Source organism: Zeugodacus cucurbitae, chromosome 4 (genome assembly GCF_028554725.1).
Source record: "Zeugodacus cucurbitae isolate PBARC_wt_2022May chromosome 4, idZeuCucr1.2, whole genome shotgun sequence".
In the NCBI taxonomy this organism is placed as follows: domain Eukaryota; kingdom Metazoa; phylum Arthropoda; class Insecta; order Diptera; family Tephritidae; genus Zeugodacus; species Zeugodacus cucurbitae.
The window spans coordinates 34,373,315-34,476,603 of NC_071669.1; the positions used below are offsets into that span (position 1 = coordinate 34,373,315).

At 35.2% G+C, this 103,289-nt stretch overlaps 3 protein-coding genes, 4 long non-coding RNA genes and 1 other non-coding gene across 15 annotated transcripts; 3 read left to right on the forward strand and 5 right to left on the reverse strand.

Annotated features, from left to right (window-relative positions):
* Positions 1-2,859: 2,859 nt before the first annotated feature.
* On the reverse strand, positions 2,860-3,063 carry LOC114804492 (small nucleolar RNA U3). Its single transcript, XR_003752679.1, has one exon. It is a non-coding gene; the product is annotated as a small nucleolar RNA U3 (small nucleolar RNA).
* A 1,712-nt stretch (positions 3,064-4,775) lies between these two features.
* Positions 4,776-6,160, forward strand: LOC105216584 (uncharacterized). Its single transcript, XM_011191165.3, has 3 exons — positions 4,776-5,227; positions 5,283-5,455; positions 5,516-6,160. The coding sequence occupies exons 1-3, from the start codon at positions 5,021-5,023 to the stop codon at positions 5,958-5,960; spliced, it is 825 nt and encodes a 274-aa protein (XP_011189467.1). The 5' UTR covers positions 4,776-5,020; the 3' UTR covers positions 5,961-6,160.
* Positions 6,161-18,444: 12,284 nt separating this feature from the next.
* Positions 18,445-27,073, reverse strand: LOC105216583 (akirin). Of its 3 annotated transcripts, none has more exons than XM_011191161.3 (4): positions 26,916-27,073; positions 21,777-22,091; positions 21,305-21,664; positions 18,445-19,479 (listed from the first exon to the last, which is right to left on the reverse strand). In XM_011191161.3, exons 2-4 carry the CDS (start codon positions 22,009-22,011, stop codon positions 19,469-19,471), a joined length of 606 nt encoding a protein of 201 aa, XP_011189463.1. In that variant the 5' UTR covers positions 22,012-22,091; positions 26,916-27,073; the 3' UTR covers positions 18,445-19,468. The 3 variants fall into 3 exon arrangements, with proteins under 3 accessions (XP_011189463.1, XP_054084895.1, XP_028898930.1); XM_054228920.1 differs by having other exon boundaries at positions 21,777-22,108; positions 26,916-27,065; XM_029043097.2 differs by lacking the exon at positions 26,916-27,073 and adding an exon at positions 26,645-26,785.
* Positions 27,074-29,710: 2,637 nt separating this feature from the next.
* On the forward strand, positions 29,711-36,012 carry LOC128921383 (uncharacterized). The gene is made up of 4 exons (XR_008470845.1): positions 29,711-30,035; positions 33,918-33,954; positions 35,016-35,459; positions 35,531-36,012. It is a non-coding gene; the product is annotated as an uncharacterized LOC128921383 (long non-coding RNA).
* On the reverse strand, positions 31,740-33,697 carry LOC114804490 (uncharacterized). Its single transcript, XR_008470846.1, has 3 exons — positions 32,365-33,697; positions 32,151-32,301; positions 31,740-32,097 (listed from the first exon to the last, which is right to left on the reverse strand). It is a non-coding gene; the product is annotated as an uncharacterized LOC114804490 (long non-coding RNA).
* Positions 36,013-42,276: 6,264 nt separating the features above from the next.
* Positions 42,277-65,154, forward strand: LOC105216582 (uncharacterized). 6 transcript variants are annotated; one of them, XM_029043095.2, is made up of 8 exons: positions 42,277-42,394; positions 43,012-43,384; positions 59,915-60,197; positions 60,278-61,327; positions 61,467-61,654; positions 61,734-63,915; positions 63,985-64,254; positions 64,306-65,154. In XM_029043095.2, the coding sequence occupies exons 2-8, from the start codon at positions 43,125-43,127 to the stop codon at positions 64,510-64,512; spliced, it is 4,440 nt and encodes a 1,479-aa protein (XP_028898928.1). In that variant the 5' UTR covers positions 42,277-42,394; positions 43,012-43,124; the 3' UTR covers positions 64,513-65,154. The 6 variants fall into 6 exon arrangements, with proteins under 6 accessions (XP_028898928.1, XP_054084629.1, XP_054084628.1 ...); XM_054228654.1 differs by having other exon boundaries at positions 42,315-42,334; XM_054228653.1 differs by having other exon boundaries at positions 42,378-42,394; positions 42,966-43,384.
* On the reverse strand, positions 54,021-57,557 carry LOC128921346 (uncharacterized). The gene is made up of 2 exons (XR_008470791.1): positions 57,425-57,557; positions 54,021-54,312 (listed from the first exon to the last, which is right to left on the reverse strand). It is a non-coding gene; the product is annotated as an uncharacterized LOC128921346 (long non-coding RNA).
* Positions 65,155-80,544: 15,390 nt separating the features above from the next.
* LOC128921568 (uncharacterized) lies at positions 80,545-85,563 on the reverse strand. Its single transcript, XR_008471004.1, has 2 exons — positions 85,367-85,563; positions 80,545-85,122 (listed from the first exon to the last, which is right to left on the reverse strand). It is a non-coding gene; the product is annotated as an uncharacterized LOC128921568 (long non-coding RNA).
* Positions 85,564-103,289: the final 17,726 nt, after the last annotated feature.

Below are 103,289 nucleotides of genomic sequence, written 5' to 3' on the forward strand. Positions count from 1 at the left end.
ATTAAATGTCAACAAAAACATACGCATGCTAATTTTTTCTAAAATGGAAGTAATACTAATAACGTATTTATATCTATTTTTTTTATTAATTAATGATTTTGTACTATTTGTGCGGCTAACAACCGCAATAATTGCTTTCTATCCAATTTTATTTCACCAAAATGGAAATATTATTGCCTATCAGCTGTTATGCGAGTTTATAACTCGCTTTGCTGCCGTCTGTCACACACAAAATTGGAACTGATTAAAAGCGCAGTTAATCGGGAATAACTTTACCGTTTGTCTAGCGTATAAGACTCATTTCCACCAAACCAAAAAAAAACTCATAGTATTTCTAGACATATACAATATATGTCGTCAATTTATGACTCAAACGAGTGTATAGTAACAATTTGATTTTACTCACTTGTTCATTGGTCACGATGAAAATAAACTTGAATGAGTTCGGTACACTGATCGGCACGAGTGGAATTGTGACTTCGTTGCTGAGCACGAAAATAAAGATAACCAGTGAGATCTTTGTCACATTACATTTTTCAATATTTCGTGAACATGCATTTTCGTGGGTCTTTTTTCATTTTCAATATATTACTATTAAAAGAAATATATTAGAGCCTAAAAGTATTAACTTTACTGTCATTAATTAATTTAAAACATTAAATGTAATACACGACATCAAAGAACAAAACACATCGATAGTCATTTCCAGCAGGGCACATTTGCCTAGCGGCGGCACAGCCTTCGTCAGTTTTACTTTGATCATATTCGTATCACTTTATTCATTCAGCTATACTCTTGAACAGTAAAGTCCTCTCTCGACGAACTAAAATCACACTCTACAAGTCGCTTATCATTCCCGTCCTGCTTTATGGTGCAGAAGCTTGGACGATGTCAACATTAGATGAGACGACACTAGGAGTTTTCGAGAGGAAAATTTTGCGGAAGATTTATGGTCCTCAGAACATTGGCAACGGCGAATACCGCAGAAGATGGAACGATGAGCTGTACGAGTTATATGACGACATTGACATAGTTCAGCGAATAAAAAGACAGCGGCTACGTTGGCTAGGTCATGTTGTCCGAATGGACGAAAACACTCCAGCCCCGAAAGTATTCGATGCAGTACCCGCAGGAGAAAGCCGAGGAAGGGGAAGGCCTCCACTCCGTTGGAGGGACCAGGTGGAGAGCGACCTGGTTACACTTGGAATCTCCAACTGGCGCCGAACTGCGAAGGAAAGAGAAGAGTGGCGCGCTATCATCGATTCGGCTATAACCGGCTAAACGGTTGAACGCCAATAACATACATACATACATACTCTTGGTGTTTTTTGATGGTATGGCTAATTTTGCTTTAACTTGACTGAATTATTGTTCATGAGACAATTGAGCACTTCAACGTATCAAGAGAAACTTACTCATTATTCATACTCTTGCTTTGTGTGCTGTGCTTTAGTGTGTGTGTGTTTTAGTGGATATAAGTTTGATGATTTTTGACTTATATGCACTAATACTATTTTTGTGTTACTCAACCAATGACTCAAAAAAGGGAATAATTGCAGTTCTGTGATGTACATATCCCAATTTATATACAGTTGAATTTCCCTAACTCAAGACACCAGAATCCACAAAAAAACTTCGAGTTAGAAAGACCCTGACTTATGAGGTAATTTGTATAAAATTTTACTTTTATTGCCAATTCGCAAATTTGAGTTATAGAGAACTTCGAGTTATGAAAGTTCAACTGTATTTTTTTATTCAACCATTCTATCTATGAATTTACATCAATGTACAGTAGAGTACCAATTTCAAAGCACATCAAACAAATTTTAATTCTAATACATTTTTTATTGTCTAGTCGGTTTTACATACCTCTCTTCTGCATAAACCATATCGCTCATTTACTTGAATAGTGTCGTAACTCAAAAAACACGATTTTTGAGTTGAGTATGCAGAAATGTGCACAATTTCATCGTCCATATATATAAAAATTTCATTCCGATGCGTAGGAAAATAAACCGTGATATAGCAATATAGTTTTTAACAACAAAAACGATACTTCTCAGTTGTTCCAGAATTAGTTATACTTTTTTACGAAATAACAACATATTTTGTGTTCCAACACATACTGTGAAAAGGTGAATTTCATTTTCTTTTCAGAATGAACGACACATTTTGCATTACAACGATATTGGGGAAAAATTAATTAAAGTTTTCATATTGTTTTTTTTTTTATCAAAAGCGACACATTTGACTTATGACGGCGAAATTGATTTATATTTTTCACAAATAACGACATACATATGTACGTAATTCAAAGTGGGCCACATTTATGCCCAAGAAAAAGCATTAGTATACTCTATTTGGTCCTTTTATGCTCAACATTTTATTTAATATATTACAGGCCACTTTAAATCGCTCTCTTGAAAAACGGGATTTTTTAGTTTTTTTTTAATCTATTCAAGTAAATGAGTGATATGTTTGTCACCGGTGTTCTGAAATTTGTCCGAAAGTAAATTGTGTTTCGAATTGCAAAACGGTGTTAGAAACCATTGAAATAAAATAAACTGAAATAAAAAAAGGTGCGTGGAGTCCCTACCCGCGGAAGAAGTTATACTTCTTCGTGATATTCCAAGAAATGCATATCATTTGTATGAAAGAAAACTAGCGAGAGGGAAAGGATAAAAATATGGTGGAGTGACCAACACTTTCTTAAATTCACATTTTATAAAGCATAGCCCAAATCAATTATCATTTCTGGGTTCTGACGGATTGATATCTATAATATTTACAATTGGGTTATGATAACTAAAATACGATATGAAATGTCTTACATCTATTTTATCTATATTTCTCGCGAATACCGCATCAATAGTCGAACCTCCTTTTGTCGTAGGATCATTTCTAATGAAAATGCCACAAGACAAAATTAGAAATAAAGTTCATAAACCTCGCGCTGTCAGAAAAAAAACGATATACCTCCTCATCGTGGGTGCTAATACTTTCGATTTGCAAAGAAAGTAAATGAAGACTGACTACAGAAATGATCCTGTGAAGTATAGTTATATAGTACCGTTATTCAACCTGCTGTAACTTCATTAGTTTTTCTCCGAACTTTAACACAATATTCTTGATGTGTTGATGGTTCAGAAAAAAAAATAAAAAAATTGAAAAAATTTTATTTGATTTTACTTTATTTTATTTTATTATTTTAATTTATTTTATTTTATTTTATTTTATTTTATTTTATTTTATTTTATTTTATTTTATTTCATTTCATTTCATTTCATTTCATTTCATTTCATTTCATTTCATTTCATTTCATTTCATTTCATTTCATTTCATTTCATTTCATTTCATTTCATTTCATTTTATTTTATTTTATTTTATTTTATTTTATTTTATTTTATTTTATTTTATTTTATTTTATTTTATTTTATTTAATTTAAGTTAATTTAATTTAATTTTATTTTATTTTATTTTATTTTATTTATTTATTTTATTTTATTTTATTTTATTTTATTTTATTTTATTTTATTTTATTTTATTTTATTTTATTTCATTTCATTTCATTTCATTTTATTTTATTTTATTTTATTTTATTTTATTTTATTTCATTTCATTTTATTTTATTTTATTTTATTTTATTTTATTTTATTTTATTTTATTTTATTTAATTTAAGTTAATTTAATTTAATTTTATTTTATTTTATTTTATTTATTTATTTTATTTTATTTTATTTTATTTTTTTTATTTTATTTTATTTTATTTTATTTATTTATTTTATTGTATTTTATATTATTTTATTTTATTTTCTTTTATTTTATATTATTTCATTTTATTTATTTATTTTATTTTATTTTATTTATTTATTTTATTTTTATTTAATTTAATTTATTTATTTTATTTTATTTTATTTTTTCCGCATCGCTTTACTTCACATATCCATGCCCTCTCAGCTTGAAATCTTCCCTGCAAATGAGCTCATGCTTGTCAAACATGAGTGGAGACGATCAAATTATCGTCCGTCAAATAGAAATATCAAAAATTTTTGATTTTCATCAAACAGAGCCGACAACAGGTCGGTGTAGCGTACGTGTAGCCGACGTGAGCCGACGACACCAACACACTTAAAGTGTTTGACGCAATTATTTGATCGTCTCCAAGGCACTTAATTCGGGATCCATTTTCCTGCCTTAGTTATATCTTTATTTTATATCAATTAATTTTTATCAGCTATACCACTATATGTCTTTTGAACAGCGCCCAAAGATAGCGAACAGAGAAGTGACCAATCGATTACAACTAGATAGTCAAATAGAGCGCAGACGAATGAGTTCGGATCATCGGGATTCTACTGTACATAAGTATATATCTACATGTATATGCAAGCTTTCTTAAAACACATGTGCAGAAATAAATAATGTGCGTATGTGTTTAGTATGAATTAACCAATTACGTGGTGGTTATGTATGAGATTATGTATATGTGCACTAGGGTATTCCTTTATAACTCAAAATAATGTTTATGAATGTGGTTAAGTATTTGAATGTGCTCCTATATTTTATCTTATGAATACTAAAATATTAAAAATCTATTCCTCTGCTAAAATTAAAAACTAAATGTAAATGTTTAAGAAGCTAAGGTTGAGAAATATAAATCCGAAATTAATTATTTAGGAGCACCGTAACATTCATATATATATGTATAGATTTATATTCTTATAAAAAATGAAGAATGGCTACTAATAATTATGCTTATTGTGTCTACTATAAATATATGATCAAGTATATAGGCATAAATGATATAACTAAATAGTAGATATGTATATAAAATTCGGTGAAACCTCCCAAAATTCACTTAGACGCTTCTAAGAATTTGTGCACTAGTGAAAAATAAGCAGTGAGAATAAATACATACGTACAGATAGCAGAAAACGTCGCGAAAATTCCTAGGAAAACTTTACACAATTTTTGCCTTTAATAAGAATTGGATGATTTTGGAATTTTGAAAGCAATTACAATGAATGTCTATTTCAAAGCTGAAACGAAACCAGTAGGATGGGTTTTGGATCAACAGCATCAATCGTTAATTCAATATTGTCGTTCACCATTTGAGTTTCCATCAACACATTATGAATCGTATCAAGAGAATGGCACAAAATATCTTAAAAGTTTAAAGTCGATATCAGATAGTCTTCAGGAGGAGTTAAATGCATGTACAGGCGAGGTAATGTAAAAAAAAATTAATGCTAATTGTACCTCTATTAGTGAATCCATTTCAGATTTTCCTCAGTGGAATACCGCCTGAAATTCCTGCGGAAGCTATTGCCGAAATAGCTGCTCTTGTAGGTGAAATCTATATTCTGAGGTACAAAGTCACATTCTCCGGGAACTCTCGAGGCTTTGCTTATCTTCAATATATTAACCCCACAATCATGCAACTGGCAATTATTCGGTAAATAATTATGCAATCTCTAAATATTCGTTATACTATTATAATTTCTTGAATTTATAGCTTACCGGCTCTTTTTCGACAGCACTCACTACCCATGATTCGGGTCCGTCAATCAAGAAACTCTTCAAAACTATTACTGAAGAAAACGTATTGCATTTCACCGCAGAATGTTTATGAGATGTTACGTAATCTAATAAATTTTGATAAATTAGTTGGACGCGAAATATTCCCCAGCTATTTCGAATATCAAATAATTTTTAAGTGTAACGAAGAGGCAGTTCATGCGCGTCGCGATCTCTTGCGCACCATCTCCAAATTTGGAAAAAATGCCATAGTGGTTTGGGATACTAGCAGTGAAGAAACTGATTCCACAAAAGGTTTTGTTAGATACGAAAGCAGCATCAATACAGAAAATGGAGACGCTACCTTTTTCCTCAAAGGAGACAAATGTGCTGATGCACTAAACGATACTCGTAATCAATCACCACCAAGATTTTCTAAATAGGAACCCTGGAACTTGAATGGTGTTGATAAAAGAAAAGATATTCATAAAAAATCATTTTTGAAAAGTACACGCATGAATATAAGCCCCATATCAAATCGAAAATATACCTTTGTAAATATAAATGAAACTTATTCCTCTGTTGTGAATTATGAGGAGTTTAATAAATATCTTTGTACGACTTTTTTTTCTAATTTACTAAATTTGAATTGTGATTGTTATTATCTGGGACAAGCGTTTAGAGACGTGAAATTATATATGTAAGTATACAGTGATCCCCGTTTTAGTGCCTTTCCTGCTTAAGAGACCCTATTTTGCTGCATCGTTATTTTTTCTCTCAATTTATGTACATATAAAATTCCCCTCTTATGAGCCTCCATTAAAGTGCCACAAAAACAAAATTGTTTGCAAATTTCCTCTTTTTAATGCCTTTTAATATTTTTGACATTGACATTGAATGCGCTGAGTATTGTCAAAAGTAAAACATTCATAACATTTTAAGTGTTCTATTATATATTTTCATATTACACCGTTATACTTCACATTTCGGTCTTATACAATTAACAAGTATTTTAAATATGTACATAAATATACTATGGCGAGATTAAGTGCTTGGTGCCAAAAATCCGTTAATTGTTTAGAAAAATGTACTCAGAAACACTGGACCTGTATAACTTTTGTAATGCTTTGCTGAAAACAGTTCCTTTATCACCTTTTCTTATGATTAAAAATCGGGTTATAACCACCCCACACATTTATAGTGTGGCATCACACGTTAAAAAACCGAAAACCGAAATAGGACTATAACATTTAGGACCCTTGGGACCGCACTAGTGGACCTCATTAACAAAAATATCGTTTGAAAACGGAGATATCTTAATGAAATTCAGATGTCGTATTTTTTTATAATAATTTTACTCGGTTTCAAAAATGGGTAAAATCTGGTCAATATTTCTTCTAGTCCACATACACGTGATATAAAGAATTTTAAATTTCTGCTGAGCTTTATATGGTATACATATGTATACATACATATGTACATATCAGTCAATATACAACGTATCTTAGCAAAGTCAATGTATAATCTTCAATACACAGGGTGTGTGAAATTAGTCAACGAATTACACCAGCCCCCATATACCATTTATAATGAAACCGAATATATGGGTCATATATTGGTTATCTTAATAAAATATTGTGGAGACAGGTCTTACGTAACTTTCTTATTTATGATTTGAGGGAATGCACCTGGAATGTCCGGACCCTCAATTTGGAAGGTGCCTCTGCTCAGCTGGTTGATGTCCTCATACAACTAAAGGCTGACATCACCGCCATCCAAGAAGTGCGATGGACGGAAAAAGGTGGGTCCTTGTGACATCTACTATAGCGGCCATATAAAGGAGCACAAATTTGGTGTTGGATTTGTGGTGGGAGAGAGACTCCGACGCCGAGTTCTGGCATTCACCCCGGTGGATGAACATCTAGCCAAATCCGCATAAAAGCGAGGTTCTTCAAATATCGCTTATTTGCGTCCACGCCCCAACAGAAGTGAAGGACGATATGACCAAAGATACTTTCATTGAGCCCCTACTACCTACCTACGAGCGCTGCCCCCGCCACGTCAAAATCGTTCTTGGCGATTTCAATGCTAGGGTGGGTAAAGGTGTCTTTGGTACAAAAGTCGGAAAATTCAGCCTCCATGACGAAACATCATCAAACAGCCTGATGCCGTTCGACTTCACTGGGAACGAAATATGGTTGTCTGTTGTACCAGATTCCAGCCTAAGAAAATTCATCAAGCAACATGGCTGTCTCCTGATCGAAACACGCGTAACCAAATCGATCATGTTGTGATAGACGGAAGATATGTCTGCAGTGTTGACGCCTCTGCTCTCTAAGAGCACTCATCAGCATCTCGGTATAACGGAACTGTGGAACGCATCTCAAACTCACTGCGTACCGCTGCAGCCGAAACAATTGGATTTCGGAAACGACAAAAAACGAGCTGGTAAAAACAGACAGACAGTAAAAACAACAGCAACTTTGCAAACGACCACAACACGTCGGGATGGGATAGAAACCGAGAGCTGAAGAGGGAAGCGAGACGCATTTGCAGTCAGAAAAGGAAAGAGGCCGAAATGTGTGAGTATGAAGAGCTTGAGAAGCTGGCAGACAGGGGAAATGATCGAAATGAAGCGACTTAACGAAGGTTTCAAGACCGGATGTCCAGGTAATACTGGGGTTATGGAGGGAATACTTCTCCGACGTGCTAAATGCCAGTGAAAGTACAAAATGGAGATGGCGAACCCGATTCCCCAATCGATGACGATGGAACAGATGTTCCATTACCCGACCATTAAGAAATTCGAATAGCCATTACCCGCTTGAAAAACAACAAAGCGGCGGTGAAGAACTGATAAGGTGCATGTATCAGCTTCTTTGTAGAAAATGGTCGGAAGAAAGCATGCCCTACGATTGGAATCTCAGTGTGCTCTGCCCAATCCATAAAAAGGAAGATCCCACAATCTGTGGCAATTATCGTGAGATAAGCCTCCTAAATATCGCCTATAAAATTTCTACGAGAGTACTGTGTGAAAGACTAAAGCCCACCATCAACAAACTGATTGGACATTATCAGTGTGGCTTTAGACATGGAAAATCCACAATTGGCCAGATATTCACCATACGCCAAATCTTGTAGAAGATCCGTGAAAAGAATTTTTTGTCGATTTTAAAGCTGCTTTCGACAGCACGAAAAGGAGCTGCCTTTATGCCGCGATATCTGAATTTGGTATCATTGAGCAACACCAAAAGCTCCGGTCACGAAACAACTGCGCCGTTAGTTCTGCTTTTTCCAGTCTGGATAAGGAAGCGCATTCGCGTCTTGGCAACCACGCCACTGTTGACATTCATAACTTCGAAGAATCAACAACACCAAGAATGTCAGCCCCGAAATCTAGCGCAGAATCACTCTAGCCAACAGGTGTTACTTTGGACTGAGTAGGCAATTGAAAAATAAAGTCCTCTCGACGAACCAACATCAAACTCTACAAGGCGTTTATCATTCCCGTCCTGATTTATGGTTCAGAACAGAACATTGGCAACGGCGAAAACCGCAGACGATGGAACGATGAGCTATACGAGTTATACGACGTATTGACATAGTTCAACGAATAAAAAGACAGCGGCTACGCTGGCTAGGTCATGTTGTCCGAATGGACGAAAACACTTCAGCTTCCAATCCACAGGAGGAAGTCGAGGAAGGGGGCCTCCACACCGATGGAGAGACTAGGTGGAGAGCGATCTAGTTACACTAGGGATCTTCAACAGGCGCCGAACTGCGAGGGAAAGAGGGGAGTGGCGCGCTATCATCGAGTCGGCTATAACCGGCTAAACGGTTCCTACGCCAATCACATACATACCCCTATCATAAGCATTTTTGCCTATATGGTTGACCTAATATGTACATATGTACATAAATCCCACATTATTTTTGTTCCTTTTATTCAGTTTTATAGCAATTTTGTGAATAGAAAATGTCTGAAAAATTAGGGAATAAATCGATCAGGTAATAAATATTGTGGCTATGGGTATAGTTAGATTCATTTTGATGGGTGAAAATTACAAGTATTAAATTTCTTCGCAACAATTGTAATATCAAGTATTGCCAATATCTGAAAAGTTTCAACCAGGGTTCACATTCACAAATCCGGAGCAGCAAAATTTCTAGAATTATTCCTATGCTATCGCTACCGCTCTCACTTTGTCGAGAGCCATAGCATAGCCTTAGCATAACAATGTAAAAGTATGTGCTCTACTCTGCTCCGAGTTTTGTTAGGTAAAAAACTATAGCTGGAGCGGGAGCAAAAAATTAAATTCTACGCTATGCTCTGGCGTAGCGGTAGCAAAAAAATTGAGAGCGGTAGCACAGCAGAGCTAATGAAAATTTTCATGTGCTACAGCTCTCGCATGTGTTTGTTGTTTTTTTCTTTTTCTTCTGAAATCTTTTCGAAGCATTGCACAGAGCTGTGCAATATACATTGAAGTACAGTAGTTTTCCGAAATAACGAACACATTAATTGTCAGGCCTGTTCGTATTATCGAATTTTTCGTTAATTCGAGTACTCACTTAGAGGTATGTTTTTCAATAAAAATGAGTTAAATATCCGTAAATTGCAGTTTAATAAATTTTTTTATTAATTACTATTTTCTAAAAAATGAAAAATCATAACAAAACAATTGAAATCCAATAAATTCTTCACTTATACTTCCATTTGGTACTGATCAATAATTTTATTTTATAATATACAAAAATGTATCGAGTAGCCGGCAAAATAAAAGGCAAAAATGAGTTTCTCAATAAATTTAAATTGATCAATTTATTTAAATTTAAATCGAGAAACCCATAATTGCCGTTTATACTGCCGGTTACTCGATTTACGATCAGCTGTTATACATTTTTGTTTTTGCTTTTCATAAGAAGTTGGTAATTTCATCAGCTGATTATTATTTTCCAGAAGCGCCATCTTCCGTCTAGCCCTTTCGCGGACACGTCGGCATAATCCGACACAACGAATGGCTTAAATTAGGACACGTCGGTATATGCCGACATAGAAAAAATGAAATAGGACATGTCGGCTCTGTCCGACTTCGAGCGTATTCGACGTGTCCCTATAACAAATCAAAAACCCTAACTAAGACACGTCGGTGTATGTCGACATACTATATTTTTTTTGTTTTAAGTAAAAATTAAATATTCAATAAACCATAAACCCAAAACTGAAATCGGAATTCAATTATCGGTTTTATAAGCCAAATAAATGCATGTGTCATTCTGATAACATTTACTAAATTTCGTGTGTCCGCGAAAGGGCTAGTAGTATTAATGCTATTTTATCAAAAAATTCAGCCAATCACAGACAAAGAACATATATCGTACGTTCTTGTTGCAGAGTTGATTTTGATTTTCAAGTCGATTTAAATTCAATTTAAAATAAATGGAGATTTTATTTTGTATGGTAAATCGATATCAATAAGCGTTTAAATCGAGCAGAGGCCGGTAAATTGATCAATTTGCTCCTGTCTAAAAACGCTATAAAATCTTGCGAATTGCGATTATTGCTTAACACTATTCCGAATTTTACGTTCTCGCTGGAATCGTTGCTTGGTTATTTTTTGGAATAAGGTGTTCGAATTTTCTGTTTCTTAACTTAAATATTTAACCGCTGAAAAATTACGTTATTACGATAACCTTCGAAATATATAACATATACGTTCTTTAGAATTGCTGAATGGAATTTTTCAGTGTTCGAATTTATGGTTGATGTATTAGGTAATTAAGGAAGGTTTATTCGAATATCTTCGTTAATAGAATCCGACCATGATGGTTCATGTTTCGGCTAAATTCGTTTGTAGTGAAATCATAGATCGTAAAATCAGAGCACGTATGAAAAAAGATTCGAACAGATGATTAGAGAACGTATTTGTAACTATCATATACGCTCTCTGCCTTCTCTTCTAAAAAAAATGTTGCATTTATTGTGCCCTGTACCTGAAATTTCAAATTGTGAGTGAGAGTTGGCCAGCATAATAGGGGGACATTTTTTGTTCTATTATCATGTAAAATATGGAACACATTGAAATAAATAAATAGGTAATGCAGCAGAATAATGAAATATAAAGAGGCGGTATTTTGATCAAGAAAATAAAATGCGCTTAAATCAAGAAATTGATAGGGTTTCGAAACCTCCGAGATAAGAAGACATTAATTGCAACAATAATGTATAGGAAATAATGCAGTAATTTCTTCAAACTATATAAAAACCAATATTAATTAATAATTGCAACAATAATGTATAGGAAATAATGCAGTAATTTCTTCAAACTATATAAAAAACAAATTTTTCTTTTCCCATTTATGAATGAATATTTGAAAAACGACTCATTAGACTACAGTTGTACATTTGAGCTATTCGAAATTTGATTATTGTTATTGCCACAACTTGAGGAAAACGGTGACCGGATAATTACGTATACATGGTTGAGGAAAAATTCTTGAGTACTGTGTAAGAGTTTACATATATATATATATTTGGCGTAGGAACCGCTTTAAGCGATTATAGCCGAATCCACCAGAGCGCGCCACTCATTCCTCCTTTTTGCTTTTTGGCGCCAACTGGAAACACCAAGTGAAGCCAGGTCACTTTGCACTTGGTCTTTCCACCGGAGTGGAGGTCGTCCTCTTCCGCGGCTTCCTCCAGCGGGTACTGCATCGAATACTTTCAGAGCTGGAGTGTTTTCTTCCATCCGTACAACATGACCTAGCCAGCGTAGCCGCTGTCTTTTTATTCGCTGAACTATGTCAATGTCGTCGTATAAGTCGTACAGCTCATCGTTCCATCGCCTGCGGTATTCGCCGTTGCCAATGTTTAGAGGACCAAAAATCTTGCGCAAAACCTTTCTCTCGAAAACCCCAAGAGTCGTCTCATCGGATGTTGTCATCGTCCACGCTTCAGCGCCATACATCAGGACGGGAATAATGAGCGACTTATAGAGTTTGATTTTGGTTCGTCGAGAGAGGACTTTACTTTTCAATTGCCTACTCAGTCCAAAGTAGCACCTGTTGGCAAGAGTGATTCTGCGTTGGATTTCAAGGCTGACATTGTTGGTGTTGTTAATGCTGGTTCCCAGATAAACGAAATTATCTACAACTTCAAAGTTATGACTGTCAACAGTGACGTGGGAGCCAAGACGCGAGTGCGCCGACTGTTTGTTTGATGACAGGAGATATTTCGTCTTGTCCTCATTCACCACCAGACCCATACATATATATATATATATTTGGCGTAGGAACCGCTTTAAGCGATTATAGCCGAATCCACCAGAGCGCGCCACTCATTCCTCCTTTTTGCTTTTTGGCGCCAACTGGAAACACCAAGTGAAGCCAGGTCACTTTGCACTTGGTCTTTCCACCGGAGTGGAGGTCGTCCTCTTCCGCGGCTTCCTCCAGCGGGTACTGCATCGAATACTTTCAGAGCTGGAGTGTTTTCTTCCATCCGTACAACATGACCTAGCCAGCGTAGCCGCTGTCTTTTTATTCGCTGAACTATGTCAATGTCGTCGTATAAATCGTACAGCTCATCGTTCCATCGTCTGCGGTATTCGCCGTTGCCAATGTTTAGAGGACCATAAATCTTGCGCAAAACCTTTCTCTCGAAAACCCCAAGAGTCGTCTCATCGGATGTTGTCATCGTCCACGCTTCAGCGCCATACATCAGGACGGGAATAATGAGCGACTTATAGAGTTTGATTTTGGTTCGTCGAGAGAGGACTTTACTTTTCAATTGCCTACTCAGTCCAAAGTAGCACCTGTTGGCAAGAGTGATTCTGCGTTGGATTTCAAGGCTGACATTGTTGGTGTTGTTAATGCTGGTTCCCAGATAAACGAAATTATCTACAACTTCAAAGTTATGACTGTCAACAGTGACGTGGGAGCCAATACGCGAGTGCGCTGACTGTTTGTTTGATGACAGGAGATATTTCGTCTTGTCCTCATTCACCACCAGACCCATACGCTTCGCTTCTTTATCTAGTCTGGAAAACGCAGAACAAACGGCGCGGTTGTTGCTTCCGATGATATCAATATCATCGGCATACGCCAGGAGCTGTACACTCTTGTAGAAGATTGTACCCTCTCTATTTAGTTCTGCAGCTCGTATTATTTTTTCCAGCAATAGATTGAAGAAGTCGCACGATAGTGAGTCACCCTGTCTGAAGCCTCGTTTGGTATCGAACGGCTCGGCTGGGGGATGGGGTCATATGTAGAAGTTCACGCAAGTGAGGAAAGTTTCTGATTGCCATTCACTTGGGAGTGGCCAGGAACGATTCTTTTGCATATGACTCAAGCAGCTCACGACTTCCGGTTTTAGACCAAGTATCCCCTGGGTAGCTAACAGACATCCGTTTGGAGGCGAGCTAAAGTGAGAAGGCGAAGCCCGCTTGTGCGGTTGTGCGTAGGGCTTGGGACCCACCACATAAAAACGAATAACCAGTGAATAAGAAACCAGACCCATACGCTTCGCTTCTTTATCTAGTCTGGAAAACGCAGAACAAACGGCGCGGTTGTTGCTTCCGATGATATCAATATCATCGGCATACGCCAGGAGCTGTACACTCTTGTAGAAGATTGTACCCTCTCTATTTAGTTCTGCAGCTCGTATTATTTTTTCCAGCAATAGATTGAAGAAGTCGCACGATAGTGAGTCACCCTGTCTGAAGCCTCGTTTGGTATCGAACGGCTCGGAGAGGTCCTTCCCGATTCTGACGGAGCTTTTGGTGTTGCTCAACGTCAGCTTACATAGCCGTATTAGTTTTGCAGGGATACCAAATTCAGACATCGCGGCATAAAGGCAGCTCCTTTTCGTGCTATCGAAGGCAGCTTTAAAATCGATAAAAAGATGGTGAGTATCGATTCTTCTCTCTCGGGTCTTTTCCAAGATTTGGCGCATGGTGAATATCTGGTCCATTGTGGATTTTCCAGGTCTAAAGCCACACTGATAAGGTCCAATCAGTTCGTTGACGGTGGGCTTTAGTCTTTCACACAATACGCTCGACAAAACCTTATATGCGATATTGAGGAGACTTATACCACGGTAGTTGGCGCAGATTGTGGGGTCTCCCTTCTTATGGATTGGGCAGAGCACACTAAGATTCCAATCGTCAGGCATGCTTTCTTCCGACCATATTCTACAAAGAAGCTGATGCATGCACCTTATCAGTTCTTCGCCGCCGTATTTGAATAGCTCGGCCGGCAATCCATCGGCCCCCGCCGCTTTGTTGTTCTTCAAGCGGGTAATTGCTATTCGAATTTCTTCATGGTCGGGTAATGGAACATCTATTCCATCGTCATCGATTGGGGAATCGGGTTCGCCATCTCCTGGTGTTGTACTTTCACTGCCATTGAGCAGGTCGGAGAAGTGTTCCCTCCATAATCCCAGTGTGCTCTGGACATCCGCTACCAGATTACCTTCTCGGTCCCTACATGATAATGCTCCGGTCTTGAAACCTTCTGTTAATCGCCTCATCTTTTCATAAAATTTTCGAGCATTACCCATGTCGGCCAGCTTTTCAAGCTTTTCATACTCACGCATTTCGGCCTCTTTCTTTTTACGTCTGCAAATGCGTCTCGCTTCCCTCTTCAGTTCTCGATATCTATCCCACCCCGAACGTGTTGTGGTCGATCGCAACGTTGCGAGGTAGGCAGTCTGTTTTCTCTCCACTGCGGAACGACAATTCTCATCGTACCAACTGGTTTTTTGGCGTTGCCGTAGACCAATTGTTTCGGCTGCAGCGGTATGCAATGAGTTTGAGATGCCGTTCCACAGCTCCCTTATATCGAGATGCTGATGAGTGCTCTCAGAGAGCAGGAGTGCAAGTCGAGTAGAAAATCGTTCGGCTGTCGGTTGTGATTGCAGCTTTTCGACGTCGAACCTTCCTTGTGTTTGTTGACGGGCGTTCTTTGCTGCACAGAGGCGAGTGCGTATCTTTGCTGCTACTAGATAATGGTCCGAGTCAATGTTTGGCCCTCGGAGCGTACGCACGTCTAAAACACTGGAGACATGTCTTCCGTCTATCACAACGTGATCGATTTGGTTGCGCGTGTTTCGATCAGGGGACAGCCACGTTGCTTGATGAATTTTTTTATGCTGGAATCTGGTACTACAGACAACCATATTTCGGGCCCCAGCGAAGTCGATCAGCCTCAGGCCGTTTGGCGATGTTTCGTCATGGAGGCTGAATTTTCCGACTGTTGTGCCAAAGACACCTTCTTTACCCACCCTGGCGTTAAAATCGCCAAGCACGATTTTGACATCGTGGCGGGGGCAGCGCTCATAGGTGCGTTCTAGGCGCTCATAGAAAGCGTCTTTGGTCACATCGTCCTTCTCTTCCGTTGGGGCGTGGGCGCAAATCAGCGATATGTTGAAGAACCTCGCTTTTATGCGGATTGTGGCTAGACGTTCATCCACCGGGGTGAATGCCAGGACTCGGCGACGGAGTCTCTCTCCCACCACAAATCCAACACCAAATTTGCGCTCCTTTATATGGCCGCTGTAGTAGATGTCACAAGGACCCACCTTCTTCCGTCCTTGTCCCGTCCATCGCACTTCTTGGACGGCGGTGATGTCAGCCTTTAGTTGTATGAGGACATCAACCAGCTGGGCAGAGGCACCTTCCCAATTAAGAGTCCGGACATTCCAGGTGCATGCCCTCAAATCATGATCCTTAGTACGTTTGCAGGGGTAGTGTCAAAATAAATTGAATGGCCAAAAGTTTCCTCACCATTAATCTAAGTACGGTTAAGTACTAAGTACGGTTACTTTATACTAGAGGACCTATTGGCAAAAAATTCTTAGGTCTACGATTGCCTGTCGGTGGCTACACTGTCTATTATATATGCATAGTAGGGGTGCTATATCCAACTACAAGGTTTGTTCTAGCTGTCTAAAAACTGTCTCAAATAGTCCAAAATAGTCAAACCACTTTTCACTTCTTTTTCACGATCAACCATAGAAATTTGTCGAAATAAAGTAGAGTTATCAGATTGGTATGAAATCTCAAATTAGGGTAAAAAACTACACATTTGGCACCGAAAATCAAAGTGGTAGAAGTTCTGAAAATCGGTATTATCGATCACAGTCAAATCCGTCAAAAAATGCAGTTGAAGTTTTATCGAACTTCAACTATTTTTTGGTATTATCGACTGTGCCAGTGCGGTTGACGGTAATAGGGAAAACCTATGTATATGCTAGATAACAGTTGTAGTTAAACTTCTTCTATGGAAGTCGGATAAATAAAATACACTAAATAATTATTTTTATTATTTTTCTATGCAAATTTTTACTAATACATATATTAAAAAGAAAAGTTGTTCTGACAAAAACAAACAACAATTTGATTGAACGAATGTAAAAATATCTGGATGCTGGGTGAATCAGGACGCAATTCGGTAGCAGCAAAAATTAAGCTCATGGTTTGTGGGTGTAACGCGAATATGATTAGTCAATAACATCTACTACTCCCGTAAATGTAATGTAAAATTAAAAAAAAAAATAATGTAAAATGTAGAGTCTGACCGATTAATCGGCCTAAGCAACGGCATCGGCAATCCATACAAACACATAGCTAAACCCTCCTGACCGTCCATCATTTCTTGACCACCGTTTCCGCCGTCTTAACGCGATTAAACTACGACCGTTTTCGCTTGTTATTTTCATTACTGAATCACTTTTTATGCTCACTAACCATCCATTTCAGTAATGTATCTCGATCCATCTGCAATCGCAGATGGTCATTTGATCGATGAAGTTTTGCGTAAACTTTGTGACATCCATATTACGAGCTTCATCAACAAAAATACCGATCGTACTTATACAACGCGAGATATTAATTACTAAAGTAATATTTTTGAAAAATAACGGATTTCCTTTACAAGACCTACTATTTTCGATTATGGGCCTAAAAGCTCACATTTGTCGTTAAAGGAAAAAAAAAACAATGCAACTGACTCCTTTTGTTATTATACTAGTTTATTAATTAAAATCGGCATCGACATCGGACGATACTTTGCTAATTTTACGATTAATCGGCATCGGCCAATAATTGGGAATCGGCCGGACACTAGTAAAATGTTAATTATGGACCAGTTGGCTTCTCTCCGGTCATCTCGCTCTAACACAATGTTCCATAATATTTAAAACCTCCTTCGTAGATTTCGCCTATCTATGGTGATGAACACATTGACGTCGACAAGCGACGAGCGACATCTGTCAAATAAGTAAGTAAGTAAGTAAGTAATAAGTTGAAGTCTTAAAATCATTTTCACCAGATTTGTGATAATTACGACCAGCAAAGGGACAGAGAATGGCGCATAATTTCAATATTGGAATTTTGCCAAAAATATTCCTTCATCTAATTTAGTAAAAAAAATTCTTTCATTTTTAAACGAAAATAACTTATGAATTTGCAATAAAACGCCATAAAAGCCATAACAACGTTGGCATACTTTGTGTTTGGAAGTTCCAATGGAATCGAATGATCGCAAAGCCTTTTCGCATTTGACAACAACACATAATAGTTTTGGGCATATTATTTTAAAATTTTTTCACACTTTTATAAAAAGTAACTTCAATGTATTTATTTAAATTTTTCGTTTAAAATGTATCAGCTGACTAATTATCTGTAAAATCTTCACATTTTTAATTGTGCAACGCGAAGCAAGGTGCACTTACTGTATTTACTTATAATGCAATATAATTTAACATATACCTTAGTCACAGTGCGGCGTGGTCATGGGTATTTCAGAGTCGATTCAATTTTTATTTTCATTACATATTTGGACTATAAGTAATGTCATATAGCAATACTATAAACATAAACAGAAAAACTACTTACCCAAATTGATATTATCGTTTGAAAGTAGAATTTCAAGTTTCAAGTTTCAAGTATGTTCTTATATTCATTTCATTATTATTAAAATAATAATCTTATCAATTCAATTTCATTAACCTAATATCTGTACTATACTAAGTATATATTAACATATATTTTTGTGTAAATATTATTTGTTTTTACTGATGCTGAGGTTTTTAATTGTTGTTTATTTGTTTCTTGTATTGTTTATTTGTTATATTAATTTCAAAGAATTCGCTTTCCTCCGCTGCATGTGTATTTGTTGAAAAAGTAATGTTGTATGGCTTTCAAAGCTTTGCGATTTTACGTTTTTACAAGTTGTATAGTGTTTTTGTTTTAAGATTTTCTATATTATAGTAAATTTGGGATCAAAAGCAGATTTTTGCGACACGAATAATTTACCTTTTATGCCAATTCATTTAGTTATAGCATAGATTATTACTGAATAAAGTCTTATTAAATTGATGTAGCGAACTCTACAAATGAAGAAAGTACTTCATTCTCAAAATCAAAAATATATACATACGCTTTCAAATCTTGAACGACTTTTATGTGTGTGTTTTTTAAATATTAGACCGTAATTTTTGTACATAGAAGAATTAGAAGACATGTCTTTTTGAAAGGTTTATTAAATATGTTTGATTTTAAAGGCCAATAGTCATAGTGAAAAATGAAGTACAATTTGAAGTTCGCAATAGTTTTTTACAGAACATTACAAATTGTGTTGAAAGTGCTAACTTACTTACTTAAAAGTATATGTTATTTCGACTATGACAACAAACTTATGTATTTGAGCAAAATGAAAATATGCCAGAAAATATTAAAATTTCGATATTTTTATCTGTTAGGAGTTTTTTATAATTATGTGTTTATAATGTTATCTTTTCATCTTATTCACATTCAGTACTTTTATTCAGTGTTAAGTTATGATGAGAATTTCAGTTTTATATTGTGTTTCTCCAACAAAATGCATAAATACAGAAAGTGTTGTATGTACGCGATGAAATCTTAGCGACTAGTAATGAAGTTCGCTTGAGGTCCGATTATGAAAGATCTGAAAATAAAAAAAGAAACGTAATTACATACAATCGATTTAAATATTATTACAAATATTATTATTTATTATTTTTTTGTAAAATAAGTTTTTTTGTATAAAAACGGATACAAATGTCGATGAGCCTCAGCCGCACTTTTCTTGGTATTAAAAAAGAAAAGCGAAATTTCCCGCAAATGTTGAGAATTCGATAGAGATATCTATTGAAAAACCGCAGAAGCAAAGCTGTAGACCCAATAATAAAACGAAATAACAATTGCAAAAATAAACTTGAGTGAGATGATGAATATGTATGTTCAAAACAATAAATTCATGAACAATCGCACCTACTCCCGTTGTCGTTATCGTTTTAAAACGAATTAAGAACCTATTTGGCATTCCTGTTGGCATTATCGACAATTATCGAAAATAAATAGAGATTCCCCAATTTGAAACGATTATAGAACCGACATAGAAAGTCGTTCTTTGTCGTTGCTATAATTGAAAGCGACATAAATAGAAACGACGCTGTTGTTTGAAGGAATATTTGAAGTGAAAATGAAAATTCCAAATCGAAAATACATAGTTTGAAATTTTAATTTCTGAAATCGAAAAATAACCTACATATACCAAAGATTTTAGAAAAGGGATAAAATCTTTAAATTTCGATTTTTTGGAGGGATATTTTCAAAAAACTAAATCCACTCGCACCGCCATCTCCCTTCGGAGATGGTTGGCGAAAGTTGCATTTTTATGTATATCTAATACTATATTTAAGATATGAAAAGTCTTAAAATTCAAAAACGAAGAAGAAATGGTAATCAACAAGTCCGAAGCTAGAGAGTTAATAAGCAGATAGAGTAGTCGGATTAGCCGGAAGCGAGGAGCATGAGACGATCGAAGTACACATAATTTAGAAGAAGTACTTCTTTTGGTATACACACCAGCACTCATATACCTATCTTTCCAACATATCTCCAGTTAAAAAAAAAAAACAACAAGTACAGTGATACCGTTGTTTAGAGTCAATAGAGAATTTAGGAACGAAACGACAATTAAAACGACAACGGGTATAGGGTCGTATAAAATTAATGATATGAACACTTTAATAGATGCGACAATTAATAAGAATAGTGCATAAAATGAATCCTTCGGTTCTCTTCTTTACTTTATATCCTTTTTGTGATATACAGTTGAACTTCCATAACCCGAAGTTCTCCCTAGCTCAAACTCTTGAAATGGGAATAGAAGTTAAATTTCATCCATAACTCGAAGTTTTTTTGTGGATTATGGTGATTCGAATAAGGTAAGTTCAACTGTAACATACGACTGTTTTCATACGACTATGTACTTGTTTTCTTTATCCTAAAATGTTCTGATCTATGCTTAGGGTTTGACTTATATTTCAAATGGGTTGGTTAATGTTGTGATGGCTATCCAAACTGTGTTTGGTGAAACGAACTTAAGATCAAATCGAGATGAGAAGAGTTTGGCCTTCTTAAACTGTTTGCTATAGATGGAGATTCAACTACAAGGCAACTAGAACTCTTAATTTGGTAAAGGTGGTGACAAAACTGAAGAATACCAATCACCAAAAATTCTTCTTTTGATAGGTGGCAATTCTGACTCTGACCGTATATCTGTTCATTTGCGATGCATATTAAAATAATCAAAATTTGGTAATGTCTCATAAATACCTTTTCCTGGTATATATTAGTTTAAAATTTCTGACGGATTACTAAAATATTCATAGTAATCCGCACTTACGTAATTGTAACTATAATTTACCTTGCAGATATACAAGTATTGAATCTAGACTGGATGATAAATCCAACTCTCTACTTACAGCTTGGCGTGGCTTCGTAGCGCCTTTGTATCTGGTCATAAGTGAATTTTACGAAAGCATCATACTGTTCGGCGAGCTTCGTAGTTAACACTGCATTGTATTTTTCACGTATCTCGTCTTCTCTCTCCTTCAGCATACGTTCGCATATCAATTGAACTTGTTTGAATGTAAAAAGCGCCTTTTCTGGATTACGCACCAAACTCGGTGGGGTGTCGGGACGACGGGGACTATCGGCACCCATTTCCGAACCGCTCGATTCTGAGTCCTGTTGCATACCATCTACAGTAGGCGATGGGAATTGAAGACGTTTACAACGATGCAGTCGTTTAATTTCATCACGGATGTCCTGAGCCATTTTATCTACAAAAAAATAGTTCTTTAATATATCAATTTTGTATTGTCAATTTATTCAATTAACATCTTAAATAGCAACTATAAATTGCTTATTTGTAGCACATGTTTGTATACTTACCTGGAGATATTTTTGTTAAATTGGCCTCTTTGAATGGATTAGGCTGTAGTTCTTTGGAAATACGACTTCCACTAGGACTCTGCACATTATCATATAAACTAGATGCTACTGCTGAGCGTGATGGAGATGCTCCATTTCCGTTTGAATGCCCAAGAGGATTACAACGTCTACGTTTGGTAGGACGCTGATTAAGTGCTTCCCAATCTAATGTACGTTTAAGTGTTGCACAAGCCATTTTTATTAACAATGTTATGCTCGAGAGCGTAGTTTTCACTTTTTAATTTTATTCTTTATTCAAGTTTGTATTTGGTAAAACTGAAATGGTATAAAAGCTGAAAATTAGTACAAAATAATATATTAGCATAGTTTTATAAATAAGGAATCATAATATCTTTGCTAGATCTGTACCAAATTTAACTGCGGCTCTATTTGAAGAGTACACCGTTTGAAATATAACAAAACTAAACCTACAGATGTATCCACAGGTAGGTAGGAAAATATCAAAACATGGTTACTTGTAGTGTGTACACACCTGGTTACTTGTAGTGTGTACACACACAACTGCATATATGTATATTAAAGAGAGCCTCAAAGGTATATGTAAAGTAATTCGGGGTTGATCTCATTTGTAATACTCGCACCTTAGGTAGTTTACAGCTTGAAATAATAACAATTTTATTGAGATTGTATTGTACGTCACACAATTGCCATATTTGTTATAGTATGTTCAATGTGCGACAATTGAAAATTAATGCATTATAGTCCGTTGTAATTTTAGTCTGAACTACATAGCAGGAACGAATCTGTCTAGTAGCGACAGGTATTTTCCTCAAATAAATTTTATCAATGCTGTCTTTTACTGTCGTGGTAATGGTATTTTAAAAAAGTATTTTATTTTAAACTTGCATCGGTATTTTATTGCGAAAATACGTAAAATTTAATTTCATTAAATTGAAAAAGGATGTACAGTAATCCCCGCTTAAGTGACCCATATTAACATTCAAGACTTTTAAGCGGGAAAAGGCAGTTATATGAATCCCGCTTAAGTGCCTCGAGGTACAATCAAAATCACATTTATTTCTTATTAATAACTATACATATGAAAAAATAACATTACAAAATTATGTATATGTTTTCCTTGTGACAATACTCAGCGCATTCAATGTCTAAAATATTAAAAGGCACTTAAAAGGGGAAAATTGCAAACAATTTTGTATTTATGGCATAAATATTACAGGCATTTAAGCGAGAAAGAAACTTAAGCGGAGGCTCTTAAGCGGGAATTTTATATATAAATATAGAGGAAAAACAACGATGCCGCAAAACATTGTCACTTAGGGTGCCTGCAAAGTGGACGCTCAAAGACAAGCCGAGCATAAAGCTGATTTCGATCTGCGCTGTTCAATTTTTGGTACCGTAGAGTGTGTGCGAGGGTTAGCGCGGATTACCGGAAGTAATTTGTTGTTATATACATGGGTTCTTTTGGCTTCTAATCTTTTTATGTTTGCATAAAGATTTAAAAATGTTTGAGAAAAAATTGTTTAAATGTGTCCGAATTAAAACAAAACATTCGATTATATTATTGATTGAAAAAATTTTACCAATTTTATAAATATTATATTATTATTTAAAAAACATTTTTATTTAATTTTATATAATTAAAATTATCAAAATATTAATATATTTACATACTAGCTTTTTACCCGCGGCTTCGCCCGCAGTGGAGGTATTAAATAAGTATGAGAGATAAAGGGTAAGGGTATAATAATAGAAATGAGTCAATATGATAACTAAATTTGATTGTTTGGCTGAGATCAACAATTTTTAAAAATTACTACAGACAGAAGTTTCCACACTTTAATATATGCTTAGTTTCAATTTAAGTTTATGTGACGGTACACCCGATAGTTCAAGTGAATTTAAAAACTCCACAGGATATGAAGTACTTAGTTCCGTATCCATAATTGTATCCATTGACAAATATTCCTTCATTTCTCCCTGAACCTCCTTTAAAATGTCAGTGTTGATCCTATTAACGATTTCATTTCTTGGTGCTAATATTGCTCTTGCACACAACCACTGATCACTATACAAATTTTGTTGCTAAAAGTTTGCATTCTCACAGCACTCTACCTCGTGAACTATTTTTACTAAAATTACAAATGGGCGAATCTTCCTATGACAAATTCAATGGTAATTTTAAAACGGAATGTGCCGAATAACCGCCGTTTAATAGCATCACGGCAATACCTGACGAAGCTACGGCAACTGCTACTTTTTGGTCTTTTCTGACGGACATTAATAATAAGTTAAGTAAAAACGTTTTTCCAGTTACTCCTGGTGCATCGAGAAAGAAGAGTCCACCACTACCGATTGTTCTGGTGTTTCTATCGCTCTTCTAGTTGTCTGCAGTGCAGCTTGTCTTTGTAAACGAACTCGTGCCTGAAGAGGCGTTTCAGCTGCCCTCAAAACTCTTTGTCGCTTCTCAGCTCTGCGTGAGCCGAAGTTTCTTGATTTGAATGAATTTTTGGATAGACCAGATTTCCGCTTTCGAGGCATTTAAAAAAAAGCAGAGTAAAAATTAACATCAGCGAGTAAGATCTAAAATAATAAAGTAACAGCTTACCACAAAAATGACGGATAACCTCAAAAATTGGAATAGTTTTATACTGCATGTAACGACAGAAGAAAGTCACAATAAATATAGAAATATTATAAACAGTTGAAACTATATTCAATTAAATTAGATATTTTCGTTACCGCCATACAATGGGACGGTATTACAGTATTCAGGGTTGAAACTTCATGACTGTAAAACTTCATTACTGAAGTAGCTACATTTGACCAAAGTGTATTCAACAAAGTGAACTAAGTATTTGACATACCCGCTTTTGACAATAAAAAAGTAAACAATACATGTATTTGTTTACATTAACCCGCCTTTTTTAGTAAAAATAGTTCACGAGGTAGAGTGCTGCGAGAATGCAAGCTTTTAGCAACAAAATTTGTATAGTGATCAGTGGTTGTGTGCAAGAGCAATATTAGCACCAAGAAATGAAATCGTTAATAGGATCAAAACTGACATTTTAAAGGAGGTTCAGGGAGAAATGAAGGAATATTTGTCAATGGATACAATTATGGATACGGAACTAAGTACTTCATATCCTGTGGAGTTTTTAAATTCACTTGAACTATCGGGTGTACCGTCACATAAACTTAAATTGAAACTAAGCATATATTAAAGTGTGGAAACTTCTGTCTGTAGTAATTTTTAAAAATTGTTGATCTCAGCCAAACAATCAAATTTAGTTATCATATTGACTCATTTCTATTATTATACCCTTACCCTTTATCTCTCATACTTATTTAATACCTCCACTGCGGGCGAAGCCGCGGGTAAAAAGCTAGTATAATATATATTGATAAAATTGTTTTCAATTTGTCAGTTGGAGCACAAAACCTTAGTAAATTGCTTCCATGAGTTGTTTTGCCTAAGCAGAAAGTATTCGGCATTTTCTTTTATTCATTTAAAAAATATTTTTTTTGGTTTGAAATTTGTTTACTTTTGAATTTCGAAATTTGAATTTTTGAATAAATGTATGGGTTAAATCAATGGCAACAAACATGTCACATTCGGGTAAAAAATTGTGATATGTCATATACCTGGTTCACTTTGTTGAATACACTTTGCATTTGACGATTTTTTGAGAAACAATTGTTTTACCTTTCGTAAATTTTTTTTTTAATATAAAGTACCCTATGTTGCTTCTAGTACCTTCAAGAGTATATGTACAAAGTTTCATGATGATCGGTTTAGTAGTTTTTGCGTGAAAGCGTAACAAACAAACTTACATTCGCATTTATAATATTAGTAGGGATTGTTCACTAAATTGCATGTTACTATTCAAATCAAGTGAATACATACAATATATATAAACGGGTGGGACACATAAGCGGGGATCACTGTACACTTGATACTGACGATTTAGTTTGATAGTAATATTCTTTATTGAAAAGCCGAACATTTTTTTGTTGTACAATACTCAGCGCATTCAATGTCTAAAATATTAAAAAGCACTTAAATGAAAATTGCAAAAAAATTTGGATTTGTGTCCTTTATATTACAAACATTTAAGCGGGAAAGGAACTTAGAATAGTAACATGCAATTTAGTGAACAATATGTAAATATATTAATATTTTGATAATTTTAATTATATAAAATTAAATAAAAATGTTTTTTAAATAATAATATAATATTTATAAAATTGGTAAATGTTTTTCAATCAATAATATAATCGAATGTTTTGTTTTAATTCGGACACATTTAAACAATTTTTTCTCAAACATTTTTAAATCTCTATGCAAACATAAAAATATTAGAAGCCAAAAGAACCCATGTGTATAACAAATTAGGCCCGGTATTCAGTGCTAACCCTCGCTCACACTCTGCGGTACCAAAAATTGAACTGCGCTGATCGAAATCAGCTTTACGCTCGGCTCGGCTTTGAGCGTCCACTCTGCAGGCACCCTTAAAGGGCAAAGCATTTAAACGGGGATCACTGTATTTCTAAGTCGAGGTTCCAAAATTCCAACAAAATTTAAATGGTATGTTTCGTAGCCTAACACTACATACATACATATGTATGTTAAAACGTTTTCGGGGAGTTTCGATACAGGTTTACAGCAAATGTAAAAAAATTATCCAAATGCTAGTTCTTTTTCATCATGTATGTAAAATGTTAAAATAAAAATATTATTTTCCTTCTCTTACTGAAGATATTTTTTTTTAACCATAAAAACCTAACCACACCAAACCCAAATATACATACACATATTCACACGATTAACGACTCATACTAATACATACATATGTCACTCAATTATAAAATGAATCCACACCGTAGAATATGTACCACAATATCCTAATAGAAATGGCTGCAATGCCTACATTTTCCTCACCAATGCAGGAAAAATATTTTGTTTCTCTTCAATTTATCTTCATACAGAGGCACTTCAATTGCACAAATTATAAATATAAGAAAAAGTTGATGAAGTTTTTTTGACAAATATACTGTTCAGAGGGCACTATAATGTATACAATTCAATTCATTAAACTTTTTTTATAGTTATACACTTGCCTATGAATATCAGATACGTTTTCCTAGCAATAAACTCTTGTAAATTTTGTAGCAATTCTTAACACAATGGAAATTGGTGACGATGCCCCACGACTAATTTCGATTTGCTATTCAAGTATATTGCACGAAACAATTCACATAAAGCTACAAGGTTGTAATCACGTTTATCGTTATACTGTGTTTAAAGTGTCAAAATCAGTATTCCTGTAAAGTTACTTTATCTAAGTTTGCGCAAACCAAATCTATACATTTTCTTAAATGAAAATAATAATTGATTATTGAGAAGAATAATTGAATAAGTATAATTTAATAGATTTAAGACGTCGGCAATGTTGTATAAAACATTTGGCGATTCAACCATGTAGAAAACTATAGTTTACGATTGGTATAAATCGTTCAAAGAAGGGCATATAAAAATCGCAACGCACACAAAAGGTTGATTTGTTCCTAATGACGCCGTAAACAAACTAAATGAGACATAGGAAAACTGTTTTGAAATATTCTCATCGGGAAAATTTAAAATGAGAATTTCCGGTTACTTATTTGACGGAAGTATACAGTGGAACTTCTCTAACTCGTATCACCATAATCCACAAAAAAACTTCGGGTAAGAGAGACTTCGTGTTATAGAATTTTTATTTAAAGCCAAAAATTTTTCAAAACCTGTAAAATATAGATTTATACATAGTTTTAATTATTTACTTCGCATAACGTTTTATTTAAATAGGTTAAAACATGTATTCTGTAATTTTTTTGTTGCACTTTGCTATTGTTTGGCTTCTGTTCTATTAGACTAATAGCATTTTTTAGTATTATGCATTGGTCAAAGAGTTCGATTTATGGAAGGAAATTTGTATGAAATTTGATTTCTATTGCCAATTCAAGAGTTCGAGTTATGGAGAATTTCTAGTTAAGCAAGTGTGATTTATCGAAGGAAATTTGTATTAAATTTGATTTCTAAACGCTATTTCCAATACAAAAGTTCGAGTTATGGAGATCTACGAGTTGTAGAAGTTCGAGTAATGGAAGTTCCACTGTATATAAAACAGAGTAATATAGATCTTATCCCAAATAGATCATACATATATGTAACTTATACTCGTCGTTTTAATTCGCCTTATCATACACATACCCTTATCATACACACTACCCTTGAAAATTATACACTTGACACAAAAATATATCAGCTGCAATCGATTGGCCACTTTTTTCACAAGGTCTTTAGACTATGCTCGCTTGTCAAAAACTTTAGATGTGAAAGCAACAACAAAGTTATCCAGTTAAATTCGTGCAAGAGCGTATGCGGATACATCATTAAAAATTCTATCCCCGCTTGCGTAGTGCTATCAAATTTTGTTTTACTTATGTATCCCATTCACAATGGTAAAAAATACAATACAAATATATATATATTTTTAATATTTTTAACTTGAAATATATTTTATTTTATTAAAATAAACGTAAGGCAAGGATGCAGCTAAAAACGAAGTGGTAAACAAATTTTTTTTGCGAAGATTTAATTTTTTTTTCACCAAAGAATATAGTGCAACACTATTGCGCATAATTAAAGGACATTTTAGCGCAAGGTTGCACCAAAAGTGCTGCCTTTTTTTTGAATTACTGGATAGTTACTGATAGATACTGGTGTTCTATTCGCTTCACTATAAAGGCGATGATTTCCGTAATTTTGTATGCGGCTACATATACTGTCAGCAATTCGAGTAATTAGTGCTTTCCGAACCACATCCAGAGTTGCTGCTGAAGTTTCAGCCAGTATGCCGCCTATTAGCATCCAGGGTGATGAACTAGCTCGACTGTATAAATTATCAGACTATCAGACCCCCTTTGACACTAAAAAGCTAGAAGAGAGAAAAATGAGCATCACAAAGTGGCAGCAACGGTGGGAAATCTCAACCAAAGGACCATGGACCCATAGACTAACATTCGTGGACACATAGGGAACATGGGGACCTACCTGTACAAATTCCGTTGTGACGTTAGTCCGTATTGTCCAATATGTGCAGAATTGTCCACGCTTTTCAAACATAAGAGAAAAGTTGTAAACAACCTTAGGTGGTAGCTTAACGGTGGAAAATTTGACTGCACTTATGTGTCAGTCCTCCACAAAATGTAAAGCTGTTAGCAAAGCGACAGCTTTAATCATGACAGAACTGAGACATCCCTAACAGATTAGGTGTTAGTCAGTCCGCGCTATAAAGAAGATTTAAAATGTCTTGTCACTCCCACGAAGTAATAACTTATCCGGTGGGCCCGTGGGAGACTCTTGTGTTGGGAGTAGGTTAGGTTTAGCGGATTAAACTTCCGCACTTCGGCTTTCGATGCTTCTCCCTACTATAAAAAATCACTCTGATTTCTATGTTTTAGCTGCTAATGGTACTGCCGGTAAGTCAAGAAATTCTGCATCTGCTTTGCCCTCTGCCCATTGGCAAAACCCGGTTGACACACGTCGCGATGATAAACGGTTACAAAAGCACCTAAACCATGTCGTTCCAATGCTTCACTTAATTGTGTTGACCAAATAGTTTAATTGCACGTAAAAATGTGACATTCAACCTAATATCTGGTGTGTAAATGATTTGCGTCCATAATTCTGGATTTCCTTGCAGCACATACTCCTATCCCTTCGAGAGTTCTGCGCAGCTACCATAATGCCGAAAATACATGTGCAGATATTCTGCATGCAGATCTGCACAAATTTTTCCAGCCAAAATACATTTGTAGTAAATTTTCCAAACAGCTGACGGCAGTAAATTATTGAAATTGAAATTGGAAAATGGAAGTATAAAGAAAAAAAAAGATTGCAACAATTGCTTTTAGTTCGAGCAGCCAAAAAGAAATTAAATAATACTTTAAGTTTGTGCGCATTAAGTGATAGAAAAATACGGGTATGGACGATTCCCATATATACGGAAAATGAGAGAGAACTGCTTGGATTTTTCAATAATTTATATACCCATATAAAAAACAATGACTCCTCTCAGTTCCAATGCAAGTGGAACAATTTAATCTACTTCTAAACTTAATTAAAACGCGTATAACAAAACGATTCCATATACGACGCTCAATACCAGCAGAATGTCGGCTGGCAATAACATTAGTGTAAGTAAATTTTGTTTGTAAATTTTATAATAAACTAGCAGACCACTCCGGCTTCGCACGGGCTTAAATAAACAAAAGTTATAAGTTTTTACACACTTATACACACATACAAATGTATGTACTTTGCCGTTTCTTGCGTGAGTTCATTTAAAAAAAAAAAGTAAAATGAAGAAAATTCGAACATGGAATTATATTTTATTTGCAATGAGCTAAAACTTGATTACGACCTCTAGTCTTTTGTGTCCGTTGTCTTTCTCTCTGAATATGAAGGCGTTGGGAACGCTAAGAGTTCGACGGCCTAGCGCGAGCTTGTATATTACTAATATTTTGTTCTTCAAGCCGCTGCATATGCTCCGTACTCGGCTCTCAAGTGCGTACTTTGCAGGTTTTGAAATTTTGTTCAGCAAGCAGCTGCGAGCGTTCGTAACTCGACTCTCTGGCTCACTTTTTGATACCTGGGAACTATTTCCAGAATGTGGAGATTCTAGCAATAAATATAGTCTATGTTACTCGGGGTGAATGTCGATTTCCAATGGTGAAAGAATTTTTGACAGCACAGTAGTTTTCGAGTTTATTCAATACAAACATACATTCAAGTCTTTTCTCTTTATAATAGTAGTATATGTAGATAAATTTGGCCAAGGGAGTTTGTCGCCAAATGTTGGCTTGGGCTTTCAGAGTAGCAGTATCGACAAATGGTAAAATTTTATTAGAAACATGCGCAGCCATTTTAGATGAACTTCCAGGTATATATTTGGCGCAACCAAATGAACATGAGTAGAGGAAAATAGGCGATTCATTTTACCTCAAGACAGGAATGCCTCATGTTGTAGGAGTTGTTGACGGCAAACATGTACAAATTAAGTGTCCGCGACAATCCGGATCACTGTATTTCAATTATAAGCAATATTTTAGTATTGTGTTATTAGCGGTGTGTGATAGCAAATATACATTCACCGCAGTAGACATAGGGGCTTACGGAAGCCAAAGTGATGGCGGAGTGTTAAAAATCAGTGGTTATGGCAATAGAATGTTAAACGGATCAATATCCTACCAGAAGCAGAAAACCTTCCGCGTAGTGCGGTAAAATTCCCATTTTATTATGCGAGTGATGCTGCTTTTCCGTTGACAAAACATTTAATGAGGCCATATCCGGGAAAGTGTAAAGCTAACAAAGCCCACTTCAATAAATGTTTATCCAGAGCGCGAGTTACAATTGAAAATACCTTTGCCATTTTAGTGGCTAGATGGCGAGTTCTCAATAATTATTTGGATGTGTTTCCCGAAAATGCCAATATATATATAATAGTAAGAGCTACATTAATTTGCCATAATTTTGTAAAGTTTCATAACTCCGAATTCTATTGTCCCAACAACTTCGTTGACGGCGCAAATGAAAGTGGCATTCTAATTGAAGGACAGTGAAGACAATTTGTAGCGCCATTACAACAGAGTACGTTTGATGCCCGAGATCTTCTTAAAAATTATAAATAAGGAAATAATATAATAAATGTGTCGGTTTTACATAACCCGCATTCCTCAAAAATGTTTGCATTGAAATAACAAAAACAACAATAACAAAATAAATAAATAAATAATTTATAGTTTTTTCTATATTTAAAATGCATAGATTTTTATTTAAAATAATTTATGTTATACAAAATTTGAATTAAAAATGTTATAATAGGTATAAACAATTTTATTACATAAAAGAACTTATTGTCTACGATTGGTCAAAATTTGATGGAATGTTTGAGTCATTTGGAGTTGTAACTCGGACTTCTCCACACTTGAGAAATTAGCCGTATCAGCCTGCTTTGCAAGGCTTTCTCTCCGTGCCACCGACCAATATTTCTTCGGCTAATGATGTTACTCTTTGAAAGTCTATATTAGAGCTTTCAATCAATTGTTCAAGTTTGCGCTTTCGTCCAGTCTGTGTATGTGCTGTGTCTGCGGTGAAGTTGTTAAATTTACGCTTTTACAGGCGGATTCACAGAAGTCGCTCAGGAAGGAGTCGTCTCCCCCTATCACCACTGTGTCATAATTGCCTTGTGTTCTGAAACTGCATATATAATAAACAATACAATTATACAAAAACAAGTATACAAAACTTACTTCAAATTGTCCTTTTGAACATCCTTTAAAAACATCAAACATCCACTTCCACGTTTTGTTTGGCGAATCCGCGCCGCTTCCCGATGGTTTTCTTTCAAATCCTTATAAAATGTGTCTCATAATGTTCCCCAACGGACCTTTCGCTTCTCACCTTAAAATATTCAAACATGCATAAATTTGAAGTTTCCATTAGGTTATAAATTTAAAAATTTACCTGGTATATTCAATTTTTCCGACAGCTCCTTAAATTTTGCGTCCCTCAGGAAATCGGTTTGGGTCGGCTTTAGTATAGTATCCCCCGATTTCAGAATGGGTATGGTTGGAAAGAGGACGATCTTCAGATTACGAATATATATAATAGTTGCCGCAGGAGACTTATAGTTTTTGAGATATTCGCATTTAAAGTTGAAAATTTCACAAATTTTATGTGGCGATATTTCGATTATTAGTTAACTTTTAATTTATATAATGCGCTTATTATACACTAATACTTCACTAAATTGTTTCCACATACTTATTTTATATCAATTGGTTTAATATTTGCTTTAAATAAACATTTAAATTTTTGCACAATTTTGTTTATATGCACAATAACCATGTTGACAGATATCAAGTGTTGCCAAATCTACATATTTTACAAACGAATAAAAGTTAATAAAAAATTACATGATTTATAATACATTTATTCCTGTTTCTTGAAAAACCATGATATTGGGTGGACCAGAGTTCTTTTCCAAAAGGGCGGCCGAAGGCCGCAATTGCAGAAAAAAGCAATACGCGAAAGATTATTATTTTTATTTTTATTTGTTTGCTTATGGCAACACTTGATATCTGTCAACATGGTTATTGTGCATATAAACAAAATTGTGCAAAAATTAAAATGCTTATTTAAAGCAAATATTAAACCAATTGTTATAAAATAAGTATGTGGAAACAATTTAGTGAAGTGTTAGTGTATAATAAGCGCATTATATAAATTAAAAGTTAACTAATAATCGAAATATCGCCACATAAAATTTATGAAATTTTCAACTTTAAATGCGAATATCTCGAAAACTATAAGTCTAAGTCAACTATTATATATATTCGTAATCTGGAGATCGTCCTCTTTCCAACCATACTCATTTTTACCCTGAAATCGGGGGATACTATACTAAAGTTTCCCCATCGGTTTTCTCTAACGAAATCAATTAATTTTTCTTCCTTTTTTTTAAAATCGTTTGTGTTTTTTGGGTTTTTTTGTTTATTTTGTTTGTATTCATTGAACAGCTGAGCGCAATTCACTATGCTGCCAGACATTGCTCAAAAATTAAATATTTGAATGTTGTCAGCACCGCCTCTGCGTAGATAAATTAAAATTTCACATGCCATGCAGATCTGCATTGAGGTGCAGAAACCGAACTGCTAAATCAGTACAATTTTTTTCTGCATGCAGAATTCTGCACATGTATTTTCGGTATAAGCGACACCAATTAGGTTTCGTACCTTTAACGTGTCGTATGAGGTTAGAAATATCTGTATGGAAAATTTATTACAATTTGAGTCAAGATGATTTTATTCTATTCAACAATTATTTACATATTGAATGTGTTGAAGTTTCAGTACCCATGACTTGCTAGGCATACACCACTACACATACATAGTTTTTCTGCTTTTACCCGGACGTTACACGGGAAAGAAATTGTTTTTAAGTTGCCACACACTCACACTTTTTTAGAATATACTTTCATATACAGCTTACTTTTATCTTTTTATTACACTTTTCAGATATTTGCAAACTTCGGAAGAAAAACAAAAACAACAAGTAAGGAAAGGCTAAGTTCGGGTGCAACCGAACATTTTATATTCTCGCAATTTATTTAGAGATTTTCGGTAAAAAATTACCCTTAGGCACTGAGTTCTTCATGTTTGATATCAGGGGCCTTGAAAAGTCGTGGTTCGATTTTGACAATTTTTCCACAAGTGAGGTCACAAGTGATGCTCAAATACAGTATTTGTGTAAAGTTTTATTTCGCTATCTTTATCGGTTCCTTATGTATACATTATAAAGCGAACGAATCAGAAGGATTCAAAATTGAGTAATATGGGAAGTAGGCGTAGTTGTGAACCGATTTTGCCCATATTCCACTAGTGTCATCAGGGTGTCAAGAAAATTTTATATACCGAATTTCATTGAAATCTGTTGAGTAGTTCTTGAGATATGGTTTTTGACCCATAAGTGGGCGACGCCACGCCCATTGTCCATTTTGTAAAAAAAATCTCAGTGCAGCCTCCTTCTGCCATTTCTTATGTAAAATTTGGTGTTTCTGACATTTCTCGTTAGTGAGTTAACGCACTTTTAGTCATTAACAACCTAACCTTTGTATGGGAGGTGGGCGTGGTTATTATCCGATTTCTTTCATTTTTGGACTGTATAAGGAAACGGCTAAAAGAAACGACTGCAGAAAGTTTGGTTTATATAGCTTTATTGGTTTGCAAGATATATACAAAAAACCTATTTGGGGGCGGGGTCACGCCCACTTTTTCAAAAAAATTACACTCAAATGTGCCCCTCCCTAATGCGATCCTATGTTCCAAATTTTATTTTCATAACTTTATTTATGGCTTAGTTATAGCTCTTTATGTGTTTTTGGTTATCGCCATTTTGTGGGCGTGGCAGTGGTCCGATTCCGCCCATCTTCGAACTTAACCTTCTTATGGTGCCAAGGAACACGTGTTCCAAGTTTCATTAAAATATCTCAATTTTTACTCAAGTTACAGCTTGCACGGACGGACAGACGGACAAACAGACATCCGGATTTGAGCTTTACTCGTCACCCTGATCACTTTGGTATACATATATAGCCCTATATCTAACTCGTTTAGTTTTATGACTTACAAACAACCGTTATGTGGACAAAACTATAATACTCTTTTATCAACTTTTGTTGCGAGAGTATAAAAAAAAAAAACGATAGTACAACAATAGCGAATCCAGGCGGAGGACTCATAGAAACAGATTAGATTGCTTTAATATACACCAACATTGCAATAATAACAACGTAATGGATGCTTATGGTAAAAAAAAATAAACAGAATTCGGAACAACAAAGCGGAGATAAAGTATTACTCCCATATAGGAAGGTAGCTATACTTGGTATGGGTGCGGGGAATCCTAATCTTCAACACAATACAATTCAAATACAAGTTCAACACAAATTCGAACTAGAATTCGCCGTATGATGGAAGAAGCACTCGTAGTCCTTTGTGTCAGAAAGTAACAAAAATCGTGCAGCTAGAATTACAACACGAAATATACAACAACAACAGGTATTATTGAAATGAATTTAATCGCAAAACTAAAACAAAACAATAATTTTGATATTCTTATTATTTAATAGAGCATGAATATTAGTATTAATACTTGCGCCAAATGGCGCACTGCTTGGAATAGCAGTTTCACTACTTATTTTCGACATGCTAAACACAGCTTCTCCTATGATTCCTTTGGATCTACAATTACACAATGGATAGTATAAATTTTTAACGTTCGCAATAGCACTAAATTTATTAATTTAAATGTAAATTATTGTTAAATTAGCACCTATACACATACAAATGTATGTACGAATATTTGTAACGTAGCAATCGTAATAGTAGTGAAAGCTAAAAATTACAGTTTACTTTGTACTGAAATGCGAAACTTTAAATTAATGAATCTATAATAATAATAAACCATACTAATTTATAAATGTAAATACCTCATGCAATTAAATAAATAAAAATAAAAAACTATAAACTTCTTTTTTATTTCTAAACGAAACGAGGTGACTACTAAAATTTTAGAGAGAAAAATAAATATACGGGCTTATTTTTACTGGTAGCAACTGGAACATAAGATAAGTAACTCTATCCGTCTTGCAGGGAATACACATGTTTTTTTTTTTAAGAAGACGTAATTCATTGTAGAAGCAAATACCAATATTTTGTGAAAAAATTTGGCGTGTAAACAGGTAGGCGTCTTTTTTGGTAATTTTTATTGTAAAAATTAACTAATTTATTTATTTTTATAGAATAAATACAAAGGAAAGTGATTTTAAAGGTAAGTAAACCGATTTGTAGATTGGGGTCATGTTTAGAAGTTGACGTAAGTGAGGAAAGTGAGGAAAGTTCCTGACAGTCATTCAGTTGGGAGTGGCCAGGGACGATTCTTTTGCATGTGGCTCAAGCAGCTCACGACTTCCGGTCTTAGACCAAGTAGCTCTTGGTGGTCAACACACATCCGTTTGGAGGCGAGCTAAGGTGAGAAGGTGAATCCCGCTTATGCGTAGGGTTTGGGACCCACCACATTAAAGCAACAGCCTCGGATGAGAGACCCCAATTTTGATGACGACCACTGCAAAAGAATAAAGGACTACGAATTAGTGCCTCTGCCCAGCAGGTTGATGTCATCGTAAGAATAAAGGCTGACATCACCGCTATCCAAGAAATGCGATGGACGGAAGAAGGTGGGTGCTTGTGACGTATACAAAAGCGGCCATATAACGGAGCGCAAATTTGGTGTTGGAGTCCTGGCAATCACTCCGGTGGATGAACGTCTAGCTACAATCCGTATCAAAGCGAGATTCTTCAACATAGCTCTTATTTGCGCCCACGCCTCGACGGAAAAGAAGGACCATGTGACCAAAAATACTTTCTAAGAGCTTCTGGCCCTGACACGATATCAAAATGGTGCTGGTGATTTCAACGCTAGGGTGAGTAAGAAGGTGTCTTTGGCACAACGGTCGTAAAATCCTACTCGGATCACTATCTTGTAGCAGCTAAGATACTCACCAGCTTCTGTGCAGCAAAGCGCGCACGTCACAAATACAAGGAAGGAATAAAGGTTTTTGTGAATGTTTAGAGTAACATGTAAGCTGAAAGTTACCCGTCTTGCAGGGAAGTGTTTCAAATTGATGATCAGGAATAACCTTTGAAATAATAAACTGAAACAGTTTTGTTAATTCAATATCTGTATTACCTTTAACTAAACTGGTCGAAGGCTTTCGTATATTGCATCCAACACTTCAGGTACGAATAAACCTAAAGTGCTTCTAGAAACACTGGATAAAAACTCCATTGATTTATATGAATCTCCAGTATCATCTTCCTTAACGTAACACACAATTTCGTTTTGAGGGTGATAGCTTCCCGCATTACCGTGTCCCTTTTTTCAGCCGATTTTGCGCACATTTATAAATATGAATATTCTTGTTATTTTGTTAAAGTGCAGTCGTGTTCCATCCTTTTCAATAAAAATAACATGTATATGTACATTTATAAAAAATATCAAAAAGTAGTAATACATATGTATGTGTTTACAAACCTTGTTACTAATAACGGTTTCATCCAGTAAATAAAATTAGGCGTGTTTTATTTGACCAGCAAATTAAACTATTATCTTATTTTGTATGGAAGACTTAGTCAACATAATTATGTTTTCTTGTCATAAGCTATAATAGCTTGCATATTGAACTAGAGGCATTGCCAGTTCATCGCGTTTTTTCATTCACAATAGTTAGGTTTTTTCCAAAAAAAATTAGTTGGCAATAACGGGAAACCCAATTTTGACAGATACAAATGTAAACAAACCAAAATTTTAAATTCTATCGATTCTATCCCGGTTCTAATAATGATTGTAGATTCTTTAAAAGAATATTATATATAGAAAAGCGGTCAACAAAACTTAAATTTGATTTATAAATTTAACCGTGTTTTCTAATAAATTACATATCAGCTGAGAATTCTGGCCCGCATTGATAACGCAATTAATTTTAAAGCGAATATAGGAAATAAGCTAAGTGCGTATTTGTCCATGCTATTGCTTGTGGTGGTCAAATAAAACACGCCTAATACTATGTTTACATATAACGAGATTATCTCCATTTACGAGCTTAACTCGATAATCTGTAATTAAGAAACGATATTTCTCATACAAAATTCCTCTCTTGATAATCCGAGATTATAAAATTATCTAATTTTATACAACTAGATTTTCGATGTTATTCCTAGTTTTATCGATAATTTTGCGAAGAAGAGGAGAAATGTCAAATGAAAATGTAAACAAAAATGGCCGACAGCGAGAGAAACAACAAATACAACACATTTGACAATTGATAATCTCATTTGGCTATATGTAAACGGTTAGACTATCGAACGAGATTAGAACGAGATTATTTTCATATGTAAACATACTATAATAACATGTTTACGTCTATGTGTTTACAAAACTTTTTACTAATAACGGTTTCATCCAGTATTTTCTTTCAACTCATATTTTTTCATTAAATAATTTATTTCTTCTAAAACTTTCAAGGAAGAGAGTATTTTGAGAAGTTTTTTGACGACGGCATCTCTGAAAGTACAATATAATAAAGTTGAATATCAAGTTGTCTGCAGCCTACGTCACGGCTTTCAATTTATGTAAATTTTGACAATTGAATGCAAGTTCTTTCCCATATAACGGCAGTGTAAATAAAAAAATGACATTTTAAAGATTCATTAAGAAAAACATTTTCTTACATTGCTTAAAATACTATTTACACATCAAACTTTTTTTGTATTGAAATAAGGTTTTCGTTGACGCGATATCAATGAAACCATCTCGTTTATTTTCACCACAAACTGCACTCAATGCTTCTTATAATTCGATTAGCTATTATTAGCCATCTAGAATAGTTAAGGGCTTCAAGTTCCATATTAGCTAAATTAGAAGAAAATATACCAGTCCAATAGCGGTCATATTTATTTCAGGTAGTATTGTAGGTATAACGATAAATTCAACTATCGGCCTTGTTAGACAAATTTATAATTGAGATCGGATGGCGCTCGAGAAGCATTTAGGCCCGTAGTTTTTCCGTCTAGATGTAATTAGGGATGCAAACATCGTAAAATGAAACATCGATGGTTCGATGTATCGATGTTTCTTTAAAACCCATCGAAATCAAAAACATCGGCCATTAAAACATCAATACATCGAAACATCGATGTATTTTTGAACTTTTTTAAGTTATTTTAAATTTAGTGTGAAAAGCTAAGGGATACAGAAGCAGAATCATAAATAAATGAAATGTAGTACGCCTTAAGTTGATACATTTTATTTCACTTAGCATTATATATCTGTTAAAGTTTTTTCTCAATAAATAACAGAATTTCAAAACAACGATATGGAAACGATATTGGGTTTAGAAAACAGTCGTTTACTCGGCACTGAAGAGGCTACAATGTGTAAATATTAATAAGCCTATTTATAGAACTCCGGAAACACAGTATTCATGTCAACCCAAACTCTATTGGCTTCTGATTGGTAGGGGTAACAGCAGAGATACACTTTCTCCTCAACCTTTCGTCCCTGTAATTGTAGATAAATTTGACAGCTTACATTTCACCTTTTGGTGGACCAGATGTTTATTCTGGTTCACTCATCCGAAGATTCCGTTGTATCAGCGCGATTAATTTTCTATGAAACAAAAAAAAAAGTATTTCCTTTAGACCTAGCATCTTTAAAATGAAGTAATTTGAATCTCTGATCAAACGCAGTAGCCTACGCCAGAAGTAGGTCCAAGTGCACATTCCCTTAACGAATTCTCCGTATTTTATAAAAATCTTATTCCAATGTAATAAAGCGTATCCAAATAGAGGGTTTCGGGTTGATACCCGAAAAAGTGAGAAGGTGTGAAGTAAATTTTTTATATAAAACATCGACATAAAACATCGTTGAAAGCGACATCGATGCATCGATATTTTTAGATTCGAGACATCGATGGCTAACATCGATTCTTTTTGACGAAAACATCGATGTTTCAAAAACATCGATACACCGTTTGCATCCCTAGATGTAATAAAATATGTCGTAGTGGTAACTAATTTGAATGCAATTGACAGATAAACCACTGCAATGACCTGGGGAGTTCCTCCTCCATCAGACGAAAATACACGACCTTTGGCCTGTATTCACAACAGGCATGATCAGCTAATTCATTCAGCTTTACTGATTTAGATTTGAAATGTCATAATATTACACGCATATTTTAAGGCCATTTATTTCTATATTTTTTAACATAGCAACGCTTAGAACATCAAATAGCGTTTATAAAATGTCGATGGGAGCACCTCTACACATAGCATGAACTTACTGATTTTTCTTGTGTTTAGTTTTTACCTAAAACAGTAACTTTCTAAGGGTATGCCGAAGCAAAACTAAAAAGTAAATAAAAATCGCTCCACCCTAATGCATACCTCTCTAAAGGAGGCCACACCACGGAGCAGTGTATCCACTACTACTTTGATCGTAGCGACCTCTGCTTGAAAGCCACTGCAGTGATGTAGTAGACGAAAGCTGGTGCTGATTAAGAGTTTCCTCCAGAAAACTTCCCCTCACACCTTCCCCCTTTGCTACGATCCATCCGTGCACATTGTTCTTCTTCTCCATCGACTTCTCACTACCCACAAATATATATATACATATATATAAATCGCTTTAAGCGATTATAGCCGAATCCACCAGAGCACGCCACTCATTCCTCCTTTTTGCTTTTTGGCGCCAACTGGAAAAACCAAGTGACGCCAGGTAACTTTCCACTTGGTCTTTCCATCGGAGTGGAGGTCGTCCTCTTCCTCGGCTTCCTCCAGCGGGTACTGCATCGAACACTTTCAGAGCTGGAGTGTTTTCATCCATTCGTACAACATGACCTAGCCAGCGTAGCCGCTGTCTTTTTATTCGCTGAACGATGCCAATGTCGTCGTATAAATCGTACAGCTCCCGTCCCATCTCCTACGGTATTCACCGTTGCCAATGTTAAGAGGACCATAAATCTTCGCAGAAACTTTCTTCCGAAAACCCCAACATTCTTTTTTGTACCGTTTCTACTTTACCGTACCGTAAATCGGTAAAAATCCACGGCTTTTCGGTAAAAAATACAATGTGAAAAGTTTTTACCGAAAAGCATCCATCTATACAAATTGACCAATGGAAGTATTAATTTCTGATCTCTTCTTTGGCATTACTGGCAAAACTTTTGACACTTTTTGTTTGATACGGACTGCTCGACGCTATTTCGCAAATTATTTTAGGGAGATGGCACGATTCCTATTACTTTGGCGATCAGGGGACAACTAATTGCGGTATAAATAGGGAGGCTCTCCAGAGAAGGAATATATGTATATACATATTGTTCATCGGCTTATAGTTTTTGAAATATTTGTATTGTATATTTGTATTTGCGCTTAAAAAATATCCCTAGTCGAGCCGAAGTTTTTTCGCGTAGAACTCCTTTTTGCATTGGCGGCCTTCGGCCGCGCTTAAAAATAACCCTGGTCGAGCCAAAACCAGGGGTGTCCGAAGTTTTTTCGCGTGGAAAGTAAGTAATTTTTCTTAAAAAACTTTAAATAAATGTAGAATTTGTATTTTATTGAAGGTTGGTAATGTAATTTCAAATATTTAAATTGAAAAAAGTGCGTAAAATGTGTTAAAGTGCGTGAAATTGCTTGTTGAAAATTTTGATTTTTTGATCTTTAAAGCCGAATATCTCGAAAACTAGCCGTCTGTGGTACCTATAACCTCATATATTTTTTAATGAGGAGCACTTCTCCTTTCCAACGGTACCTTTGGTTTGTTTACATTTGTATCTGTCAAAATTGGGTTTCCCGCTATTGCCAACTACTTTTTTTTTTGGAATAAACTAAACTATTGTGAATGAAAAAACGCGATAAACTGGCAATGCTTCTAGTTCAATATGCAAGTTATGATAGCTTATGACAAGCCAATATAATTATGTTGACTAAGTCTTCCATACAAAATAAGCTAATAGCTTAATTTTCTGGTCAAATAAAACACGCCTAATGCCTCACATAAAATGTTTGGCATTGAACGTCAATGTCAATAGATTTGACAGTTGGTATGCAATAATTTTTTCCTTCGAACACTGTTTTTCGTTTATTATTAAGTTCACCTTTTTGTGTAAATAGGTTTTATTAGTAAACGTATACGTATCATTTTTTTATTAAGTTAAGAGTTCTGCGTGTAAACACGCTCTAATGTGAATTTACCGCACTTAAATGCTTGTGAATGTCAATAAACGAACAGTATTTTCTTTTGGATCAAATGTCAAAAAATGTGGATAACGTTAAGATGCAGTTTGTTTGCTACATTTGCGAATTTTGCAAATGTAATTAAAAATAGTTTTGTGATAAGTACTATAAGTTTAATCGCTATATTTACACATACGGTATTTCTATCAAAATACATATCAGTTGTATAATGTTCCTCTTTTAAAAGTACTGTATAATAAATAACAATATATGAATAATAAAATTTAAATGCACAAAGTGTTTGTTAAAAATAGAGTGATATTAATTCTAAAATACTACTTAGTGAAATATTGATTAATGTACATAAAAATTTCGTGCATGTTAAAGCATGTAGTGTAAAGGCTTTTGAATAGCGGAAATATTCCAATAGCCTGTTTATAGTGAAATTATAATTTTTTTGTTGTATTTATAACGCAATTTTTTTGCTTTTTTTTCGTGTTTATTTTTTCTTATTTGTTCGTGTATGTTCCCTCTATTTTAACGATAACGTACTAGGTGCAAAGGTGTTTTATTGTGTGTATTTAGGTTCAAAATTGTTGTTTCTAAAGAGCTTAATATAAGATTGCCAATTCAACTTGAAGTGAATTTTCAATACTATTAAATGTTAAAGTGATTATTATTAAAGGGCAGCATTTGATCATATATGTATGTACATATAAATGAATGTGTATGTAATAAAAATTTTCATAGAAATTTTAAAATGAAAAGGTTTGGAAACATATAATTTAAATGTGAGTTAACTCTTTGATAACAGAGAAAATATAAAGATGAACAATAACAATAAAGTGCGGGTATAAGAACATTACAAAAGCTATAATATAAAAGTTTGAAGTGCGTTTTAATTCAGCAACTTTGAACAACCACATTATGGCATTGTTGAATAAACTTTTTTTTCCAACTGCCAATACATCCTCTCTTTCTCCTTCAAACTCACTTTCAACGTCTCCCACTATACCTGGCACAGCATCAACATCTTTCCAAACTGTAACATCTGCTTCAGGAGTATCTTCGGTAAAATCGTTGGATCATTCGCGAAATTCTGAATCTGTTTTCAGAGGCATAAGTGGAGTATCTAGTCAGCGTATACAGAATAACAATCAAGCGGTACACTCCAATAATTATTTAAGGTAATACATACAAACAATAATAGTGTAACATTTATTCTGCCCTATACTCGGACTTTCAAATTGTGAGTGAAAGTTGACCAGCATTACAGGAAGACATTTTTTGTTCTTTTATCATGTAAAAACTAGAACACATTCAAAGAGGTAATTTAGCATTTGCATAATGTTGAAATATGAAAAGGCAGAATTTTTATCGAGAAAAGAAAACGCTATAAGATTGACCTATAGTTTTGTGATTTTTAAGCAGCCATTTTAAATGCAAAGTACCTTTTCCATGTTTGCTATACTTTTTACAAAGTTATATCTGGTACATTCAAAAACTCGTCCGATTCTCTAAATATGTATATTTATACATATATATGTGTAAATTTGAACTAGAAGAAATTAATTTCTTTATTCACTATATTTGGTGTTTGACAGGATAAATTCATTCACAATTTCGCTAACTTCGAAAGGTATCATCAGTTTTGGTTTCGCTTGATGAGTGATTTGTCCATTCAATGGAGATGGGTTGTGCGAAGTATCCATTGATCAGGTTTAATCTGTGCGTTACAGGTTATGAGTTCAATAGTATTACATATATGAAATATAGATCATTGCATTTCCTTTACAATATATGTGCGTAAATATTAAAATATAACAATATTTTTTGTCTTTAAATATATATTTGTTTAATATATCGTCACCTAAAATGCAAAAGGCCGTAACTAACAAAAAATTCAAAATTCACTTTTTGATTGATTATGAATACTTAACCGAAACACGTGTACACAGCAAATTTTACATGCATACGTCCAAAAATAACGACTTTATAGGCGAGAATCAGAAGGCCGCAACTACAACTTCAACAATTTCATAAACCAAAAAGCCGTAACTACCCTTTTTTCATTCTCTTTGATTCAATTTCAATGTGACACATTGTGTTATCCGTAATTACAGTTGTTTTCATTATCTTTCATTCTTATCAAATTGTGTTATTGTGTTTTGCCTTTCTTCAATACAGGCAAAAAATCCGGAGAGCCAACTGTTAATATGATCCGTGCCTTGGCATATGATCCATCTGGAATAATTTATTATAAAACAAATATCAACGACGATTATAACGTTTTGCCACAACGTACACAACACAAATTTAGGGACATCGAACCTTCACAGTTACATACCAAAAGAATATCAATATCCAAAAAGAAATGGAAACACCTGCAGGAACTTAAATTTTTACTTCCGGCTGACTGCCACAGCTTTTATGATAATATACCCTTTACATCTTAACCCTTCTGCTATGTTTGGGTCAATTTGACCCAATTTTCAGTAAAACTCGTCGAAATTCGAATGTTAGTCTAGTCGTATTGTATTGATTCTTCTTCTATTTGTTAACTGCAGTAAAAGGAATAGATAAATATGAAAATTAAAATAATATCTGTTTTTTATGTTGCTGGAGGATGCCAAATGTAATTTCATTCCACTTATTACGTTGTTGGGTCAATTTGACCCACCTAGTATTTTGAAACATTTTTCCGTTTATTATTACATCACTCGATCAAAAACGCCGACAAAGAAAGCTAGTTCTCGGAAATCGAGTATATTTTGCACAGCTCTATGCTCTGCCAGAAATTAATCCACCAAAAAACGACAGCGATGTTTCTTCTGTCATCATACAAAAAATTCGAACAAATATTAAGCTGTTTGTAGTACGTGCCAACAATTTGTTTGCAAGGAACACAGCAGCTTAGCTTGTGAAAATTTCCGTTAAAATATACATATCTCAACTATTTTCTACAATTAACATACACTTAAGTTGATTCAAATAAAAAAATATGAACACTTTAAATAAAATAGTGTTATTAGTGGAGTTTTTATAAGTGGGTCAAATTGACCCAAAACACTATATGTGTAATTTTTTCCTAACATAGCAGAAGGGTTAAACCTATTCTAATTTACTATTCGTATTGCAGGTTTTGTTGTTTTCAAATGAATTATTTTGTTTTTCTTAACCAGTTTTATTTAATTTTATTTTCTCGAATTAAATGTATTAATTAAATAATTTCTTTTGAGTTAAAATACTTACAATAAATAGATACAAAAAGACATAACTTGTTAAAAACTTTTTTAGTTACAGCCTAAAAGCACATTTTCTTATTTTAACCATTGCTTTCATGTTATACACAATTTTTTTCAAGTAGTTACGGCTTTTTGGTTTCAGAAAAATTGAGTGCAAAAGGCCGTAACTAACATTTCTTAAAAACTGCTTTTCTCCCATTAATTTGGTTTTCAGAAACAAATCCGTCTTTGTTTTCTAAGCTTAAATCTACAATTTGGATATTTAGCTTTAAGTAATCTTTAATCTATAACGTTTTTTGCTTCTCCTGTAAAATACTAAAAATGTTAGTTACGGCCTTTTGCATTTTAGGTGACGATATGTATGTTTAAAATTTTTTTTCAAAAGTGGCTCACGCGCATGCGGGCCGAACTGAACATATTACATACATATGTATGTTTACCTATCCCTTTGGTGGTTTCGTTTAGTTAACACATGTATATCAAAACAAGACAATATACCAAGCCATTTACATATAGAATTTATATAAAATTTTATTATTTATGACATGGTAAATACAGAATTCATTGATCAAAAGACTAATTTTTTTTAAATCAGCATTTTATATTGTAGAAACATTTATTAACTTTAAATTACCGAATGCAAGCGTAAACAACATTACAAACTTATATGTATTTATTTACGTTCCTATGTAGTAGCAGTTGAAAATAAAACAATTGGCGCTTTGCCGAGTTGCTAGTTGCTTTTGAGTTTATTCGCAAACAAGATCGCAAAATAAAATGTGTATATATGTACGTACATGTGTACATCTGTAATCTGCAATAAAATGATGCTTGCTAGTCTAGTGTTTTTCGCCAACGCGTGCATATGTTTACATATACATATAGAAATGTATATGAAAGAGTTTGTAAATAAAAACAATCACATGACTCTCTAATCGGCTGCCACCCGTGATTATTATGTCATATGTTCGCATACTGGTCGCTAGCTGATATTGCCTTTTTACTTTATATCATCCGTATTCTTTTCTCACTCTCTTAACGCTCCCAATGTGTTCAGAGTTGCCAAAAGCATAGTAAAATTCGATTGCCAAATTAAAAACTTAATACAAAAGTGAATTCGACTAATAAACAAATGAAATAAATTTTAAATCTAATGCACTAATATGTTTCTGATTTGTTGACGTAATATTTATTTGGTCCCAGCTTCAATGCCCTTCATTTAATTATCAGTAATGCACTAATATGTTTCAGCTTCAATGCCTTACATTTAATTATCAGTTTATGTTACCAAAACTACAATAAATATTTGCAATCAAATAGCTGTTTGGTTAAAGAAAAATTATAAATTTAAAAAATTTCAAATAATTTCGGTATTTGAACAATTTACATCTAATCAGTTTAATATTGTATAATCATCCTCATTTATAATCAGAAAAATATACAATTAAAATGCAAACTAAAAGAAAAATATTATTAAGTTCATATAAACTTTACAATTCATGAATTTAAAGCACAGAAATTCATATACTTAACGTAACTAATATATTTATATTGCAATACAAAAGGCAAGAGTTACATGTATATAACAATGTGCAAATGAAATCGGATGTTGTGTATAATTTTGTATATAGATGAGATCGAACCACTAAAGATTCCTCGAAGTCGGCCTACAACTTTACAATTCAGATGGAATATGTTCCTTCTGTGCCAAAAATGGGTAAAAACAGATAATTAGTTCCTCTAGCTCCCATATACATACATATATTAGGTTTTCAAATCTTTGGAGTATAATATATAATATATAATATTGAGTATAATAATGAAATCGGTCTAAAGGTTGGTATAATTCTCATACTTCTATTAAATAAAGTTCACCAATACCAGAAAATGTTTCCACTCCTTTGAGAATTGCGAATTTCAGGATGTTTGATTTCACCTAAACTTGTCTTTCCTTACTTGATTTAAGGCTGTGAGATTTTGGTGACTGTATATCTAAATTTTACTATAAACAATTAAAATCGTTGTAACAGTTTATTTGATGTATAAATTACTTTAAAGTGAACTTCTGAATTTCCAGTTAAATTGTCTCTAAAAATGTATTAAGCAACATATACAAAACATAATTTTGCTAAACTAAGGTATGATTTTAAAAAATTACTTCAAATGGCCATTAATTAGTCCAGTGGATAGTGTTCATTTAGCTAATTTCTTTTTCCTTGCGGATCGGTAGCTCTAAAAGTCTGTATGCGTTGCTACTGACCAGTAATTACAAATTGTCAACATTCCCTATGTTACGATTATGAACTTGTTCGTTTTTACGCAATTGCAGGCTTCTAATGATAAGCGTAATACTAGTTTTCATTACTACGATGATTAATATTGTGTTGATTATTAGTTATTCTTATATACATTTTTATAGAAAATATATCGCTCATTTACATGAATAGTGTCATAACTCAAAAACACGATTTTTGAGTTGAGTGTGCAGAAATGTGCACACACAATTTCATCATCCATATTGTATAAAAATTGCATTCTGATGCGTAGAAAAATTGCCCGTGAAATAAAAATTGTGACGTCATTCAGCTTGTTATTTTGCATTATTTTTTAACTTCAACAATGGCCCATTTCAATTGTGCCAGAATTAGTCATGTTTTTTCATAAAGAACGACATATTTTATGTTACAATACATATTGTGAACATGTGAAGTTTAATTTCTTTTCAGAAATAACGACATATTTTGTGTTAGAACGATCTATATGAAAAGGGAGTTAAATAGTTCATGTTGCTTTTTTCAGCAATAACGACACATTTAACTTATGTCAGCGAAATTAATTTATATTTTTCACAAATAACGACATAATTCAAAAGGGGTCAAAAAGCCTTAGTACTCTCTTTATAGTCCACTTATGTTCAACTTTGTATTTAATATATTACACGCCACTAGTTTAGTTAATAAACTTAGGCGTTTTTCTATATTTACTAAATAAGAGACAATTGAAAACTTTAAACAGCTCTCCTGAAATCGACTTTTTTGAGTACTGGGATACTGCATTGAACACTTTCAGAGCTGGAGCACTTTCGTCCATTCGAACAACATGACCTAGCCAGCGTAGCCGCTGTCTTTTTATTCGCTGGACTATGTCTATGTCGTCGAGTAACACATACAGCTCATCATTCCTCTTCTGCGGTATTCGCCGTTGCCAATGTTTAAGGGACCATAAATCTTCCGAAAAATCTTTCTCTCGAAAAAAGTAGAACTAACGGCGCGAGTGTTGTTTCCAATGATATCGATATCATCGGCGTACGCTAGTAACTGTACACTTTTATAGAAAATTGTACCTCCTCTGTTTAGCTCTGCGGCTCTTACTATTTTTTTCCAGCATCATGTTAAAGAAGTCACACGATAGTGAGTCACCTTGTCTGAAACCTCATTTAGTATCGAACGGTTCGGAGAGGTCATTCCCGATCCTGACGGAGCTTTTGGTGTTGCTCAACGTCAGCTTACACAGCCGTATTAGTTTTGCGGGAATACCAAATTCAGACATCGCGGCATAAAGGCAGCTCCTTTTCGTGCTGTCGAAAGAAGCTTTAAAATCGACAAAGAGATGGTGTGTGTCCTAAAGCCACACTGATAAGGTCCAATCAGTTTGTTGACGATGGGCTTTAGTCTTTCATACAGTGCGCTCGATAGAACCTTAAATGCGATGTTAAGGAGGCTTATCCCACGGTAATTGGGGCAGATTGTGGGGTCTCCCATTTTGTGGTAAAATTTTCGAGCATTACCCCTGTCCGCCAGCATGTCAAGCTCTTCATACTCAAGCATTTCGGCGTCTTTCTTTTTTGTCTGCAAATGCGTCTCGCTTCCCTCTTCAGCTCTGAGTATCTTTCCCATCCCGCTCGTGTTGCGGTCGATCGCAACATTGCGAGGTAGGCAGTCGGTTTTCTCTCCACTGCGAGACGACAATCTTCATCATACCAGCTGTTTTTTTATTTTTCCGAAAGCCAATAGTTTCGGTTACAGCTGTACGTAAGGAGTTTGATATGCCGTCCCACAGTTCCCTTATACCAAGATGCTGATGAGTGCTCTCAGAGAGCAGGAGTGCAAGTCGAGTTTGTGACGTGCGCGCTTTGCTGCACAGAAGCGGGTGAGTATCTTAGCTGCTACAAGATAGTGGTCCGAGTCGATGTTGGGACCACGAAGCGTACGCGCATCAAAAACCCTGGAGACATGTCGTCCATTTATCACAACATGATCGATCTGGTTGCGAGTGATTCGGTCGGGGGACAGCCAAGTAGCTTGATGGATTTTCTTATGCTGGAATCTAGTAGCCATATTTCGGGCCCCAGCGATGACGATGTTTCGTCATGGAGGCTGAATTTTCCGACTGTTGTGCCAAAGACACCTTCTTTACCCACCCTAGTGTTGAAATCGACAAGTACGATTTTGATATCGTGGCGGAGGCAGCGCTTATAGGTACGATATTTTGAAGAATCTCGCTTTGATGCGGATTGTGGCTAGACGTTCATCCACCGGAGTGAATGCCAGGACTCGACGACGGAGTCTCTCTCCCACCACGAAACCCACGCCGAATTTGCGCTCCTTTATATGGCCGCTGTGGTAGATGTCACAATGACCCACCTTCTTCCGTCCTTGTCCCGTCCATCGCATTTCTTGGATTGCGGTGATGTCAGCTTTAACTCTTACGAGGACATCAACCAGCTGGGCAGTGGCACCTTCCCAATTAAGGGCCCGGACATTCCAGGTGCATGCCCTTAAATCATAGTCCTTAATACGTTTGCTGTGGTCGTCATCAAAATTGGGGTTCCTTATCCGAAGCTGTTGCTTTCTATTATTCGTTTTTATGTGGTGGGTCCCAAATAACCGCATAAGCGGGATTCACCTTCTCACTTTAGCTCGCCTCCAAACGGATGTTGGTAGGCTACCCAGATGATACTTAGCCTAAGACCGGAAGTCGTGAGCTGCTTGAGCCACATGCAAAAGAATCGTTCCTGGCCACTTCCAAGTGAATGGCAGTCAGAAACTTTCCTCACTTACGTGAACTTCTACATATGACTCCTTCCTCCATTGGTCAGGTTTAATCTGTGCGTTACAGGTTATGAGTTCAACAGTATTATAATATGAAATTTAGATCATTGCATTTCCTTTGCTATATATATGCGTAAATATTATATTAAGCTTGAAGATAACATTCTTTATCGTGGCGGGGATGATATTCTAGCGGGGATGTTTATTCTATATTGTATATACATACATACATAACAGTATCATATATTTTTCTACGTAACTGAAATAATCATACATCGAGGAGATGATAAAAGACCATAGATCTCTGACGCTAAAAAGTATTTGAAACTCTGATTAATTTTTGTTGATACCTTGCGGTATTGGAAAATAATACATGAAACTATTGATAAGCATGATGAAAGAAGTTCAACGTCTTTGAGTGTCGTGATGTACATTCCACTGAAATTAGCTTGATTTATTTTTTGACATGAATTGCCTGATTTCTACTTTTGTCGACATATATATTTGATAATTATTATAGACTATAATATAGTACTATTATAATAAGTACTATTTGACAACTAGTATGTCTCTCAGTGTATGTAATCAGAGATTAACTAGAATGATAATATTGTTAACACATCTATAGAATTTTGAAAGGAACGTCAAGTTAACTTCAATTTTTCTTTCTTATTGGTAAGAACTGTCTACAGAGACTGCCACTCTATATAACTCACCTGTGAAAAGTTTACCAAACATTTTATAAAAACCCAAACTTAGTTTTTCTATTTTAGTATTTTTTATACATCTTGACTTTTTGAAAATAGTCAACAAAAAACCTAAAAATATTTCATTGATAAGATAGTATATGAAATGGTCCACTTATTTAAATTTTCAGAGCAATCACAATTGTCTTTGAAATTAGTAATTTGTTGGATAACCTCTGTCTGTCCGTCTGTGCAAGCTGTAACTTGAGGAAAAATTGAGATATCTGGATGAATCTTGGTACACTTGTTTCTTGGCACCATAGGAAGATTGCTTTCGAATATGGCCGAAATCGGACCATAAATAAAGCTATGAAAGTAAAATTTGGTACAAATGATCGCATTGTGAATTTGCATACTTGGATATAATTTTTTCGGGGAAGTGGGCGTAATCCAACCCCCTACTAAGGTTTTTGTACATATCTCGTTAACTACAAAAGCTAGAATAACGAAACTCGCTAGCTAGTTTCTTTTAGGTATTCACTTATGCAGTCCAAAAATGGAGGAATTCGGATTATAACCACGCCTACCTCCCATACAAATGGCTGATATTCGGTATATACTGAATTTATATAAAAGCGTCGACAACGGACCATAAGTTTTCATGGCCCCATATATGGAACATTATCACCTCAGTACTTCTAATAAATTTTAAACCGAAAATATAGGTCGTCATATATTTTGAAAAAATTCAAAGGGAATATTTTTATTCCAATAATATGTTTCCGTGCCAAAAATTAGTGAAATCGGGTCATAACTTCTAATAGCTTCCATATACCTAATATTAGGGTTTCCAAATTTCAATGGATTTTAAACCATATACATACATACATATATGCTGAATATATGAGTAATATTGTGTTTTATATTAATACAATTAAATAAATAAATTGCGAGAGTATAAAATGTTCGGTTACACCCGAACTTAGCCCTTCCTTACTTGTTTTTTATATATTCCTGCTTTTCTTTTGTGCCATGTTATCCTCAACCCACCGGAGAAAAACATGTTGATAAAATAACCTTTAACTGAATAAAATTGAATCTCTATTATAGCATTCTACTTACTTTTCTTATTTTGTTAATATTTTTTGGGTTATAGTATATTTTATAACGGTAATGTCTAGCATTCGGATTTTTTTGTAGAAAGTAATAACAAAACTTGCAAAGGTGTACTAAAATATGTAGCAATCATTACAATAAAAATTTGTTTGGTATTTTAATGCCAGTATCCCGTTGTAAACACGTTTACAAATACATTTTTTAAATTAGTATTTCTAATTCTAATTTTGTGGACAACTGTATATACCGTTATATGGTAAATATATGGCAGAATTTTTATACTCCCGCAGCATGTTCCACATCTTATAATAGTTTCGTTCACCTAACGGTTGTTTGGGTAAGGTATCCCACTCTATATATATATGTATACGATAACTAGAGTAAAAACTAAGATATAAACTTATTACACTTTTTTTTGTCACATTGAGGAGATTATATATTGCGAATGGCCAATATCTGACCATAGCCGTAGAATAAAATGGTTATAGCCGATTACTGTAGAGAGAATCTAATAGGTTTTTTTTTTATATATATTGTAAGGGAATAAACTGTTCACAAACACTGAAAAAGTTAAATAAACACGAATGTATTTTTAAAATAAATGCTTATCGTTCATTTACATGAATAGTGTCACAACTCAAAAAAGTCGATTTTTCAGGAGAGCGATTTAAAGATTTCAATTGTCTCTTATTTAGCAAATATAGAAAAATGCAGTAAGTTAATTGACGATATTAGTAGCGTGTGATATATTAAATTCAATGTTGAGCATAAATGGACCAAATAGAGCCATTAGTTCACTCTTTTTCTTGGTCATAAACGTGACCCACTTTGAATTATGTCATTATTTGTGAAAAATATAAATACATTTCGCCGTCATAAGTCAAATGAAATGATCGGCAAAAACGATGCCGAAAAAAGCAATATGAAAAATTTAATTAATTTTTCAGTAATATCGTTGTAATACGAAATGTGTCGTCCCTTCTGAAAATAAAATCAAATTCACCTTTTCACAATATATGTTGTAACACAAAATATTTCGTTATTTCTTCAAAAAGAATATAACTAATTCTGGCACAACTCAGAAGTTTCGTTATTGTGGTTAAAAAATATTGCAACGTAACAAGTTGAATAACGTCACATCACAAGATAGTGTCCGAGTCGATGTTGAGGTCACGAAGCGTACGCGCATCAAAAACAGTGGAGACATGTCGTCCATCTATCACAACCTGATCTATCTGGTTGCGAGTGATTCGATCCGGGGACAGCCAAGTAGCTTGATGGATTTTCTTATGCTGGAAGCTAGTACTACAGACGACCATATTACGTGCCCCAGCGAAGTCGATCAGCCTCAGACCGTTTGGCGATGTTTCGTCATGCAGACTGAATTTTCCGACTGTTGTGTCAAAGACACCTTCTTTACCCACCCTAGGGTTTAAATCGCCAGGCACGATTTTGACATCGTGGTTAAAAAATATTGCAACATAACAAGTTGAATAACGTCACATTCTCATTTTACGTTAAATTTTTCTACGCATCAGAATGCAATTTTTATACAATATGGGCGATGAAATTTCGCATATTTCTATATACAGAAAAAGCTCTTTATTCGCGGGGTATATGTTCCATAAATATGCCGCGAATACAGAAACCGTGAATACGGGAAGGTAATTTATATGAGATTAAAGGGGATATGTTCCTAGGTGACAAGAAAAAAACAAATAGGTATATAAAAAAATGATTTAATTGAAGTTTCTGAACATTTTAATTAATTATCTTAAGGATTAGGCAATGGTTTGAACCATTTTGTAATTTTTTCTTGCTTAGCAGTTTTCAAAAGCTCCTTCAATTCAGACTGATACACAGCAGGCGCATAAGCAATTTGTCTCTTAAAAATTAGACTTCGTTCCATAGACGGATCAATGTTCATAAAGAAATCGCAGAGCTCATTCGCAGGTGATCTAGTCGGGTGTGCTCATATAATTACGCCAATGTAACGAAAACTTAGCAATCACGATCTCTGTAAAAAAAAAAATTATTAAAAAGTGAAGAGTTTATTGGTTCCATTTAATTTAAAGTGTGTTTTAAAAGTTTTCTAAAAAATGGGTAAGAACAAGAGTTCAGTTCCATGTGCCTTCTATATGGAAATATTACCAAAAGTTCAAAAATATTGCTAAAATAGTGGAATATTTAACATTTTCTTGTAATAAGATCTATTTTACTTTTTTATTAGTCCATTTGACAAGAATATTGAGTTGAACACCTATTGGAATAATTTTATTATTATGTATGTGATGTGATTAGATCCGCGAATAAAAAAATGTTTAGTCGCGAATAATGAAATTGGGTCTCGTTTTTTTAATCCGCGAATAGTGAAAACGCGAATAAGGAGCTTTTACTGTACTTAACTCAAAAATCGTGTTTTTTTAGTTATGAAATACGCTAAAAAAACTAAATTTTAAATTCATAAATTTATTTTCAAACAATGAATTCTGAGAAGCTCTAAGTATCAACAGTTCTATCCCTTGACTTATATATTTTTAAATTTAATTTAAAATTTTGAAGTTCCTTTATGTTGTCTGCCATACTTTTAAAAATATTTTCATATGTAACTGTATTTATTCCGGGTACTTTTAAGATATATGTAAAACTACCGGTAGGAACAATACTATTGTACTTTGCTTACAATTACTTGTGGCGCTGAAACAAACTAAAGTGCAAGCAGGAATTCGTCCATGTCCTGTATTTCACAGTTCCGTTTTTGTTAACGATTTAACATGTGCCAGAAATCGAAATCGTCATATTGTTTCGTTTTGAAATCGGTGGGCCATGTCCACACGATTAATATACTTATCTCAAAATTTGGAAAAATTTTGATTATTTATTCACTAAGATAGAGTTAGTCTAGTTTATGTAGTTTATTTGCTTTATTTAATGAATTAAATATACTAAAACTTAAATTGTAATTTATTTCCTTCTATTTGCCGAATCATTATGAAAACGACGGATGAACGGCAGGTTTATCTTGAATATTTTTTCCATAAAGTTCTTCAATGACAAAATCTAAAATTTGAAGGCGGCATATGTTGTGGAAAGCGCAGCATCCACGTTCGGCCTTCCTTTCCGTAAAAAATCTCAACGTAGGTGTTAAACAGCTATGACCGATGACTTCATATATACATATATATTATAGGCCTTATATCACTAATAATATTTTCAAAGTCTTCTTTATTTATCCTTTAGAACGAAATTAATCTATAAATAATCAGATTCTGTATGTTAACGTTGGACATACAGTTTTATACGTTTATACACTTACACTGTCTCTGGAATATCTAAAGGATACGTCTGGCAACTCATATTTACAAAAATATTTCCCACAAAATGTTTATTAAATGAAAATTGTTTGACTACCAGCTGTTTCGAATTTAAGTTCGAATCAGATTGAAATCGAGTGAATTTCATCACACCTCAAATTAATTCATGCAATTTGAAATTTCGGTATCAAAATGATTTCCAGCATATGCCTGTATATATGTACATATTGTTTTGACAAGCCTTTCGACATAAGGGCTCAATCTTTTACCAATTGTGCAGCAATTTAGTCAGTATGCCAGCAATAATTATTGTTCCGCAGTAAGACTGTTCATTATGAAATGACAAACTAAACTGAGTACAAATCAAATAACAGCAGCATGCATAAGATTTGCTCTAGAAACTGAATAGTCTAACAATTTGATTTAACTTTGATCTCTACTTTCAATCCATGCAATAAGGGACAGTAATACATGTGAAGCCTTAAAATTAGAGTTGAAACCTAGCTTTACACGACGTCACCGAAAACAACCATTCAGTGAACTGTAAAAATTGTAATTGTTATAAATCGTCGTCAAAACTCGTTCTTATTACATTTCACCAGTGCCAGATTATCCTTTGAAAGTTGATCACTTCCATCCTTCTACTTCCTCCTTTATTGAATAAATATTAAAACCTAGTTTTTAGCAAGCTTCTAGCATTTATCGTGTAAAGCGACAATTCACGAAATGAAAAAAAACTAATAAATAAACACTTAGAGAAATGTAGAAGTAAATCAGATTGTAGTAGGTATTAAACAGTGGTACTGTATTTATATTCTTTTGTCTCATCATTTTATATACTGGGTGTTGCTCGCAACAATTGCTAAATGTTCTAATTAACATCAATAAGTATTTATGTGCATATATATGTGAATGTATTTATGTATGTTTTTGTATTTAAAGATATCAGACACATGATTCACATTAATCTTCATCACGAGAAGAGAAATGATAACAACTTTTTTTTTTATATTTATGTAGCTTTTGAATATAGTAATGAATTTAAGCCAAACATTTACAGTAATAGAAAAATAGTCGTTGATATAAATTCTCTGTCTTGACCAAGCAATTGTTTTTTTTTTGTAGTATTGATATGTACATATATGTAAACAGTAATAATAAATAATTTAAAAATATTGAATGAAATTTATATGCCAACAGCAAGAAAAAGCCTGACTACCGAACGGTAAATTGAAATTTTAGAATACATGTCTTTTAATAGAATAATTACATTTATTTAGAATATATGTACGTATATTCAATATCTTCAATTTTGTGAATTTACATGCAATACACCGTATTTCAATCTAATTTCCTAGTAGGGTCTGCTGCGGCAGTTTAATTTTTGTCCGGAACCCTTACCCTAGATATATACATCGTATTTTATCTGTATTCGAATTACGTATACGCTGTGGTAAAATTGATCATTTATTTAAACGAAGAGAATTGTATCAGTAAAGTCTAAACTTCATTTGATGTGCTAAATTTTATCGATTTGGTATACATATTAAGTATTACATAATATCTGTAATTGGCATAATCTTTTCTCTATAAATTTGTTGTTACTTGGATTTCGTATGTAAATAAACATACTATATGTAAACAAAAACATTAAATTATTTTTTCGCAATTCTAATAAAATAAGAAAATCCCTAACGGTTATTTTCAAAGCATAATCGTTACAACCATTTCCGATCTTTGACAACTAAAGAAACTATTTTCATATTAATATTTAAAATTCATATTTTATAGATGTATGTAATAACATCTACCTACATGTTAATATATATATTTGACTTCATATTATTCATATATTTTGCTTTTCGAGTTCGAATACTTGGGAGTCAATTAGTCTACCAGTGTGAAACTTAATTGATGTGTTGGTCAGCACGTTTGTTCGCGTTTGTGTACAGTTTAATGACTGGGCAGATCATGTGAGCTGCCTACAAAATTCACGCCAACCATTTATTCCGTTTGCTGACGTCCAAGTTTCTAAAACAGATCGTTTGAATCGTTTTATTACGTTTTGTGTTTGCTCGCTACTATTTATTTATGGATGCCAAATACCATCGCAGTCAGCCGGCGAGAGCCAAACTAGTACAACGCATAAAAATATATCACGATAACGTCAAAACAGTTTAGTTTATCGTTAACGAATACGAATCAACACTGGACTGTGACAAATGAAGCTACCTACTGCGGCCACAATCTCTGTTAAACCACAACGCAAAGTGCGTTCAAATAGCTCGTTTCACATTTTGTAATACGCTTATAATTAAACTTATTTTTTGTGAAATTTCGATTCGATAAGCAAGTTCAATTTTAATGACCAATTTAAAAAAAAAAAAATTAATAATAAGAAAAAAAAAAACATAATAGACACTTCGAACTTTATATAGTACAATAGAACTCTAGGATTAAAAACTATGCAATATCTAGTTGTTTATCGCGAGTGAGAAAGTGTTCATAGTGCCAAAGACGAATGTGTCTTCTCAATTGCTTCTTATTGCGGCGACTGTCTCTTTTCGTTTATAAATATATACATAAACATAAAATGCGGATGATATTATCCACATATTGATATTTTACAACCCCATGATAACAATAGAGTGCAAAAAGTATCGTGTCAAACCATATTTGTTTTTCAAATATGAGGAGACCATGTGCAATTAATATGTTTTATCAACTTCAACGGTGGCACTTTTTTATTTGCCATCATGATAATATATTGGTCTTTGTTTATTGACTATTGGACTATTTGACATTTATTTTTAGTAAAAGTCATAAATATTTAAATTATACAATTGTGCAGTAAAATATATTTAAATTAAAAGAAATTGTGATATAAGGTTTTTCACCTTTGCGAATGCGTTCCGTTATTTTGCGCAACAAGTAAGTGTTTTTGAATAAAAAAAATATGTATGTGAATGTATGTGCTATACATACAAACTTAACAACAACAAATTCGACAATTGATACTGAGGTGAAATATAATTTCATCACTAAGTAAAATCCAAATGTAATCGGTACGAACCGAATTTGAACCTTGCACACCAACTTAAAAAAATATGTTTACGGCTTTCATTCTCGTCATATTTGAATTGCTATATTTCATTTATTGGATCGCTATCTTTAAATAAAAATATTTAAATAAGTGGACGAATGGACATATATCGTCATTTATATGTATATTTTTAATTATAATCTTTTCATTTCGCTAAATAAACTGAGAGCTAGAACTGCTGATCGTTATCGTTGCTCTATTATGCCCACTCAACTTAAATTGGCTCGCATACTTATGATTTTAATGAATAATGCTCACGTGCTTTCCTAAAATTATAGGAAAATCGCAAAAATGATAGAAGACAAGATTACGACAGGCTGAAGCGTTCACGACCCACGAATAGGAATTGGCAACAGAAGAATTGTCAAATGGAAAACCGAAATGTGAAACATAGTGAACCAAATTGAATAATGTACAGATAAAATATCACAATGAACGTAATTCTTAACATCTTCATTTATAAAATGATCCAATATAATAATGCATATTTATAATTAAAATTATATGTTTTGTTACAAAAAGTTCCCCATTTTGCCAACTTTTTTGTTGGTTGGAAAAGTGAAAAAAATTCTTTATATACGACTTTTTTGTACTATTGTTGTTTAATACATTTTTCACTTAGAATTTTAAATAATAATTAAGCACTAGCCTTGACTTCAGCTCTTTGTTTTGGTTTTATTGTTTTGTACCACCGTGCAATTTTGTTTTGCTCGCGTGTTCGGGGTCGTGAAAGTTGTCACTCAACAGGAACTCAAAACCTAAAAAAGCTAATTACAGTTAGTAATCTTGTCTTCTATCATTCTTGGGAAAATCGTATAGAATGCATACGTATGTAGATATTTTATAACCAAATCGGTTAAATGTGAATCAACCATGATATTGAATACACTTAACGGAACAAAACGGAATAAATAGTATTACGATTGAACAAGTTTATGCAATTTTCATGTTATAGAAATTTAATGAAAATTTCAATTGCAATTTCAATCATAAATGAAAAAATATAAACAAGTAATTTTCCCTAATATTTATTTATATATACGGCTTACTACAAATCAGCAACAGATATACAGTTTATTATTTTGTTATATTCTGAAAATTAATACATAAATGTACATCCATATATATATTTGCATACGCTCTATGTAATGATTTTATTTATTTCATATTTCACAATAAGTTATTCTCTGTTATTTCTACAGTCAATTTCCATTTGATGGTCGACAAGTGCGAGTCCTGCTTTATCGAGAATGCGACAAAACCGGCCGCAAATTGTTGTTCGACTCCAACGCACTGCAAAAAGTGACATTGAAGGAAACAAATGGCAATGTTGGCAAGCGTGGAACTGATCGATTTACACGATTCAGTGAATATACTTCGAACAATCGAAACCGAAATGGTAATGCGAATTATAGTAAATCCCAAGCCTATAAAGCACATTCCAGTAATAGTTTCATTGAAGTTTGTGAAGAATATGGCTATAAGGTGAGAAACAGTGTAATACATATGCATAGAATCCAAATTAATTTCTAACAAATTGTTGAACTTTGTTTTTAAATTTGTAGCATGTACAACCAAACTCTGCAGAATTTACCAGTATTGGCGAAATGGTATTTGGTGCCTCGGCCATGTCCTTCCGCGGGACAGCATTCAAAGTACATTGGCTACAACAGCCTCCCCGTATATTATGTTCGCAAGTTTTTCTCACACCCGTTTATTCTGGCAATGGTCATTCGCCATACTCAACTATTTCCACAAACAGCTTGGCCACACCACGTACTTCTATCTCTAGTGAACATGGCTCGATGGATAATTTTTCAATGAGTTCTTTTTCATTGCTGGGTTATCCTATGAGCGTTGGCCGACAATGTAGTCTAACACCAAGCGATCGTAATAGTTTCATAACTAGTCCGCTTGATGTACCGGATCAACAATCATTATCAACTTCCTCTGATGGCGGGAGAGCGGATAGTGCACCACGTTTTTCGTCAACATATAGCACTGTAACCGATTCCGGTTACGATGGTATGAGTAGAAGTCAAACGTCAAGCGATCAGTGGTCAGCATCGTTTCAGTACTCTACGCGCAGTAGTCTCGGCTCAATGTCGTCGGAGCAAATAGATACATTGCAAAAATACAATTTTGAATCAATATATTTTTCATATACACCATTGTTCGACGATAACACAAGTGATGGTAGCATTCAGCGTCGTATCTCCCGTAATCTACGCACATCTTTTGAGAATGAGCATGCAATTAATGATTTAATTGGATTCATCAGTGATAACTATACGCCAACTGGGAGTGCTAATTGTGGTGGTAGTGAAGGTGGCAACATGGGTGTGCCGAATTATAGACGAGCCAGTTATAGTGCGAATGAATCACGCAGTAATCCCGAAATTGGTCGACGTCGGGATACCTTGTCAAGTGTCGGCGGCAAACCATCGCATCGACGTGCTAAGCTGGGATTGGCTGTGTGCATCACAATGAGTGAGTCTTTTGAAGAGGAGATGGAATTATTTTGTAGTGAACATATAGCATTGCTGGAATCAATGTTGGGGCGCTTGCGTGCTAGTACGGAACGAGCATACATTAATCATAAAGAATTTTACCAGGTTAGTTGAATGATTTTACTTAACTTTTAATGTCAATTCTTTACAACTATAGATCACAACTTGTTTAGAATTCTTTAAAAATGTGTTTTAATTTATTCTATTCGATTTCATGTCCAAATATATGTATAACTTCTTACAGATTATGCTTCAAGCGTGGCTGGAGACACAGCAGTGGTTTAGCGACCTGTTTACTGCACCTCGCATCAAATGCCCTATTTGGCTTAGTATTACCACAAGCGGCAACAAATACTCCAAAAGCGTTGCGGAAAAATTTATGAAAGAATTATGTTGGCTGCTATCATTTGCTGATACTAAAGATACTAATTTGTGAGTATTAAATAAATATTACAATATAGAAATAAATTATTTTATGAATTTACATATAAATAATATTCCCTTATTGCAGTTTTATCAGCACTATGCTGACGGCCATTTTAACACACCATCTTGGTTGGGTATCGACAGTTGCCGCATTTAATTCAACATCTCTGACTGAATCATCTACGGCAGCGATAGAACAGAGGGCTAAACTTCTACAGGTATCGCAGAAACACCCTTATAATGCTCTGTGGGCACAAATGGGTGACTTATACGGAGCTATTGGTCTGCCACCACGGTTAGCCCGGACGGTTGTATATGGGACTGAAAAGTTAGCAGTTGAAAGACTGCTTAATATACTTACCTACTTTATACGTTGTGGGGAGGTTAGACGTTCTGCTAAGCGAGAAGACTTTAATAAGGACACACTCAATTCTCTAATTCAAAAGAGAAAAAATGAAGTATTAAAGAAATCTACCAGCGGTTCATACTCACGTGGTTCAAATCTGAATAAGGCATCGCTTTCTGGTGGTGTAATTAGCGATTGGAGTAATATTGGTGGGGGGCTAAAGCGCACGCCTACTTGTAAACTTAATTTAAACACTATATCAGATAATGGAGAGTTATCTGAAAATATTATAGGAGAAGAAGAGAAAAGCAGCGATGAGGAGTTGGATGGAGCTCAAGTTGTCCGCACGTTGAAAAAGAATGAAATTCCAAATGTACTAGCGTTTAGAGACTCCCGCTTTGTTCAACAAGAATTGCGAATTGGCAACTATCTAATGGACACCGGCATTGAAAAGAAGTCATTGTTAAAAATTGGCACATCTCAAAATATAAATAGCAGCATGTCATTAGCAGATAGAGAGGGGAAAATAAGAGTTTTAATTACAACACCTGATAATGTTGAACTGTGTATAGAAGATGAAAATTCTCTCGGCGGTGGTAGCACAAGTGAAGAAGGTGCTGTAGAAGCCATAGAAATAGATACTGGCATTGAAGGACCCTTTTCATGTGCGGAAACGGGTGTTGTGAATACAGGAAAAAGACACTTCTTCTGGCAAGTTGTAAAAGAAGGACTAAGCCTAAAGCAGCTTCAACGGGGAGATAAACCAACTCATATGTCTTATTCTGGTGACAGCGATCAATTACAACGCCAAATGGAATTAGATCAGCCAGTTGCCAATCTGTCGCTTTCAGATCTAATAACTCAAAATAGCATTGGGAAGAGTGATCGTATGACATGGGGCATTGAACCGCGTCGTGAAAATGTAAGTTTAGAAGAAGAAATTCACTTTGACAACTGTCAGAAGAATCGTGGGAATGGGAATGGGAATGCAAACTCTATTGAAGGTGTTGTATTTATGTTAGGCGAAAATGAGCCACTTGTTAATATTAAGAAAAGCAACGAAGATCTTATTACAGCGATTGAAAAAGAGGGTACAAAATCAACTCATTGTGGTGACACTGATAACGGCACGACTCAACAACTTTGTCCGCTACATCAACGTACACACGGCCCAACATCAAAGCGACACTCGGGCGTTAAATTTAATTTCGAACAGTTCCCGCAAATCGCCACTAACTACATGAAAAGCAAAAATTTGGTTTTATCCAATTATGACCTGCTGATGGACAAGAGCGCGAAACTCGAAACACAAAGTGGTGGTATAACATTAGAAAGTCTAACTTCAGAGTCCTCGGCATCTGCGTCCACAGCTATTGGGAGTACTCCAAACAATTCTGCGGAATGTATGGTTTGTAATAGTATACTCAACTCCTATCAAACACCCTCCAACGCTACGGAACTAGAATTTGAGACAGATGAGGTTCGTTCGCCCCATTGTCAACAATCAGCGGCCAAGGTGTTGAGGAGTCCAACAACACACATGCCATCGACCAGTACACGTCCCTTGCAGTCTGTCAATTCAGCTGCTTCAATAGATACGTTGAAATCTTCGTCTGTAGACAATTTTACTGAATTTGAACCTAAATTATTCTCACCTCCGTCTCCAACGGATCGACAGAAAACATACAACACAAATACACGTAAAGTATCCTCACATCGGGGTTCTATCTCATCGGTTGCTGCAAAGTGCGCTGCAGTAAATGAGGCATTACATTTGGTGAAACTGCCTGTACCCGGAATCAGAGATATACCGCAAGAAGATGAACCAAGTACAGCAGATGGCATGAAATTGCGTGCAGGTTTCGTGCCGTCACTTTTTCTCAATGTCAATGATCACTACGTATCTGATATGGTTCTACAGGTAATTAAGTTTTACATTAAATTGAATGTAACAATCATGATTTTGTTTGTGAAATGTTTGTTCTTATAGGGTACTTGTGCACCTCCAGAGAAATGGCACACGACACTTCGCGAAGATATGGCTTTGTCCGCTCGTGCTGCATCACTAATTTCATTGCCTGCTGAGAATGTGGCTATTGTAGCGGATATGGAAAAGTGGGATGTACGGTTGATTTCACCACAACTTCAACATTTTCCATACGTAGGCGAACAAAGTACACCCGTGGGAATGTCTCAATTAGTTTCTAATATGCTCGAAACCGTGCTTGCAATGAATACAGCTGGAATTTCCGCCTATGAGGTTTGTATTGCTATTGATGTTGGAATTTGTAATAAATACGGATTTTTTCAGTGTTTGGCATTTCTCGAATCGAAAATGCAAGAAATCTTTCTTCAATCGGAATCTTTAGCGGCCTTCCTGCTTGAAATAGAATTTTGTCAATTGAGTACAGTAACAACAGCGCTTAATCTTAGTGAAAACGATATTCCTTTGCTATTATCGATCGCATCCATTCACACACCTCAAATTGCTAAAAAGTGTGGAATTAGCTTCAGGTGACAAGCTATCATTCTAAAATGTTTTCAATTTGGGTGAAGTACTTTAAACAGTCATACAACGCTCAATTAAATACTCTAAGTAAAATGATATTTTCCTCACATTCATTTTCGTTTTTGTTTTTAAAAACAATGAATTTCTTGACAGGTCAGATCATTTATGTGATCTTGTGATATGTTTATTATGTATATATATTTATAATAGGAAATTACGATTAGCGTAGTGAAATTATTTATAAAAAAAAATCACATTCACAATTCGATGTTTACAGAGAATTTGTAATTAATACAAATTCCTGCGAAATGTGTGATATACTTATATGTATGTATATGTATTTTCTTATCATAGTAAAAATTGTACATAATTTAAGAATTTAAAATTGCTTGTGTCGATATTAATGAAACTTAAATTAAATTAAATTATTACTTGTCGAAATAGTGAGTATAGACTAAGACTAAGTATTTAAAAACAATGTGACATTTGAATTTTCATATGATAACACCTTAATGAAATACATTATATATATATGTGTTTTGTTTCGTAGTTTCCAAAATGGATAAATACGAACAGGACTTTAGTCCGAGAAAAAAATATATTGATTTCAATGTATTTATAAATAAGGATATACTAAAGAAAAAATAAATTAACAATAATAATAATTGGATATAATTTTGATAAAAAAAAAATAAATTGTATTTTATTATTTAAATGAAATATGACAATTCCTAATTTAGAATAGAATACAATAGAAGTTTTAGAGGAATGCACTGCCTTCTCTATGTCCGAAAATTTTACTCCTACTTCTGTGAAGTGTCACACATTCTAAAAGCAGGGGAGTTACTGTGTAAGGCGTTACTAATAGAAATGCGTTACGAAAGGGAATTGCGTTGCGAAGGGAAATCGGTACTCTGTCAAACTCTCTAATTGTAGAAAAAGTTGTACTGTTTTTTCGTTCACATTTTTTCAAAAAAGTTAACATTACTGGCAGAAAAAAATGAGAATGTAAACAAATTCAATAATAGAAAAGTCAAACACGTAAGGAAGGACAAAGTTTGGGTGCAACCGAAAATTTTATACTATCATATTATTATCTACTAGCAGACCGCTCCGGTTTCGCAAGGGTTTAAACAAACATTTCAAAAGTTATAAATTTTTACACACTCTCCCATACATAAGTATGTACTTTTCCGTTTCTTGCGTGGGTTCATTTTAAAAAAAGTAAAATTAGGAAAATTCGAAAATTAAATTATATTTTATTTGTAATGCGCTAAAACTTGATTACGACCTCAAGACTTTAATGTCAGATGTCTTTCTCTCTGACTATGAATTCGTTGGGAACGCTCAGGGTTCGGCTCCCTAGTGTGAGCTTGTATATTTCTAGTAATTTTTTCTTCAAGCCGCAGCACACGCTCCAAATTCGACCCTTAAGCGCGTACTTGGGAGGTTTTGAAATTTTGTTCAGCAAGCAGCTGCGAGCGCTTGTTACTCGATTCTCTGGCACGCGATTGCGATGGCAAGAGAATGACTTGCAAGACGATTTTCAGTTTCAGATTAAGATTCTCCATAATGGTGTATTTTTGTTACCCTCACCTGGGAACTATTTCCAGAAAGTTGAGATTCTAGTTATAAATATAGCCTATGTTACTCGGGGTGAATGTAGCTTTCCAATGGAGAAAGAATTTTTGAAATCGGCACAGTAGTATAGATTTTAAAACTCAGAGACACGGAAATATTTCCAGCTGTTGGTAAAATTTTATATTATACCATATTGAAGGATACGAAAAGAGATTGTTTTGGATGCTTACATCAATATATAATTTTTTTATGTTTCATACTTAAAAGTAATAATATTTGTAACTATAACAATACTTTGTTAATTGTTATATTATGCTTTAACGTCATAAAATGCCGTTCTCACAATGATCCTTAGATGTACGTATGTATTTAAAAACATGTATCAATCGTAAATTTCTTCTTAAATTACTATTTAATTTCCATGCCGTACTTCTACAATTTGTGAATGTTCTATATCAAGAAGTGAACTAAAAACTGTAAACTAATTTCTAGAAAGTACCAAAAGATTAACCCGTCTCGTCATCCTGGTCCTTTTGATATATATGAACTCGTATAACTCTAAATAATCCGTCTAGTTTTAGGTGTTAATAAACAACACTATTATACTCTCTGTACAACATGTTGCGAGAGCATACAAAGTGTACAATATAAACAATCATATGTAACATACATAATTCAAATTGTATTATGTTTTAAATAAATTATTGGAATATGCAAATGGAGCCAAAATGACAAACGTTGAAGAAAACACAAAACAGTATGATTAGTTTGTAGTTCTTAAAACCACTAATATAAACAAGTGTTATTTATAGTAAGTACATAAAAAGAACTAGAATTCAATGTCATTGAAATAAACTTGTTATTATTACATGATATAAAAGGATAATTAAAACACAACACTTTTATTGGTCACACCATGCAACATATAACTTCATAATCGGCCCTATTCCCGTTATCGTTGTCGTTTTAATAGTCGTTTCTAAAGCTCAAACTACATAGCTCGCGTATGAGAATGCGAATGCGAAAGCGAAAAAATGAGCTTGATTGCGTATATATCGATAAATGCGCTTTTGAATGCGTTGACAGCTGTATACAAGGTGATACTCATACACACTTTTTATTTGCGAGTTTGAAATCGACCTAAAGCAGTCCTTAATGGATTTTATGCTATTCTCTATTGACTCTAAACAACGTTATCACTGTAATTATTGTACTTACGTACAACAATATTAGTCTTCCATATTTATTTGATTTTTTTAAAAGAAGTAGTGGTGACATCTACGTCCTCCAAACTTTCTTCTAAAATATGTTATACTTCCAGCGTTTCATGCTCCTTGTTTCTGGCTAATCCGACTACTCTACCTAGTGGTCCAGCCAAAGGAGACATGGGTATCTCGTGTTGTTGGAGTACTATTTTTTCTTCGTTTTGAATTTTAAGACCTTTCATATCTTAAATATACTCTTAGATATAAAAATGCAATTTTATTAATGCCAACAATTTCCGACGCGAGATGGCGGTGGAATGGATTTAGTTTTTTTTTTAGACAAAAATATCCCTCCCAAAAAATCAAAATTTAAAGGATTTATCGCTTTTCTAAAGTCCATGGCATATGCAGGATATTTTTCCATTTCAGAAATTAAAATTTCAAACGGTTTCCGATTTGGAATTTTCATCTTCACTTCAAATATTCCTTCAAACAACCGCGTCGTTTCTATGTCGCTCACAATTATGTATGTATGTATGTGATTGGCGTTGCAACCGTTTAGCCGGTTATAGCCGAATCGACGTAGTGCGCCACCTCTCTCTCTCCTTCGCAGTTCGGCGCCAGTTGGAGATCCCAAGTTTAACCAGGTCGCTCACCACCTGGTCCCTCCAACGGAGTGGAGGACTTCCCCTTCCTCGGCTTCCTCCGGCGGGTACTGCATCGAACACTTTCAGGGCTGGAGTGTTTTCGTCCATTCGGACAATATGACCTAGCCAGCGTAGCCGCTGTCTTTTTATTCGCTGAACTATGTCAATGTCGTCGTATAGCTCGTACAGCTCATCGTTCCATCGTCTGCGGTATTCGCCGTTGCCAATGTTCTGAGGACCATAAATCTTGCGCAAAATTTTCCTCTCGAAAACTCCTAGTGTCGTCTCATCTGATGTTGACATCGTCCAAGCTTCTGCACCGTAAAGGAGGACGGGAATGATAAGCGACTTGTAGAGCTTGATTTTGGTTCGTCGAGAGAGGACTTTACTGTTCAATTGCCAACTCAGTCCAAAGTAGCACCTGTTGGCAAGAGTTATTCTGCGCTGGATTTCGAGGCTGACATTGTTCGTGTTGTTGATGCTGGTTCCCAGGTATACGAAATTATCTACGACCTCGAAGTTATGACTGTCAACAGTGACGTGGGAGCCAAGACGCGAATGCGCCGACTGTTTGCTTGATGACAGGAGATATTTCGTCTTGTCCTCATTCACCTCCAGACCCATTCGCTTCGCCTCCTTATCCATGCGGGAAAAAGCAGAACAAACGGCGCGGTTGTTGCTTCCGATGATATCAATATCATCGGCGTACGCCAGGAGCTGTACACTCTTGTAGAAGATTGTACCTTCTCGGTTTAGCTCTGCAGCTCTTATAATTTTTTCCAGCATCAGGTTAAAGAAGTCGCACGATAGTGAGTCACCTTGTCTGAAACCTCGTTTGGTATCGAACGGCTCGGAGAGGTCCTTCCCAATCATGACGGAGCTTTTGGTGTTGCTCAACGTCAATTTACACAGCCGTATTAGTTTTGCGGGGATACCAAATTCAGACATCGCGGCGTAAAGGCAGCTCCTTTTCGTGCTGTCGAAAGCAGCTTTAAAATCGACAAAAAGGTGGTGTGTGTCGATCTTCACACAGTACGCTCGATAGAACCTTGTATGCGATATTTAGGAGGCTGATCCCACGGTAATTGGCGCAGATTGTGGGATCTCCCTTTTTATGGATTGGGCAGAGCACACTGAGATTCCAATCGTCAGGCATGCTTTCTTCCGACCATATTCTGCAAAGAAGCTGATGCATGCACCTTATCAGTTCTTCGCCGCCGTATTTGAATAGTTCTGCCGGTAATCTATCGGCCCCCGCTGCTTTGTTGTTCTTCAAGCGGGTAATTGCTATTCGAATTTCTTCATGGTCGGGTAATGGAACATCTTTTCCATCGTCATCGATTGGGGGATCGGGTTCGCCATCTCCTGGTGTTGTACTCTCACTGCCATTCAGCAGGTCGGAGAAGTGTTCCCTCCATAATCCCAGTATGCCCTGGGCATCGGTTACCAGATTACCACCTTGGTCTCTACATGAGGATGCTCCGGTCTTGAAACCTTCGTTAAGTCGCTTCATTTTTTCATAAAATTTTCGAGCATTCCCTCTGTCTGCCAGCTTCTCAAGCTCTTCGTACTCACGCATTTCGGCCTCTTTCTTTTTTGTCTGCAGATGCGTCTCGCTTCCCTCTTCAGCTGACAAACGACTGTTTCTATGTCGTTTCTATAGTCGTTTCAAATTGGGGAATCTCAATTTATTTTCGATAAATGTCGTTAACGCCAACAGGAATGCCAAATAGGCGTTCCTAAGTCGTTTTAAAACGATAACGACAACTAGGAATAGGGGCGAATATTTGCTTTTTAGCGCCAATGTTCAACTCATATTTTCTGTTTTCTATATTTTTGGAATGTGCTCTGTTAAATACATTATTTTAGTAAATTAAACTACAAATATTCATTATTAACTTACATTTTTTGTTCATTGCGTTTGCCAGTTTGATATCGAATGAAAAATTCTAAAAACACACGAGTTTGAAACTCGGAAACGCAATACAGAGTAGTTGCATTGCGAAGGCGAAAAACAAATGCCTGGAACGAAATTTACGATTCGATTGTCGCATTTACAGAGTATCTTTTTGCGTTTGCGAGTATTTTCACTTGCGCAACGTCTTACAGAGTAACCCCCCAGGTCTATGGGAGTTTCAGCCTCCAAGCGACACTTTTCTGATGAGACTATGTCTAGATTGTATAGGTGCTTCATGAGCCACTGTAAGCTCAGTCCCACCAGTATTCCTCAAAATGTAATTAAAATGAAAACTAATTATATACACATAGCCAATAAACGTTCACCCATTTTTTTCACAAAAGTGGTATTTATATTTATTTATGTAAAAAGTATACATATATACTATTTAATTTTTATGTAAAAAGTTAGATATTTCCACGATCTAATCTGAATTATCTATTTTGTTTGTGAACTTCTTAGAATATTTTGATTTTTCTGTTTAACTCAATTCTTGGAGACGACACGTGAAAAGAGGATCGACACACACCATCTCTTTGTAGATTTTAAAGCTGCTTTCGACAGCACAAAAAGGAGCTGCCTCTATGCCGCGATGTCTGAATTTGCTTTCCCTGCAAAACAAATACAGCTGTGTAAGCGACGTTGAGCAACACCAAAAGCTCCGTCAGGATCGGGAAGGACCTCTCCGAGCCGTTCGATACCAAACGAGGTTTCAGACAAGGTGACTCACTATCGTGTGACTTCTTTAATCTGATGCTGTAAAAAATAGTTCGAGCCGCAGAGCTAAACAGAGAAGGTACAATTTTTTATAAGAGTGTACAGATGCTGGCGTACGCCGATGATATCGATATCATTGGAAACAACACCCGCGCCGTTAGTTCTGCTTTTTCCCGCCAGACGAAATATCTCCTGTCATCAAACAAACAGTCAGCGCATTTGCGTCTTGGCTCCCACGTCACTGTTGACAGTCATAACTTTGAAGTTGTAGAGAATTTCGTATACCTAGGCACCAGCATCAACACCGATAATAATGTCAGTCTTGAAATCCAACGCAGAATCACTCTTGCCAACAGGTGCTACTATGGACTGAGTAGGCAATTGAAAAGTAAAGTCCTCTCTCGACGAACAAAAACTAAACTCTACAAGCCTCTCATCATTCCCGTCCTACTTTATGGTGCAGAAGCGTGGATGGTGTCAGCATCCGATGAGACGGCTCTAGGAGTTTTCGAGAGAAAGGTTTTGCGGAAGATTTATGGTCCCTTAAACATTGGCAACGGCTTATACCGCAGACGATGGAATGATGAGCTGTATGAGTTATTCGACATAGACATAGTCCAGCGCATAAAAAGACAGCGGCTACGCTGACTAGGTCATATTGTTCGAATGGACGAAAGTGCCCGTGCTATGAAAGTTTTCGATGCATTACCCGCTGGTGGAAGCCGAGGAAGAGGGAGGCCTCCACTCCGATGGAAGGACCAGGTGGAGAAGGACCTGTCTTCACCTGGTATTGCCAATTTAAGGACATATTGCAGCGGCTAGGATTAATGTATGTTAGTGTTCAATAAAATGATTTTTTACTAAATATATAAAATAAGGAAAAATTATTAAAAATAAAATTTTTATATAATAAGGCTTATTTAAGTTTGTAAACAAGTAATAAACTGTAGAAGAAATAATATTAATAAATTATAAAGAAAAGGTTCATACTTTTCATCTTTCAAAAGTAAAAGAAAGGTACCAGCACTAACGTTTGTCCTCCTAACATCCCTTCCACTTTCACTACTAATCAGAAAAGAAAACTCGTATCATTTATAAACCCACAAACCGAAGAAGAAGTTGAACATTCTGTAGATTTTAGCATTAACGTGGACGAATCCGAAATAGTTCCGGATGTGGTAAAATGTTTAAGAGAATTTTCGGGTAAAAACGGAGAATTCAGTTAATGGCGGAAATCGGTAGATAGAATATTATTAATGTACGGACAGAATAAGAACACCCCAAAATATTTTGCTATCCTGCATACAATAAGACACAAGATAGTTGGCGAAGCTGACAAAGATCTTGAGTCTTACCGCACCCCATTAAATTGGGGTAAGATAAAAAAATGTCTGATGCTACATTACTCAGACAAGAGAGACGTTAGCACGTTGGAATATCAAATGACAACACTTGCTCAACGGGATAGCACTGTTGAAGAATTGAATGAAGGAAATCGAATTCATCGGTATAATAGTTGGCCAAAATGGAATTCGCACTACACAAAAAAAGATAGAAGCTATAATAAATTTTCCACGGCCCAAAACTGTCGATGATTTACGCTCCTTTTTAGGAATGACCGGACATTATCACAGATTTATAAAAGCGTACGCACAAATTGCAAAACCCTTGACTGAAATACTGAGATGAGAGCTGGGAAGAGTTTCCAAAAATCTAAAAAGCCACTTTAAAATTTAACTGCACAACAAGTAGAATCTTTTAAAGACCTGAAAAATTGCTTGATATCAGACGATGTTATACTTCACTATCCAGATTTCGAAAAAGCTTTTGAGCTTACCACGGATGCTCAAATTACGCTTTAGGAGCCGTACTCTTCCAAGACGGTACGCCAACATCCTTTCTGTCAAGAACTCTAAGCAGAGCAGAGGAAACTTTTGCCGCCAATGAAAAAGAAATGTTGGCAATAATTTGGGCTCTACAGTCCCTGAAATATTTCCTATATGGATCAAAAAGGGTTAAGATTTACACTGATCACCGGCCTTTGCTCTCAGTCCCTGAAATGTTTTCTATATGGATCAAAAAGGGTTAATATTTACACTTATCACCAACCATTGACCTTTGCTCTCAGCAACAAAAATACAAATACAAAAATGAAAGGATGGAAGGCACAATTGGAAGAATATAATCACGAAATCATTTATAAACCAGGCAGCACAAATATCGTCGCAGACCTACTCTCACGACCACCAATCGCTAATTTAAATTCAATGAGTGTCCACAGTAGTGACAGCTCTTCCGAAAATTTAATTTCTTCAGTAGAAATACCCATTAACGTCTTCATTTCGCAAATTACAAAATTCGTTTCACACAAATAGTAGTCGAAGATATTACTAATACCGAGGCCCAAGATAAAATAGTAATCGAGGAAAATAATCGTGAATACATGAAAGCGGTTCCAAAATGGCTCTAGACCAAAGCGACATTGGAACTGTATCTCAAAATTTCTTAAAAACCCCACTAATTATGGTATAGTGCGACGCAGCGGACAAAAAACAACATTGATGAGCGGTGCGAAAGGATAATTCGACGACTAGAAGTTGCGGAGTTGATAAGCAGCGATCAAATATGGACCTAGTTAAGACAGAAAATCACAATAAATATAATTTTTCAATTACACTTAAAAATCAGTTTTTGAAACACACCTCCATGGCACCTAAACCAACGCTAAAGAAAGAAAGAATAATTGAATTTGGTCGGTCCAGGTCATTGCAAGAAATATTGGAGAGATTCGCATTCGATTTCGAATAAAATTTTTATATAATAAGGCTTATTTAAGTTTGTAAACAAGTAATAAACTGTAGAAGAAATAATATTAATAAATTATAAAGAAAAGGTTCATACTTTTCATCTTTCAAAAGTAAAAGAAAGGTACCAGCACTAACGTTTGTCCTCCTAACATCCCTTCCACTTTCACTACTAATCAGAAAAGAAAACTCGTATCATTTATAAACCCACAAACCGAAGAAGAAGTTGAACATTCTGTAGATTTTAGCATTAACGTGGACGAATCCGAAATAGTTCCGGATGTGGTAAAATGTTTAAGAGAATTTTCGGGTAAAAACGGAGAATTCAGTTAATGGCGGAAATCTGTAGATAGAATATTATTAATGTACGGACAGAATAAGAACACCCCAAAATATTTTGCTATCCTGCATACAATAAGACACAAGATAGTTGGCGAAGCTGACAAAGATCTTGAGTCTTACCGCACCCCATTAAATTGGGGTAAGATAAAAAAATGTCTGATGCTACATTACTCAGACAAGAGAGACGTTAGCACGTTGGAATATCAAATGACAACACTTGCTCAACGGGATAGCACTGTTGAAGAATTGAATGAAGGAAATCGAATTCATCGGTATAATAGTTGGCCAAAATGGAATTCGCACTACACAAAAAAAGATAGAAGCTATAATAAATTTTCCACGGCCCAAAACTGTCGATGATTTACGCTCCTTTTTAGGAATGACCGGACATTATCACAGATTTATAAAAGCGTACGCACAAATTGCAAAACCCTTGACTGAAATACTGAGATGAGAGCTGGGAAGAGTTTCCAAAAATCTAAAAAGCCACTTTAAAATTTAACTGCACAACAAGTAGAATCTTTTAAAGACCTGAAAAATTGCTTGATATCAGACGATGTTATACTTCACTATCCAGATTTCGAAAAAGCTTTTGAGCTTACCACGGATGCTCAAATTACGCTTTAGGAGCCGTACTCTTCCAAGACGGTACGCCAACATCCTTTCTGTCAAGAACTCTAAGCAGAGCAGAGGAAACTTTTGCCGCCAATGAAAAAGAAATGTTGGCAATAATTTGGGCTCTACAGTCCCTGAAATATTTCCTATATGGATCAAAAAGGGTTAAGATTTACACTGATCACCGGCCTTTGCTCTCAGTCCCTGAAATGTTTTCTATATGGATCAAAAAGGGTTAATATTTACACTTATCACCAACCATTGACCTTTGCTCTCAGCAACAAAAATACAAATACAAAAATGAAAGGATGGAAGGCACAATTGGAAGAATATAATCACGAAATCATTTATAAACCAGGCAGCACAAATATCGTCGCAGACCTACTCTCACGACCACCAATCGCTAATTTAAATTCAATGAGTGTCCACAGTAGTGACAGCTCTTCCGAAAATTTAATTTCTTCAGTAGAAATACCCATTAACGTCTTCATTTCGCAAATTACAAAATTCGTTTCACACAAATAGTAGTCGAAGATATTACTAATACCGAGGCCCAAGATAAAATAGTAATCGAGGAAAATAATCGTGAATACATGAAAGCGGTTCCAAAATGGCTCTAGACCAAAGCGACATTGGAACTGTATCTCAAAATTTCTTAAAAACCCCACTAATTATGGTATAGTGCGACGCAGCGGACAAAAAACAACATTGATGAGCGGTGCGAAAGGATAATTCGACGACTAGAAGTTGCGGAGTTGATAAGCAGCGATCAAATATGGACCTAGTTAAGACAGAAAATCACAATAAATATAATTTTTCAATTACACTTAAAAATCAGTTTTTGAAACACACCTCCATGGCACCTAAACCAACGCTAAAGAAAGAAAGAATAATTGAATTTGGTCGGTCCAGGTCATTGCAAGAAATATTGGAGAGATTCGCACCAGGAACGACGGTCATACTACAAGCGATGTTTTGGAAGCGGTACCTTGATTTCATGGGCTGCTTTTTGCTGCTGTGGAAAGCTATCTACATGTTTTATATTCACTCAAATGAATGCTAATATCAATGTAGATCTTTTGGACAGCGAGTTAATAAAATTTGCTGGCAATATTTATGGCATATAACTGGGCATATCGAAAGGATAACGCTTCAATCCACACGAAGAACATCTTTAACGACCGGAAAATTCCGGTATTACAATGTGCAGCATTGAGTTCGAACCTAAATCCTATTGAGGATCTCTGGGGGAACCACTTTGCTCCTGTTTTCCAAAACGGAAAGCAGTTTGAGACAGTACGTCACGTTAAATTAGCCATAAAACAAGAATTTGCCAATATTTACATAACTATTCTACAGTCAGTAGGACAATTCTACTGACTATTAAAATAAACATTTCTTTCAGTTAAACTAAAATGTATAGGCTTTACTGGTAAAAATAGAAAAAATGCACATATAAATTAATTAGCCTAAACTTCAATTCTGTCTTATAGTTTAAAAAAATATTTTGAAATTTGTTAATTTTTTGTTTTTTATACTCAGAAATATTTTGCAATTTTGTAATCTTTATTTTTTTTTTGCAAAAAGTTCATGCACATATACTTATTTGACTGAGGTATTATAAAGTGAACGAATCAGATGGAATTCAAAATTGAGTTATATGGGAAGAAGGCATAGTTCTGAACCGATTTCGAGCAATTTCCACCCGTGTCATCAAGGTGTCAAGAAAGTGTTATATACCGAAATTCATAAGTGGGCGACGCCAAGCCCCTTTTTCATTTTATAAAAAAATCTGAGTGTAGCTTCTATCTGCTATTTCTCATGTAAAATTTAGTGTTTCTGGCGTTTTTCGTTAATGAGTAAACTCACTTTTAGTAATTTTCAACCTAACCTTTGTATGGGAGGTGGGCGTGGATATTAACCGATTTCTTTCATTTTTGGACTGTATAAGGAAATAGCTAAAGAAACGACTATAGAAAGTTCGAAAGAATCGTTGAACAGTCGGCGGAATGGCGCTCCTCACTAAAGGAGTCCCGAACACCCTCATTACACTTATAAAGGGCTTGTACTCTGGGGCCAGTTGCCGCGTGTTGCACGATAGCCAACCTGGTAGCTGCATTCCTGTCGAAAGAGGCGTGCGACAAGGGTGTGCTTTGTCGCCTTTACTTTTTAACACAGTTCTGGATGTTGTGATGAGGAGCGCAACGCGTGAAGAGAGAGATATACGGTGGGGACTGTTTGATCGGCTTGAAGACTTAGATTATGCGGATGACATATGCGTTTTATCGCATAGTCACCCAGGTATGCAAGCTAAACTGGACGATATAGCCGAATCATCCACAAACACAGGTTTTAAAATTAATCTCAAAAAAAACAAAAATTATGCGTTTGAACACCAACAATAAGAGTCCACTGCATATACTTGGAGAATACGTAGAAGATGTTGAATCATTCGAATGCTCAAAAATATTTGGAAGTCTCAACAGTTATCTATTCGAACAAAAATGTGGTTGTTTGACTCCAACATAAAATCTGTTTTGCTGTATGGCTGTGAGACTTGGAATGTCATCACCAGGGATTCACAACGCCTACAAACCTTCGTCAACCGTTGCCTTCGAAGAATACTAGGCATTTACTGGCCGGATATAATCTCCAATGAAACGCTATGGAGACGCACGCAACAAACCCCACTGCGTCTCGAAATTCTCAAACGTAAGTGGGCGTGGATCGGGCACACTTTGCGCAAACCTGTAAACGATATAGCAAGAAATTCTATTGATTGGAACCCGCTTGGACAGAGGCGAGTTGGCGGACCTGCTCATACGTGGAGAAGACAGTTGGAGGCTGACTTCAGACCTACAGGAAAAAGTTAGGGCGAAATAAAGCGTATGGCATGTGACAGAAATGGTTGGAACTGTTTTACTGTGGCCCTATGCTCCTTGCAGGAGTAACAGGAACTATATATATATATATAGAAAGTTTGGTTTATATAGCTTAATTGGTTTGCAAGATATATACAAAAAACCCATTTGGGGGCGGGGTCACGCCCACTTAATAAAAATTACATCCAAATGTGCCGCCCCCTAATGTCATCCCTTGTTCCAAATTTTATTTTTAGGTCATAGGTTTTCGCCATTTTGTGGGCGTGACAGAGGACCGATTTTGTTCATTTTCGAAAGCAACCTCCCCAGGGTGCCAAGGAATATGTGTTCCAAGTTTCATTAAGATATCTTAATTTTTACTCAAGTTATCGCTTGCACGGACAGACATCCGGATTTCAAATCCACTCGTCATCCTGATCATTTATATATATATAACCCCAATATTGATCTACTTATAAAAATATCGCTCTCTTAAAAGCAATAGTAATATTTCTAATTGTGAATTTTGAACGATGATTAGTCGGCGTGGTTACAGTACAAAATTTATGGTATATGTTGGTCGTTGACTAAGAAATTGTGGTTTTTAGTGCAATTTAAACAGGATGTTATATTTATCTTGCTGTGTAAAACATTTTATGAAATATCGCCCGAGTATCGAGTTGCATTGACTTAATAAGGATGCCGTATTTATACAATTACTGAATGGAAAGAAGTAAGTTTGTAAAATTTCGCTTTGTATCGTTACGTAATGTAATCGATGTATGCGCATTTGATGCGTATAAAAAAATTTGGAACACTATTCCTCGCGTATACATATGTACAGCTGCGAGTAGTGAAATAGTAGTGGATGCTAGAGTTTTACATATCTTTGAATTATGCAAAATACCAAACAATTTTAACAAGTATTCAAATACAAAAGTGGAGTATATTCTCCAGGCAACGTTTATTAATAGCACTAGTTTGATTTGCATTGCTGCAAGATATGTTTTTTTACAAAGATGTAGAATTATAGGGAGCAGTAAAAACTACTATACTACGATAGTAGGTAGCATGGTCATGATTTTTGTTAACAGCAATACAAAGCCTTTTCATAGAATCTACGTGATTCTTGCATCCTTTCAGTAGAATGCTTAGCCATGCTTGATGCACTACGACCCACAACTCGTTGTTGTTTCTTGGTTTATCATTCCACGCGGCTTTCTTGACGTCTGCCCAAAGGTTTTCAATGGGATTGAGGTTAGAAGATTGAAAATTTCATCCACCCTATAAGAACACACTACAAGTCTTCCACTTCCTTGTACGTTTTACTGGTGTTTATAAAAGATTTAATCAATTCTCGTTTTTCTTCCCTACAGTACTTCCCGCGGTCTACTCAAAGATGCACAGTCATATTTATTTTGATTTTTTTATTCAATTACAAATAAAATAACAGAAAACTTACTTTTTGTATGATTAAATTAAATATCGGTAGTAAAAATATTTTTCCCATATATTCTCCATTTTCGTTTTTTTATCCACATCGGCTTCAGGAGGCCTTACAGTACGTGATGCATTCTCAAGATCGAAATTGCCGGAACGAATTTTTACAAACCAATTTTGGCATTGGCATTTGGTTAACACATCTTCTTCTTACTCATCACATAATTTGTGCCACGCTTGAACTGCATTTTTACCCTTTTGATAGTAAAAAAGTAAAACATGCCGATATTGCTGTTTTCAATTTTCCATATTCGATAGGGTACCAAACAAAAACTATTTACAAACAAGTAAGGAAAGGCTAAGTTCGGGTGCAACAGAACATTTTATACTCTCGCAATTTATTTAGAGATTTATCTATATTTTCGGTCATGTTTGATATCAGGGGCCTTGAAAAGTCATGGTTCGATTTTGACAATTGTTCCACAAGTGATGTCACAGCTCAAATACAGTATTTGTGTAAAGTTTTATTTCGCTATCTTTATCGGTTCCTTATTTATACATTATAAAGTGAACGAATCAGAAGGATTCAAAATTGAGTTATATGGGAAGTAGGCGTAGTTGTGAACCAATATCGCCCATATTCCACCAGTGTCATCAGGGTGTCAAGAATATATTATATACCGAATTTCATTGAAATCTGTTGAGTAGTTCTTGAGATATGGTTTTTGACCCATAAGTGGGCGACGCCACGCCCATTTTCCATTTGGTAAAAAAATTTCAGTGCAGCTTCCTTCTGCCATCTCTTATGTAAAATTTGGTGTTTCTGACGTTTTTCGTTAGTGAGTTAACGCACTTTTAGTAATTTTCAACCTAACCTTTGTATGGGAGGTGGGCGTGGTTATTATCCGATTTCTTTTATTTTTGGACTGTATAAGGAAATGGCTAAAATAAACGACTGCAGAAAGTTTGGTTTATATAGCTTTATTGGTTTGCGAGTTATATACAAAAAACCTATTTGGGGGCGGGGTCACGTCCACTTTTCCAAAAAAAATTACATCCAAATGTGCCCCTCCTTAATGCGATCCTATGTTCCAAATTTCATTTTCATAACTTTATTTATGGCTTAGTTATGCCACTGTATAGGTTTTCGGTTTCCACCATTTTGTGCGATTTTGCCCATTTTCGAAAGCAATCTCCTTAGGTTGCCAAGGAACATGTGTTCCAAGTTTCATTAAGATGTCTTAATTTTTACTCAAGTTACAGCTTGCACGGACAGACAGACATCCGGATTTCAAATCCACTCGTCATCCTGATCATTTATGTATATATAACCCCATATCTAACTCTTATATTTCTTGGTGACACAAACAACCGTTATGTGAACAAAACTATTATACTCTGTGCAACAGGTTGCGAGAGTATAAAAAAGTCTTACTATATTTCAGGTGTTCAAATATAATATATAACGATAAAACGGTTAAGTGTGAAGTTGGTTGCGAAAAATCGGCTGTTGTCAGCAATACATAAACATAAACAAGTAAGGAAAGGCTAAGTTCGGGTGCAACCGAACATTTTATACTCTCGCAATTTATTGAAGAAATTTTAATAAGATAACACCCAAATTTACCTATAAATTCGGCACAAAGTTTAATAGAATAACGAAAATCGTCCTATATAGTGTATGAGGACTGAGGTAATTCCTGAACCGATTTCATTCATTTTCACCAGCAAGGGACACTATATCCAAAACTATACACGCACTTAATTTCGCAAAGATATAGTATCTCACATATTAACCAATACATATATGTAGATTAAAGCCCACCGTATTTTTGAAAAACCTATAATTAGGCATATGGGACCTAGGAGATGTTATTATCCGATTTTAATAATTTTTGGAACAGAGACACACTATTAGAAGAAAACAATTTCCTCTGAATTACATTAAATTATCTAAGAGATTTACCAATATTTTCGGTTAAAATTTACCCTTAGGCGCTGAGTTCAACATGTCCGATATCTGGGGTCTTGAAAAGTTATAGTCCGTTTTGGACAATTTTTTCTCAAGTGAAGCCAGAGATGATATGTACTATAAGTTTTATTCCGCCATCTTCATTGGTTCCTTATGTATACATTATAAAGTGAAGGAATCAGATGGAATTCAAAATTGAGTTATATGGGAAGTTGTCGTGGTTATGAACCGATTTCATCCATTTTTCACATGTGTCATCAGGGTGTCAAGAAAGTATTATATACCGAATTTCATTGAAAGCGGTCGAGTAGTTCCTGAGATATGGTTTTTGACCCATAAGTGGGAGATGACACGCCCATTTTCCATTTTGTAAAAAAATCTGAGTGCAGCTTCCTTCTGCTATTTCTTATGTAAAATTTAGTGTTTCTGACGTTTCTCGTTAGTGAGTTAACCCACTTTTAGTCATTTTCAACCTAACCTTTGTATGGGAGGTGGGCGTGGTTATTATCCGATTTCTTTCATTTTTAGACTGTATAAGGAAACGGCTGAAAGACACGACTGCAGAAAGTTTGGTTTATATAGCTTAATTGGTTTGCGAGTTATATACAAAAAACCTATTTGAGGGCGGGGTCACGCCCACTTTTCCAAAAAAATTACATCCAAATGTGTCCCTCCCTAATACGATCCTATGTTCCAAATTTTATTTTCATAACTGTATTTATGGCTTAGTTATGACACTTTATAAGTTTTTGGTTTTCGCCATTTTGTGGGCGTGGCAGTGGTCCGATCTTGCCTATTTTCGAAAGCAACCTCCTCAGGGTGCCAAGGAATACGTGTTCCAAGTTTCGTTAAGATATCTCAATTTTTACTCAAGTTATCCGTTGCACGGACAGACTGACGGACGGACGGACAGACAGACATTCGGATTTTGACTCGTCTCGTCACCCTGATCATTTTGATATATATAACCCTATATCTAACTCGTTTAGTTTTATGACTTACAAACAACCGTTAGGTAAACAAAACTATAATACTCTCTTTAGCAACTTTTGTTGCGAGAGTATAAAAATAAAATAGATAGAAAAAAAAGATGCTTATTCGCGTGTCCTCCAAACAAGTTGGTACGTTAGCAGTATGTTTGTAATTTCTTTTTTCTTTTAGGGTATTCGGATATACTAGGTCTAGTAAAAGGAAATCCATTATTTTTTCACTAGATGACTTTAGTAATTTGTATCTCGCGTTGTATAAGTGCGATCGGTATTTTTGATAAGAAGTTTACGTCAAATTAAATAATGAATGCAATGTTGCTTGTTGAATACCAAAATGATACTGATCTTTATTGATAATCTTAAATATAACATAACATATAACATATCTTAATTCTATGTTGAATGCTTGCATCTCTGTCACAGCTGTTCCGCGAACCGCTTGTCTGTTTATGCAGGTGTACATGCCGTCAGTAGGGATGCAAACGATGTATCGATGTTTTTGAAACATCGATGTTTCGCCATCGATGTCTCGAATCTAAAAACATCGATGCATCGATGTCACTTTCAACGATGTTTTATGTCGATGTTATATATAAAAATTTTAGTTCACACCTTCACACTTTTTCGGGAATTAACCCGAAACCCTCAATTTGGATACGCTTTATTACATTGGAATTAGATTTTTGTAAAATACGGAGAATTCGTTAAGGGAATGTGCGCTTGGACCTACTTCTGACGTAGACTATTGCGTTTGATCAGAGAATCAAATTACTGCATTTTAAAGATGCTAGGGCTAAAGGAAATACATTTTTTTGTTTCATAGAAAATTAATCGCGCTGGTACAACGGAATCTTCGGATGAGTGTGAAACAGAATACTCGTTGGATGTTTGGAACCAGAATAAACATTTGGTCCACCAAAAGGTGAAATGTAAGCTGTCAAATTTATCTACAATTACAGGGACGGAAGGTTGAAGAGAGAGTGTATCTCGGCTGTTACCTCTACCAATCAGAAGCCAATAGAGTTTGGGTTGACATGAATACTGTGTTTCCGGAGTTGTATAAATAGGATTATTAAATAATATTTACACATTGTAGCTTCTCCAGTGCGGAGTAAACGACTGTTTTCTAAACCCAGGGCAACTATCACGCAGAAGTAAAATAGAAAAGAAACGACAGTGAAAAAACTTCCCATGTCGTTGTTTTGAAATTCTGTTATTTATTGAGAAAAAACTTTAACAGACATAATGCTAAGTGAAATAAAATGTATCAACTTAAGGCGTACTACATTTCATTTATTTATGCTTCTGCTTCTGTATCCCTTAGCTTTTCACACTAAATTTCAAATAAGTTAAAAAAGTTCAAAAATATATCGATGTTTCGATGTATCGATGTTTTAATGGCCGATGTTTTTGATTTCGATGGGTTTTGAAGAAACATCGATACATCATTTTACGATGTTTGCATCCCTAGCCGTCAGCAGTTTCGGTGGGAATGTTTATGCACACAATTCTTAACTCCCCCTTTGTTAAATGAATCGTTCCGATTCAAAGAGTAGTAATAATTAATTCTTTCATTATATACGCAAACAAATTATTAAAATAGTTGATACTGACAGTATTAAAGCTATTAAACTGTAATTTATGGCTCTTGATTTATTAGCCTGATATTTTAATTCTGATATTTGTTTTATATTTTCAATTTGATCAAAATGGATTTCTTCCATTGTTATATTTTTCATTATTGTTACATTGCAGAATGGGACAGAATGCGTTTTTTTTTGGCATAAACTCTAAAAACTTACTCAGTGCCTTGAAATTCGGTACAGATACTAAACAACGCATATAAATATGAAAAATAAAAAATAAACCCGATGACACACCCCCTACCCTCATAAGAGGCAGCTCCCTTATGGAATCAAAGCTTAATTTCAAAAAAATACATTAATAATTGATTGATTTTGCTTTAACTTTATTCCATATCTTCATTTACATCTAAATCAATTGAATAATCATTAAATATATCCAAATCTGCCATTTCGTCATCATCAGAAAGTCTATCTTCATCTTCATCAGTTGTGCTTCTGGTGTAATTGCAATTTCCGGAGCTTCCAAAAGCGCCACCACTTCTTGCGGGAGCATTTTTTTAATTTGTTTATTTTCTCTTTTGTTGATGTGCAAACTTGATATAAGAGGATCTGAGGAATGCATAGATCTATGAAAAACATCGGACAAATTATATGCTCTGCTACTTTTTGTGCTTCAACAGGAACTACTGAAGCTCTTATTATCTCTGAACCATGGACTAATATTTTGTGGACGGTTGCTGACATAGGAAACCAAGAGTACTATTCCATATATAGTAAAGCAGTTTTACTATAAAAAATTTCGAATTTTTCCGCATTGATCTAGGATTCGCATGAAATTGAAATTAATATAAAATATAAATTCTTCAAAATTTCAATGTCAAACTCCAGAATTGATGCTAAGGTCTCAGTATTTGTAAATGCTTTCCTCGCCGTATTTCCATCATGTGTGCTTCCACAGCCATTCTGTTTTGGTTTATCAACATGTAGCCCCATTTCTTCCCACAATTGTTTTTGAATTTTCTGTTTTCTAGTTCTCATACTTAGTTTATCTATTGCATCCCTAACCTGCAACTTTTTTATGTCAATTCTATATGAGATTTTTAATACAAATTCCAGGAATCTAATCCACCCATGAAAAGGACTTACACCATATTGAAGTGCTCCAGTTTTTTTTCTTGAAAACGCTGGATTTCAAATCCTTCGTTGCTAAAAAGTCTTTTGGTTTTGCACCACATACTGGGCAACACTGATTAGAATTTGTACCAGTTAATACATTTAACACCTTACCATCTATTAGCGTCATATGCAGATCATAGCTTACAGTAATGTATCCACCATTAAGGTTGTATTCGAGAGGTGTCAAACTCTTAACTCTCTGAGTTGAAGTGGTTCATTGAAGCGAAGTTTTTTTATTATTTCACTTGTTCTTGAAGATGATGATGAGCATTCCTTTAAAACATACGTCATGTCGCTTTTATTTGATTTGTTTGCTGAAACTGCAGCAGCACGAACAAGAAGTTGGATGTTGTGCTCCCGCTCTGTTGATAGTTCAAAGGCCAATTTACGTTTCAAACGTTGACTACCTTCATCATAATTTAAATGTGGACGTCCTAGTTTGCTGGCAGAAGCACTCTTCCAACATTTGTTTTCAACTACCAATGTCATTTTCGACGCAAGCCATTCAGAATGTTTTTCTTTGAACTCAACAGTCTGTTGCAATTTGGTAAATGCTTTCTAATAAAGCTACAAAAATTTACAACTTTCTTTTTTATTTCTTTGTTTTTGTCTTCTTTTAACGTGTCTCCATTAATTTTTTTATAAATGTAGTTCAAAATACTGTCATCTTTTCGATAATTTGACTCCCATATTTGCAGCAATTCTTCATGGGAGAACTCATATTTTCCTTAAAAAAAACAATTTTCGAAAAAACGAGCAAAAATGAGCAAATAATTTGTATAACACATTTAAGAAGACATAATCACAATACATTTGGAACAGGTTTTGAGCAGAAGGCAGCGGAAGCCAAGAAGTTCTACTTCACGGAACACAAATATTTGTTAATTTATATGGAAGTATGAATATGGAAGTATGAATACATAATAGACAAATATACACACATTTTATCTTTACAATATGCATTTACATACCTTATCGATTGATTTCCATGATTTAAAAATAATGTTTTTGGTTCACTTAAAATTTCACAGCCGATTTACTTGCAAGCTTTAAATTGCATGTATCAAAACATAAACAAGCAGTTACAATCAGCTGACTTTGAAAGCGCGCCAAAAATGTAGAGATGCCAACAGGCTGTTTTATTGTTACTTTTAGATATATATGGATAATCTACTAATAGAAAAATAACTTACTTTACAGGAATAGATATATAAAAATTTTGACTTTTTGCCAAAAAAAATGGCGTTCTGTCCCATTGTGCATTGATAAGCTTGACGGGATTTGGTAAAATTTGAATTGACATAGGTTTATTATGTTTATACAATTTTCCCATTACTTTAATATCGCAATTTTCAAATTTCAAATCGAATCAAATAATTACCATCTATGGTAAAGTTATTAGAATCGCAATTATGATTATCTGTTTCATTTATAGCGTTGATTATATATATATGGTATGAATCTAATTCAATAATAATTATTATCCCATTTTTCTTTTGATACAGCTTTTAGTTCTGAATTGATACTCTTCATATTTTCAACAAATTCTTTATAATTAGTGTTTAAATTACCAGTTATAGTTTCTATTTCATTGTCAAATTTTTTATTAATATTCTGTTGTTTATTAATTTGTTCAATTGCATTATGTGCATTTTGATTATTAATATTTAATTTTCCTTCAATTTCTATACGATCTTCTTCGTCCATAGTTCCATAGATATATTTTCGTCCTGTTCCCAAAAAGTTAAATAATCTTCTCTTTTGCCTTTGGTGATGTGGGATTAAAGTATCTATTTGAATTCTAATGTGCTTGAGTTTAGCAATAAGTAAAGGGTTAGGTTTTTCTTCTTTCAAAATTAATTTTTCCAAATTATTTACTTGACCTTTGTATATTATTGTATTTACTAAGTATGTTATTCTGTCATACTTGTCGATTAGTTTGACTTCATTTAATAGCGAATAGCCGTGGTTCAAATCTACTATTTCTATCTGGGCTGTGATTAGAGGTATTGCCAACAAGACTACTATAATCGGTATCATTATGTCTTACCTATAAGATTTAAGATTTTATATTATCCTTATGAATAATTCTATTTTTTTCTTGAATCATTACCTTATTTCCTAAATCTTGCTTAACTATTTGTTTTTTATATCTAGATTTTATTTTTCCTTGAAATTTATTTCCTTTTTCATAAACTGCTTGATTTTCATTGAATGATCTTATTTTACGGTTTTTATTTCTATAATTAAGCATCTGACTTTGACTTAAGTCTAAATTCTAGTATTAAAAGTGGCGCAGTCGGTAGGATCCTTACAAAAAAGTAAAGTGAAATAAAGGATCCAGTGATACGATTAGGACACGGTTCGTAAAGAAGAAAGTAAAATAAAAAAAATTATATTTCGCGTAAATACCTTTTATAATACCCAAAAATAATTATGCGAATCTGTAGCCAACTCAGGAGTTGACCAGACCCTCCAGAATATAATTATATATATATATACCAAAAGTGAAACACAAAACAAAAGAAATATAAATAAAGTTGAGGTGGACACCACTAAGAATAAAGTGCAGTGAACACTTATAACGATATTAGTGGCCATTTCGAGGAGTCCTTAGAGGCTCTAGGAAAAGCTGACAACAAAATCAGCTTCGGAATTCGCAAGGCCAGGATGAAAATATTCCAAGGCGACAAGACGGGTGACGAAGACGACACGGAAGAGGTCGACGACGCCAGCCAGTTGCTAAGGAATGTGGACATCGGAGAGACGAGAATGACCAACAGTCTTAGATGCGTGCAGATAAACCTGCAGCACTCAAAGAGTGCTACAGCAAATCTGAATACCCTCATAAATGAGAGGAGCATCGACATCAGCCTTATACAGGAGCCCTGGGTCAAGGAAGACACAATCAAAGGGCTAAACAGCAGTAACAGCAATCTCTTCTACATGCGTAATGAAGGTAAACCAAGGGCATGCATTCTTATCAGTAAAAGTATAAATGCATTTCTTTGTCCAAATTACAGCACAGCAGATACTACAGTGGTAAAGGTGGAGCAAAAAGGAAAACATTTCTTAATCGTCTCAACCTACATGGCTCATGATGAGGATGTACCACCCGCAGCACTCAGAAAACTAACTGAAAACAACAATAAAGAAGATATCCTAATAGGGTGTGACGCCAACGCCAGGCACACCCTATGGGGCAGCTCCTGTACAAACACCAGAGGTGAGTCGCTCTTACATTATATTTTAAATAGCACTTTAAGTATATGCAACAAGGGCAACAGGCCGACTTTTATTTTCCCAAGCTCGGACAGGTTTTCGGGTTGGGAGGAAGTGCTGGATCTCACGCTATCAACAGACTCAGATAGTCTAGTTGTAGATGACTGGACGGTATCCGATGAACCTTCCATGTCGGATCACTCATGGATACTATTCAGCATCCGTGAGAAATGCGGTGCTCCTCGACAATATCGAAACCCTAGACGAACGGATTGGGAAAAATTTACTAAAATAGCAATAAAGAGCATGGAAAAAACAAGCAATAACACTATTAACAATTCGCAAGAACTAGATACCGAGGTAGAGAAGATAGAAAAAATTTTATCAACCTCGTTCAATAAATCCACACCGATGACAGTTTTGAAAAAGAGGAAGTCTCCTCCTTGGTGGAACGGTGATCTTAAAAACCTGAGAACACAACTAAGGAAAGCCTTCAACGAAAGTTTCAGAACTAAAGTCTGGCAGCCATATAAAGACTGTATGAAAAAATACAAAAAAGCAGTTAAAAAAGCTAAAACAGAATCATGGCGATCCTTTTGCACCTCAATAGAAAGTTGCAAAGAATCTGCCAGGCTGAGTAAGATACTATCAAAAGAACACACCAGTACTGCTTACATAAAGACGGGGAGGAATGTGTGGACCTCCTCGGCGGAAGAAACGCTGGAGGTACTCATAAGCACACATTTCCCTGGTTGTCAACAAACAGCAGTAACGGAGGTCCAACCAGTAACACAAACGAACGAACAGGATAATTCTAGTCACATAGTAGACAAAAGGAAAATTATATACGCAATAAACAGTTTCTCGGCGTTTAAAGCGGCAGGACCAGATGGTATAATACCTATAATGCTACAAAAGCTGAAAGAACCAATAGTTCAAAGGCTCAGCAATATCTACAAAGCAAGCATTCAACTATCTTATATCCCAAGAAGTTGGAAAAGAATCAAAGTGATATTTCTTCCAAAACCAGGCAGAAGAACGCACGATAATGCTAAGGACTTCAGACCTATAAGCCTAACATCCTTCATGTTGAAGGTATTAGAAAGGCTAATAGACATACATATAAGATCAATCATGGCAGATATATTATCGAAGTCACAACACGCTTACATGAAGGGTCGATCAACCGAAACTGCCCTTCATGATGTGATAAATGTGATTGAAAAATCACTACATCACAAACAGTACACAATGGCTGCATTTCTTGATATAGAAGGAGCCTTTAATAATATAGAAATAAGCACAATCATTAATTCACTGGCACATGGCGGTATAAACGACATGGTGTGCAGATGGATACAGTCGATGCTTATTAACAGAAGGATAATAGCTTCAAACGGCGCTGCTACACGAAAGAGTTATGTGAGCAGGGGGACACCTCAAGGAGGAGTCCTCTCGCCACTCTTATGGGTGGTAGCGTTGAACGAAGTACTACTCCAACTTAACATAGGAGGAGTAAAAACAATAGCATACGCGGACGACATAGTGCTGATGGTATCAGGCATGTTTCCTTCAACAGTCAGCGAGATTATGGAAAGAGCCTTGAGAAGGTTAAACCTATGGGCCATGAATAACGGACTAGGTGTTAACCCCAACAAAACAGAACTGATGCTATTTTCAAACAGAACTAAAATACCCCAATTTCATTTACCGGAGCTCAATGGTACCCCGCTCTCTCTGTCACCTACAGCAAAATACTTAGGGATTGAGATAGACACCAAATTGAACTGGAAAATGAACATAGAAAAGAGAACAAAAAAAGCATATATGGCCTACTACACCTGCAAGAGAATCGTCAGCAGGAACTGGGGCCTTAGACCAAATATAATCATGTGGATGTATACTGCTGTCATCAGACCAATACTCACATATGGAGCTTTGGTTTGGTGGCCTGCGTTAAAGAAACAATATAATATCAGGAAATTAAATGGACTAAAAAGAGCAGCCTGCGTAGGAGTCACAGGTGCTATAAGGTCCTGCCCGACCGAGGCACTTAATGTGCTTCTTTACCAATTTCCCATAGACATCCATATTCAGAAAATAGCTGCATGCTCTGCTATAAGAGTTAAGGATATAGGTGGATGGAAACAGAAAAATTATGGGCATAGCGACATTCTGAACAGAGTTAAAGTAAATGCCTATAAATCAGATTACATTATCCCAGAGTTAGACTTCCAGGTGAGGATACCCTCTAGACGTCCACTCTCGTCTCGAGGCATAATAAGGGAGGAGAATACTATAGCAGTCTTTACCGACGGGTCCAAAATGGACTGCGGAGTAGGCACAGGTATATACTCCGAGGATCTTAACTATTCACGCTCCTTCCGTCCACCGAACTTGGCTAGTATCTTCCAAGCAGAAGTACTGGGCATAGAGAAGGCCTGTGAAGCTCTATTGGTCAACTACCAGAGGATACAAAAAGCAATTATTTATACAGATAGTCAAGCGGCACTCCTGGCATTGTCGACGCCACTAACTAACTCCAGCGTAGTCCACAACTGCAAGAAGGCATTGAGCAATCTGAAAGGCAAAGTACAATTAGACTTAGTCTGGGTTCCCGCCCATAGGAACATCTTCGGTAACGAAAGGTCAGACGAGTTGGCAAAAGCAGGAGCCGTTCTAGACGAATCCGAAGCTGAGCCAATTCTATGCCCTCTAGGAACGATCAAAAGAGAGCTCAACATTCAATTGGAACAATTAGCAGAGAACAGATGGAAGAATACAACAAAATATAAAATAGCTAAACAGACATGGCCAAAATATGATAAGACTAGATCTACGGTATTATTAAATAGGTCCAGGAAAAGTATTTTCAGACTTACAGCTACTCTAACAGGTCATTGGCCATTTGGAGAACATGCAATGAAAATTGGTATACCCTATAATAACATTTGTCGAGGCTGTGAACTGGAGGGAAATAAGGAAACAATTTTCCATTTTCTCTGTGAATGTCCAGCCCTATCGCAGATACGACACAAGACACTAGGAAGCCATCAGGCATTAAGCCTTGAATGGATATCAACTAAAAACATATCGGATATAAGTAGTTTCATCGAAAACACAAAGTGGTTTGAACGGAAAGATGAAACGGGACAACGGTATATTATAAGGTCTGCGAACAGTGTATCAAAATGACACATCTAGTGCTAATAGGGCCATAAAATGATATGGCAGCACTCATACCTACCTACCTACCTTATAACGAAAATTAAAAAAGGCGAAAGTGAATGAAGCGACAAGAAAAATTCGACCAAAGAAGGAAAATGGAGAACGAGCAGATTCAGATGGCAGCGGTGGACATAGTGGAAGAACTTGCCCGCAGAGAACAGCAGCTGGAGCAGATGAGACAAGTATACGTAGAACTGAGGAATCGGACGGAGGAGAATAGTGGTAGCAGGAACTTCTTATTGAAAACAGTCAACGATCTACCAACATTTACGGAAACCGAAGACATCACTATTAATTCATTCTTTAGCAGTATCGAATACCTGCTTTCATCAGTTAACGACAGTGGACTTCAAAAATAATTAGTAAGGACGATATTCTATAGAACCATTCAAGGCGAAGCTAAGGACACAATCATCAACATTCCACAACCAGATAATTGGCAACTTATAAAAGAGTCATTGAAGCTGAGGTACAGGCCGGACGTAGAGCCATACCATCTTTATAAGAAAATAGGAAATCTTAAGGTGAGTTGTGTTAATGATCTTATTAGTGAAATTCAAAATATTAAATATAAGTCGGACGAATTGACCGTATACTACAGAGGTGACAACTACATGGACCTGAGTAGCATGGACAGTTTACTAGTTAACACAATAAAAGAAATGACTCAAGGAGTTCTGTTAGACAAGATATATGAAGAAGGAAATTTAAATAACATAATAAAGATAATGACGAGTAGGAGATTTGAAGATAGCAATGTTAGACCAGAGTACAGAAAATTTAAAATAAAAGGAGATAATCCAAATGACAAAAATAATAGTAGATATCCTTATAGAGGACATGGACATAGAAATAACATAAATTATAGAAATAATCAAGGTTCATATAACCAATATTACCAAAATGACATTAGGCATAACACATCAGGCCAATATAAACTAAATAGCGGAAGATTTAATAACAATCATAGATCAAATTCTGGCAACTTTCAAAGACCACAAATGTTAGGAAACTATACGCCAAATTTCGGACAAAATGAACCAAATCAATACGGACAGAATCATAACCATCAAAATCAAATTAGGCAAAACGAACCTATGGAAGTAAATAACATAGAAACCGATCAAGAGAGATCCCGAATAGCAGGACACCCTAGCAGCAGTAGCAGCCAATATCGATTGCAATCGCCTAGGCAAAGCTATAGAGAACTTGAAGATAGAAGAACTTGAAATAAGTGAATAATTCTATTTTTTTACCAGGAAGCCTCGGAGAGCTTACCCAGAATAATAATAACAATTGAAAACAAAAAATACGTTGCGCTTATAGATACAGGAGCAAATATAAGTCTAGTGGATTCGGAATTAAACGAATTTCGAAAAATTCCACTTAGAAAAAAATAACTATTAGTACAGTAACAAGCAAGGAAATAAACACTGACGAAGTGCATACTGAAGCACCAAAAGAATTTAATTTACCAGAAAATGCATATACATATAAGATGGCGATGGCGATCATCAAAAATAGAAAATATAATTTCGTAATAGGAATCGATTTATTAAACCATTTAAATACAATGATAAATCTAATGGAAGGAAAAATTTCACTAAATAAAATGGAATCGAATTTTTTAAATAAATCATTAAATTTCAGTGAAATATGCGCTCTATAAGCAACGAATAAAAAGATAAAAGGAATTCAGTTAGATCATTTAAACATAGAAGTATTTAAAGAATATTAATTTAATTTTGAATATATAAAGGGAAAAGAAAATAGAGTAGCGGATTTTCTTAGCAGAATAGAGAATAACGAGGACTTTATCATTGAGGAGAAAGAGGATGAAATTACTGAGGAAAATATAGAAAATTACTTAAACGTAGTTAATAATATTGATGATAATACATCAATACAAACAATTCATTCAGCAGAAGAAAATTTACAAGATCATTTTTATATAAAAAATGAAATAGTAAACAAATATAAAACTCAAATTATATTAACAAATAACAAAACAGCAGAACTAAAAACGATTCATGGCAAAAGAATTATTTTCATTTCTAAATATGATTTCGATAGATTGGGTGAAATATTTAGAAAATATATATCAAAAGGAAAATTAGGAATTTATTCAGAATTATCTGAAAGACAGTATAATATAGTTCAAGAGAAACTAATAGAAATGTTTTCAAATAACAAACAATTAGAATTTATAAAAAGCACAATGAGAGCACAAGATATAGAAACAGAAGTCGGAGCGGTTAAACAAATTTCGCTATATCATATTAGAGAAAGTATGCATTCAGGCATACAAGAAACATATAATCAACTTAGAAATAAAATTTATTATCCGAAATTAGGGGAATTAATACAAATAGTAATAAACCAATGCGCAACATGTCAAGAATTAAAATATGATAGGAGACCTATCAAACCTAAATTTTGTATTACAGAAACACCTACCAAAAATAATGAAATTATCCATATAGACACGTACGTTATAAAAAGGTTCAATTTTTTAACAATAATTGATAAATTTTCTAAATTCGGAGTAGCATATCATTTAACTGATAGAAATCACATTACCTTCATCGAAAAATTAGAAGATTATTTTACCAAAATAGGAAAACCAAATAAAATAGTAGCTGACAATGAATTTAACGCTAAAAGAATTAAAGAATTTCTAAATGAAGAAAATATAGAACTTCATTTAACTAAACCCAACAGTCATACGGGTAATGCAGATATTGAAAGATTTCATAATACAATTTCAGAAAAATTTAGAATGTTATATAAATTAAATAAAAATTTATCCGTTAAACAGCTAATACAAAAGGCTATTAGAAATTATAACGAGAGATTTCATTCAACATTAAAATTTACACCAAATCAGGTACGATATAAATAGATGAGGAAATAGTAAAAAACAGTTTAATAGAAACAAAGAATGAAATTATAAATAAATTGAACCAAACAATGGAAAATTATGAGCAAAAGATAAAGGAAGGATTTATAAAAAATTATAAAGCAGTTAGGCACAAAGAACAGCCTAAATATAGGAAGCAGAACTTAGACAAAATACATATCACTAACATAAAAAGACCATTAAAATTTACAGATTTGGACAATACTGACAGCAATAATTCTAATGACACAACATTGTAAAGGGACAATGGTTTTGACAGAAATAACGAAACAAAATGGATTCATAGACTTACAGATTAGAGATCAGGAAATACCAAAAGATAGTGACATAGTATACATATGATTGACGTTCAACAATTAGAAAATATTATTAACGACATGACCGACAATATAACCTTAATGAAAATAGAAAATAAAAAAATACTACAAAGAGAGTTATTGGACACAAGGAATAAATTATTGACACTTATGCCAGTTAAAAGTAGGAATAGAAGAGGTTTAGTTAATGCAATTGGCAGTATGTCAAAATGGCTTTTTGGAACAATGGACGAAAATGACAGACAAACTATGGAAACACACCTTTTACGAACGAATGACTCATTTAATGAACAAATTAAAATTAACTATTATTTTACATCAGCTATTGAACATTTAAAAGAAATTGTTAAAAGCGATAGATTAAAAATTGAAAAAGAACTTAATTCAATAAATAAATTTATATATGAAGAATATAAACAAAATTTATACATAGATCAATACACAAAAATTCAATTCTTAAAAAGTAAAATTGAACATGTACAAGAAAATGTTGTATCAGCTAAATATGGGATAATATATCCAAATATTTTAAGTAATGAAGAAATTTTAAAATATAATATCGATTATAATAAGCTTAAATATCTACAATTGGGAACAGTAATGGTAAATAATATATTTCTAGTATTTGGAATAAAAATACCAAAAAAATTTGTAAATGTAAAAAGAAAAATAATACCAATACCTAACAATGAAAATAATGAAATAGATGCAAAAATAGAATAATGTAAAGAACTCGAAATAATACAAATGAATATAAAAACATTTTTTATTAAAAATGCTATAAATTTAAAGATTAATAATACATGTTATCAAGAAATACCTATAATAAGTGGAAACTATTTAATAAGATTTAATAATTGCTCAATCAAAAATGGAAAACATTTTTAAATTAAAAATACATACAAATATATCACATATTTGCAATATCTTAAGCATTATTATAATTTTGACTTAACCATCTAAACCAACTGGTCTTTTCTTTTGCAAATTCGGTAATTGTTTTTAAAAACGCTTAGACACATTCTAGTATTAAAAGTCGCGTATTATAACTTCAACATCATTTATTAATTCCAGTTCCTTTTTTATGCATTTTGCAATTTCGATTATTGTTGAGTGAATTCTTTCTATTTGTCCGTTCGTAGTTGATTGTCTAGGGTCACAATAATTCATTCTAATTTTCATTCTATCTGCGAAGGATTTGAATTGGGCTGAGCTGAACCCTGGTTCATTATCACATGTAATAATTTTTACTTCTGGGAAACTTTGTAGGGCTTCTAATACTTTTTCCGATAAGTTAGTTTTGTCTTCAATATGTTTTACTACTAAAAATTTGGAATATGCATCCATTAAAGTAAGGAATTTTAAATTTGAAACAAATAATATATCTATACGTATTTGCTCCCCCTCTTTTTTCGGAATTGGAGCCTCTCCAATCGGCACCCGTATGGGGTGTCTATCATATTTATTTTTGTTACAGATTTCACAATTTCTTACAAATTGTTTAAATTGTTTCTTCAATAGTGGCCAGTATTAATCCTTACAAATTTGTATTAAATTTTTTTTATAACTCCTGTGCGCTCTTGTATGTGTCTGTCTAATTATTTTTTCTTGGTCCTCTTCTTCAATAGCTTTAAATATCTGTGTGAAAAACTTTCTTTGCAAATATGTTTCGCAAAATTCGCTTAACCTCATGTAATTATTCTAACGTGAAAAGTGAGGAAGCTTGGACGATGTCAACATCAGATGAGACGACACTAGGAGTTTTCGAGAGGAAAATTTTGCGCAAGATTTATGGTCCTCAGAACATTGGCAACGGCGAATACCGCAGACCATGGAACGATGAGCTGTACGAGTAATACGACGACATTGACATAGTTCAGCGAATAAAAAAACAGCGGCTACGCTGGCTAGGTCATGTTGTCCGAATGGACGAAAACTCTCCAGCCCTGAAAGTGTTCGATGCAGTACCCGCCGGAGGAAACCGAGGAAGGGGAAGGCCTCCACTCCGTTGGAGGGACCAGGTGGAGAAGGACCTGTCTTCACCTGGTATTGCCAATTTAAGGACATATTGCAGCGGCTAGGATTAATGTATGTTAGTGTTCAATAAAATGATTTTTTACTAAATATATAAAATAATGAAAAATTATTAAAAATACAATTTTTATATAATAAGGCTTATTTAAGTTTGTAAACAAGTGATAAACTGTAGAAGAAATAATATTAATAAATTATAAAGAAAAGGTTCATACTTTTCATCTTTCAAAAGTAAAAGAAAGGTACCAGCACTAACGTTTCTCCTCCTAACATCCCTTCCACTTTCACTACTACTACTGGAGAGCGACCTGGTTACACTTGGGATCTCCAACTGGCGCCGAACTGCGAAGGAGAGAGACAGGTGGCGCACTATCGTCGATTCGGCTATAACCGGCTAAACGGTTGCAACGCCAATCACATACATACATACATTAGGATATCGCTTTGCAAATTGTTAATTTCATAAAATTAAAAAGTGACCAAAAATGTGCGCATTGTAATAATGAGTAATTAACGTATAGCCATTTATTGATTTTACACGTTTTGCAAATTCCAATCTTTGTCTATTTGGTTTACAATAGCAATTTGTTGCCCCTGTATCTATTAAAACTTTTAATTTTCTATTTGTCCCTCGTAATTGTCTGAAAATATAGGAAAGGGTGTTGCTTTGTCTAAAAAAGCACTTTCTTGGATGTTATTTATCCTTTGATGTTTTTGCGGGAGCTGATGACTATTGATAGATTCACGACTTCTTTTGGGAATTCTATTATAATTATTATTATTATTGTGAACAAATTGTTGTCTATTCGGATTTAAATTAGTTGATTGTCTAAATTGAGCGGAAGTATCTATTTCCATGGGTGTTGGTTGCGATTGGTTTCGCAACCCGAAGGATCTGTTATTATAGTTATTGGTAAACAGTTGTGGTCTTTGATTAAATCTCAAATTATTAGTATATTGGTTGTTATTATTATATTGTCTGAAAATAGGCTTGTTATTAGTAAAATTAGTATTTTGTCTCTGTAGACTGTAAGTATTAGCAAATTGTATACGAATTTGATTGGATTCCATTTCCTGTGCTTTCGCTAGAGCATTAGGTAAATCGATCGGATTTAGTGAGTCCTGTAAGCGTTAAGTCCTGTAATGAAAACTCTTAATGCATCTGCGCGATGTCTTTTGTTATATTCTTTGGTAATATCCGAATTGTTACCATATGTCATTATAGTTTTGTTAATCATTAAAGTTAATTGAGAATTTACTGCATTATAATAGTCAATTAAGTTCATGTTCATTTGCCTTATTAAGTTTAATTCCTGTTAAAGAATATGCAGGGGTCTCTTGTCTGCATAAGCGAAATCTAATCGGCTAATTATTGGGGGATGGGGTCATATGTAGAAGTTCACGCAAGTGAGGAAAGTTTCTGATTGCCATTCACTTGGGAGTGGCCAGGAACGATTCTTTTGCATATGACTCAAGCAGCTCACGACTTCCGGTTTTAGACCAAGTATCCCCTGGGTAGTTAACAGACATCCGTTTGGAGGCGAGCTAAAGTGAGAAGGCGAAGCCCGCTTGTGCGGTTGTGCGTAGGGCTTGGGACCTACCACATAAAAAAAAAATCTCCCCAATGAAAACAAACTCCGAGCCTCGGATGAGAAACCCCCCTTTTGATGACGACCCCTGCAAACGTACTAAGGATCATGATTTGAGGGCATGCACCTGGAATGTCCGGACTCTTAATTGGGAAGGTGCCTCTGCCCAGCTGGTTGATGTCCTCATACAACTAAAGGCTGACATCACCGCCGTCCAAGAAGTGCGATGGACGGGACAAGGACGGAAGAAGGTGGGTCCTTGTGACATCTACTACAGCGGCCATATAAAGGAGCGCAAATTTGGTGTTGGATTTGTGGTGGGAGAGAGACTACGTCGCCGAGTCCTGGCATTCACCCCGGTGGATGAACGTCTTGCCACAATCCGCATCAAAGCGAGGTTCTTCAACATATCGCTGATTTGCGCCCACGCCCCAACGGAAGAGAAGGACGATGTGACCAAAGATGCTTTCTATGAGCGCCTAGAACGCACCTATGAGCGCTGCCCCCGTCACGATGTCAAAATCGTGCTTGGCGATTTTAACGCCAGGGTGGGTAAAGAAGGTGTCTTTGGCACAACAGTCGGAAAATTCAGCCTCCATGACGAAACATCGCCAAACGGCCTAAGGCTGATCGACTTCGCTGGGGCCCGAAATATGGTTGTCTGTAGTACCAGATTCCAGCATAAAAAAATTCATCAAGCAACGTGGCTGTCCCCTTATCGAAACACGCGCAATCAAATCGATCACGTTGTGATAGACGGAAGACATGTCTCCAGTGTTTTAGACGTGCGTACGCTCCGAGGACCAAACATTGACTCGGACCATTATCTAGTAGCAGCAAAGATACGCACTCGCCTCTGTGCAGCAAAGAACGCCCGTCAACAAACACAAGGAAGATTCGACGTCGAAAAGCTGCAATCACAACCGACAGCCGAACGATTTTCTACTCGACTTGCACTCCTGCTCTCTGAGAGCACTCATCAGCATCTCGATATAAGGGAGCTGTGGAACGGCATCTCAAACTCATTGCATACCGCTGCAGCCGAAACAATTGGTCTCCGTCAACGCCAAAAAACCAGTTGGTACGATGAGAATTGTCGTTCCGCAGTGGAGAGAAAACAGACTGCCTACCTCGCAACGTTGCGATCGACCACAACACGTTCGGGGTGGGATAGATATCGAGAACTGAAGAGGGAAGCGAGACGCATTTGCAGACGTAAAAAGAAAGAGGCCGAAATGCGTGAGTATGAAAAGCTTGAAAAGCTGGCCGACATGGGTAATGCTCGAAAATTTTATGAAAAGATGAGGCGATTAACAGAAGGTTTCAAGACCGGAGCATTATCATGTAGGGACAGAGAAGATAATCTGGTAACGGATGTCCAGAGCACACTGGGATTATGGAGGGAACACTTCTCCGACCTGCTCAATGGCAGTGAAAGTACAACACCAGGAGATGGCGAACCCGATTCCCCAATCGATGACGATGGAATAGATGTTTCATTACCCGACCATGAAGAAATTCGAATAGCAATTACCCGCTTGAAGAACAACAAAGCGGCGGGGGCCGATGGATTACCGGCCGAGCTATTCAAATACGGCGGCGAAGAACTGATAAGGTGCATGCATCAGCTTCTTTGTAGAATATGGTCGGAAGAAAGCATGCCTGACGATTGGAATCTTAGTGTGCTCTGCCCAATCCATAAGAAGGGAGACCCCACAATCTGCGCCAACTACCGTGGTATAAGTCTCCTCAATATCGCATATAAGGTTTTGTCGAGCGTATTGTGTGAAAGACTAAAGCCCACCGTCAACGAACTGATTGGACCTTATCAGTGTGGCTTTAGACCTGGAAAATCCACAATGGACCAGATATTCACCATGCGCCAAATCTTGGAAAAGACCCGAGAGAGAAGAATCGATACTCACCATCTTTTTATCGATTTTAAAGCTGCCTTCGATAGCACGAAAAGGAGCTGCCTTTATGCCGCGATGTCTGAATTTGGTATCCCTGCAAGACTAAAACGGCTATGTAAGCTGACGTTGAGCAACACCAAAAGCTCCGTCAGGATCGGGAAGGACCTCTCCGAGCCGTTCGATACCAAACGAGGCTTCAGACAGGGTGACTCACTATCGTGCGACTTCTTCAATCTATTGCTGGAAAAAATAATACGAGCTGCAGAACTAAATAGAGAGGGTACAATCTTCTACAAGAGTGTACAGCTCCTGGCGTATGCCGATGATATTGATATCATCGGAAGCAACAACCGCGCCGTTTGTTCTGCGTTTTCCAGACTAGATAAAGAAGCGAAGCGTATGGGTCTGGTGGTGAATGAGGACAAGACGAAATATCTCCTGTCATAAAACAAACAGTCAGCGCACTCGCGTCTTGGCTCCCACGTCACTGTTGACAGTCATAACTTTGAAGTTGTAGATAATTTCATTTATCTGGGAACCGGCATTAACAACACCAACAATGTCAGCCTTGAAATCCAACGCAGAATCACTCTTGCCAACAGGTGCTACTTTAGACTGAGTAGGCAATTGAAAAGTAAAGTCCTCTCTCGACGAACCAAAATCAAACTCTATAAGTCGCTCATTATTCCCGTCCTGATGTATGGCGCTGAAGCGTGGACGATGACAACATCCGATGAGACGACTCTTGGTGTTTTCGAGAGAAAGGTTTTGCGCAAGATTTATGGTCCTCTAAACATTGGCAACGGCGAATACCGCAGACGATGGAACGATGAGCTGTACGATTTATACGACGACATTGACATAGTTCAGCGAATAAAAAGACAGCGGCTACGCTGGCTAGGACATGTTGTACGGATGGAAGAAAACACTCCAGCTCTGAAAGTATTCGATGCAGTACCCGCTGGAGGAAGCCGCGGAAGAGGACGACCTCCACTCCGGTGGAAAGACCAAGTGCAAAGTGACCTGGCTTCACTTGGTGTTTCCATTTGGCGCCAAAAAGCAAAAAGGAGGAATGAGTGGCGCGCTCTGGTGGATTCGGCTATAATCGCTTAAAGCGGTTCCTACGCCAAATATATATATATATATTATTGCAATTTTAGATTTTCTATCTCTCTTTTCAAACTTATTGTATGCACTGAAATTAATCGGGTTAATGCTTCATCTGAACTTTTAGCCATTTTCACTATTTTTTCTTTCAAAAATTTTAAAATATTTTTACAATTATATCTATTTTTATATTGCGGTTTGTTTTCACTTACTTATTAAATTAAATTAACCTACAATTGATTTCGCCACTTCCCTTTGATGTGTGTTCTTCCTCCCAAAATTCTTAGCTCCGGTTGATTGTTGGCCTTAAATTTCTCCAAAAACCAAAATGTTCACCAGCAAGTTGATATTTAGCACTATCGCTTATTTCTACTTTTAAGGATTCTTTTTAATGCGACTTTTTATAGCTTATTTAATTCAACTACTGGTCCCTTTGCTCGGGCGCCAATTAAATAATGAATCCAATGTTGCTTGTTTTAATACCAAAATGATACTGATCTTTATTGATAATCTTAAATATAACATAACATATAACATATCTTAATTCTATGTTGAATGCTTGCATCTCTGTCACAGCTATTCCGCGAACCGCTTGTCTGTTTATGCAGGTGCACATACCGTCAGCAGTTTCGGTGGGAATGTTTATACATACAATTCTTAACTCGTCATGGAACGAATTTTCATCTGCGAAGTCAAGTCTGCTGAGTCAATACATTTCAGGATCGAATAGTTACTGATGATGAAAAGTGGTTCACTAACAAAAATGGCAAACGAAGTCGTTTGTAGTCGAAACGCGGAGAGCCGACGCAAGGATTTACCATCAGGAAGGTTTTGCGTGCTTGTTGTGTTTGGCAGAGAGTAATTTACTTTGATTTTATTCGAACTTGTACTGTTAACAATGCAAAGTGGTTCGGCTTTACCAAAAATCTAGAAAAATATTTTAAATATATATTAAAAAAATTGGCCCCATCGGACTACTAGGTCCTATAGCTCACATAGAACAGTAAATGCCATTATATGACAATGATGCGCAAAAATACTTATCATGGTCTTAGTTGGAACGTCAAAACTTTCAATAAGTTTTTGTAAAAAAAATTAAGAAAGCGATAAACAAGCTTAACATGATTTGTCATTATAGTTTCCCCATTCAACCCCCACATCCAACCTAAAAGAATAATATCATATAATAAAATCTTGTAGAAAAAAAGCAAATTACACTGTCCAACAAATGAAGACTTTTTGAATGGAACAGAATAGCGACCCTATAATTCTGAAAGGGTATGTTGAGTAGATCATTTTTGTAGAACAAACTTATGGTCCAGCACGTCTGAGTTTTTTTTTACAGTGGGTCAAAGTTTTCATTTTTTGGTCGAAGGGAGTATTATATATATGAAAAAAATGTTGTAAGTTAATGTCTGAGAGAATTCTTATGGTCAGAGTTGTATTGTGGAATTGTATGAGGATTATTTTAGTGGAAGATCTGAACCCTCTAACTGGTTTCTTTATGGGTCAATTTTACCCTTTTTTCGAGAAAATCAAAAAATATCCTTTAAAAAAGGACATTTAAGGATTAAAATATTCTACGAAAATGTTTGGCGGAAAATTTAAGTGGGGGTCACCAAAGACACCATTGTTGTAAATAAAGCTCTTTACGCTTAATTGGCAAAATTACACGCCATCATATACAAAGTAGGTGAAAACGTCGTCAAGTTAGGCCGGGCCAGACACTGAGTTCTCGCGTCTAGTCAGCTGTGACTTACAAATCGGGTGTGATAAAATTAAGCATAATTGACTTACTAAGCAGTACATATCGGGTGTGATTTTTACTAAAATTAATATAAAAAAAGAACAATTAAAGCTTAAATAAGCATGGCGGATTCTGTTTGCAAATTAAGAGATTGGTTTTGTTATACTCTCGCAACAAAAGTTGCTACGAGAGTATTATAGTTTTGTGCACATAACGGTTGTTTGTAACACCTAAAACTAAAAGAGTTAGATATAGAGTCATATATACCAAAGTGATCTGTCCGTCTGTCCGTCTGTGCAAGCTGTAACTTGAGTAAAGATTAAGATATCTTGACGAAACTTGGCACAAATATTCCTTGGCACCATAAGAAGATCAAGTTCGAAAATGGGCAGAATCGGACCATTGCCACGCCCACAAAATGGCGAAAACCAAAAACACATAAAGTGTCATAACTAAGCCATAAATAAAGCTATGGAAATAAAATTTGGAATAAAGGATCTCACTAGGAGGGCAAATTTGGATGTAATTTTTTTGGGGAAGTGGGCGTGGCTCCGCCCACAAATCGGTTATTTGTATTTAACTCGCAAACTAATAAAGCTATATAAACCAAACTTTCTACAGTCGGGTCTCTTACATACCCCACCACACACCATGAAAATAGTTGAAATCGGATAATAACCACGCCCACCTCCCATACAAAGGTTAGGTTGAAAATTACTAAAAGTGGGTTAACTCACTAACGAAAAACGTCAGAAACACTAAATTTTGCAGAAGAAATAGCAGAAGGGAGCTGTACTCAGATTTTTTTACAAAATGG

Bases quoted from the DNA above. Each gene is read 5' to 3' on its own strand.
- LOC105216583 (XM_011191161.3), bottom strand. From the start codon at position 22,011: ATGGCTTGTGCAACACTTAAACGTACATTAGATTGGGAAGCACTTAAT. The intron at 21,665-21,776 runs GTAAGTATACAA...ATTTTTTTGTAG, and splicing joins TTTAACAAAAATATCTCCAG to ATAAAATGGCTCAGGACATC.
- LOC105216582 (XM_029043095.2), top strand. From the start codon at position 43,125: ATGGCATTGTTGAATAAACTTTTTTTTCCAACTGCCAATACATCCTCT. The intron at 43,385-59,914 runs GTAATACATACA...TTATTTCTACAG, and splicing joins CACTCCAATAATTATTTAAG to TCAATTTCCATTTGATGGTC. The intron at 60,198-60,277 runs GTGAGAAACAGT...TTAAATTTGTAG, and splicing joins GTGAAGAATATGGCTATAAG to CATGTACAACCAAACTCTGC.
- LOC105216584 (XM_011191165.3), top strand. From the start codon at position 5,021: ATGAATGTCTATTTCAAAGCTGAAACGAAACCAGTAGGATGGGTTTTG. The intron at 5,228-5,282 runs GTAATGTAAAAA...AATCCATTTCAG, and splicing joins TAAATGCATGTACAGGCGAG to ATTTTCCTCAGTGGAATACC. The intron at 5,456-5,515 runs GTAAATAATTAT...TTGAATTTATAG, and splicing joins ATGCAACTGGCAATTATTCG to CTTACCGGCTCTTTTTCGAC.